Here is a 140,260-nt window from a genome sequence, read left to right as displayed (position 1 = left end):
ATGACTAAAACAAGGATGAATGCGGTTCTTAGGGCTTTGGAATTACAAGGGGTGAATTCAACTAACTGTGCTGTAATGAGATAACTAACAAAGAGATATTGAAGAATATTTGGATTGGTTGAAGAGGATCGGGTTTGTTTGCCTTTACCACTCTTCCCACGCTCTTCTTCCTCCTCCCACAGGATCTGGGCTGACAGCTCAGCTTTACTCTCACATTTATTGAAAAGATAAATTCTTCCCCTCCAATTCTCAGTTCCTTTCCAACCAGCCCCCTCCCTCTTCCAGGTTCACGTAAAAAGCTGCTTCCCCTTCCTTAAGAAAGTTTGAGTAGGGTTTAATTCTTGCTTCTGGTGGAATCTGGGTATTCAAGAATTCTCTTGGAAAACAGAAGATTTTTGTTATCACAGATTTCTGATCTCTTCTCAGATGCCTCTAATCTAGAGGGAGGAGCCCAAAACAATGACTGCTGGTCCAGCCACAAAGCTCCCAAAGCCCTTTAGGGCAGCTATGCAGGTTTTCTGCTTTGTGGCCCCTTCCCACCCACAGATACTTTGCCCAGCCACAGTTCAAGAACTATGGAGATTAAAATATCAAGCCTCAAAAATAGTGTACTTCAGTTCCTTCATCCTTCCCAGGATGTGTGACTTTGGGCAAGTTACCCTCTGTGCCTCTGGTCCCATTTGTGAAATTGGGAGAATAATATGAACTTCATCAGACTAATTTAAAAAATAAAGGAGATAATTCATTTAAACTCTTAGCACTGGACTTAGCCCAAGGTAAACACCCATCGTTAATTTAACAGATGAGGAAACTGATGCTCAAATAGAAAAACTGACTTATCCAAAGTTACGTGGAATTACACACTGCTTCTCCCTTGCTGTTATAAATTCCTTACTTTCTTAGTCGCTTTATCTTTGCTCATCACACAATAACTAACTCCTAAAGTAGAAGAGAAAATTACATCAGGTCAAGTGGCCTAAAATCTCTGCCTTCCCAAGTCTGTGTCCCATTGTCTCAGTTTCCCTGGAAACAAAAGCTCTGACCCAGAGAAGAAAAGGTTTAGGAGCTCATGCTCAGCAGGGGGCTACATGGGGCCACTTCCTGTCATGGTCTACCTGACTGTATCATATAACTGCTGCCTTCTCTTCATACCTTCTACCAGAGCCACATGTCAAATTCCTGTCATTTTCCTTCTGGAATGCTGAAATAATTTCCTACTTGTCATGTGTTCTCTCTTCCAAGTTCTTCCCCTTCAATGCTTTTTTTCCTTCACCTGCTGCCACTGGAGCTGCTGAACACTTGTCTGATGATATCCCTCCACTGATAGTGAGCCAATAAGGCTAACTCGTTTATTATAGCATCAAATCCAGAATCTCCAACATGGTATCCAAATTGCTCCTGATGCGACCTCAGCCTCCTTCTCAATCTTCACTCTCAGTAGCTCCTCCTGTGAATCTCATTCTTCAGACAAGCTAAATACTCTCCATTCCTTGAAACACTTTGGATTTAGGTTCTTGATCTTGGAGGTCAATTACACTGATTACTTGGGGATTCCACCTTCCCTGCCCCAAATCATCTATATATTTATTTCCATTGAAAGGACAGGGAATGCAATTTTATCAATTTTTATGAAATAAGATTTTAGGTTTGAAATGTTTGTCACCTGAGCCATAGATTAAGTCTGAAAACCAGCCCAGATTTAAATTAAACAATAAGAACTGTCACTTCCTGACTTTAAAAATCCTGTAATTGCTAATAGTCCATAATCTTAAATAGAATGGCAAAAATCAACATGTCTCAAGCACTGCCTATTTTCCCCAGTCAGACTCTAGTTTTTCCTTGAGGTAGGTTTCTTATGAGGATAACTTTCTTGCCCATAGCTGGTGGGTGGCAGTTTAAAGTCAGATAAAGCCTTTCAGACTCTCTGTCTTAGCCTCTGTTAATGACTTAATCCTACCTAAAAATCAGCACCGAGTTTCTTATGTTAGTCCCTTTGATCATAGAGGAAACAGGTTCAGTTTTTTTCTGAGATGTAGTCCACCTCTTCATCCCAGATTCAACCACAGCCTCTACAACCACCCAAATATGATTTAGAGATTTTTGTCCACCATTTAGTTTTACTTGGATATTTTCCCTGAAATTGATAATCTCCATTGGCATCTGGGATCCCCATTCAGGTCTCCAGGATTTTCCTGTGCTGCAAGTGTGTGTTACAAGTGTGAAACGTAGGATCGACTCCTAAGTCTGCCATTTTAAAGTTATATTGCTTATGTTTACATAGAATTTGTAGTTGACAAATCTCCTTCACATCAAGGATTTCATTTAGCCTTCACAATCAGCCAGTTAAAAAGGTAGAACAGGGGCTTCCCTGGTGGCACAGTGGTTGAGAGGCCGCCTGCTGATGCAGAGGACACGGGTTCGTGCCCCAGTCCGGGAAGATCCCACATGCCGCGGAGCGGCTAGGCCCGTGAGCCATGGCCGCTGAGCCTGCGCGTCCAGAGCCTGTGCTCCGCAACGGGAGAGGCCACAACAGTGATAGGCCCGCGTACCGCAAAAAAAAAAAAAAAAAAAAAAGGTAGAACAGGCATTATTTGCTCAGATTTTCAATGGAAAAGTGAGGTTCAGAGAGGGGAAGTGACAAGCAAAGTCTCATTAATAGTGTAGACCTAGACCATAAATCTGAGTTTTTATTTCAAATCCATTTGTCTCTCTACTCTAGGTTCAACTCCCAATAAAATATACATTTGGAAATGAAGGGACGTTCTAGAGAGACCACTGTCCTTTTGCATTTAATTTTCATCCTCACGTGTTCTTAACTTTCTGACCTCCTTCCCCAAACATGATAAGGAAGCTCACTTCTGGTCCAGGCTGATTCTGGCCCTGAGCCTTCACTGAAACAGCTGGTTCTGACACACAGATTTTCTGAAGTGTCTGTCACTCATGCCAAGCTTTCCTCCTCCAACCTGCTACAGGAAGAATTCTGCTTCCTGGAGGTTGGGGGAGGGGGATAGGGGGAGGCAGTGAGAGGAAGGATGTGTATATACTCCCTTAGGCAGTGTTCTTGTCTGTTCAGTCTTAATGGGCTGGGGGAGGGCGTGGGAGAGAGAGCTCTATGTCCATGCACAACCACAGGAATTTGAGTAACCCACACCATTCAAACCCAGCTGCCCTTCCACCTGGAAATTCTCCAGTCTGTGTCTCAGGCCCTTGCTGCTCCCAGAGAAAGAATAAATATGCCCATTTCACCACTACACATTGCAAGCCATCACCAACTCAATACAACTGTGGAACATTGAGAAAATATCAAAATCACCAAAGTCCCTTCTAAGGCTGACATTCTTAGTTTATTTTATCAGTTTTGAACAATTCTGGTCACCTTTAAAACTGATTTGATCAGTTATTATCCCTAGAAGATTAGGAAACGAGAGTAGGAAGCCAGAAATTTTACAAATTTTAAGCTCTAATGTGTCTTATGGTTCGTGTTTCCCAGGCCACAACTGTATACATGAGAAGAAAATGCTCAGTAAAGTGGAGGGACTGCCTCATCCAAGTCACAAGGCCAGGGCTAGACACATCCACAACTCTGCCCCTGCAACAGTCTCTATCCTTGTTAACAGTTAGATCAGATTTAGAACAACTAATTTATCCAATAGTTCCTAAACTGACTTTATAACTTCTCTTTCAAACCTGGATTCATTCAAGGTTCATGTTTTGATATTGATTATGTCTTTTTTGTATCTTTTATTTTAAATCTAGAACAATCCCACTGTTTCTCTTTTATGGCATTTTTGAAGTTATAAGTCCAGTTGTCCTGATAAATATCCCACATTTTAGTTGTCTCATTTTTTCCTCACGGTGTCATGCTTCCCCTACACAGGCAGACCTTGTTTTATTGCCCTTCACTTTACTGCACTTTTATAAATTGAAGGTTTGTGGTAACCCTGAGTTGAGCAAGTCTACTGGCACCATTTTTCCAACAGCATTATTTTTTTAATTAATTAATTTATTTATTTATTTTTGGCTGCATTAGGTCTTTGTTGCTGCACGCGGGACTTCTCTACTTGCAGTGAGCGGGGGTTACTCTTCCTTGTGGTGCACTGGCTTCTCATTGCAGTGGCTTCTCTTGTTGCACAGCACGGGCTCTAGGCGCGTGGGCTTCAGTAGTTTTGGCATGTGGGCTCAGTAGTTGTGACTCGTGGGCTCTAGAGCACAGGCTCAGTAGTTGTGGTGCACGAGCTTAGTTGCTCCGAGGCATGTGGGATCTTTCCAGACCAGGGCTTGAACCCATGTTCCCTGCATTGGCAGGCGGATTCTTAACCACTGCACCACCAGGCAAGTCCCGGCATTATTATTATTATTTTTTTTGCGGTACGCGGGCCTCTCACTGTTGTGGCCTCTCCCATTGCGGAGCACAGGCTCCGGACGCGCAGGCTCAGCAGCCATGGCTCACGGGCCCAGCCGCCCACGGCATGTGGGATCTTCTGGGACCGGGACACGAACCCATGTCCCCTGCATCGGCAGGCGGACTCTCAACCACTGCGCCACCAGGGAAGGCCCCCGGCATTATTTTTTAATTAAGGCATGTACATTGTTTTTTTAGACATAATGCTATATTAAACACTTAATAGCATAGTATAAACATAACTTTTATACCCACTGGGAAACCAAAAAAAAGAAAGTTTGTGTGACTCACTTTATTGCAGTGGTCTGGAAGGAACCAAACCCACAGTATCTCCAAGGTGTGCCTATATTTCTTGTTTTGGAAGTGAGATTAAAACTTGGATGGACTAGAATTTTGTGAATGTTATAGTCATCCCTGAGTATCTGCCAGGAATTGGTTCCAGGAGCCCCTATGGATACCCAAATCTGCAGATGCTCAAGTCCCTTATATAAAATAGCACAATACAACGGATACAGTCAACCCTTTGTATCCACGTGTTTCGTATCCATCGATTTAACCAACTGCAGATGGCTGACTGTATAAGGTAGGAGTAAAGTTTTAATTTCTTTTCCCATGGATATCCAATTGAATCATCACTATTTATTTAAAGACCATCCTTTATTTTTCTATTACTTTGCATTGTACTTTGTCATAAACCAAGAGTCCTTATATACACAAGTCTATTTCTGAGCTCTCTATTTCTTTCCATTGTTCTATTTGTTTATTCTTAAAACAAACAACGTTTAATGTACCTTTTTTTTCATTGAACAATCTTTTATTGAGCTTCTATTATGTGCCACACATGGTTAAAAAACAAAGACTTTATAAATATGAAAGCTTAGTTTGTTCTTTTCCAATAAACTGAATCAATTGAAAGCAAGCTCTTTGTTCCCAAGAATGAGTTATAATTTAGCTGCTTCATTTTTGTCAGTAGAATGCCAACTGAAGTAAAAAATCCTGAAATAAAAGGAACCAATGATGAAATTATTTATGTCACTGATGATAGTGAAAAAGAATTTGTAGATATTGATGAGGATCTTTTAGAAGTAAAAAAAATTAACACAGGAGGAAATGGATATACACCCATCAGACTATGAAGGTCAGTTCATTTAGCTAATCTTTTTGTTTGACCTTACTAATTTGATATTGGTGACTGATTATCTGAGATAACTTAGTCTTAAATCTGAATTGGCATGTTTATAATAACCTATAGCCAAATATTTAAAGAGAACTTAATATTTATGAAATGCTAAGCATGTTTAATGTAGATTTTAACATATAGTTTTAAAAATGAATTTTGATATTTTATGAAGCAAGTTCTCCCACCTTCTTCAAAAGTGTCTTGACTATTTTTGTCCATTTGCACTTACACTTAAGTTTCTTAAGCACCTTTTCCAAATTCCTCAGGAATGTCTGATAGGATTTTGGTTGAGGTTGCATTGAATCTATAGAATAGTTTAGGTAGAATTGACATTTTTACAGTGTTTACTCTTCTAATCCATTAAGATAATATACCTCAGAATTAATTTAGAGCTCTTCAAAACTGTGCCAGTTAAGACATATTTCTCATCATAAAGATCTAGTACATCTTTTGCTGAGTTTACTGCTAGGTATTTGATTATTTTATGTAATTTTAAAATTAAGTTTAATTTTTTAATGGTTTCTGAAAATATATAGTATAATAAAATTTGTATTGATTCTCTTATCTAGCAACTTTGCTAAATCCACATAATTATAATAATTTATTTCTAGTTTCTTTTTAAATTATATGTTCATAAGGTATGCTAATGGTAGTTTCATTTGTTTCTAATCTTTGTACGTTTAATTTCCTTTTTTTGCCTTCAATTCACTGGCCAGGTTTGCCAATACAATACTGAATTGAATTGAAGCAGTAGTAGAGACATTCTTTCCTTGAATATTATTTCAAGGGGTAATGATTAAATGTTTCACCATTAAGTATGATATTTGCTGTAGACTTGTGTTAGATACTCTTTATCAGGTTGAAAAGGTCTCTTGTATTCTTAATGTGAGTTTAAAATATGAGTTGTTGATCTGAAACAAATAGGCTGCCAGATATTTCTCCAGCAAAGATGAGTTTATTCAGGATGAGCAGAGAATTGCATTTCAGGGTCTGCAACTGTGGTGAGCCACGTGTAAGTCCCCACAGGCAAGGAAAGAGGCCACTTTTACAGAGTGGAAAAGAAAGTTGGGAGGGCTACAGTAAACAAAGAATCCATGGCTTTTCATTGGCTGAGTTCAATTGCCAGAAAAGAAGTTTTTTTTCTTCCTGTTGGGCTCTGCTATGGTCACAGACTGTGAGAGCTCCCCCTTCTGGTCTCCTAACTCTATTGAGGTTTCTGTTTATTAATTTTTTATAGATTATATAATTATATGTTATATCACTGGTATACTTAAACATAAATAGATATTACCTATCTAAATATATAAAGAGAAAGATGTTTACATGGTCAATCTTAGTAATACATTTACTGTGATGGTTAATTTTATGTGTCAATTTGATTGGACCATGCATTGCCCATATATTTGGTTAAAGTTATTTCTGAGTGTGTCTGTGAGGGTGTTTCTGAAAGAGAGTAACATTTAAACTGATAGACTGCATAATGCAGAGTGCTCTCCACAATGAGGGTGGGCCTCATCCAATCCACTGAAGGTTTAATAGAATAAAAGGCTGAGCAAGCAAGAAATCTCTCTCTTTCTGCCTGTCTTTGAATTGGTCTTCTGTCTTTGGATTCAGACTCAGAGTGGAACTTATACCATCAGCTCTCCTGGTTCTCTCAAGCCTTCAGACTCAGACTAGAACTATACCATTGACTATCCTGGGTCTCCAGCTTGTTGACTGCAGCTTCCTGACTTGGGACTTCTCAGTCTATAACATGTGAGCCAGTTCCCTATAATAAATCTTTTTAGATAGAGAGCTAGATAGATAGAGAGCTAGATAGATAGATCTAGTATCTATTTATCTCTAGAAAAAAGAACAAATAGAGATAGCTCTATCTCCTTATCTATCTCTCTCCTATGGGTTCTGTTTTTCTGGAGAACCCTGACTAATTTTCCTTGCATACCTTGTCGTTGGGTGAATTGGTATTTTCTAGTTTGTCCTTACCAAGAGGTAAGGACAAGCTGTTTACGCTGTTCAGACCATAGCTTAAGGTAGGCAGACTCTTACTGAATGGACCCTAGGACTTGGTGTCTGACCCTTGTGGTAGAATAAAAATTAAATATTTTCTCTTTGTCCCCACTTCCTGGCACAGAGCTTCTTAAAGTTGTTGAAATCTCCTGAGTGGGATGCATGCTAATGAGAAGGCTGGTGGCTGGGGGCTCCTGCATAACTTCAGGATGCAAGCTGCTAGTCAGGAAGACCAAGTCATACTTAGAGAATTGGAGCTTCCAGCCCCGCCCTCTCTCCAGAGAATGGAAAAGGCCTGGAGATTGAATTCAATCACCAGTGGTCACCAATTTCATCAATCATGCCTTTGTAAGGAAACCTCCATAAAAAACTCTAAATGACAGGGTTTGAGAGTTTCCTGGTTGATAAACACTGGAAGCATTGGGAGGGTGACATACCTGGAGAGGGAATGGAAACTCCATATCCACACCCCCCCCCATACCTTGCCTTGCATTTCTTCCATTTGGCTGTCTCTGAGTTACATCCTTTATAATGTACCAGTAAATGTACATAAAGTGATCTCCCGAATTCTGTGAGTCATTCTAGTAAATTATCAAAAGTGAAGAGAGTGTCGTGGGAACCCTCAATTTATAGTTAATCAATTAGTAGATGGGTGCCCCCATGCTGGGATTTACAACTGGTCCCTGAAGTGGGGGCAATCTTGTGAAACTGAGCCCTTAAACTGAGAAGATTTGGGAGTTGGTGTCAGAATTGAATTGAACTGTTGAACACCAAGTTGGTGTCTGGAGAATCACATACCCCCTACACGCAAGAGGCCTTCAAATCAGAAATTCAACTCTACCTGGAGAGATATTAGCCCTTCATGAGAAAAAAATGTTATTAGTGTTCAGTTTCTTTTTCTGCACAATTGGCTTGGTAGTGCATTACCATCTTGTCAGTTCTTAAGCACTCTATGAGAAAGATTAGACTACAGACAGAAAGAGAGAGGGCAATGTGACCATGAAGGCAAAGATTACGGTGATGCAGCCACAAACCAAGGAGAGCCAGAAGCACAAGAAACTGGATGAGGTAAGAAACAGATTCTCCCCTGGAGCCCCCACTTGATTTGGTTCAGTGAAACTGACTTTGGACTTCTGATCTCTAGAACTATGAGAGAATAAAGGTTTGTTCTTTTAAATCACCAGGTTTGTTTGTGCTGTGTTACAGCAGCCAAAGGAAACTAATATGGACTTTGGTAACTAAAAGCAGGGTGCTACTGTAACAAATACCTAAAAATATTGATGTGGCTTTGGAATTGGATAATGGGTTGAGGCTGGAATAATCTTGAAGGACATGATAGGAAAAGCCTAGAATGCCTTGAACTAACTGTTGGTAGAAATATGATATTAAAGGATGCTTCTGGTAAGGGATCAGATGGAAATAAGGAACACGTTATGGAAAATAGAAAAAGAAGTTTGTGACTCCTTCCTGGTATCACTCCAACCTCTAGCTTCAATTGTTATATCTCCCCTGTCTTCTGTAGTAAAATCTCCATCTGCTTTCCTCTTATAAGAATACACGTGATTGTATTTAGGGCCCACCCAGATAATCCAGGATAATCCATTCATCTCAAAATCCTTTACTTAGTCACATAAGTAAAACCTTTGACATATAAGATAACATTTACAGGTTCCAGGGATTAAAATATGATATCTTTGGATGTTATCATTTAGGCTACTACAGACTTTGGATTTTGGATCAGAACACACTTGAATGTGAGTCCCAGTTTGACACAGATCTGTAACTTAGGGGAATTATTTCTACTTTGTATTCATAACATTATTTATAAAATGGAGAAAATATTAACCTTATGGCTATTTTGGTAATGATTAAGAAAATCTATAAAAATATGCCTGATACAGAGTAAGAAGGGAGTCAATACGTGTTAGTTCTCCTCCTTTATACTTTGTTCTTTATCTCCCATCTCCCTTTATCACTACCTTATTTCTTCTCTATTTCCTCCCCCATTCTATCTCTGGGAGCAAATTCCTCCTAACATCACTTGTTTCTACTGACTTATCCTCCTGAGGTTGTTGTCCAGGGAATACACAGAGTTGGCCCTGAGATCTGTTGAGAAGTGCAGGAACCTACCAGCTGGTGTTGAACCATTCGAAGTAAGGATCATCTAAACTGCTTCTGAGCTTCCACTGCAGGGAACACTGGTTCTAAGATCCCACTCGACACGTGGCGTGGCCAAAAATAAATAAATAAATAAATAAAGCGGGAGAAGTCAAACTTGACCCACTTCTGTCAGTTGCCCCTAACTTGATTTGCTTGGTCCAGTGACAGAGGCTATCCAAGGTCAGAAGTGTCGATTACTCCACTTTCTGGGCCTCTGCCTTTCCATACATGAATTAAGGAAGCTGCAATAATTGAGCACTACAATTTTAGAGTTTGCTGAGTCAATACTCTCACTTCTCAGTCTTCTCAAGGTGAAAATTGGTCAAATTAGATAACCAAGAGATCTGAACATATTAAAAGATGAGGAAATATTAAAAGATTATTAAATGTGAAAGGACTTAAAGGCAGTCATCTTTTAGTCCAAACTCCTACCCCCAGGTTAATTGTTGGATTGTGGTTTGCAGTATTTGATGAGATGGCATAGTCTTTCCTTCTGAGGGAGGAGCAAGGCCTGAGTCACAGAAACTTTGGGACTATGCCTTGTTGGGGGATGTCTGGTTCTGTGGCCAAATAAATTGCTTAGCTCTTGTGGCTGCTGTGGGTGTCTCAGATGCCTGTGGCTGTGCATGGACACAGTGGCACTTCCCTGGTACATTAAGGTGGAAATAATAGATACGGGCCCTACCTGGGAAAGTACACATTCTTCTTTACACATTATCCCTTTTGTCTCACCAAACCCTAGAATTATTTCTTGGAGCAGATGAGGATGGAAACTTTGGCAATAGTGGCAGAGCCTATAGGAATACTTTGCTTCAGGACAAGTTGCCTTAAGGTCCCCAGAAGTGGTCAAAGCAGGCAGCTTTTATACTTTTAGACAAAGACCAATAAATATGTGAGGACTTGACAAGACAAAGAAACTTAGGCTTTGGGTGCTTAATTAGTGAAAAATCTAAACAGAGTTTGGGCTTGGGGTAGTAAATTGAAGAAGTAACAAGGTTTGTTTATACAGGCTTCTCTGCCCCAATTCCCTTTCTCTGGTGATAAGCGTGTCCTGATGCCTCTACACGCAGGGAATGTACCTTTCACATGGGAGATTTATTTCCTGCTTTCAGGGAGACAGAGAGGAGGGTCAAAGTGTCTCTCTTGCATCAATCATTTCTTAAGTAACTAATTCAAAATAATCAACATGCCATTAAGGCATATAAATATATATATTTTATTTTTTTTTAATTTTTTTTTTTTTTGCGGTACTTGGGCCTCTCACTGTTGTGGCCTCTACCGTTGCGGAGCACAGGCTCCAGACGTGCAGGCTCAGTGGCCACGGCTCACGGGCCCAGCCGCTCCGCGGCATGTGGGATCTACCCGGACCGGGGCACGAACCCGCGTCCCCTGCATTGGCAGGCGGACTCTCAACCACTGCGCCACCAGGGAAGCCCAAATATATATATTTTAAACAACAGCAATTTATTTATCTATTTTTGGCTGTGTTGGGTCTTCGTTGCTGCGTGCGGGCTTTCTCTGGTTGCGGCGAGCCGGGGCTACTCTGCATTGCGGAGCGCAGCCTTCTCATTGTGGTGGCTTCTCTCATTGCGGAACACGGGCTCTAGGCGCCCGGGCTTCAGTAGTTGTGGCATGTGGGCTCCGTACTTGTAGCTCGCGGGCCCTAGAGCACAGGCTCAGCAGTTGTGGCGCAGGGGTTTTGTTGCCTTGCGGCGTGTGGGATCTTCCCTGACCAGGGCTCGAACCAGTCTGCCCTGCATTGTTAGGCGGATTCTTAACCACTGCACCACCAGGAAAATCTGCCATTAAGGCATATTTTGGGGTGGCCTGACCTGGCCCCCAACGGAAGTGAAGAGACAAACTAAGGGATGAAAGCAAAGCTCCTGGGTGGAGCTAATAGGGATGTGAACTATGGCTCCGGAGGAGGAGTGAAGGGGAATTGTAGCCCTGAAATACCTTCAGGGGGATCAGGCACATGAGATGTCTGCCCTTTCCTCCTGCTCAGTGTGTGCTCCGTACCTTCACTTCTCATCACTGGAGGCCAGGACCCAGGGTGCTCAAAAGCTTAGGAATATTGGAATAGGAACATGGGAAGTTGGGGTTTTAGACTATTTGACTTACTGATAAGGTCTATTCAGAAGTGTCTCCTCACCACTCAAGGGCTAGTTATTGCAAGATGAGCAAAAGTAAATCGCTTCAGACATTGAAGATTTAGTCACAACAACTGATGATCCATGTGGAACCAGAGCACGTGTTCTATGGTAAGAATCAGGAATTTGCTTTCACTTCACCATTACTAACCTGTGACCTTTGAGATGTCCCTTCTCTCTGTGGGCTTCAGTTTTCTGATGCATAAAGATGAACATGTGGATGATAAATAGACTTCCAGTTGCTTACATGTTTCAGGCCCTGGGCTGAGTTCTTTTCCATCCTCAAACAGCCCTAGGAGGTAGACACTATTATTACCCTGATTTTACAGGTAAGAAAACTAAGGTACAGAGACATTAGCTTTTTCTGAGATAAGGAGCTAGTCAATACCCTTATCATGGGTATTGAACTCAATGGTCGCTATAGCTTCACAGTCTAAGGTTCAGCCATTTTTAAAAATGAGAATGGCGAGAGGCCAAGGAGCTTGGGAATGTGTGTAGGTCTGTGCCAAAAGAGGGACGCCTTCTGCATGACTGCTCTAAATGCCTCGAGGACCTGCTTGGCTGGATCAGATATCAGCCATCAGGCCATAGATTATAGGCCTTTGAGAAGAAATCTGAGATAACAGAAAGCTTATCTTCCAACAGAGTTCATGAGAATTCAACCCCATCCAGACTTAAGTTTCAGGAGCAGAGAAAGGCTTTTGTGCAAACCTGGAAGAGGCAGGACAGATGGAGGGGACTGGATGTCAAGGGGCTTAGAACTGAAAAGGAAGAAGTTATCACTTCAATAAACAAGGGAGTTTAGTAAAGCTGAGCTGGCACTGAAAAGCCGGAAGGGAGCAGATGGGAGGGAGGAGGGGTGGGAGAAACAACTCTGGCTCTTCACCGATTCAAATACTTTGCAACAACTTTCAGATTGTTACCTTATTAGGACCTCACAGTAAATAGTTTTATGGAGTAAGTGGGGTAGAGATGATTACAATAACTTACAGAGAATGAAGCTCAGTCGAGCCCAAGGAAGTTCCCTAATGCACAGTTTAGATCTTTCTCCTGGATAACTTCCCCCTGTGAATGTGTACCTGTCATCTGTGTTACTCCTGCATTAACAAGCCCTTCTCCAGGGGACAGATCTCAGGGCAAAGTGTCTGAGACATGCAGGTCCCCACATCTGGACTTCATAATTAGAAAATACAGTGTGCTGTTGACTAAGTGATGAATGTCTGAGGGGACAGTACAAAGGATTAATAGTCATCTGGGACGATGCTTCTTAAACTTTAGCTTGTGTGTAAATTACATGAGGATCTTAATTTTAAAAAGCAGATTCTGATTCAGTGGTGGTGCCTTTACTTCCTGGATGCAGAGCTAGCACCTAGGAACTGCCTGGAGAAGGTAGAGAAGGTACTTCAAGTTCCAAAGAGGGAATCCTCCGCCTTCACCTGCCAGAGCACGGGGCGCCAGAACACCAGCGGGTGGCCTGACCCGGAGGAACTGGGTGCGCTGAGCCTTCAGGGCTTGCAGGAGTGGGCGGAGGAGTGAGGGGGAGGGGAGGGGAGGTTGGAGAGAGGGAAGAAGAAAGGGGAGGGAGAGCGGGGTGGCAGGGAAGCGGGGGTTGCCCGTGTGCTAATGCTGCTCTGCGATTGGAGGGCGCATCTTCAAACTGGTCCCTGCCAGGGGCTCAAAAGGAGCCGAGATCCCTGGGGACCTGAGGCTTGCCTATAACTCCTAGTTCGAGCCATGATCCCGCAGTTCTGGGCCTACTGTCTTTTCTCACTGTTCCTGGTCGGCTTCGCTCAGCCGACCCCGAAGCAGCAACAGATGAAGGTGAGTGTCCCGCAGGGAACCCAGACGGATCTCAGCACGTGATGACTAAATTGGCCGCCAAGGATGCAAGGAGTTCTCCCTTCTTCCCCTCTACAAAGGACGAGATCCGTCTTCCCAGCCCTTCCAAACTGACACCTGCCACTGCCACTGCTGTCCTGTGAGGCAGAGGCTCTCCTAAACTCTCTTTACGTGGATCGTCTCCCCTGAGCCTGGTGGGTCACTGGGCTGAAAGTGGGCTAAGGACGCAGGCTGCTCTCGCTGCGTTCCGCTTTGCTACTTCCCCTGGTGGCCGCTTGATACCCCAGAGCCCGTCCCCTCCACTCTGGTCCGGAACCTCAGGCACCATTGCGGGTCCGGGAAAGAGGACATGAAGTAGCAACTGTATTAGAGGGAAGCTGAACTGGTTGCTCTTGGGGAGGGTGAAACCCCGGGGCAGGTGGAAAAGAAGCTGGTGCTGAAATGTGCCGTAAGGAGTTTTAGGGTTGGGAGAGGGTTATTTTTTTTTTTCAGGGAATAATAAAACACAAAAGGCCCAGAGAGTTGCTGTCCAATTTTAATTTCAGGAGAGGTGATGTGGCATCCTGGAAACAAAGCTTGGATCACAGGGTGATATCCATGTGTGAGACAGACAGCTGGAAGCTGTTGAGCCCAGAGCTAAGGCAGCATGAAGACAAGGAAAATGGAGGCACACAAATGACAGTTCACAGGATGATTTCCACTTTTTAAAAAAAATTGTACTAGAAAGAAAGGCAAATGCTAGAAACTCTTCAGCAGAGAGCTGAGGTAGCATGAATGCAAAAGAGAATGCAGGCACATAGATGACAACCCTTTCATGGTGGCTTTCTTAGGCTAATACTCTCAAATATTTGGATTAATGTCTGTGCACAGATGTGTATGGATGTATGGAACACAGGGAATGTGCCTGCCCTGTGTCAGCCTCCTTCTCTCCAAGGATAGTGAAGGGGAAGCTATGCCTGGTATCCTAGTGACAGAACTACTAGGCTTAGAAAATGATAGAAGAGTTTTCTGCCCCACTCTCCCCACAGGAGCTGACCCACAAGCAATTCCTTCACTGCATGGGGCAGACATTTATGTACATAGAATTTTAGAGTAATTGAAACTCACTTAAATTACTCTAAAATTCTATGCCTTTTCTCCACATCTCCAGGAGTCCCTCTCCTCAGATAACAGCATTTTAGCTTTTTGCTCCAGGTCCGGTCCACTCTTTCCCTTGGCATGCTTGTGCATAGGATGTCTCTTCCCTTTGCTTCCTGTTTCACATAGAGATAAGAAGAAAGGGGTGTCAAGGATGAATTCTGTAGGTACCAGTGAGCTCCCACCAACAAAACTCCGGAAAGTGCCTTCAGTGGGATCCAGAGGAGGAACAAGTTATTTGCTGGGCTCTGGGGGAAGGAAATTACACTGTAAGAATACATAGATGAGAAATTTATGTAAAACATATTTCTGTTATGAGAAACTCTGCCAAAGTCTGTTAAGAATATTTGAGAAGGGGTGGGATGACTGGAATGTGGTGTTAGGATGTGGAGGAGAGTGCAGGTAGATTGTAGGTCGGAGAATGGAGGGAAATTGTGTTCATGTTCCAGGAATGGGAAGAGGATTATAAAGTGCTTGTCCCACCATTAAAAAAAAAGATTGTAAGTTAGAAGATATAAGTTCTACCTGTGGCATTAGCCATAACTAAAAATATCACTTGGAAAATTCTCTTCAGTTCTTAGAGTTTAAAAAAAGTCCACAGATATTGGGGATTATTGTTTGTCTTATCGTTGCATCATTATGGTTATTTGTGTCACATTCCAGATGGATTGCTATAAGGGGGTGACAGGCACCATCTATAAGTATGGAGCCCTCACCCTCAATGGCGAGGAGTATATCCAGTTCAAGCAGTATGCGGGCAAGCATGTCCTCTTTGTCAATGTGGCCACCTATTGAGGCTTGGCAGCTCAGTATCCTGGTAAGAACTCATGTTTCACCTCTCTTGGAACTAGCTTTGTCAGATGACCATATTCTAATTCCAGAAGGTTTTGCTACTTTGTTATTAGGAGGAAGCAGGGGGATTGGCGAGGGTAGGTGATCATGTGACTCTATTCCCCTAAATCCTGCCACTGCTCTCTGCTCCTTAGAATGCCAGGAGAATTACCTCCCGATGTGATAGAGAAGATTCTCCCAAAGATTTAGTCAAAGACCACCAGGAACATATCTGTAGCTGAGTTTGTTGCTCGATGTTCTGAGAGAAAACATATACTGTAGACAACCATGGGGCTCTCAGTAAGAAGATGTTAGAACGGACTTGAGGATCTCAACTTGTGTTAGGTGATTTGGGGAAGGGTTCAAGGAATTGAAGCTTTGCTCTGGATTGGATGCTGTCAGGAAATGGGCACAGTTAAGTGACTGGGAATCTTAATAAATCATATCTACAGAGTAGGAGGAATAAAGCAAGGGTAAAGAAACAGCAATCACTTAGATTGGTAAGAATAGGATGATGCTTGGTCATTTTTGTGATCTGGATAATGTTCATGTTTTGTGTGGTTGAAACATGATTAAGGGGCTTCCCTCGTGGCGCAGTGGCTAAGAATCTGCCTGCTAATGCAGGGGACATGGGTTCAAGCCCTGGTCCGGGAAGATCCCACATGCTGTGGAGCATCTAAGCCCTTGCGCCACAACTACTGAGCCTGCGCTCTAGAGCCCACGAGCCACGACTATGGAGCCTGCGTGCCTAGAGCCCATGCTCTGCAACAAGAGAAACCACTACAATGAGAAGCCCGCACACTGCAATGAAGAGTAGCCTCCACTCGCCACAACTAGAGAAAGCCTGTGCATAGCAACGAAAACCCAACGCAGCCAAAAACAAAAAAACCCCAAAAAAACATGATTATGGAGTGGTCCTTGTTTTTGCCTTGATTCATCATGGTCACTTGTATGATATTGATCTTCTGTGAAACTGTTTATGTTCAACAGGAGAACACCAAACCCTAGCTGTGACTCCCAGGCCAAAATCTAGCTTTCAGGGGCTGATTTTATCTTTCTTATTGGTGACTTCTGGTAACAGGAAAGAGGATTGATCTTTGATCTTTTGGAAAACACCGTTGGGTTCCGCAGGCACCTCCAAATGGCAGAGAAGAGGAAGTGTAGTTTACTATCTACATAGTATTTAACTGGAGTGAGAGCTATTTGGGAAAATGCTTCATCTCTCCAAACTTGGCTCAACCTTTGGTGGCTGAGGTGGATTTTCCATTTTCTTTGTGCACTCATGGGAAAGAGTTTGGAATTCCTGCTGATCCAGAAAAGGTTAAAGTTTTAGAAGGATTATACTAGAGATAGATGCAGTTTTTGACATGCCAAGAACTTTATTTTCAGCATTTTTTAAAAGTTCAAGATAAATTCGAAAGATTAATTATACCAGTGCCACCAAAAAATGGATCAAAATATACATGAATGAATTTTAAGAAATTTTTTCACATATTGACATCAGTATCTAGTCAACTGATCAAAAATATAAAGTCCTATCAATTTGTCTTAATGACGCTCCAATAATAAGAAATCCAACAATTTTCTCCTTTTTAAACACCACTTAAATTTAGGCATATTGCAATCTCGCTTCTAAGATATATGGTTCACTAAATTTTTTAAAAATTAATTAATTTATTTTGGCTGCACCAGGTCTTAGTTGCGGCACGCGGGATCTTCATTGCAGCATTCAGACCCTTAGTTGTGGCAGGTGGGCTTCTTAGTTGTGGCATGCTTGCGGGATCTATTTCCCTGACCAGGGATCGAACGCGGGACCCCCTGCAATGGAAGCATAGCGTCTTACCCACTGGACTACCAGGGAAGTCCCGGTTCACCAAATTTTGATATTTGAAAATTAACATTCAGGGGGTGCTACAGTTTGAATATTCGTGTCCCCCCACAATTCATATATTGAAACTAATGCCCAATCTGATGGCAATAGGAAGTGGGGCCTTTGTGAGGTGCTTAGGTCATGAGGGTAAAACCATCACGAATGGGCTTAATGCTCTTACAAAAGATACCCTACAGGGCTCCCCAGTTCCTTCCACCATGTGAGGACACAGGAAGAAGTTGGCAGTCTGCAACCTGGAGGAGGGTCTTGTTCAGAACCCTACCGTACTGGCACCATGATCTTGGACTTCCAAGTTCCAGAACTGCGAGAAATAAATTTCTCATTTATTTATTTACCAGCCACCCAGTCTGATATTTTGTTTTAGCAGCCTGAATGGACTAAGACAGTGGGGACTGCTTGATTCAGGCAAAAATTATATTAAAATACCCCCTCCACCAAAGCACAACAAAAACCAAATGATTCACATTTACCAAAGGAAGCTAAGGACCTTTTCAATTTAATGTTGAAATTGTACGTAAAAAGATACTCTCAAATTACAGATTTTGAAAAGATCAAGACATTTAAAAGAATTTGGGAGTCACATTATATTTATTATTTTTATGTACAATCAACTCTAGGGAAAACCTGAAAAGCTAAAGGCTACTTTTTAAATTTTTATTAAAATCTCAGGATCTAATTATAAGAGGCTAAACAACAGTTTAGTATCATTTAGCAAGTGGGGATTTTCCTCCCTTCAAAAAGTTAAGCTTGAAAAATATGGTAAGCTTAAAAAGTTGTGAGGTGTAAACAGAAGTTCCATGGAATGTAAATCTGCTTTTATATCTGTTTTAGTTTAAACTTATTGAATAGGTAATACAGTCACAAGATTCAAAATTTAAAAGGTACAAAAGGGCTTTACAGTGAAATCTTCCACAGTCCCTTCCCTTTGGGTAACCAGTGTCATCAGTTTGTGGTGTACATTTCCATAAATCTTTTTTTTTAATATTTATTATATTATTTATTTATTTATTTGGTTGTGCCAGGCCTTAGTTGCAGTAGGCAGCCTCCTTAGTTGAGGCACGTGGGCTCCTTAGTTGCAGCATGTGAACTCTTAGTTGCGGCATGCACGTGGGATCTAGTTCCCTGACCAGGGATCGAACCTGAGCCCCTCTACATTGGGAGCTCTGAGTCTTAACCACTGCACCACCAGGGAAGTCCCTGCATAAATCTTTAATGCATATGCAAGCAAATCAGTTTCTCTCTCTCCTCTCTCTTTCACACACACACACACACACACACACACACACACACACACACACACAAATGATTCCGCACAGTGCTTTTTAACATAATAAAATATCTTTGACATTATTCCGTATCACCACATGATGAGTTTCCTCATTCATTTTAAGATATAGTTTTCCAGGGAATTACCTCGTGGTCCAGTAGTTAGGGCTTTGTGCTTCCATTGCAGGGGGCACAGTTTCCATCCCTGGATGGGGAATTAAGATCCCACATTCCACGTGACGCAGCCAAAAAACGAACAAGACCAAAAAAAGAAAAAAAAAAGGATATAGTTTTCCATTGTATTGCTGTGCTATAATTTATTAAACTAGTTCATGAGAATTATAAAGAGCATCTCATTCAAATTTTACTCCAGATGAGGACACTGAGAGTTTAAGGAACTTGCCAAAGGACTAGAACCAAAGTTTGCTAGGTATTTCCGCAACAGGAAGGAAATATTCTTGATGGCTAAAGATAAGAGGGATAGTAACTGAATAAATATATAAAAAGAAGAAGGCACTTCCTTTTAAGAAGAGGTCCTTGGGGGAGATGCCAGCAGATAGAGCTGAGTCTGAATAGGACTGGCTGGTGCTGGTCATGGAATCAGTAAATCTGAACTGAAAATGGCTAAAGTTGGAAATAATGGTACAAGTCCAGACAGAGAGTTGGAAAGCTTCCTGGCAGTGGTAAAGAGCAGTTTGGAGTTTGTAGCCTAGAATCCCAGTGAGTGTTCCAGGAAATGACATCAGTTATGTCACTGGAACTGAAAAAAAGGTAGAGAATGCTCTGGAGCTAAGCTTAGCATCTCACTGATTCTTTCAACAACTCCCAGGTTAGAGCACCAAAGAGTGCTCCTGGGAAGGTGACTGGAGTGTCAGGTTGTGTCATCATGGGGCATAGTGAGAGGAAGGGGGTAGCATGTCCATTTTGTTTGCCTTTCCTTAAAACATTTTTGATCAATCAATCAATCCATCAACTAAGGAAGGCAATGGCATTTAAATCTGACTTCTCTTCAGAATCAAGCAGAACCCCTCCTCCCCCCAACACACACACACAGAGTACTAACCAATCTGTGCTTTTAAAGGAGGGCTCCTATTGGAGCCTGTGCATGAAGTCCTGATTCCCAAAGACCTCTTTCCTCACCTTCCCTGTCTACGGCCTCTCTTTCTTTACCTCTAATTTCCTTTTGTGGTTAAGTTGTGGTGGCCATTATTATCCATCCTTTTCTTAATTTGGATCCTCTCAGGAACACTCTGGTTCATTGCAGGTATGTATGTCCAGGTGGTGGCTTTGTTCCCAATTTTCAGCTCTTTGAGAAAGGGGATGTGAATGGAGAAAAAGAACAGAAGCTCTTTAGCTTCCTGAAGGTAAGCAAACATAAACCTGGCAAGGATTGGTCAGGTAGGTAGAGATGCCCTGAAAGTGTGGGGCTCAAGTCTAGGATTGAGTTTGGACTCCTTGGAAAGAAATGCTCAGTTCACGGATCATGGTAATATCTGTTGTGAGGCTTTAGCTTCAAGCAGAGGAAACATATAACATATGATTGCTCTAACATAGACTGACCTTCCCTACAGAATGGTAATGATTCATTCATTCAACAATCATTTATAAAATCCCTGGTTGTGTGCAAGAACTGTGCTACACAATGAGTTAACAAATATTAATAGGGCATAATCTCTTCCCTGAAGGAATTCATATCTAATCAGAGAGACAAACATAGAAATAGATATGTAGAGTGTCATGTGGTAATTAACTTTAGAGTCACAGAGTGTTAGAACCACATAAGCCCAGAATGGAAGGACCCCTTTTTTTCAGCTAAAGAAACTGAAGCTAAAGAAATGTTATGACTTACCAAAGAAAACAGAAGATAGTCTTTCATTGAAGCACCATGATATAATCATGGGAGTGAGGGAGAGACAGGGAAAGGAGGAAATTTTTCTATCTGCTATCATACTCTCTAGCTCTTGGTTGTTTGATTGTACTGGTAGTGATGTATTGAAATGTCTGTGGTTCGATAGGAGCATGTCAAGTAGTTAATATACTGAGATATATAATGGTGAGTAGAATTTCTAGGGGTAGGGATAAGACTGGACCACACAGAAGCAGAAAAAAAAACTGTCTTGCTGTTTCCATATCTCTGCTCCAGAACTCTTGCCCTCCAACGTCTGATTTTTTTGGCTCATCAAGCCAACTCTTCTGGGAGCCCATGAAGGTCCATGACATCCGCTGGAACTTTGAGAAGTTCCTGGTGGAGCCTGATGGAGTCCCTGTCATGTGCTGGTTCCACCGGGCTTCCATCAGCACAGTCAAGTCAGACATCCTGGAGTACATGAAGCAGTTCAAAAGCAAATAGGAAGGGCCAGATAATCAGAAGTTGCTTCCTACCTTAAGAACATATTTAAGGATCCATCTTTGCTCCAGATCCATCCTACCCAGCTTCCACATGACCAAAACATCCTGTACGGCCCAAATACCTGTGTGTGTGTGTGTGTGTCCAAATACCTGTGTGTGTGTGTGTGTGTGTGTGTGTGTGGAGATAAAGGGAAAGAAAACCTATCTCCCAACTGTCTAATCCCAAAGTATCAAGTTTATTCCACTCCATTCCAAAGGAAAATCATATTACAGGTAGATGGTTTGGACTACCCATGTCCCTAAGAAAGTAATCTCCAGCAGTCCTGACACCCATCTTCCACATCCTGAAGGTTTAAAGAAAACAGAAACTGGCAGCAAGACTCTTAAGATCTCCTTAATAGCCTCTTCCCTCCTCCAAGACAGGCATGCAACGTTAAACTCTTTCTCTCCCTGGTTAGTTTTCCTTTAGTTCCCTGACACCTGTAGTTCTCTTGTAGGATCTCTGAAGGCAGAGTAAGAGCAGAAACCTCAACTCACATGAAAGGTGGGGCATCTCCATGATGGTGGATCCCAAAGCCCCTGTGGGTTGGACCCTACCAGAAAGCTTCCTTGGTGCCTGTCCCTTAATGCATTCAGGTCATGGCACCTGGGCAGGGATGTTCCTTCTTTCTGAATGATGGGCTTTTTCCTCACCTTTTAAACTCATCATTATCACTACCTCAAATTTAAAAAAATTCTGCAGCATCTGGCTTCCCATTGGTGTTTTCCCAGTCCCATATTTTGTGTGGAGTCATACCACTTCCTCTCTCACTTTGTTTCTGTTTCCTTGACTACCTTACCTAGCTCTTTAGTATTTTGGTTTTCTCAAAAGTGCTCTAGTCCTTTTTTTGGCCCATCCAAGAACACTGGATGGGACTGGCTGCTCATAGAGTTGCTGTGACATGAACACAGACCTCTTGGAGTCAGCCCCCTGTACCCCTCCCCCCATTCAGGTCTCCTGGGGAACCCCTATGTGAGAGGAATCTTTGCTTCTTAAAAAATCTCTCTCCTCTCTCTCTCAACAAATATGCATATATTTCTGTTTACAAAATTAATTTCTGTTCACTGTTAAAAATCTAAAATCACATTAAATTAGAAGAAAAGCATAACAAAACCCACTCCTAATCACAGGAGTAAAGAACATGCTGGCAGCTTTATCTAGCCCATGATGTTTTATAATTAAAGTTCAGTCTTTTATATGAAGACAGATTTCAGAATATCAGAAACAGGAAAGAGAAGATTGCATGAGGAATAAAATAGGTGTTTTTCTTTTCCTTTTCACAAATTACTATGAACATAGGTACTTGCACTTAAAGATTTTTTTGCACTAAAAAAGTACACAGAATTTAAATATCGGTGAGTAATGTCAAACATTATAATCCTGTTTAGTACCTAAACAGAAATGTGGTCCCTGACAATCTTTATACAGCAACATGAAAATTGACAGACTAAGCCAGAAATGACCAGGAAAGTGATTCTTAAGACTCTAAAAATTCATAGGTGATAGCCACACATGAGAAATGGAAAATATTTTCAAAATATTTGGATGTTTTGTCTTCTTGAACTCAAAATCTAGTAAGAAAAAGATGGATTTAAAAAAAAAGAAGAAGCCTGGCTGTCCTTGGCCATAACCCACAGGATTTGAAACATCATAAGTCTTTTACTAGGCACTATGGCAGTTAGGGCAGTGAGGAGATTACAGAACCAGCTACAGTGATGTTGAGAAATGCGTGTTTCATTTTTTAGTTTCTTTGAAATCTCTGCAGTTCTTGAGAACCTCCAGGAACCTTAACAGTCCTCAGAAGGGTTCCAAATCTGTTACTATTTTCAGATCAGAATACTCAAAGTGCAGGAAGTGGGTGGAGGAGAATGGGATGACACAATGTATAGACTTCTCTCAAGATACTGGTTTAGCCCAAACCAGGAAACTGTAGTTGCTGGACAAAAGTGAATTTTCCAGGGGAACAATATCACCTGTTCCATAGTAAAGACCTAAAGTGATGAAGGTGGAGGACTGTGGCTTCAACCTGAGTGCATTATGCCTGAGTGTCAGGAGAGGTCTCAGTCCTGCCACTGCTCTGGAAAATCCAGGTGTCATATTCCTGCTGCCCACCAGTGGCTGCCCTGAAGAGAAAAGAAAGGTTGTTCTGGGGAGAGCCAAGAACAGAGAAATGAAAAACAAATTTCCTTGCACTGGGAGGTGAGTGCAGGTGAGGGGCAGGTGTGGAAGCAGCAGTCCTAATCAGAATGTTGCAGATTATGATGATGATGATGATAAAGTCTTTATAAAGAGAAGATCAAGGGATACAGCTTTCCACTTCTCCCTTCCTCACCAATTCATGTAACAGACTTTAGTCCCCAAGGAAAGTCACAGGCAGAACATTCTGGGAGGGGCAGACTGCCCAGGAGGGTCTCAGGAACGCTAGTCTGTTATAGCAGTTAAAACTTTACTATGAGAGAGTTCCCTGGAGGTCGAGTGATTAAGATTCCGGGCTTTCACTGTTGTAGCCCTGGGTTCAATTCCCGGTCTCAGTCCCTGGTTGGAGAACTAAGATCCTACAAGCCGCGTGGCACGACCAAATAAATAAATTAATTTAATTTAATTGATGGCAGTTTTTTTTTTTTAATTTTTGGCTGCATTTGGTCTTTGTTGCTGTGTGCGGGCTTTCTCTAATTTCGGCCAGTATTCTTCGTTGCGGTGTGAGGGCTTATCTTGTTGCAGAGCACGGAGTCTAGGCTCACGAGCTTCAGTAGTTGTAGCTCACAGGCTCAATAGTTATGGCTTGTGTGCTCTAGAGCACAGGCTCAGTAGTTGTGGTGTCCGGGCTTAGTTGCTCCGTGGCATGTGGGATCTTCCCGGACCAGGAATCGAACCCATGTCCCCTGAATTGGCAGGCGGATTCTTAACCACTGCACCACCAGGGAAACCCTGCAGCTTATTTTTTTTTTTTTTTAAACTTTACAGTGACTATCATGATGATCATCATCATCATTACTGACACTACTATTGCTGCAAATTTTTTCCTCGAACCAGAGGTTGCCACAATTTATCATTTAAATTAGATAGACTTGAGCTAATTGAATCTAAGACTAGTGTTGTTGCATAAATCTACTACCCCAACAAACCACCTAGTAGGCATCTAAAATCACTAAGGCTCCGCTAATCACAAAACCTTTGAGGAGAGTCCCTGGACAGGACAGGGATGTTCTAAAGTTCAGAGAACCAGGACTCAGACCTTCTCTAATCATCCTACTCCCAGTTTGTTAAGCAGCCCATCCCTGGAAGTAAGGCCCCAATACTGTCTCCCCCATGACAGTTATTGCATAGATGTAGCATCTTCCCTGTAGACTGCATGGACACTGGTGGTTGTTGGACTTTGAGAGTGCCCGTGTTAGTTCTGGAAGCTGGATTCCCCAAATCTGATAAAGAGTAGTCAAAGTCCCTCCCATAGCCAGCACATTGAATCTTGCTCTGTGGTCTCGTGAATACTCTTTGACTTGGCTTCGGATCTCAGAAAACAGAAGCTGGGACTAGCAGTCAGGTACACATAATTTACTGAGAGAGTGGTCTCAGAAGAGGGAATCAGTGAAGCAGAATAGGGCAGGGTAAGGAGAGAAGTAAGGATGCAATTTCTGATGGAATTTAGCTTCAGTTAAATTGCACTATAATTAATTCCATCTTGAAGGAAGAGAGATGGCCTTTTGTAACTCATGTCTGTCAGTCCTTAGCTATGGGCTCACCCTCGAGCCCCGGGGGCATAACAGATGTGAGACAGCTCCCTTTGGCTGAAGGAAATTCTCCGAAGAATATGGCAGCTGAAGTTAATACACTGAAAAAGGGGCAGCTATGGGCCATTAGGAGCCAACACTCAGAGCAGGTAGGGATGGATGCACAATCCTTCAAGCACATCTGAATCAGGCCATGGAGACCATCTACTACCCTGCATGAACAACTCATTATTCGGAGCAATCCCCAGTAGAGACCCTCACTCAGTCAACGTTTTCTCTTTCTTGCCTTCTATCTCTAGGGAATTGATTCTCAAAACATGGTCCCCTGACCAGCAGCCAACAGCATCCCTTGAGAACTTGTTAGAAATGCAGTTTTTAGATCACTTTCAGACTTACTGAATCATAAATAAGGGTTGGGGAGTGTGGGGAGGCCAGGGTGTGGGTGGGAACGCCAGGGTGTGGGTGGGAACAGCAACCTGTGTTTTAAAAAGACTTCCAGGTGATACTAGTACAGGCTAAAATTTGAAGACCACTGCTCTAGGGAATGGAGAAGCAGCAGAAGGTATTGAAATTTTGACAAAGGATGAATGAGGAAAATCTCTCTAGTATTCCATGTGGCTACCATGTCCTCTGCATGACCACAGCTACAGTGCCTCCCCCGCTCAGCCATTAGGTGTTTCTAGGACCCCAGGGCTGACATGGACAATTCAGCCCCTTGGTTTTCTGTTTCCTCAGTCTCTGACCTTTGTGGTTTCCACCTGGGTCCAAATTCAAGGTGTATTATCTGATAGACTTCCTTTTTGACCAAACTTTAGTCAGGCTTCTCTGAGCCCTCTTCCCTACTAGTCCTCTACCTTGGCCTGTCTTTAGCAAAAATCCTGTTCTTTTTGTTTCTCTGTGGAATCACTCCAAGATATTAGAAGTGATTAAGGTGCACAAGACTGTGTTTGATACACTCTCATTGAGTAAAAAGTGGGTTAATGCTATATGCATGCACTTGTCCTTGGAAGGAAACACAAAAATGAGTATGTGTGTCTGTAAGGCTGTAAGGCTCCCTCTCTGGGAGGTGGAGATGAGGTGGGAGACTGGGGAGCAGGGAGCGGGGGCACGGTGGTGAGGGGTAAGGAGGGTTTGATACTTTTTCAGGTTTGGGACTTGCCAAAATGTTACATATACAACATAAAATCTTTTTACAAAAAGAAAAGTCTATCCTTTTGGACTACAAGTCTTGACCAAAGATCTGAAAAATGAGGGGAAATATGGGGAAAGCTTTTTTTTTTTAACTGAACCTTAATTATCCTTAATTTATTATGGTAAAGACAAAGTTCTTCCCTGCACACGTCTCTGCCAAATTATCAACTCCCAAAAAAATGACTGGAAGGGCTCTCTCCCCTTTATGGAAAGGTCTGTAGGAAAATGATTGGCAGGGGTGAGATTTGAATCTCTATACCCCGAGAGACTAGCGCCCTCCCCCAGCGCTTTGGATCGCTTAGGCAATTTACCTCTATGTACATGAAAAAAAAAAAAAAAAAGCAAATTACTTTACAGCTATTTCTAATGCTCAGAAGACATGTAAGGAAAGTAAGTTCAGCGTGAACTTTGTGTATATTACCTTCTCCACTCCCTTTCAACAGACACTCGTCGGGAACTTCACGTCCTTCAAGCAGGCAAAATTAGAGTTAAAATTGTATGCTCAGACTATTCCTAGATTCCCAAGCACCAAATATCAGGTGCTCCATCCTCCCTGATTCTCTGCGCTGTAATGAATCTTCCCAGCTACCGAGAAAGAGCAAAATTCGGTTTCGGGTGGTCGCCCCTCTGTCCGTCCAACCCGGACCCAGCACCCCCGAGTTTCGCCTCTGGTGCGGTCTCTCATGAGAACGAGGAGGTAGACAGAGAATAAATCCATTAGAGTCTAGAAAAATCAACCATCGAGAAAACGTTTGAAAATCACCATGGCCGACCTGGCTTTGGAACTGTGACGACCCTGAGATGAGTCTCAGATTTGCCGGCTGAGTTTAGGCGTCGGCGGAGAGAAGTTATATTTCTTGTCCGCAACCGGGAGGCAGACTAACTCCCCTCCCCACTCCCTGTCCCCGCATCCCTACCACCTGGACTTCGAGTCGCGACTTTTAAATAAAGACCCTGTTGTAAAAGACTATGGAAAGAAACATCTGTGCGATAGACCCACTTTTTTGCTGAATATGTTTATGGCCTGAATTCCCAAAGTTCAGGGCTGGGATGCGTGATGCGCGTCTTCGTACCCACCCGGGTCCTGCGGGTTCTGACCCTGCGAACGCAGTCTGGACTGGTCCTCGGGTCTCCCCTCTCCCGTCCCGGCCTCCCTGCCCGCATCACCTCAGTTGTCTCAGTTCCCGCCTGTCCTGGGGGCCCCCAGACTCATCCCGACTCCCACGGCCCTTCCCCCACCCACGCGGGGCCTTCTGGGGGTGCGCAGCCGCGAAGTGGTCCAAAGCCCTCCAGCCTTGCTCTCTGCTCGTTCCCGAGGGGATGCGACTGGGAGGTGCGGGGAAGGGGGGTCGCCGTGGGGTGCAGGAACCGAGTTAGAGGGGAGAAGGCGTTACCTCTTGTACGAGCTGATTTTCAGAAGTACCTGAGTGTGAAAACCTAGTCCGAGAGGAACAGAGGAGGACAAAAATTGGGAGGAACCGAAGTAAACAGCCTTTTTCCTGGTTGGATTTTTTCAGATGCTCACCAAATTTCCTGAGGCGGAAGCTGCAGAGGTTCCTGCCTCCCTGTCTGCACTCCCACCTCCACACCCCTCCTGAGAGGCTCCAGGTAGAAGGTTGTTACAACAGGTCTTGACCGTGCTCTTGAGAATGACAGCACGGGATTTGGAGGGAAACTAAACGGGCTGACACCTGTAGCTGAAGGAAGATGGCCTTAACGCCCAGCCTCCTCGGCTCCACCCGAGAGATGCACGTTCCTCCTCTCACCAATCCGGCACCTTCAGGTACCTCAAATGAGTTACTTTGTCACATATGGCCAGTTATTTCATGCAAATCCTTGAGGGTTTAAAAAAAATTACATATAGTTTTTAAAAGACATATTTCCTTGTAAAAGTCTTTACCACTTATTTCCTAGCCTCGACTTTCTGTAACGCTTTTCCTTGGGATAACAGAAAAATCCTTTGTCTAACGCTACACCTACCTATTACTTTTCCTTTTGTATTTTTCCGTCTCTAGCGCGTTCTGAGGAAGTGAAGCATCTCCCTGGAGTTGGCATATTTTCTAAAGGCAACAGATTAACACTAGACAGTGTAAAGTCATTTTTTTCACCCAATCGAAGTAAAATGGGGTAGATTTGGCTGTGCCCTTATATTTCAGGTGGCTCTATGGCTTAGTTGGTTAAAGCGCCTGTCTCGTAAACAGGAGATCCTGGGTTCGACTCCCAGTAGGGCCTTGCGTTTTACCCGGAAGTCAACTCTTCCTGAAAATTTATTTTATATTGGCGAGTTAATTGTGTCTTACTACTAATCCCCCACAAATTCTCACCAAACTTACAGCGCTAGAACTCAATCAGATACATTACAAGTTATTCGACTGAAGTTTGCTCAGATTCCTTACTTCTGAAGAGAAGTAGATTCTTAGGGAGATGACAATTCAAATGCAAACCACCTCCAAAGAATACTGCACATGACTTTACCTCAATCACTTTTCAAATAGGTTTTGCATTGAACTGTGGTAAAATGTTTCTGAGCACCTACAATGTGTTACAGTTTAAAGTACCCAAACAGGAAGGTATGTATAATCTCTCTAGAGTCTAACAATCTCCAGCTCTAAAATTGATTTCACTAAATAAGATAAATTAACGAATAATGAATCCACTACTAGCTATAAAGGAAAATTAGGATGTTTGCAGGGGCATGCTTGCCATTTTGAACAGTATATTCCCATGTTATTTCTCTTAAGGAAAACACTAGAATACTTCAGGAATGATGATCAACTAACTGGAAGGAAAAATGTCCTAAACACAAACATTCTAGAGCTAGGACAAAATTGCTGTGAGAAAAGAGCAAGTTGGAGAATTCTGCCAGATATCTAAAGCAATTGAGTTTCAACCCTAAAGATTTATGGAACTTCTGTGTCTTTTTGTCTCACATTTATTCATCAATTAATTCAACAGCGTAAGCTGGTCTTTTAGGTACCAGGCATATTTCTGTCTTTCTTCTTCTTTCTTTCTTTCCTTTTATTTTCAGTTACATTTTTCCCCCATGTTATGGGAACTTTTAAGATCTACTCTCTTAGCAACTTTTAAATATACAATTCAGTATCATTAACTATAGTCACCAACCTGTACATTACATCTTCAGGACTTATTTATCTCATAAGTGGAAGTTTGTACCTTTAACCACCTTCACTCATTTTGTCCGCCACCCCCAATCCCTGCCTCTGGTAACCACCCCAGGCATATTTCTAAGGGCAGGAAATACAGCAGCGAACAAAGCTAACAAAAAGCACTACTCTTACGTATCTTACATTCTGGTGGGGGGTGACACGGAAAATAAAGATATGAGTGTGTAAAATAAGTAAGCATATAACATACTGATGAAGTCTGCAGAGAAAAATAAAGCAATGAAAGAATATGGGGAGAGTATAGGGTGGAAGCAGAGTAACCAAAGAGTGTCATCCTGTCCTTTGGTAAAATCACTGGCAAATGTTAAAAAATTATTTTTTAACTTTTTAATGAGAAATAGTTACAAAGTGGCTACTATTATTACTCTAAGAACCATGAGTAGCAATATTGAATAATCAGAAACCTGACTCCCAACAATGCCTGGATCTCACCTCCATTCATTTTGATTAGGGCTTTATTGAACTAGTTCACACTGCCTGTATTCAAACCTCAGCTGCTCCACTTATTAGCTAAGGGACCTTTGGCAAATTGCTTTATCTCAATGGTCATCACTGTGCTCATGTGTGAAACGGAAATAGTAATAGGACTACCTAATAGAGTTAATGGGAGGACTTGAGAGGTGAATACACATAAAATATTTTAGAAGGATATCTAGCACATAAATAAGCAATCAATAAAGTAAAAATTGTGCCCAGAATTGATTATACACAGAGCCTCACTCATTCCAAATTTAGGTGATGATATTTGCAATTTTTGAACTGACGAAATTTAGATGTGTTGATGCTGAAAATGAGTTAAGACTTCGGGGGAACTTGGAATGGGGTTAATATTTTTCCATGTGAGATGGGTGTGAATCTTTGAGGACCAACAGGTAGACTAAGATGTCCTTTTCCTAATCTCTAAAACCTGTGAATATGCTATCTTGCAAGGCAAAAGGGATGTGATTAAGTTAAGAATCTCGAGATAGGGAGATTATCTTGGATATTTGGATTGGTTCAATGTAATCATAAGGTCCTTATAAGAGGGTGGTAGGAGGGTCAGAGTAAGAGAAGGAGATGAGACAACAGAAGCAGAGGTCAGAGTGATGTGAACATGAGCCAGGGAATAGGGGCATCATCTACAAGCTGGAAAAATCAAAGAATGATTTCTCTCCAGGGCCTCTAGAAAGAAGGCAGCTCTGCCACACCTTGATTTTAGCCCCTTAAGGCCCATTTCAGACTTCTGACCTCCAGAGCTGATAAATAATAAATTTTGCTATTTTAAGGTGGTAAATTTTTGCTAATTTTCTAGGGCAGCAAATAGACAATTAATACAGATTTATGGTATGGGTGTGCACTGTAGTCAACATATTGAAAAACTGTCTTGCTGCCAAAGGAAACTGGTACCAAAGAAACCTGCTGAATTTCTTGAAGGACTACAGCCCCATGTATAATCACATCAGATTGACTGACTGGGAGTTAGTCCTAGTACCTACATTTCACATCTCAGAGCTCGATTAGTGGGATAATTTTGTTTACCAGCCTGTTTCTTTCTCAAAGGAGAGTCTGTAGAAGTGACAAAACTCTTTTGCCTTCTCTGAGGTTCGAACTCAGGACCTTCAGATTATGAGACTGACGCGCTGCCTACTGCGCTAAGAAGGCACTGGCCTATTTTTTTTTCAGTAGAACTATCGATTCTCTTTCATGTTTATACAAACTTTCTAGGAAGTTATATTTTTCGAATAGAGTGAAAAATAAGAGTATGTGCTAGGGCATATGTTTACCGTTGTTCCGAGTATGTCATAATGATTGATCAAAACTATTTCAGGATTTTATCCTTGATTAAATATGCCACATGGTGAATTTTTTTCCATTATGCCTTAAACATCACTTAGTGCTGGGAGACATTAGACTTCATTAGATTTCACACTGCCCCACTTCACAACATGTGTAGAAAGTGACATACAGATACGAGGGGCCTGAGCTGGGTCCACAGGTATGAAGATTTCCAGACTGCAACAATGAAGGACACACAAAAATGTTTAGCTCTGCTGAGGGCAAAGCTGCTGTCTCCTTATCTAGCTCTGGAACTTCCTTGCCTGCCAATGTTCCTCTTACAATTGATGTCTTTGATCATGACCATGACCATGACCATGACCATGACCTGAAGGCCCTTCTCTTCTGGCTAGAAATCCAGAATAATGTAAACAGAGGCGAAATAAGGTGGAAGAGATGAGGTGAGATGATTGGGAATGGAGAAAGAATATACTGGATTTCAATCCGGCAAAGTAGAAACGGTCCCAAAATGGAAACTGTAGGACTGAAGTGTAAATCTTGTATGTGCCATCTATTAAGTTAGGAAAAATAATTCACTTGGTTTTCTTGGTAATATGTCAATTTTAAAAACTTCATTATCTGTAAAATGGGATAATATCTCACAGTATTATTTAAAAGACTGAACACTTGACACACACAAAAAAGTTGTTCAATGAATACTAGTAAGTGATACAAATGATGATAGCAAACTGTATTAAGTGCTTATTATGGGCGAGGTACTCTTTTAAGCAATTTATATGCATCTTACATGTATTGACCATCTATCTATCTATCTATCTATCTATCTACCTACCTATCTATCTACCTATCTATCACTTTAGGCAAGTCTTATTATTGTCTCCAGTTTACGTATGAGAAAAGTAAGACCCAGTAAGTTTAAGTGACTTGCCAGTAGGCTTGTGGCTATGCAGTCGATGTGAAACAGTGGCACTAGGGCTCACTTAAACGGTGCAGCATATAATGGATAGGCCAGTCAGCGAGAGGATGAGCCGCCTGCAGGCAGAGACCGGGGGAAAAAAGACCAAGGGACTCGCCCAGTTCGCGTTGGTGGGGTTGGAGCAGGTAGAACGCGTCCTCTCTGGGCCTGGAGAGGATGGGACACCCCGCACCAAAAGCAAACTAATTCCCTCCCTGAACTTTGTAAATTAAGACCATGATCACATTCAGCAAAAGGTAGGTCTGCTTGCGCAGCTGTTTCCTTCAATAAGAAATCACACACAGACATACAAACCCTGACTCAAGTTCCGAGTGAGTGGGAAAGGGAGCTTCCTTTTTCTAGGTGAGGACATTAAAAGTAACTTCCCGCTGCTGACGCCCAAACGCAGTTGACAAATTGGAAACTCTTGATCTCTGCGTCCTCAGAGTTCCGGTGCTGCATCGGCGGCGGTGATTTCTAATCATTTTTTGTAACGACTGATTTTCTTCTTTTGAGGGATATTATGCAGTGGCTGCTTCTCCCTTTACTTTCGAGTATCACAAACATAGCATAGGAGGCAAAAATGTGTCTCCCGAAGTAGGAATCTATTTGCAGATTTTATTGGTAGTGGGATGACAGTTGTCTGGGGCGGGGGGGGGGAGGGGCGTGGTGGCAAATGCTCTAGAAAAAAAAATAACACGCGAGAGAACAGACTTGTGTCTTTTAAAGTGTTAAGGAGAGCTTTAAACCGTTTACTTGTGTGGTAGCGTGGCCGAGCGGTCTAAGGCGCTGGATTAAGGCTTCAGTCTCTTTGGGGGCGTGGGTTCGAATCCCACCGCTGCCAGCCTTGTTATTAAACCCGCTTCTTTGAAAAAATTGCTTGAGGTTAAGAAAACATTTTTTTCCAACTTCAGGGGTAACTAAGGGAAAAACAAAAAAAGTCTGACTGCCAATTGTTTGTATCGAAGAACAGGATTTAGTATCTAAGGGAATTCTTTTGAATGTTTTTTAAATGTTCGTACAGAAATAAGTGAAATTTCCACATGGTTCAAAATTACTAAAATAGATATACAGTGAAAGTCTACCTTCATCCCACTTCATTTCCCCCCAGCACCGGATTCTGGTTCCTCACGCAAACATGTTAGAGCCTGGAGTTACCTTGAAGGTATACTTTTTGCATGCAAGCCAGTAGAAATCTATTATTTTCCTCACATTTTGCACTTTTCAAACCCATTCTACTGCATCTTGCCTTTATTACTTTTCGTATTTTGCCGTGGTTTTCATATCAACATAGAAAGAGCTTCTTTTCTTTTTCTTTTGTCTCAAAAGTATTCCATGTTATGGATATATCTTAAATTTAACCAGCCACATTTAACAAATAAACAATCTTGAAATAAATAATATCTGCATTTCATAAGGGTGTATACTAGAGAACTTTCTAAAAGTGCAATTGCTAAATCAAATCATATGTGTGATGGTAATTTCAGTGGTTCTTGTCTTAGTCTTCCCTAAATGTTACTAATTTATCCTCTTATAGAGCCAAGGAAGGGCCTGTTTCCTTGACACCCTGGCCAGCACAGAGCATTCCTGTGACAATGAGAATTAACAGCCATTTAGTTCTTACTAAGCCCCAGATACTGTTATAGTTCTTTACATTGTCGTATTATGTTCTCAGTAATATATAAGAAAGTTCATATGATTATTCCCATTTTACAGAGAAATAAACTGAAGTTATAACCAGTTAATCTCTTGCTTGTGGGTGGAGGAATCAATATGTTAATACTGTAGGGTAGACTAAAAAATGGTCTTCCAAAAGATATCTCCATCCTAATCCCTGGAAACTGTAAATATTACCTTATATGGCCAAAAAAAAAAAAAAAAAACCCAAAAACAAAAGGTGGAGTCTTTGCAGAAGAGATTAAGTTAAGGATCTCAAAATGGGGACTTTATCCTGCATTATCCAGGTGGAGCTTAAATGCCATTGCAAGTGTCCTTGAGAGGCATAGGGAGAGTACACAGAGACAGAACAGGAGAAGACAATGTGAATACAGAGGCAAAGATAGGAGTAATGCAACTACAAAGCAAGGAAGGCTGGCTGCCACCGGTAGCTGGAAGAGGCAAGGACAGATTCTCCCCTACGGCCTCAACAGGGAGTATGACCCTGTCAGCACCTTGATTTCTGCCCAGTGATACTGACTTTTTGGACTTCTGGCCTCTAGAACTGTGGGAAAATAAATTTCTGTTGTTTTAAGCCACTGAGCTCTGGTAATTTGATACAGAAGCCACAGGAAACTCATACAATGTCTTCAAGTGCTAATAGGCAACGCTACCACAAACAATTTTTGTTTGTTTGTTTACCAGTCTGTTAGGTAGAAAATATTATTTCATTGTAGTTCTGTAGTTTGGATGTCTCTGAGAAACTCACGAATTGGAAAGAAGAAAGGACTGGATTAGGAGAGTTTCCCACACCCTTAGGTTCTTGCCCTCGGTGAAAGAACTCTTCTCACCTAAACTAATTCCCCGAAGTGTGAATTCTCCGTTAGCTTTTAGGGAAGAGCTTGTTTACTGGGGTTCCACTTGCCGACCTGAGGGGGCTGGGATGTGGCGGTGGGATTTGAACCCATGTTTCTAAAGAAATTAGAGACTTAATGCTGCATCCTAGAAGGTTCCCACACTACCTCCAAACGTTTTAATCAAACGTTTTTCTCATTTCCAAAAAATATTAAGAAAGTTCTGTGCTTTCTTTGTACAAAATAGGAGCTTCGATTCCTACCCCTGGGAATATCAGAGGCGCATCTGCGAGCGTCACCTGCTTAATCCTACCACGATCCCCCCAGTCAGCTCCCCGTAAAGCCTTCTGGGCGTTCAGGTGGCCCGCAGTCGCGATCAGGGGACCGCCCTCAGACCTAGCTCTCTGCTCGTCCCCGCGGGGGATGCGACAGGGGGGGAAAGGGCGAGTCATCGCGGGGTGAAGGAACCGAGTTAGAAGGAAGAAGGTGTTGCCCTCTTTGCGAGTTGACGACCTATTATTGCACTGGAAATCAGGCACTTGGTGGGCAGGGAGTGGTCAACGGGTGATTCTCTGGAACCGTAAGGCTCTTCACCTAAGGAGGATTGTACCTGGATCCAGGAAACACCTTGTGGCCAGCAGGGGACCATTCCGCCTCTCCCCGTCCCCCACTCCAAGGGGCTCTACACCTGTGGTTGTCTGATCGGAGTCTTTACAGCGACCTTGACATTGGCGTTTTAGGATTTTGAGAGCGATGTGACTGACTGTGTAGCTGAACTCTACACTCCCAGCCCCCTCTTCTCCGCTCCCGATTCTTCCCCTCCAAGTCACTGCTTGCTAAGTGCAAGTGACGTGTAGGGACACTAGGTGCCCTAGCCCGGCGGTCTAAGAGCCTTCTAGTGGAGTTCCATTTTTAGAGTTCCTCACTTAGTTTATTGGAATGAAGAATCTTAGTTACAGAAGACGAGGTGCAGTAACAGCAAATTTTGCTTTTAGAAGACTTTATCCTAATTGGAAAAAGTGAGTAGCCTCGACTTTTACTGATGGTTATCCTTCGACTAATTGAAGTGCTATTGGTCCCAACATTCAAGCTGCCCGAAACTTTTCCTGCTTGTATTAGCTCTGCAGCGCATCTAAGTAAGCAAAACGTCTTCTTGGAGTTTGTCTCTTTTCTCACAATAAGCTGCACTGAATCACAAAAACTACGTCAGGAATATTTAATCTCACGGTAAGGACAGATCTAGAACAAAGTGACACTTATGTGTGGGCTCCATGGCTTAGTTGGTTAAAGCGCCTGTCTTGTAAACAGGCGATCCTGGGTTCGAGTCCCAGTGGGGCCTTGGCTTTTTCCCTCTCCCTAGGAAGACAAATTCTTCAGCAAACCCTCATTACTACTAATTCTCCACCGTACTCAGTATTACTGTGAATTCTGATCCACTCATTCAAAAGCAGCTGTGACTACAAAAATTCTCACTCCTAAGGAAAAGGTGGTGGGTCACTTTATGGAAACAGAAAGAAAATGACCTTCTGTTTTTCATCTTTGCTGAAGTTCCCTGTCCTCTCTTTTTTAATTGGGGGCAGGGAGCAACAAAACTGTACCAACTCTTAAAGCTTTTTTCTGAATTCCCATGTAATTTATTAGTGATTCTAGGAAACTCAGCATTATGTTATGTTTTATATATGATTTTCCAAATATTACTAAATTGTAATAACAGTAATTTACATTTGCTTATACGCCCTCAGTCTTCAAGGAAGGGCTTTAGTCCCAAAGGGAATACATATATTGGCCCCACTAAAAACTGAACTTTAATTCTGCAATTTAAAAAATGGAATGATCCTATAATGCAATGATTCCCAAGCTTAGTAGACATTTAAATCACCCAGGGAACTAGTTAAAACACAGTTTCTTGGGACTCATCCCCAGAGGTTTTAATTCTGTTTTGATGAAAGGCCCAGAAATGTATGTTTTTAACAAGCACTCCAAGTGATTTTGAAGCAAGTGAATCACATTTGCAAAAATCCTGTTTAAAATATTACACACAGAGCAGAACTGAAAGTGAGGTCCAGCTATGCTATTAGCACGTTTGTACTAATTCATGAACATCTACTTACCCTCTTTGTCATCTAGTTAGCATTATTGGAAGTCTACTACATTCCAAGAGTTTCCAGACATGCTGTCATTTAATCAGCCCAACAATCCTGTCAAATATGTGTTATGATCAGCTCTTTGAAGATGAGGAAATAGGTTCAATAATATTCACAGTGACAGAGTAAGTGACAAAGTTCAATTTCAAACTCAGGTCTGTCTGATTCTGGAATCCATGCTTCTCTCATGATATCTGTCTTCTATTTGATTAGAGTCAAGAATGAAGTTTTTGGCTGCAGAGCTAAATAAAATTAAGCAACTTGGACTGATCTCAAACCTTAATCCTAGGGTTTAGGGATCCTGAGATAACTGTCTGTTTTCTGCTAGAAGATAATCAGCCCAGTGAACAGTTGCTTAACTCGTTTGACTTAGGGAGGAGGAAAATATAAAATAAAACCTCAGAAATCTATGTAGGAGGTTCTCCACAAAAAAACGAGCAGGACATATAACTAACAAACTGAGATAATCTTCTTCATCTCCTAGGCTCTGTTTGTTTGTTTGTTTGGTTTTGGTTTTTTGTTTTGTTTTATTTTTTTGCCTTGGACATGCTGTCTTCATGCCCTGATTCTTTAGATTTAAACACAGTGTATTAGCTAGGGCTGCCATAAAGTATCACAGACTGGGTGGCTGAAATAACAGAAGTTTATTTTCTCATAGTTCTGGAACTAGAAGTCCAAAATCAAGGTGCCATCAGACTTGGTTTCTGGTGAGACCTCTCTTCGTGCCTTGTAGAAGGCCCCCTCTGACTGTGTCCTCACATGGCTTTCCTCTGTACGTGTAAGGGAAGAATGGGAGTGAGAGTGAGAGCAGAAGGTAGCTCTGGTGTCTCTTCCTCTTATAAGGACACCAGTCTTATTGGATTAGGGCCCCACCCTTATGACCTCATTTAACCATAAATTACGTCCTTAAAGGCCCTGTCTCAAAATGTCACATTAGGGATTAGGGCTTCCAAATGTGAATTTTGGGAGAACACATCCAGTCTATAACAAGTAGGAAGAGGGAGGACTGTATGGCCTAGCTCTGAGCAACAACTCAGTCATGACAGCATCTAATAACTTTTGAAGTTCAGCCTGAAAAGGGAGTTTTTGGATGTGAAGAAAGTGTTGAGATAAAAGTTTTGTCAGACACTTTGTATTAGGTAATAAGATTTAAATGTAAAAATATGTAATGTTTATGTAAAAACAGAAAATACTGTTATAAAATATTTAAAGTAAAAACATAAAATATTACACAAAATGTAGGTAATATTTATAATATCTTGAGGTGGAGAAGGCCATTCTCAACATGGCACCAAATGTACAAACTATTTTTTAAAAAGAGTGAATGATTTCATGAATAAAAACAATTTTTATTACAAAATTAACATCCCCCCAAAATTAAAATACAAAGTATAAAAAAGGAGAAAAAAAAGCATTGTCAGACAATTAGGCAAGGATTTGTCCTTTAAAGTACTTATTCAGTTGCTTCTTTAGTTCTACGTTGTTCTGAGGAGTGACCTGCTCTGAGGTGGTCTTCATGTGATGGAGATGTGGATATTATACCTGTATTCATAAGAAATAAAAGAAGGATCTTAATTTGATCAGCCCTGTGCTTTAGCCAGTTGAAAAAGAGGACATAAACCTTGCCCCCATGGAGCTTTCAATATGGTTGAAAAGACCAAATAAGCACGTACCCCAAACACTACAGATATTTTAAAAACCTGTGTTTACTCATGACATTTGCAGAGCATCCACCTGGTGTGTGAGTTCTGGAAGTGTGTGAGCCTTATGAACCTTGGACAAATTACTTACCTTTTTTAAGCTTTCAGTCCCTCAACTATAAAATGAGGACAATAATAGTACCCACCTCAAGGAGTTGTTAGGAGACAATTCATATAAATTGTCTAGAATGTGTTAAGCCATTATTATCATCATTATTGTTAATAGCACAATATTTTTTTCTTTCTGAAAATTATTGGGGTAAATCCTGCTCTCCCTTGCTATTAAGATAGGATTAATGAGTGGAAGAACTGATGCAATCTATAATCACAACCAAAAGTATAAATAAAAGATAGATACTGTCTCCAGGGAGATTAATTCACCAGTGACAGCCCCTATGGGATCACTGGCACATTGGATGTGAACTTGTTTTATCTGCCTTTGAATCAGATTTGGAACCAGGAGAGATTATCCAACGCCTCCAGAATCACATTCACCCTACCTGCCATATTAAGACTTTTTGTGGCTTTTATTGAAGTGCTGACCTGATCATACTGGCTTCCCTCTCTCAGGACTTTTGGAATCCAACCCTTCTGCAACCTTTCTCCTGACTAAGCTTCTATAGCTAAACACATCTGCTTAATACAGATTCAAATAAGAAGAGGTAAGTTCTAGTGATGTCTCTTTCTATCCACACCAGCCTAGATGGTATTGCATTTTGTTTTGAGACAGAAAACGAAGGTTCTGAGTTTTGGCAATATCAGGCAGGGTAAGATGCCTCCTTGAGCTAAATGAATTCTCGTTATGCCAAACAAATGGTTGTCATTTGTTCAAAATTATGTTGATCCCAGAATTATGTCCAAAAAGTCCAATTATCTAGGAGATGGGGAGGAATGAGAAAGCAGGTCGAGTCACTAAAAATCAATTCTCTAAAACTAATACTCTGTCATTTTTGTCACATCTCTATGTGAAGACCAGCAAGAATTTCCCAGTAATAAAGTTTTTATCTTTTTGCTTTAAAGTGAATGAATGAATGAATGAATGAATAAATGCCAATACTGTGAAGATAAATTTGAGGATCAAACAATATAAGGAATAACCAATGATAAAATATTGAGGATTTGCGAGGTGGGGTGGGGGGCAATGGGATCTTGTTTTACTCTTTTCCTCAGCCATTTTATACACAAATGCATGAACTTCCTGGCAAATGTAGGCGATTTCTTTTCTGTTTTTGGAGACACACTCCCTTCCTCTCCCTCTTTCTGTCCCCGTCCCTGTCCTTGGTGGTTAAACAGCTGCAACAAACCATCCTAGCCATGAATTCAAGTGGTTGTATATAAATGTATAGTTTGTCAAATTGACCTAGACGTGTCTGGATGAAGCAGGAATCCATCCTCTGGTGAATGGACCCTCAGGACCAATTGTTATGAGTCAAGCTTTAAATTTATCTTTTTTGGGAGGTCTTTTTTGGTTAAATCATGTATTCTGATCAATCCTCATATACATGCTTCTTTCTCTTAATTGAATTTCCATTCTTTCAGCACCTCAGATTAAAACTTCAAATGTTCTTTCAGCTCCTTCCTCTCTCCTACATTCATACCTTGCTCTTGATTCCCACCACCACTCTCCGAGCTAACGTTCTCAGCCTCTCTCCCATAGACTCTTGCAGTAGCCTCCCCACTGAGCTCCCAACTTCCAGTCTCTTCTTGAATCCCTCGTTATTCAGCCATAATAAATGTTTTTAAATGCTGCTCCAATCATTTCACACCTCTTCTGAAAAATAAAAATCTTCATTTGATCAGACTCCTTAACCTAGTATTCAAGATTTTCCATATCCTGGCCCCAAGTTATTTTTGCAACCTGGTTTTTCACTACACCATGTTATGCACTCCATGCTGCAGTAAGTGATGATATGTGCTTTCCATGCTTTCAAACAATGTGTACGACTCTAATGCCTTCACCATCATTGACAAATATTCAGATCCTTTCCATTCCTTCTTATTTAATTTTCATTTATATTAAAGACATATGCGTTCAAAGTTAAAAAAAATAAAATAATACTATGGGCTTATAATGAAAAATAGCAGTTCCCTTCTTCATCATTCCTCACTCTCAATTCCTGGTCTCTCAAGGTAACACATTTTTAATAATTTCAGTGTTTTCTTCTATTTACCCATACTTCTTAATAACAAGTCTTTATTCTATTTGTGTTTTTTTAGTTTTAAATATGACTTATTTATCACTTACTATAAAAAATGAGAAACTTTAACCTTTACATAACAAAGAGAAAGAGCGAGGACAAGAGACAGAAAGAGAGAGAGAGAGAGAGAATGTCTATGTCTTACTCTCCAGATACTCTTATATCATCCTTTTTGGTTATATCAGCATGGAGAGTTTACACTTTCATGACTGCATAAACATTAGTCACAGTGGAATCGTTTAGTGAACTCTGGTTACATTAAAAAAAAATACCTTCTCAATTCTCACAGATGGTCAGATGGTACAATTCCTGTTGTATTTGTTTGTTTGTTTTTGGAGACATGACAAGGGATCTTGTCCTCAACACCAGTCTGTTTTTATTACATAATCCACACACATCTTCAGGGACCTTCTACTATATGCTAAGGGAATTCTGACAAATCAACATCATTTAGATGGGTCACTTTAAAGTGACCAGGTTTTAGTGTTGACTAAAAAAACAGAAAAAAAAAAAAAAAAAAAAAAACAACCAACAATTAAAACCGTACTCATGGGGCTTCCCTGGTGGCGCAGTGCTTGAGAGTCCGCCTGCTGATGCAGGGGACGCGGGTTCGTGCCCCGGTCCGGGAAGATCCCACATGTGGCGGGGCAGTTGGGCCCGTGAGCCATGGCCGCTGAGCCTGCGCGTCCGGAGCCTATGCTCCGCAACGGGAGAGGCCACAACAGTGAGAGGCCCGCGTACTGCAAACAAAACAAAACAAAACAAAACAAAAAAACCGTACTCATGGCTCCAGCCAGTAAATTGAAACAAGTCTCTCTGGTAGATGTAACAATTATGACAAATTCATATCTAATTTCTTGGGTCAAACACTCTAAGAATTCATTCCCATATACGGTCTCCAAATTTCTGCCCCAAATTAACAAGGACCTGTAATGTTTCTTGCCCTGGCAGAGCCTGCAGCAATCGAACCCTGTTTACCTGATGGGTTTGGAGAGGGCCATCAGGAGAATTGTTCCTTTTACTCTGCATCCCACTCAGTAAGGAAGTATCACAATTTTCTTAAGATTTTATTTTTAGAACAGTTTCACATCATAGCAAAACTCAGCAAGAGTACAGAAATTTCCCATATAACCCCTGCCCCTACACATGCATAGCCTCCCCCTTTACTTTCATCCCTCACCAAAGTGGTACAATTGTTAGAGCTGATGAACTTACCCAGACATATCATAATCACCTGAAGTCCACAGTTACATTATGGTTCACTCTTGGTATTGTACATTCTATGAGTTTGTAAAAATGTATAATGACATGTATATACCATTATAATATCATACAGAGTAGGCTCACTGCCTAAAAATCCTCTGTGCTCTACTTAGTCATCCCTCCCTCCTAAACGTTGGCAACCACTGATCTTTTTACTGTCTTCATAGTTTTGCATTTTCCAAACATACTGTATGATAGTTGGAATCATACAGTATATTACCTTTTCAGATTGGCTTCTTTCAGTTAGTAATTAGCATTCAAGGTTCTTCTATGTCTTTTCATAGCTTCACAGCTTGTTTCTCTTTAGCGCTGAATAGTACTCCATTGTCTGGATGTACCACAGTTTATTTATCCATTCACCTTTGGAAGGACATCTTGGTTGCTTCCAAATTTTGGCAATTATGAGTAAAACTGTTGCAAACATCTTTGTGCAGGCTTTTGTGTGGATGTAAGTTTTCAGCTCATGTGGGTAAATACCCAGGAGTGTGATTATTGGATCATACGGTAAGAGTATGTTTAGCTGTGTAAGAAACTGCCAGACTGTCTTCCAAAGTGGCCCTACCATTTTGTATTCCCACCAGCAAATGAGAGTTCCTATTGTACCACATCCTTGCTAGCATTTGGTGTCATTGTTCTCGATTTTGGCCACTCTAATAGGTGTGTAGTAGAATCTGATTGTTGTTCTAATTTGTATTTCCCTGATGACATATGTCTTAGTCCATTTGGGCTGCTATAACAAAATGCCAGAGACCAGGAGACCTATTGCAACATTTATCTCACAGATCTGGAGGCTAGGAAATCCAAGATCATGGCACTGGCAGTTTCAGTGTCTGGTAAAAGCCCACTTTTTGGTTAATAGATAGCACCTTGTAGCTGTAACTTCACATAGTGGAAAGGACAGGAATTGCTGTGGGTTCTTTTATAAGAGCACTAAGCCCATACATGAAGGCTCTACCTTCATTACCTAAGCACCTACCCAAGACCCCACCTGTTAGGTCACATATTCCCTTAGCTGCAAGGTAGCTGGGAGAAGACCACCTCTCATTGACTTCTTTAATCATACAGAAGAGCCATAACAAATAATGAATGTCCACTAACCCATCACATAGGGCTTTGATTTAGGGGGAAAAAATGAAACCACTTTCTCTACTGAAAGGATTTTTCAAATGTGACTTATTAAATATAATTATTATATGCATTAATGTTGTTATGATTTCTACTGAGGGTAGAAATTGCTCCCCCATAAAAGTATTTTTTTCCTGTTATCGTCAAAACTTCTGCCAACTCAGGGTTTTTAAAATCACCCTTCTCTTCCTTGATTTTAGCAGGTGTCTCCCATCAAAATTCAATGAAGCACATGCATGAAAGTTTTCCAGAGGATTTCATTCTCATGGGCTTTACCAAATATCCATGGTTGGATCTTCCTCTCTTCTTTGCCCTCCTAATCTCCTACATGTTCACACTGTTGGGAAACATTGCTATTATTCTGGTCTCTCAAATAGATTCCCAACTCCAAAGTCCTATGTATTTCTTCCTCACAAGCCTCTCTTTTTTGGACCTCTGTTTCACCAGCGCAACTCTACCCCAAAAGCTGTTCAACCTGGGGGTGCCCAACAAGAACATCACTTATACAGGCTGTATAAGGCCTATGTATTTCACTGGCTAGGCTGTACTGAATGTGTCCTGCTTGGCACCATGGCCTTACACCACTATGTGGCTGTGTGTAAGCCTCTAAGCCTTTGTGTGTTGTGTTTACCACTTCTGACACCAAATGTGTTGGGTTTTTTCCCCACAACAACCAATTCTCTGAAACAAACTGGGTGTCCTACATTCAATTCAATTCTGACACTAACTACCCAGAGTTATCATAGGCCCCACAGGTTAAGGGCTCAGTTCCACAAAACTGCCTCTGTTACTGGAGAGTAGGTTCTTGTCTCATCTCAGAAAGATTTCAGAGACGAGACACAGAGGCTAAGAAAGCAAAGTGAGGATTTATTAATTGATAGTACACTCTCAGGAGGGAGAGCAGGCAGGCTCAGGTGAGCAGCTGCTCTGAGTTCCTTCGGCAAGCTGGTTATATAGGGTGTGAAAAATGACTGGGCAGAAAATATTCATTGAGGAGGGAGGGGTTTGGAGTCAAATTTCCTGATTTTCATCCCAGCTCCACCTTCCCCGGGGGAGGAGGAATTTTTGCCCTTTCTTGGTCTTGATTGTAAGTGTCATGGTGTCGGTGCATCATGAGTACTTCTTTTCTGCAAGGCTAATTTTATTGTAATGAGGGCGTAACAAGCAAAAGGTTACATTTGGAAGCCAGAGATTCCCACCTTTTGCCGCCTTTCTTTGCCTCTAGGACTCCTGTCGCCTCAAGATGTAAGGTTTCCTGTCACCTGACCCGTGCCCCCCACCCCCTTTCTCTGCTCATATCTAGCTATCTGCCTGCTCTAATACCTCCGCTTCAGATGCCAATCACAAGTTCAGGCCACCTGTACTTCTGACCAACCAGCTACAAAGTCAAGAGTTCCTAGAACAGCTCACCAAACTCAAGAAAACATTTTTTAAAATATTTATTTATTTGGCTGCGCTGGGTCTTAGTTGCGGCACTTGGGATCTTCGTTGCAGCATGCAGGATATTTTAGTTGCAGCATGCGGGATCTAGTTCCCTGACCAGGGATGGAACCTTGGACCCCTGCGTTGGGAGCCCAGAGACTTAGCCTCTAGACTACCAGGGAAGCCCCTCAAGGGAACATTTCACATATTTTTACCAATGTATTATAAAAAATACAACTGAGGAACAGCCAAATGTAAGATATGCATAGGGCAAGGGAGGGGCAGTGGGCAGAGCTTCCACTCACTTTCAGGGCATGGCTCCCTTACACCTCAATGTGGTCACCAACTAGGAGGCTCTCCAAACCACATTACTCAGTGGTTTTTATGGAGGTTGCCGTATGATTATGTAAATCACTGGCCATACGTGACTAACTCAATCTCCAGCCTCCTCCCCTCCCCAGAGTCAGGGGATGGGGCTGAAAGTTCCAACCCTCTAAACACATGGCTGCTTCCCTGTGGCAACCAGCCCCCATTCTGAAGCCTTCAGTGGAAGTTCTGACCTTACTAGACATCAAAGAATTCACACTGGGGAGAAACCCTAAGAATGTGACAAGTGTGGGAAGGCCTTCCGACTGAGCTTAAATCTTACTGAACACCAGAGAATCCACAACAAAGAAAAACCCTGTGTGTTCTAAGTGTGGAAGAGCCTTTAAACAGAGATCAGGTCTTTTTCAACATTAAAAAAAAAAAAAAACACAACTAATCAAAATCACTTTGGGAATTCCTTGGTGATCCAGTGGTTAGGACTCTGAGCGCTCATTGCTGAGGGCTCAGGTTCGATTCCTGGTCAGGGAACTAAAATACCGCAAGTGGCGTGGAAAAAAAAAAATCACATTGCTTTAATTACTCTAGTAAGAATGTTAAGCAGCATTTGTTTCTCATAGAATTCAGAGAAGCTACATGAGCACTCTCCATATCTGTCACCGTCTCAATTTCTCTGACATCAAAGTATCTACAGACTAGATTCTCTCTCGGAGTGAGCTAAGCCAGATTTTCTATTTCTAGGCCTCAAGTCTGACTAATTTAAAATGTAAAGCTTCAGAATGGCCTGTTTCATCCTATCCACCATGAAATTTAGAGGAAAATGCATACCCATAACCCAGAGTTGAAAGTACCATAACATTTCTGAAGTGAGTAGTTAAAGGTTTAGACATTGCTTTTCTTCCTCACTTTTTCTTCCTTTGCTTTATGTGTGGTGATCAAGACTTTAGTAACTTGTTAGATGTTGCTTTAAAAGGGGGTTGACATGGGGTGAGGAAAGATACTAGGTTCTTGTATCCACTATGCCACTGTGTGATCTTAGGCGAGTCGCCCACACATTCTAGGCCTTAGATTCCTCATCTGTGAATTATGGAATTAGAATATATATTCTCTCAAAGATCCCTTGAACCTCTACAATTGATTTTTGTGAATGCCTTCAAGCTTCTGTATTTAATTCCTCAACCTGACATTCAAGAGGCTCCTCTACAAATTAGTCCCAGGAAGAAATGTTATTTTCTTCACTATCCTACAAGAGCTCTCTGCTCTTATTGTATTGGTCTCACTTTCCCCAGCTCCCCGCAGTACACTCCAGCTTCCATGTCTTTGTCTTCCATTCTAACCCCCTTCACGCCCTGAATGCCCTCTTTATCTTTGTTGTTTCTCCAATTAAATTTGATGTATGTCTTACTGTAACTCCACTTAGAATAAACAAGTTTTCTGAGCACTGAACCTCCCAGAGGCTGTATGCAGTACTCCTAAGGTGTCACTTAAAAATGGGCTTGGGTTAAATAGTATTGACCCTCTTGAGAATCTCTCTTCCTTTTTTTTCAGACCACTTATAATACCATAGGCGTCATTTCTTTCTAATTCTCTGCCTTCCCTCCAAACTTGCGTTTCCTGAGTATCATTGTTTCAGAGGAGGAAGCAGAGATAGTGGGTTCAATCAGAGATGATGGCATCACATTTAAGGAAAAAAAAAGGAAAAGAAAACCCTAGATAGGGAGTCAAAGTACAGACACCTACATCAGAATTTATGATCAGCTACTGGTAATAAAGATCTGAAAAATACACAAGCTGTATTCTTCTCGAGTAAAAGAAGTCTAAAGGTAGATAGTTTAGGGTTGTTGCTTTTACTCCATGGAATCATCAGGGATCCAGGTCCCTTCCACTTTTCACCATCCTCTGCATGGCTGCTGAAGCATCAGCCATCAATTCTACATTCCAGTCAGCAGGAAGGGCCAAAAAGGGACTCCCAAATCAGTCAGCATCTTTCACGGAGCCTTCTCAGGACAGTATATGTCTTCTTATATTGAATTAGCCGGAATTTAGTCACATGACCACAACTCAGCTTCAAGGGTAGCCGAGAAATGTAAACTTTATTCCAGGTGCCAAAGGACACAAATAAAAAATTAGATTTCTGTTATCTAATAAAAAGGAGCTACTTATTTAGTAGGCAATCAACAGCCTGCCACAGTCCCAAATAAAGTCATGGCATTTTGAGTTCTAAAGTGCAGGTACTAACTCTTGTGTGTGTGTGTGTGTGTGTGTGTGTGTGTGTGTGTGCGTGTGTGTGTGCTGTGAGTGACCATCTACTTTTACTTACAGCAGCTCTGGTCATGGATTATTTGTGAAGGGTTTTTCTTTTTTTTTTTTAACTTTATCTTTTTATTTTATTTTTGAAGTATCCTTTTTTCTGAATTTTATTTTATGTTATTTTTATACAGCAGGTTCTTATTTGTTACCTATTTTATACATATTAGTGTATATATGTCAATCCCAATCTCCCAATTCATCCCACCACCACCCCAACCCCGCTTTTCCCCCTTGGTGTTCATACGTTTGCTCTCTACATCCGTGTCTCTAAACTGGTTCATCTGTACCATTTTTCTAGATTCCACATATATGCATTGATATAGGATATTTGTTTTTCTCTTTCTGACTTACTTCACTCTGTATGAAAGTCTCTAGGTCCATCCACGTCTCTACAAATGACCCAATTTTGTTCCTTTTTATGGCTGAGTAATATTCCATTGTATATATGTACCACATCTTCTTTATCCATTCCTCTGTTGGTGGGTATTTAGGTTGCTTCCATGACCTGGCTATTGTAAATAGTGCTGCCATGAACACTGGGGTGCATGTGTCTTTTTGAATTATGGTTTTCTCTGGATATATGCCCAGTAGTGGGATTGCTGGGTCATAAGGTAATTCTATTTATAGTTTTTTAAGGAAACTCCATACTGTTCTCCATAATGGCTGTATCAATTTACATTCCCACCAACAGTTCAAGAGGGTTCCCTTTTCTCCACACCCTCTCCAGCATTTGTGGTTTGTAGATTTTCTGATGATGCCCATTCTAACTGGTGTGAGGTGATATCTCATTGTAGTTTTGATTTGCATTTCTCTAATAATTAGTGATGTTGAGCAGCTTTTCATGTGCTTCTTGGCCACCTGTATGTCTTCTTTGGTGAAATGTCTATTTAGGTCTTCTGCCCATTTTTGGATTGGGTTGTTTGTTTTTTTAATATTGAGCTGCATGAGCTGTTTATATATTTTGGAGATTAATCCTTGGTCCATTGTTTCATTTGCAAATATTTTCTCCCATTCTGAGGGTTGTATTTTCATCTTGTTTATAGTTTCCTTTGCTGTGCAAAAGCTTTTAAGTTTCATTAGGTCTCATTTGTTTATTTTTTTTAATTTCCATTACTCTAGAAGGTGGGTCAAAAAAGGTCTTGTTGTGATTTATGTCAAAGAGTGTTCTTCCTATGTTTTCCTCTAAGAATTTTATAGTGTCCAGTCTTACATTTAGGTCTTTAATCCATTTTGAGTTTATTTTTGTGGATGGTGTTTGGGAGTATTCTAATTTCATTCTTTTACATGTAGCTGTCCAGTTTTCCCAGCACCACTTATTGAAGAGACTGTCTTTTCTCCATTGTATATCCTTGCCTCCTTTGTCATAGATTAGTTGACCATAGGTGCGTGGGTTTACGTCTGGGCTTTCTATCCTGTTCCATTGATCTATATTTCTGTTTTTGTGCCAGTATCCTATTGTCTTGATTACTGTAGCTTTGTAGTATAGTCTGAAGTCAGGGAGTCTGATTCCTCCAGCTCCGGTTTTTTCCCCTCAAGACTGCTTTGGCTATTCAGAGTCTTTTGTGTCTCCATAAATATTTTAAGATTTTTTTCTAGTTAGTTCTGTAAAAAAATGCCATTGGTAATTTGATAGGGATTGCATTGAATCTCTAGATTGCTTTGGGTAGTATAGTCATTTTCACAATATTGATTCTTCCAGTCCGAGAACATGGTATATCTCTCCATCTGTTTGTGTCATCTTTGATTTCTTTCATCAGTGTCTTATAGTTTTCTGACTACGGGTCTTTTACCTCTTTAGGTAGGTTTATTCCTAGATATTTTATTCTTTTTGTTGCAATGGTGAATGGGATTGTTTCCTTAATTTCTCTTTCTGGTATTTCATTGTTAGTGTATAGGAATGCAAGAGATTTCTGTGCATTAATTTTGTATCCTGCAACGTTACCAAATTCATTGATTAGCTCTAGTAGTTTTCTGGTGGCATCTTTAGGATTCTCTATGTATAGTATCATGTCATCTGCAAACAGTGAGAGTTTTACTTCTTCTTTTCCAATTTGTATTCCTTTTATTTCTTTTTCTTCTCTGATTGCCATGGCTAGGACTTCCAAAACTATGCTGAATCATAGTGGTGAGAGTGGACATCCTTCTCTTGTTCCTGATCTTAGAGGAAATGTTTTCAGTTTTTCACCATTGAGAATGATGTTTGCTATGGGTTTGTCATATATGGCCTTTATTATGTTGAGCTAGGTTCCCTCTATGCCCACTTTCTGGAGGGTATTTATCATAGATGGGTGTTGAATTTTGTCAAAAACTTTTTCTGCATCTATTGAGATGATCATATGGTTTTTATTCTTCAGTTTGTTAATATGGTATATCACATTGATTGATTTGCATATATTGAAGAATCCTTGCATCCCTGGGATAAATCCCACTTGATCATGGTGTATGATCCTTTTAATGTGCTGTTGGATTCTGTTTGCTAGTATTTTTTGAGGATTTTTGCATCTATATTCATCAGTGATATTGGTCTCTAATTTTCTTTTTTTGTAGTATTTCTGTCTGGTTTTGGTATCAGGGTGATGGTGGCCTCATAGAATGAGTTTGGGAGTGTTTCTTCCTCTGCAATTTTTGGAAGAGTTTGAGAAGGATGGGTGTTAGTTCTTATCTAAATGTTTGATAGAATTCACCTGTGAAGCCATCTGGTCCTGGACTTTTGTTTGTTGGAAGACTTTTAATCACAGTTTCAATTTCAGTGCTTGTGATTGGCCTGTTTATATTTTCTATTTCTTCATGGTTCAGTCTTGGAAGTTTGTATCTTTCTAAGAATTTGGCCATTTCTTCCAGGTTGTCCATTTTATTGGCATAGAGTTGCTTGTAGTAGTCTCTTATGATGCTTTGTATTTCTGCAGTGTCTGTTGTAACTTCTCCTTTTTCATTTCTAATTTTGTTGATTTGAGTCCTCTCCCTCTTTTTCTTGATGAGTCTGGCTAAAGGTTTATCAATTTTATCTTCTCAAAGAACCAGCTTTTAGTTTTATTGATCTTTGCTATTGTTTTCTTTGTTTCTATTTCACTTATTTCTGCTCTGATCTTAATGATTTCTTTCCTTCTACAAACTTTGGGTTTTGTTTCTTCTTCTTTCTCTAGTTCCTTTAGGTGTAAGGTTAGATTGTTTGTTTGAGATTCTTCTTGTTTCTTGAGGTAGGATTGTTTTGCTATAAACTTCATTCCTAGAACTGCTTTTGCTGCATCCCATAGATTTTGGATCATCGTGTTTTTGCTGTCATTTGTCTGTAGGTATTTTTTGATTTCCTCTTTGATTTCTTCTGTGATCTCTTCATTATTTAGTAACATATTATTTAGCCTCCATGTGTTTGTGTTTTTTACATTTTTTCCTTGTAATTGATTTCTAATCTCATAGGGTTGTGGTCAGAAAAGAGGCTTGATATGAGTTCAATTTTCTTAAATTTACTGAGGCTTGATTTGTGACCCAAGATGTGATCTATCCTGGAAAATGTTCTGTGTGCACTTAAGAAGAAAGTGTAATCTGCTGTTTTTGGATGGAATGTCCTATAAATATCAGTTAAATCTATCTGGTCTATTGTGTCATTTAAAGCTTGTGTTTCCTTATTAATTTTCCGTCTGGATGATCTGTCCACTGGTGTAAGTGAGGTGTTAAATTCCCCCACTATTATTGTGTTACTGTCAATTTCCTCTTTTATAGCTGTTAGCAGTTGCCTTATGTATTGAGGTGCTCCTATGTTGGGTGCATATATATTTATAATTGTAATATCTTCTTCTTGGATTGATCCCTTGATCATTATGTGGTGTCCTTCCTTGTCTCTTGTAACATTCTTTATTTTAAAGTGTGTTTTATCTGATATGAGTATTGCTACTCCAGCTTTCTTTTGATTTCCATTTGCATGGAATATATTTTTCCATCCCCTCACTTTCAGTCTGAAGTGAGGTCTCTTGTAGACAACATATATATGGGTCTTGTTTTTGTATCCATTCAGCGACCCTGTGTCTTTTGGTTGTAGCACTGAATCCATTTACATTTAAGGTAATTATCGATATGTATGCTCCTATTACCATTTTCTGAATTGTTTTGGGTTAGTTTTTGTAGGTCCTTGTCTTCTCTTGTGTTTCCCACTTAGAGAAGTTCCTTTAGCATTTGTTGTAGAGCTGGTTTGGTGGTGCTGAATTCTCCTAGCTTTTGCTTGTCTGTAAAGCTTTTGATTTCTCCCTGGAATCTGAATGAGATCCTTGCCTGGTATAGTAATCTTGGTTGTAGGTTCTTCCCTTTCATCACTTTAAATATATTGTGCCACTCCCTTCTGGCTTGTAGAGTTTCTTCTGAGAAATCAGCTGTTAACCTTATGGGAGTTCCTTTGTATGTTATTTGTCTTTTTTCCTTTGTTGCTTTTAATAATTTTTCTTTGTCTTTAATTTTTGCCAGTTTGATTACTGTGTGTCTCGGCATGTTTCTCCTTGGGTTTATCCTGCCTGAGACTCTCTGTGCTTCCTGGACTTGGGTGGCTATTTCCTTTCCCATGTTAGGGAAGTTTTTGACTATAATCTCTTCAAATATTTTCTTGGGTCCTTTCTCTCTCTCTCCTCCTTCTGGGACCCCTATAATGCGAATGTTGTTGCATTTAATGTTGTCCCAGAGGTCTCTTAGGCTGTCTTCATTTCTTTTCATTCTTTTTTCTTTATTGTGTTCCACAGCAGTGAATTCCACCAGGTGGAATTCTTCCAGGTGACTTCCAGGAAGACATCCAGGAAGTCTTCCAGGTGACTTATCCATTCTTCTGCCTCAGTTATTTTGCTATTGATTCCTTCTAGTGTTTCTTTTTTTAATAAATTTATTAATTTTTGGCTGCATTGGGTCTTCACTGCTCTGCATGACCTTTCTGTCATTGTGGCGAGCAGGGGCTACTCTTTGTTGCGGTGCACAGGATTCTCATTGTGGTGGCTTCTCTTGTTGCAGAGCAAGGGCTCTAGGCACGTGGGCTTCAGTAGTTGTGACACGTGGGCTCAGTAGTTGTGGCTCACAGGCTCTAGAGTGCAGGCTCAGTAGTTGTGGTGCATGGGCTTAATTGCTCCGTGGCATGTGGGATCTTCTGAGACCAGGACTCGAACCCGTGTCCACTGCATTAGCAGGCAGATTCTTAACCACTGCACCACCAGGGAAGTCCCCTTTCTAGTGTATTTTTCATTTCAGTTATTGTATTGTTCATCTCTGTTTTGTTGTTCTTTAGTGCTTCTAGGTGTTTGTTCTTTAAGTCTTCTAGGCCTTTGTTAAACATTTCTTGCATCTTCTTGATCTTTGCCTCCATTCTTTTCCCAAGGTCCTGGATCATCTTTACATCATTATTGTGAATTCTTTTTCTGGAAGTTTGCCTATGCACTTCATTTATTTGTTTTTCTGGGGTTTTATCTTGTTCCTTCATCTGGTACATAGTTCTCTGCCTTTTCATTTTGTCTGTCTTTCTGTGAATGTGGTTTTCATTCCACAGGCTGCAGGACTGCAGTTCTTCTTGCTTCTGCTGTCTGTCCTCTGGTGGATGAGGCTATCTAAGAGGGTTGTGCAAGTTTCCTGATGGGAGGGACTGGTGATGGTTAGAGCTGGGTGTTGCTCTGGTGGACAGAGCTCAGTAAAACTTTAATCTGCTTGTCTGCTGATGGGTGGGGTTGAGTTACCTCCCTGTTGGGTTTTTGGCCTGAGACGACCCAGCACTGGAGGCTACAGGCTCTTTGTTGGGGCTAAGGACAGACTCCTGGAAGGCTCATGCCAAGGAGTACTTCCCAGAACGTCTGCTGCCAGTGTCCTTGTCCTTCTAGTGAGCCACAGGCACCCCCTGCCTCTGCAGGAGACCCTCCAACACTAGCAGGTAGGTCTGGTCAGTCTCCTATTGGGTCACTGCTCCTTCCCCCTGGGTCCTGATGCACATACTACTTTGTGTGTGCCTTCCAAGAGTGGAGTCTCTGTTTCCCCAAGTCCTGTAGAAGTCCTGCAATCAAATCCTGCTAGCCTTCAAAGCCTGATTCTCTGGGAATTCCTCCTCCCATTGCCAGACCCCCAGGTTGGGAAGCCTGACATGGGGCTCAGGACCTTCACTTCAGTGGGTGGACTTCTGTGGTATATTTGTTCTCCAGTTTGTGAGTCACCCACCCAGCAGTTATGGGATTTGATTTTATTGTGATTGCACCCCTCCTACCATCTCATTGTGGCTTCTCCTTTGTGTTTGGATGTGGAGTATCTTATTTGGTGAGTTCCAGTGTCTTCCTGTCGATGATTGTTCTGCAGTTAGTTGTGATTCCGGTGCTCTCGCAAGAGGGAGTGAGCACACATCCTTCTACTCTGCCATCTTGATGTGCAGGCATCAACTCAATAAATTTGTGCTAAAAGGTCAATGAACAAATGAACGAATGCATGAATGAATAAAAATGTGTGCAAGGAACAAAATGAGAACCAGGAGATATAGTGGTCTAGTGGATATTAAGAGGGGAGGAATAGAACAAGGACAAGGAAAAGAGGAAAGTGGGGAATGAGAATTGATGAAACTTCCTGAGTTGGAGTTTCACTAAGCTTTCCTCAGTGAGTTCACTAAACTCACTAAGCTTTCTTCAGTAAGAGTTTAAATCCATTCCTAAAGAACTTTTTTAAAGAAAAATATTCCTCTAGAATCCTACCTCTTAATTTAAGAATTATTTTCATTTCTTACATTGTGTATTTAGAGAGATTGATAAATAGGTGTATAATTTTACATAATTTTATTTTCTGTATTTAGAATTTTTCTGCTCTATTTTTATCAATTACTCTTATTTAAGAAAAACTTCCCATGTTTCTATATAATAATAGTTATCACCTTATGGCTTGTATAATAATTTTAAGTCACTTTAGGCTTTATATTTATTAAGGCCACCTCTATCTCTATTTGGAATACATTTCATATAAGGTAGAATAGTTGATTAAGAAGATTGTCATACATATATATTTAAACATTACTAATAACTGCATTTTTGTCTAATGGACACTATGTTAAACTTGCAACCAAAAAAACGGCCCCTTTAAGATCTGTATGTAAGGATTCCTAGGCACTGATCCCTCAGAGCCAAGGGAGCTAGCTGATCAGGAAACATGGATTTGAGTCCTGGTTCTGATGACCTCAGCAATACACTTCATTTCTCTGAACTTTAGTTTCTTCAGCTGTAAAAAATGGTTTGAATTAAAAAAAACTTTATTGAAATATTGTATACATATGTAGAAAGTACACAAATCACAGGTGTACAGCTAAATGAAATTCGCAGAGTGAAACCATCAACATAGTCACCACCAACATCAAAAAATAGATCATTACCAGTTCCCCAGAAGACCCCAGTTGCACTCCCTCCCAAACTATTCCTTTCCTACTCCCTATTGTGACTTCTAACACATATTTGTTTTGCCTGTTTTGAACTTTATATAAATGGAATCATGAAGTATGTATCTTTTTGTGTCTGGCTTCTTTCACTCATTATTATGTTTGTGAAATTTATCACTGTGGCTTGTAGCTGTAGTTCATTCATTTTCATTGCATAGTATTTCATTGTATGAATAAATTTCAATTTTTGTACCAATCTTATTCTTAATAGACTTTTGGGTTGTTTCCAGTTTAGAGCTATAAAAATGCTGCTAAAGTGTGTCTTTAGATGTAAATATCTATGCATTTCTGGCAGCAATATAACTAGAAGTGAAATTCTTGGGTCATAGAATATGCATATGTTCAACTTCAGCAGATATACCAAAGAATTTCCCAAAAATGTTGTTGCCAATTTACACTCTCATCAACAGAGTATGAAAATTTCCATTGCTCCATAATCCTTGCCAACACTTCTCACTGTGAATTCATTTTTAACAGGGATTTCAGCTTTCAGTTTGCTATTTCTTAACAAATACCTAATGACCTATCATATTGGCAACATTCAAAAGCCTGAAAACATACAGTTGGGGAGGCAGTGTGAAAACAGGCACTATCTCGCATTGCTGTTGAAAGTGCAAAATGATACAACCCTTACAAAGACACTTCTCTCCTCTCCTCTCTTCATTGTTCACTGCAGCATTATTTGTTAAAGCAAAATATTGGAAACAATCCAAATACCCATCCCTAAGAGACTGGTTGAAAAAATAATGGTACATCTATGCAATGGAGTACTATACCACTGTAAAGAGAGAAAGAGGAATATTTCTATGGACAGATTTAGAATAATTTCCAGGTTATTCTATTAAGTTATAAAGCAACATGCAAAAGAGTATGTATAATATAACTTATAGTGGTAAAAGGGTAAACGCTTATTTTTGTAAAAGGAAGGAAGGGAAGGGATGAGAGAAGGAAGTAGGAAGGAAAGGATAAATTAAAAACTAATGAAAATGGAACAAGAGTATATATAAGACAAAGGAATTAGGGATGGAAGCAAAACTCTGAATATATCTTTTTATATAATTTTGATTTTGAACTGTTTTGCATGTTCAGAAAGGAAATGAAAAAGATGAAAGGAAAGCAAACCTTGAAATTAAAACAGAAACAAGTGACTAACTATATATCAAGTTTATAACATAACTACACAGAGAAAAGAATTCAAATAAGGTATGTATATGTACTCTGAACTATACTCCCTTAATGGGATACAATTCAAGAACAAATAAAGCAAGCAAAGAAATTTTGAACTGTACATAGTAGGTGTGTTGTTGCTAGTGATGTTGATATTTTAATTTTGAAAATTAAAAAAAAAAAGCTTGTAAGAGCAAATTGAGTGAATATATTGATGCTGCTGGGAACCAAGGTGTTCACTGTGGAAGAAAGGAAAATCAAATGTGCAATAGTGAAAATGAAAAAAAAATCTGTGAAGTTGTATTTGAATTGGAAATATCTTATAAAATCCCTATCATATGTATATTTTATTCCAGCTCTAAGGTCCACTGATAGGGCCTAGACACAATGACCTATCCCAGTAGCAATGAGCTTATCTATTTTTTAAAATCTAGATCCTGGGGTTTCTCTGGTGGCGCAGTGGTTGAGAGTCCACCTGCCGATGCAAAGGGCACGGGTTCACGTCCCGGTGTGGAAGGATCCCACATGCCGCGGAGCAGCTGGGCTCGTGAGCCATGGCCGCTGAGACTGCGCGTCCAGAGCCTGCGTTCTGCAACGGAGAGGCCACATCGGTGAGAGGCCCACGTACTGCAAAAAAAAAAAAAAAAAAAAAAAAAAATCTAGATCCTGGTCTCTGTATATTATTCTCCATTAAAAGGAACCATAGCTTCATGGAGCAATGGTGGATTCCAGGTCTAAGGCAGAAAAAGTGTAAAATGAGCCTGAAATATCTCGTGTGAGAAAGTAAAGTTCACAAATCTTTGCAGGAAACTTTCTTTGCAACTGATAAATGTAGAAGGAATGTGCCTTAGGTTCCTCATCTGCTAAATGGGGATAATTATACCAAACTCACAGGACGGTTAATGTAGAGTGAGTTAGCATGTGTAAATGAGTTAGTATGAGTAAAACATTATATTAGCTGTTATTACTGTATATTAACCCCCTTGGAAGAGACTATGCCACTGAGCGCCTCACTACGCCTGGAAGGGGATTCAGCGTGGCGACCACAGAGGTGTGAAAACCTCCGGGCTTACTAGAAGGAACGCGGCCAGAACAGCTGTTCCCCTGGAGAGAGGCGGTGTGACGCACTTCCGGCCTTTGTAGTCTATCATTATTCGGGCTGCGGTTGTCAAGGATTAAGAGGTGGTGCCACGGCTACCCGGTGAGCTTCGGAGTCCGGCTGCCGCAGGGCCTTCGGAAGGTCTGGGCTGTGCGCTGCGACTCTGGACTGGGCGTGGGGAGGAGGCAGCGGGTCTTCTTGGCCAGAGCTTGGCCGGACAGTTGAGGGGCAGAGGAGGCTGCCCCCGAAACTAGAAGGGCCTTGTTAACTGAGTCAGCGTCCTTGCCCCCACCCCCATCCCCATCCCCTTCGTCTGTTCCTGAGCCCTTCAACCACTCCGTCCTAGCCCCCGTGCCCCTCGGAACGCTCCTTCCCCGCATCTAAGGGTAAGGGTAGATTCGGATATCCAGGATGGTTTCTATTTTCCCGTCTACCATTCTCGACTGGGGGCTTACTTTAAACAACGAGCAAGGATAGTTTTATAACATGCCACAGCCTCTCTTAGTCTGATTCACTCAAGAGTGTAAAGGCTCTTTGCCACCTGTTGATTAAAAAAAAAAAACACGAATATTTAAATAGAACTTATGTGTCAGCCAGCACTGTTCAAAGCACTTTCCAAATATTAACTTATTTGCTTTTCATAACTCTATGAGGTAGGCACTGGTAGTATGTAACTTCTCCCTCCTCCCCTCTTTATTTAAGGTCCAGGAAGAAAATGAGATTAAGTAGCTCACCTCAGTTGATACAGCTGGTAAGGGGTGTAGTCAGGATTCAAATCCAGGGAGTCTGGCTTCAGAGTCCATTTTCTTAAACCCTTTGCTATGCTGTCTCTCTCTTTTTCTCTGTATTAGCTTTACAGTCACAACCCAGGAATGAGTTCCCTTATTTGAATCTGGTCCTACCCCTTTTCTACCTTAGTAATCCTGAACTTCTAGTTAGGATTTAAGATTAGAGAGAGGTATATACCTGAAGACATGTTAGTCTGTCAGAGTGTGTCTGCAAACCTAATGAAACAGCCATTTCTTTTGTGTGTGTACATGTGTTTCCCCACCCACTCACTGGTGTGGTGCTTTGAGCAATAGAAAAGATGAGTCTTGGCCCTAAAGGTAGGTAGTAGCTGTTGATCAAGCCACCCTTGTACCAAAAATTGTACATTAAATTGTACATTATCTCATTAAAAGGTGGTTAATTGGCATGTTTAGTATGTGCTGTGCCCTTTGTGCAAAACTACTTTATAAGCATTATCTCATTTAATTCTCTCAACGACTTTGCAAGGTAGTTGTCCTCATTGCATACATGAGGAGATTAAGGCTCAGAAAAATCAGTCGGGTAACTTGCCCAAGATCACACTGTTAGTAAGTCAGAATTCACAACCAGATCTGCCTGTCTATGTTCTCTGCTGCCTCATACTATCTTCTACTTAGCTTAGTTAATAGGAAAAATATGAGCTATGTCGTTTGTGTGTGTGTGTGTGTGTGTGTGAGTGATTGTAGACACATAGAAAGGATACATTCCAATTTTTAACAGTGTCTTTCTCAGGAGTAGAACTTGGTGAAGGAATTCTAAATTCTGTACTTCTGGGGGTTTTTTCTTTGTTTTAATAAGAGTAGACTGGGATGGATGAGGAAGACATCAGGGAGGATGTGAGATTTTAATCAAACTGCAAAGATCAGGTAGAGTTTGAATAATGCAGAAGGCAAGACCAGTGACATGGAACAGGGACGAGAAAAGCCTGGTTAAAGAAACGCCTAAGTGGAGCTGGCAGTTTCTGCATGTGGAATATAGGAAAACAAGAGTGGGGCCAGACAGTGGAAGCTAGAAGTGTAATTGGTCTTTAGCCAGGTTTGAGAGTTTGGGATAGGTAGTGAGGAGCCACAGATGGTGACATCAGAAGTGAGGGTAGGGGGATGTATTATGAGGAAGGCACCTTTGCATTGTGTGCTGCTTTGTCTTCACTACATGCATATCCTTGGTAAAGAGCATTGCTCCACAGGAATGATGTAGATTTAAGGGTGTTGAGCTGCCAAGGCTCTAGGAGAAACCAGCTTTAAAATGCAGGTGTATTTTTTAAGGTAGGGGAGATTATTATGCTAATTATATACCTGGTATATACAATGGGGTGGTGATCCTGGATGGGAGATTAGAAGCTGTATGCTTGTGACCAGGAGGGCAGGGTTATAAAAAAAAAACTTGGGAAGACTTTCAGAGACAGTGGCTTCAGAGAACTAAGATATGCTGGTGTGAAGACCTGGGTATTCAGGCCACCAGATAAAAGCAAATTCAGGGGAGGGAAAGCAAAGGGAACCTAGGATATACAGAGAATGGAGGGAAATTGATCTTAGTGAAACTGAGTAAAGATTTGAAACACCATATACCAGAAATGATTTTCTATTGGCAGAGCTCAAAGCTTCAGCTGCATTGTCTGTGAATAGAAAAACTTTGACTTGAAACCAAGGTGGGTAGGCAGCAGATAGGAAGAAGACATTTTTCAGGGGCCTGGAAGGTTGAGAAAACAAGCGGTTGTTTAATTCTTTGAACCCATGCTGGGTTAACCGAGTAATGTGAGAGCACATATTCTTAATTTACCTATTTGATATTTGTACCCCCCAAATTTCTCACCCTAGAACAAGCTCAGCAGACCATGGTTCATGCTACCATCATCTCTCCCCTAGATTATTACCCTAGCTTCTCTTCCTGCATCTGCTTTTCCCAGTGGTCTATTGTCACAGCAGCCAGTTATGTTTTTATATTAAAATTGAATAAAATTTTATCACCCCTCTGCTCAAAACCTCCTCCTCATCTCTTAGAGTATGAGGCAGAGCCCTTACGATGGCTTTTCATGGTCTGTTCCTGTCTTGTTTGCTTCCTCTATTCTAGCCACATTGGTCAACTTACTGTCCCTTGAAAAATGCAGGCATGCTTCTACCTCCAAGGACTCAGTGTTCCCTTTGCATGGAACAGTCTTTCTCCAGATAGTCATGTGACTTGCTTCTCACTTCCTTCAGGTCTCTGCTCAAATAATGGTTTGTCAACAAGGCTTTCCTGACTACAGAGACCTTTCTTCTCCCTTACTGCCTATCTCCTTTACCTTTATTCTTCTATATAGCATTTATCACTACTTGACATATAATTATTGTCTGTCTCCTACGGCCCCCTTTCCTCATCCTGTCCCCTTCTTCTTACCCCCACATAGAGGAGAGAGAGTGGTGTAGTGATTGAGACTATAAATTCTAGAGTTAGCTTTGCTGGGTTTGAATTGCAGCCTCACCACTTACTACCTGTGAAGCACTGCATGAATGACTTAAACTCTTTGTGCCTCAGTTTTCTCATCTGCAACATGGGGGTAATAATAGTACCTTACTCATAGTTGCTTTGAGGATTAATTGAGTTAATATATGTAAAGCATCCAAAACAGTGTCTGCTACATTAAAAGCACTATAAATGTCAGCTATTATTATATTGCTATAAAAATGTAAATTCTTTGAGATGAGAAAATTTTTTTGTTTGTAGCCTAGAACAGTACCTGGAATGTGGTAGGCTCTGAGTAAATATTTGCTCAACGAATGAGTGGAATATGAAAAGTTCTGACAGAAAAAGATAATGTGGTGGTCAGAGTGGTGGTGAGTTGGGGAGAAACATGAACTCAGGGATCCTGTCTTTTGAGTAAAAACCCTCTCCATTCTTCCTAGGGTGGTCTGTAGAAGTCAAGCAAGCCAAAGATGTTAGAAATTTGTGAGGGGATAATGTTCACAGGTTATCCAGAAGGATGCTGTCCCACACCAATGTGGGTTTTTTTGTCTTTGATAATTATAACCAATAATGTCAATATGAATTTAACTTTTCTTCTAGTTGTAGTATGATCAGTGTTCATTTATAATTTAAATAATCTACCCTCGGTTTTTAAAATTTTGCAATGTATGCCAATACTTAAGAATAGTGTAGGGTTATTTTTACAGTGAATTACAATAATTTTACTTAAAATTAAAACAAAAACATCTTAAAACTATAGGTCATGATCCCTTTGTGGGTCGTGAAATCTATGTAGTGGGCTATGACCAGGGTTTTTTGTTTTTTCATTTTATGGAGTAGGATTTAAAAAATAAGAGTATATATCACATAATGTAAGGGTACATAGTATTTTGTAAAAAAATTATTTGTATATGTGTATCTCACACATGCACAAACGTATTCATATGCACATGTATGTGTGTTCTGGTCACAATATACAATGTTTCTTACTGAGGGTCCTGGTCAAATAAGTTTGAAAGCTCTGCCCAAAAATGGTGCTTGGCAGCTCATGCAGCTCAATATCAAAAAAACAAACGACCCAATCCAAAAATGGGCAGAAGACCTAAACAGACATTTCTCCAAAGAAGATATACAGATTGCCAACAAACACATGAAAGGATGCTCAATATCACTAATCATTAGAGAAATGCAAATCAAAACTACAATGAGGTATCACCTCACACCAGTCAGAATGGCCATCATGAAAAAATCTACAAACAAGAAATGCTGGAGAGGGTGTGGAGAAAAGGGAACCCTCTTGCACTGTTGGTGGGAATGTAAATTGATACAGCCACTATGGAGAAGAGTATGGAGGTTCCTTAAAAAACTAAAAATAGAACTACCATATGACTCAGCAATCCCACTACTGGGCATATACCCTGAGAAAACCATAATTCAAGAAGAGTCATGTACCGCAATGTTCATGGCAGCACTATTTACAATAGCCAGGAGATGGAATCAACCTAAGTGTCCATCAACAGATGAATGGATAAAGAAGATGTGGCACATATATACAATGGAATATTACTCAGCCATAAAAAGAAACAAAATTGAATTATTTGTGGTAGGGTGGATGGACCTAGAGTCTGTCATACAGAGGGAAGTAAGTCAGAAAGAGAAAATCATATGCTAACACATATATATGGAATCTAAAAAAAAAAAATGGTTCTGATGAACCTAGGGTCAGGACAGGAATAAAGATGCAGACGTAGAGAATGGACTTGAGGACACGGGGATGGGGAAGGGTAAGCTGAGACGAAGTGAGAGAGTAGCATTGACATATATACGCTACCAAAAGTAAAATAGATAGCTAGTGGGAAGCAGCTACATAGCACAGGGAGATCAGCTTGGTGCTTTATGACCACTTAGAGGGGTGGGATAGGGAGGGTGGGAGGGAGACGCAAGAGGGAGGGGATATGGGGATATACGTATGCATATAGCTGATTCACTTTGTTATACAGCAGAAACTAACACAACATTGTAAAGCAATTATACTCCAATAAAGATGTTTAAAAAAAATAAAGTATGTATTAGAAAAAAATGGTGCTTGGAAATCATTAGGTCGCATAATTATTTTTCTTTCAGAAAATTGCCTTCTTTAATTACTATCCTGATTAAGGTTTAAGTGGTCATAGACGTTTGTCTCTTTATTAGCGCTTATTTTATTTTACATACGATTGCCCACTCTCCATCCTCAAGGAACTTCAAAGAGAAACAATTTCCAAGAAATTGAAGAGCAAGAAAGAGCTAAAGTTCTGTGTTTTAAAAACATTAGAAGTAATATTTCCTTCATTTTAATATCTATGGACCAAGACCACTCCAGTTGACTACTTTCTGATTCTTTCAGCTTAGTGTTTAGATCACTAGGATATTCATTTAATCTGTCAATAAAATTTATAAGAAAGTTAACAATAGTGGTAATTTATAATACTTTCGAGTTTACCAAACTGCCAGCTTCTTTGTGCTCTTTATCTGTGATCTTATTTTATTTCTATATCAACCGAGAAAGGCAGACAAGGTTGGCTTTAGGATCCCTATTTAACAGATTGAGTAGACTAAGGCTCAAAAGATGAAGCCCAAGACTGTGCAGGGAGTACCTGGAAGATCAGTCTAAATTCCAGATCTTCCCCACTCCAAGCATACATCTCTTTCCTCCACACCTCGCCTGATGTGAAGGACTCTGCTTCTCTTCCCCAAGCACATTTTTTTTGCTCCTCATTGTGTCTTTTTATTTTCTTTACTTTCCCTTCCTCCTCCTTTTTCTTTCCTTTCTCTCCTTGATTCTTAGTGTCTTCTGTGACCACTTGGGCCCAAAGAGTTCGTTTACCCCCATTCAACTAAAAACTGACTATGAGTCCAGTATCTTGCCATTCAAATGGAAACCCAGTACATCCAAGCTGATTTATTTGAGCTGATTCATTCAGAATGATCAAAATGATCCCTTCCTTCAATAAAACTCGGGGGGGGGGGTGTTTTGGTTTTGTTTGCCTTCCTATATTCATCAGTATTTGCATAGTCCTTATTAATCATGCATTTATGGTCTTCATTAGATGAAGTTACTGATTTTAGTATAAATACTCCCAGTGCCTACCAGCAGAAAAGATTTTCTACATTTTAATACTTTTTTTTCCTGCAAATTATTTCTTAGATTTTGGGATTTCCAGAAGAAAAGATCAAGGGGGAATTATCAAGAATAGATTCTTTTTCTGAATAGTTAAACCTCAAATGACCACAGCCTTGGCCCTTCAGACTCCAGAGATGCAGGAGGGACTTATAGCAGTGAAAGTAAAAGAGGAAGAGGGAGACCATGCCTATGGGCAAGAATCTGGCCTGTCAAGAGATAACCCTCACACCAGAGAGATCTTTCGTAGACGCTTCAGGCAATTCTGCTACCAGGAGACACCTGGGCCCCGAGAGGCTCTTCGAAGACTCCGGGAACTCTGCCATCAGTGGCTGAGACCAGAGATGCACACCAAGGAGCAGATCCTGGAGCTGCTGGTGCTGGAGCAGTTCCTGACCATCCTGCCCGAGGAGCTCCAGGCCTGGGTGAGAGAGCACCACCCAGTGAGTGGAGAGGAGGCGGTAACTGTGCTGGAGGATTTGGAGAGAGAGCTGGATGAACCAGGAGATCAGGTGGGAAGATGGGAGAACAGGGGTTTGTACTTGTATGATCAAGAATGGGGTTTCAGTGCAGTAAGAGGAAGAGGAGGAAAAGATGGATTTCTTTATGTCTAACTTGATCTGTAATAGGCTCTTAATCTCTCTGCCTTTTTTTCTTTGCCAGTTTCTTGAGCCTTCTTTTCCTATCCACTGGTCCTGAGAAGGCCTTGCAATGTCTTCTCTGATATTTGGTTCCTAACTGTCCTTGATTTTTACCAGGTCCCAGCCCATGATCGTAAACAGGAAGAGCTTGTGAAGGAGAAAGCAACTCTAGGAGAAGCCCGGGAGTCGTCTGGTGGCCAGCTCCAAACCTTGGAAGAGCAGCCTCAGTGGAACTTGCGAGGCATGTGCCCGGTTCAGGAGATTGGTGAGGATTAGAATTTCCTCAGGAAGCCTAACTCATTCCCTGAATGGTCATTTATTCAGCACATTTACTAGTGTCTGCTGTGTGCCAGGCACTGAGCTGGGTACGGGGGAAGCAGTGATGAGGAAGGTAGACGTGGTTCCTGCCCTCAGGAAGTTTACAGTCTGGTGGAAGAGGCAGACAGTAAGCAAGCAGTTACAATACAGGGCATCTTCTCCTGAAGTCCTGGTATAATTGCTGAGAGTGGGAAAGTAAACAGAAAATGTGTTGCTTGTCCCTTTCCACCCACTCTCCTGACCAGTTTTTTTCTTTCTTCTTTGGAAACATAACATTCATGGCATCCATTTATTATTTCAGATGATGAGGCTGGGACTTGGAATGTGGAGTTAGCCCCAAAGAGGGATCTGTCTAAAGAAACGAAATCTCGTGTGGAAGTACCTGAAAAATTGAATGGTGATATTATTCCAGTGCCTGAGAGTGGAGAGACCTGTGACCATGAAGGCAGATGGGAAAGGCAACGGGTAAGCTCTTCGGTGGAGAGACCCTATATCTGTGGTGAATGTGGGAAAAGCTTCACCCAGAATTCCATCCTCATTGAGCACCAGAGAACGCACACGGGTGAGAAGCCCTATGAGTGTGATGAATGTGGGCGGGCCTTCAGCCAGCGGTCAGGCCTCTTCCAGCACCAGAGACTCCACACTGGGGAGAAGCGCTACCAGTGCAGCGTTTGTGGTAAAGCCTTCAGCCAGAACGCTGGGCTTTTCCATCACCTCAGGATCCACACGGGGGAGAAACCTTACCAGTGCAGTCAGTGCAGTAAGAGCTTTAGTCGACGTTCTGTCCTTATTAAGCATCAGAGAATTCACACGGGAGAAAGACCTTATGAATGTGAGGAATGTGGCAAGAACTTCAGTTACCACTGCAACCTTGTCCAGCATCGGAAAGTCCACCCTGTGGCTGAATCCAGCTAGCTCCTTGGAACAGGTAGGGCAAAATTTCATGATGTCAGACCACTAGGCATGGTAGCAAGGGTCCTGGTTCTTACTTTGTCTCTGAGAGAACAATAAGAGATTAATCCTCTAGTATAGGAAGACCAGTGAAAATGTCCTTATTTTTATGCTGAGAGATGCTTAATATCTTAAATACATCTGTCAGAATCTCTTTGGTCAGTGACATCCATACTTTGCAATACTGAATATTGTGTTGACTTCATCAATATAGTCTCACACACATCTGTCCCAAAAGTCTTCTACATGTACTTCAGGAAAACTCCTTCATCCTAGTTTTTAAAGACTTAAAAAAAGAGTCTTAAAAATTATATGCAGTCTGAATACAAAATGTCAAAGGTAGTTCACTGAGTATTTAAAAATTAATTTAAAAATAATTGCAGTAAAATCTGTAATGTAAACTATTAGATTAGTTTCCATTCACATAAGATAGGATAATTTGCTTTTAACCTACAAAAGGGGGCAGATGAATCCTCCCATAAATATACAGAAGGCTTCTCCCTGTAGAGGTTTAGTAATTCAGCCTTCAGTTTAGGAACCAAGGTATTGAAGCAACCATATATTATTAGTAGCTCAGTGGCTAGTCATAACAAATATTGCTCATGATTTTAAATTTTGCAAAGACCAAGACACTTAGCTAAAAATCTGATATCTCACTTCAGATCATTATTGTGAAAATATAGGCCTCATTGTAATTTTCCTGTGACTTATGAGCATTTTTGGGTTTTTCTTTATTTAAACTTTTGTTATGGAAAATTTCAAACATATACAAAAGTAGACAGAAAAGTATGATCAGTCTTCCATGTTGATTGCTTTTTATAACCTCCATGCCTCTCAGCACTACCTATTGATTATTATCAAGGTCATACATAAAAAGATTTCTTTTCCTTAACACTGACTGAGTGTTAAAAAAGTTTATACTAAGGCCAGGAGACAAAAAAAAAATGAAAAATATGTGGTAATAACAATCTGGATTGGAATACCAAATACACACACAGGTAACTTCAGAGTAATAGAAACGCCTAAGGGATCTCAGAGATCACTTCTACGTGCCCTTATTTGACAGATAGGGAAACAGAAGCTCTAGGAAGTGACTGTGTAAGATCATACAGCTAGTTAATGGAGCTGGAACTAATACCCTCTCTCCTAATTCCTAGTGCAATGCTCTTTCTACTAAGCCACTGGAAGCACTGTATTGCCATATAGAACTTAGAGCACTTATAAGGCACTGAGGTTTTGCTTTTTAGCTCAACAAACCCTCCCATCTATATGTTTCAATAAATGTACAGCCTATTTAATTTACAGTGGAGTTCCAGGAAACATTCTTCCCACTTATCTCTCATTTGAGGCATTTTTTTTGTAGTGAGTGATTATTTTTAATTTTAATTTACTTAGAAAGAGTTTTTTAAAAAAATTAATTCTTGACCTGGTTCTAATATCAAAACAACACTAAAAAAAGGTCACTATCTTTCCCTTATAGGTAGTCATTTACTAGTTTCTTATGTATCTTTCAGTGTCTCTTTATGTAAGTACAAGAAAATATGAATATATAATCTTATTCCCTTGATTACACAGAACGATGGCATACTATTTATATTCTTCTATACCTTATTGTTTTCATGAAACAATATAATCTTTAGAGATTTCTGCATTATAACAGAGGGCTTCCTTATTCTATTTACAAGTTGACAATATCTCATTTGTTGGTGCTCCATAGTTCAACATACTCCTACAGATGAAAAATCACTACTTCGAAATGTTATATATTGTTTCATTCTTCTCCCCAGTTTAGTCCAAGTCAAACACTTTCTATTTAAAAGCTAACAACTTCCACATGAGCTAGGAAACAAGGTTTGGATGACTAGAATTACACATAATGCTTCTGTGGAGAATGGAGAAGTGATAGGTGGTATTTTTCAGTTTCATGAATTTTGTTCTGTTATATATTCTTAGACCTAACATTTCAAACTATTTGTATCACTACTTGTGACTAATTGTAGGTATTATCAACAATCTTAGAAGAAAAAAACATCTTAAATGTCCTCAAGAGTATATTTTATTGTCTTGAGGTTTAAATTATATCCAAGAGAAATACATAGGGATTTTAGGATGGAGTTAAGGAAAATATAGTAGACGTAAGTTTGAAATAAAATCAACTTCTCAAAAAAACTCAACTTCTCAAGTTAAAAATATATTCCATATAGTGATATAGTACATATACTATTACAATCTGAGTTCATAAGTATTTTAAATGTTTCTCCAATATGCTGAAGCAGCATGTTTGGATAATTCAATTATATCAGCTCTTAAAAGGTTTAAAATATGAACAGATTAGTATTTTAGAGGATGAATTTCTAATGGACTGAGTTTTTACACTTGCAGTTGAGGGTTGGATATTTGGTTTGTTCTGTGCCTGTTTTTTTGTTTTGTTTTGTTTACAGCTTCTCAAACATTCTCAATTTTCTCAACAACTGGTAAAACGCCAAGAAACAAAATACATTATATATGCTGTAGAGACAGATGTACTGCTTAGAATGCAATGATGGTTAACACAATTAAAATGACTGACAGTTCACCAAACTAACTTTCCTTGTTTTCTGACACTAATTGTACTAATTCTCTTATACTAATTCTTTTATCTAGGATGCACATTCCTCATTATGTGAGAAATAATATTTGTCTCAACCTATAGACAGTGGCATGTAGACTTTGACTTCTTCTGTGATTATTCCAGTCTTCCTGGCCAGAAGTCCTTAGTTGTCTCCCTTTTACGTTTCTAAATTTCCCTCACTTCTCCTCTCTTTTCCGCCCTGGCTCCTTTTATTCAGCCTATGAAGTCTCTAGTATTGATCTCATTTCAGGTGTTCCCTGGACCAGTATCCATCCCTCCCTATCCCCTTGAAAAGTTCAGTCTGAGAGAGCAGAGTTTGGTTTTATGGTTGAGCAAGGTGTAAGAAATATTGATTCAAATCCAATTAAATAGCCTTACTGGTTCTTGAAGGATAGTCCAGCACCCCTTTGAGCACTGTTAGGACAGTGGACACTGCATCAAAAAATAGCTAAGTATCTTGCAACCAAAACCTGCCTAGAGCTGTAGATAGAGCCCTGAAGATTCTCTTTCACTATAATTTTGAGTTGAAGGTCAGGATAGCAGGAGAATCAAGTCTCTGTCCATATTTTGTATTTGGAAATGACTCCTATTTTCTATATCTGACAATACTTTTCTTTTAAAAAACATAGTTATAATTTATAGTAGAAGATTGTTTTATATTTTTCTAGTAAGGCAAAAATTATCTCTGAGGAAATTTTAAAATAAAAATAGGTCAAAATTATTATAAAATATAAGTATTTTCTGTGGAAGAATTTTGAAATATAAAATATATATGAAAAAAATAAAATATATATGAATATACAGGTGTCATTGGTTAAATGTTGAATTAGTAATTGAGAGAAACGTAGATTCTTTGCAGAGGGAGGTGGAGGACAGAGGAAAGTGTTTTTGGCACAGGGAATAGGGTGAGGCAAGACCCCCATTTTAAGATATGCTCAAGAGCCAGGGGTTTTCCAGTTTGGGTCATGGAGTTCCTGCAAAGAAGTGCAGGAGTGGGAGATTGTAGGTGAGGGCCAGATTGAGAGGGCCTTGAACACTTTCCTAATACATTGAGTCTTTGTTTGATAAGCAGTGTAGAATCATCAAAAGTATTTTTTTGTGTGTGATGGGAGCTTTTTACTATAGAATCAGAGAATACTGAGCTTTAGAAAGAAAATTGGGAGTTTCGCTCACTTCATACCTACATGAGAAAAGTGAAACCCAAGTGGTTAAGTACTTATAGTGATCTTTCTAGTTTTTAATCACATTGTTTTTTTAAAACAAAACTATGAACAAAGATCATCGTGAATTATATGTAGTTTCATGGACACTTAGACTTGGAGCCCTGAGACACATTTTAGGCATCTGCAAAAAACAAATGGGATGCAAAGAGAAAAAGGATGGACAAAATGTGAGAACATAAAAAGGAATCAGACAGAAAGCAAAATGAGACACCAAAACTCTGGCCAACAATGGTGACCAAAGAGAAGGAAAAACAAGATAGATGCAGAGAAAGCATTACCAAGATAAGTGCTTCATCTTCACAGTACTTTTTAGAAATTCCTCCATCTCAGTTGTTCCAAGTGTCTTAGGTACAGGAGTCTCAAGCAGTGAAAATAGTCTCACTGCCTTCCCTCCTCACTCATTTTAGTACTTTCCATAAAAAGGAGAACAGGGAGAAGATCACAGTCTATAAGTTGCTCTGTGATGTTTTTAGGTCTCTCTGGACCCACATCCAGATTTCCATGCCAGCTACCTTAGCTTTATGGTGAAGCCACTGTTTCGGTGTATACCTGCGTTAGAATCACCTGGGCTGTTTGAAGTGCAGTTGCCTGGGCCCCACCCCAGACTGACTAAATCAGTGGTTAGGTTACCCAGAGGGACCCGATTATGCAAAGATTTAAAACAGTGGAGAGCAAGCCGACCTCTGCCCCTCTTGTTGGCGCTTTCCTTAGGTGGATGTTGATTATTGCTTCAGATCCTGGAAGTTAACTGACAGTTGGTACCTTAAGAGACTGCAGGAGAGGGACCCTGAAGGCTGGGACGTCAGAGGACCGGGTCCTAAGGGAACCTAGGGTTGTGAGAACCCGGTGAGAGTGGCCAGGTGTCCTCAGTGGAGTAGAAAGATATTAGCCCAGACTGAGTGGCTGCTGGACCCCAGAGGTTACGAGCCCTCGTCGATTTTCCTGCCTGAGCCATTAGGAGAAAGCCAAGCACGCGGAGGCGTGCCAGGTTGCCAGATCAACCACTGAGATGACGGGTCCTCCAAGTTTCCTAGAAGGGCGGCTGAGGAGCCAGCGGAGATGCGGGCAAGCTTTGTGACTTATTTCCGGTTCCTGGTGTGAACGGTAGCCCAAATATCCCGTTTTCGGTCGATGCTTCCCGACCCTGGTCAGGTATAGGTGGGTATCTGGCTGCTCCCCACGCAGGATGCTCTGTACCTCTGCAAAGACCTTGGTGTTGGAGGTTGGGGTGTTGCCCCCTTTCTCCAGGACTGGCTTGGGTTCTTCTCCCTTGCCTTACATAGATCCCTCAGGATACGACTCCCTTTTCCGTGTCGGTGCTTCCGGACGTTTCAGAGATGCAGAGAACTGAACACAAATGCTGTACAGAGCCTGGTCTGTGCAGACTACTTGCTTCTCGAAGGAGACATAGATTCACCAGCGGGGAGCACCCTCCGGTGTCCATCGGCTGACGGATCCTTAAGGCTAAAAGATGGTTTCTTATACCTTACCTGAATTTATCTGAGCAGTTTTTCAATTTTCATTAAAATCCGTTATAGTAATGGTCATGATTACATATTTGTACCGTAGAGGCTTAGCTCTTTTAAAAGGTATTTTACTATAATGTGATCCTCGCAATTTTGCAAAACAAAGCTAAGTGCCACGTGAATTTCTGTGGCTAAGAAAACATTAAAGAGTGTGGTAGGGGAAGTAGGGGAAGGTAGCACCTCATTACTACCAGATAGAGGTAGAAGTCCAGGTTCCCCACCTGATTTACATTGAGCTCCTCCTTACTGTTGGGTAGGGGTGGGAGTTCTGGCTTCCACATGGTCACCACAGACACTGTGTGAGCGCAGACTTGTTATTGCTGGGTGATGGTAAAAGTCCTGACCCTCTACTGGCCCTGTTCTGGCATTGCCTCAGTGTCACCGTCCCCTACTTCTCCTGCCTCAATAGTTTCAGAGAAAACCAGTTGAAACCTAAGGTTTAATTAAGATCCAGTCTCATAACAATACAAAATGCCCACATTTCAATAAAAAATCACTCAAATACCAAGAACCAGGAAGATCTCAAACTGAATGAAAAGAGAAAATTAAAAGATGCCAACACCAAGCTGACAGAGATGTTAGAATTAATCTGACAAAGCAACCACGATTAAAAAAAAAGCTTCAGTGAGAAATTGTGAACACATGTAAAAAAAATGAAAATATAGACAATGAAAATATAGAAAGCCTCAGGAAATAGAAAGTCCTAGCAAATGAATAGAAGATATAAAGAAAAACCAAATGGAAATCTGAGAACTGAAAAATACGTTCTCAACAACAGAATGGAGAAAAAGCATCTGTGAAGTAGAAGATAGAACAACAGAAATAACTCTATCAGAACAACAGAGAGAAAATAGACTGGAGAAAAAAATATATAAGGGAACAGAATGTAGTAGGCTGAAAAAACAGCCCCTCAAAGGTATGTTCACTTCCTAATCACCAGAACCTACAAATATTACCTTATGTTGCAGAACAGTGAATATTATTTTATATGGCAAAATAAGTGATTGAGTTAAGGATCTTGAGACAAGGAGATTATCCTGGATTATCTAGGGGGGTCCAGAATGCTATAATAAATATCATTATAAGAGAGAGGCAAAGGGAGATTATACACACACAGAGAAAAAGGTGATGGAAAGATGGAGGCAGAGATTGGAATGATGTGGCCTCGAGCCCAAGGAAAACCGAGGCATGACCAGCAAGCAGCTCCAGGAGATGGAAGAGACAAGAAACGGTCTGTACCCCAGAGTCTCTGGAGGGAACACAGCCCTGACAAGACCTTGAGTTCAGACTTCTGGCCTCTAAAATTGTGAGAGAATAAATTTCTGTCGTGTTTAATACACAAGTTTGTGGTAATTTGTTATAGAAGCCAAAAGAAACTAATACAAAGAACTTCAGGGACCTGTGCAACTATAGAAAAGATGTAATGTTCATGTCATTGAAGTCCCAAAGAGGATGGGGCTGAAAAAGTACTTGAAAAAGTAGTGGCTGAGAACGTCCCAGTTTTGGCAAGAGACGTAAACCTACAGATTCAAGAAGCTGATCAAAACGAAAACAGGATAAACCCAAAGAAATCCATTCAAAACCATGTCACATTAAACTTCCCAAACACAAAGGCAAAAGATTTGAAAGCAGAGAAAAATGACATCTTACCTATAGGAGAAAATTCAAATTACAGTGGATTTCTTATGAGTAATAATGGAGACCAGAAGGAATTGACATAGTATTTTTAAAGAACTGAAAGAAAGGAACTGTCAAGCCAGAATCCTATACTTGGTGAAAATATCCTTCTGGAGTAAAGGAGAAAATCAGGACATCCTCGGATGAGTAAGACATAGAATTTGTCACTAGGAAACCTACCTTTAAAAAATGGCAAAAGGGGGCTTCCCTGGTGGCGCAGTGGTTGGGAGTCCGCCTGCCGATGCAGGGGACGCGGGTTCGTGCCCCGGTCCGGGAAGATCCCACATGCCGCGGAGCAGCTGGGCCCGTGAGCCGTGGCCGCTGAGCCTGCGCGTCCGGTGCCTGTGCTTCGCAACGGGGGAGGCCAAAAAAAAAAAAAAAAAAAAGGCAAAAGGAATTTCTCTAAATAGAAAAATCAGGAAAGAAGAAGGAATATGGGTAAATCCAATAAGCTTCCTTCTCTTGATTTTTCTAAATTATGTTTAACGGTTGAAGCAAAAATTATAACATTGTCTAATGTGGTGCTAAATACATTTAGAGGAACTATTTAAAAGAATTATAAATGGGGAAGGTAAGGGATGTAAAGGGAAGTAAGGTTTCTATATTTCACTCAAGCTGGTAAAATGATGACACCAATAGAATGTGCTAAGTTGTGTCTATATGATATGAAACCTAGAGCAACTACTAAAAAAGCTATACAAAGAGATACACCAAAAATGTTAGAGATAAATTAAAATACAATTTAAAAAACACTCAAGTAACCTACAAGAAGGCAAGAGAAGAAAACAGATGAAAAAACCAAATATGAAATGGCAAAATTAGAGAAGCAGAGAACAGAGTCCTGGTTGTCAGTAGTTAATGAGAAGATGGGAGTGAGCAGGAAGTGGCTGTGTTCATAAAAGGGATTGTAGTGGTGGAAATGTTGTGTATCTTGACTGTAACAATGTAAATATTCCAGTTGTGACATTGTACTATAGTTCTGCAACATATTACTATTTGTGGAAACTTGGTAAAGAGTAAATGAGATCTCTGCATTATTTCTTACACTATATGAATCTACAATTATATTAAAATAAAATTTAATAAAAAAAACAAAAGAAGTATAGTGTTTTGGGATATGAGAAGGCTATATTGAATTCAAACTTCAGTGTCCAGAAATCAAGCTTTATTAGAACAAAACAAGTTGGTTCTCAACTAAGAAAATCTACCTTAAGATCAGTTGAATAGAATTAGATTAATTTGATCTGCAACCTGAATTCCCCCTTGTCATGTAACATAATAAATTCACAGGTTCTGGATATTAGGTGAGGAGTAAACATCTTGGGGGAGGGGGTGTCATTATTCTGCCTACCACAGGTAGTACGCTATCAGCACCTGTCAGTCATTCCATAGCAGTACATCATGATTTCTCATTTCTTTTTGTAGCTGCCTAGGTAGTTATGCCACAGTTTATTCAATCAGTCACCTATTGATGGACATTAGGTTTGTTTCCAGTCTTTTAGCTTGAATACCTGAACGAATAACCTTGTGCGCATGTCATTTCATATATTTGTTAATATGTCTTTGGGATGGATTTCTATAAGTGGTATTGCAGGGACAAAGGGTAAACTTACGTAAGTGCTTTTGCTACATTTTCTTATTTTTCCAAATAGGGGTTGTATTATTTTGTGTTCCCACTGAGAATGTATAAGAGTTCCTCTTTCCTCATAAATAGAGTATATTGTCAAACTTCTGTATTTGAGCCAATCAGATAAAATGACTAATGGCACCTCGGTGTAGTTTTTAGTTTGTATGTTTATATTTTGAGTGAAGCTGAGCATCTTTACAGACATTTGAGGGCTGCTACAATTTCTTATTCTGTCAACTGTTCATTTCTTTTGCCCATTTTCTCCATTGGGTTATTGGCTATTTTCTTTTTAGGAAATATTTTAGGAATCCTTTATATATTAGGGATATTAGTCCTTTGTGATATGTTGCAAACATTTTTCCAGCGTGTCATTTGTCTTCTAACTTTTCTTTATGGTGTTTTTTGATAACCAATTCATTTTATTTTTATTTAGTCAGATTTATCTGATTAAATTTAATTTTTTATTGCTTTTGGAAATTGAGGCACTATTAGGCAAGGTTTCCCTGTTCCCAGATGTTAGAATTATTATTCATGTTCCTTCTAATACATGTATAGGTACATGTTTTTACATTTGGTTTTTGGATCCATTTGGAATTTATCCTGACTGTTCTGTGTGATGGGAGATATTAATTCAATTTTATTTTTGACCAAATGGCTATCAGTTGTCCCAACACAACTTATTTACAAGTCTGTCATTTCCCTTGTTAATTTGAGATGCCACCATCATTTACTAACTATCCATAGGTACCTAGGTCTATTTCTGTTTTTACACAATATCACACTCCTAATTGTAGAGGCTTTATAACATGTGCTAATATCCGATTAGGCTGTCCCTCACCATTGTTCTTTTTTCAGAGGGTATTTTGGCTATTCTTATTTTCCCATATGAACTTTATAATCAACTTGTCTAATTCTAGAACAATATGTGTCAGTACTTTTATTTTAGAAGACTGACTTCTTCATTGAGTCTTTCGAGCCAAAACTCTTATTAGTCTTGTTGGCATATGGCTTTCTATTTGTCTAAGTATACACTTGGCCTTTCAGGAGGTTTTCCCCATACAGGTTTTGCATATTTTTTCCTAAGCTTATTCCCAATTATTCTTTCTTTCTTCTTGTTTTTTGTTTTGTTTGTTTGCTTGCTTTTTGGTTGTTGCTATTGTAAATTCGGCATTCTCTTCCATTATATCTTGTAACTTTATCACTGGTTATTTGCATATAGGAAGGCTCTTGATTTTAGTGTGTTAATTTTATATCTTGCTACTTTACTAAATGATCTTTTGGTTTTCCCATTGAACCCTATGGGTTTTCAGATGTATAATCATTATCGTCAGCATATAAGAGAGAACCGAGGAAGGTGAAAAAGCAGGCAGAAACCACCAGGTTGACCCTTGAGAAGTGTGTGTAGAAGAGGTCCCTTCCTGAGTCGGGAAGGACCTCGGGAGAACATCCTTTTGAGGCATCTTGAACATCAGAGGTGCAGAAACCCAAATAAAAGTGAGAGTGGACAAAAGCATGGGATTTCACTAGCACAGGTAGGCTCGCCAAGCCTCGACCGCCCATCGGGTCGGGGGAAGTGGAGATACTGGCCAGCCGAAGAGGAGCAGGAGAAAATATCGCGAAACCGCGGGCCTGTGAGTCTTCAGCTGTCCTCTCACATGGGCGCGCGGGAGATCTACCGATTTGCGAGCCCCCTTCCTAGAGCGGCGGCGGAAGTGAACCGGTCTTCCGCACTTCGCGGCCGCTTCCGGCCTCTGTGGGTCGCTGCTGGTGGGTCCCGGTTTCGAAGCGGTTCGAGGCGTCAACCCCTTGTCCCCGGAGAGAAACCGCTGCTGGCGTCCTGGGGCTGCGGGTGAGCGGTCCTGTGCTGCGGACGCGGCGGGCGGGGGTGCTACGGCCTTCTCGGCCCCGGCTGGAGTGGGGCGGCCTCCGGGCCTCACTTGCCTAGGTGGATCCGCGAGAAGCTCTTTGACGCAGAAGCTAGCCCCGACCCCCGATCCCTCGGAGAGTGGGTCGGAGCCCGGGGATGAAGGAGAGACCCGGCTGTGCGCTCCATTCCTCCCGGGCTTGTCTCGCGCGATGTACCCTTCTTGAATTATGCGCCTTCTGACATTTCTGAACAGTCTTGGGTCACAGACGCTGACTGGCGTCCTAGGGCCTCTTTCCTGGGCCTGCCTTTACATTTAAAATCGCAGAACGCGAGGGTAGAAGAAAGTCTTAAAGACCAATGTCTCCAGCCTTTTCGCTTGATAAACGAAGAATGAGGAGCAGAGAGATTAAACCCCTGAGGGAATAAATTCATGTGACTTTGCTGCTTTTATGACTTCATGATTTCCACCAGACATCTAGGTATTTAAAAAATTTAAAAAGCAGCTAATCAAGGATGTCTCAACTTTTTATTATGATTTGTTTGCCGTAAATGTTTGTTTATTCCGTTTAATTGTTCTTTTTTCTATCATCAAGTGGAAATGTTTCCTACCGAGTCTTATTCTTCTTTCTTAGAGTCCTGAAACAACTTAGCACCTTTTACTTAATATTTTTCTTTAAATTAGTCTATTCTTGAGTCTTTTTTATCAGAGTATTTTCCTGCTTATAGAAAATTAACCTGGAGGCGGCTTTCAAAGTGCATTTTTTAATTCTTAGAATTTACAGTTTTTGTTTTTGGTGTAGTTTGTGTTAATGATGATGGCTTCTTCTTCAGTTCCAGCCAGAAAGAGACGGCACAGGAGATCTTGCTTGAAGCATTCATAAGCTTTTGCACAGCTATGATGGCATCTTCTTGGTCCATCCAGGCCAACAAGGACCAGGATGAACTTTTGGAAATAAAGATAGAGGAAGAGGAGGTGGAGGAGGAAAATAAGTGTACCGCCAGACAGGATCAGAACCTGCAAAAGAACACCACCCACAGCAGGGAGGTCTTCCGACAGTACTTCAGGCAGTTCTGTTACCAGGAAACATCTGGACCCCGGGAGGCTTTGAGCCAACTCCGGGAACTTTGCCATCAGTGGCTGAGGCCAGAGACCCACACAAAAGAGCAGATTCTGGAACTGCTGGTGTTGGAGCAATTCCTAACCATCCTGCCCGAGGAGCTCCAAGCTTGGGTCCAGGAACAGCATCCACAGAGTGGGGAAGAGGTGGTGACTGTGCTGGAGAATTTAGAGAGAGAGTTAGATGAGCCAGGATATCAGGTGAGAACAAAGATGTGGTTTCTGTTTGAGAAAAGATGAAGTAGGGATTTCTAGGCCAGAATGAAGTCTAACATTATTTCACAAAACGTATTCTCGACACTTCGGTGCATCAGAAAGGGGCCTGAGTGTCGTAAAACATTGGTTAACATAATCCTAACTTATTTATATCTTTTCTGTAGAAGGATCATGTATTTCTGCATTAAAATGCAGAAATTCCGTTTGATGAAATGCTGCCCAGAAACATTAGATCTAAACAGAAGACTTGTAGGACAGAGAGAAAATGTTAGAGAGATGATGGTAACAAGGTGGGCAGCAGCCTCTTGAAAGGGGCATCACTTCTGCTGAACAATACAAATATTTAAGAAATAAGGTTTTGCAGATATATCCACTGCCTTGTCTCCATTAAAGGATTAAAAGATAGGGGCTTCCCTGGTGGCACAGTGGTTGAGAGTCCACCTGCCGATGCAGGGGACACGGGTTCGTGCCCCGGTCCGGGAAGATCCCACATGCCGCGGAGCGGCTGGGCCCGTGAGCCATGGCCGCTGAGCCTGTGCGTCCTGAGCCTGTGCTCCACAACGGGAGAGGCCACAACAGTGAGAGGCCCGCGTATTGCAAAAAAAAAAAAAAAGGGGGGGGGGATTAAAAGATGGCGAAATCAAAGTCACCATCTCAGAGGAATGAGATGTAGGAGCAGAGTGGAAAGTTAGGAGGGAGGGGCAGGTCATGGGACCCATGTTTCTTTGAGTAGTTGAAAGTCCAGTTAAGTTGGAAAGGTGAGATGTGAGTAGAAGAGTTGAGCACAGAGAGTCCAGGACCTTGAATACCAACCTCCTGAGTTTAGATTTTATTCTGTAGGACAGAAGCTCCTAATCTGTTCTCTCTGAGTCTAAATGAATTTTAACTAAAGCCAAGATATAAAAAAGAACCAAATTACATAGGACTATTTTGTTTTGTTTTAGCGTTGATAAAAGACAGTGGTTTTCACCCGGTGACAATTTTGTACTGCACAGGGCATTTGGCAATGTCGTGGAACATTTTTGGTTGTCTTAATGGCAGGAGGTACTACTGGCATCTAGTGGCTAAAGGGCAGGGATGCTGCTAGATATCTCACAGTGGAAAGAACAGCCTTATACAACAAAAAATTATTTGACCCAGCATGTCAATAGAATCAAGGCTAAGAAAGCTTGGTATAGCGAGTTTAAATGGTGAAATAATAAAAAGGCAATATAATCTGGCATTGAAGTACAAAGACTGAAGAGGAAAGGAGCATGTGGCAAAAAGATCTAAGTTTAAAATAGGGTCATGAAAGTGTGACTGCGAAGGAAGAGGCATGTCTTAGGTAAGAATTAATTGAAAATGATGACAGAGTAGAGGTATAAAGAAGGAAGAAAGAATGGAGAACTCTTTACTGAGCAGTCTATTCTAGGCTAAGCAGTAGGGATTTCAAGCTTGAAAGACAAGCATAACGGAGACACTTCTAACAGTTCAAAATTGTAGGCGAAGGGGGATTGGGAAAAGTTCATTCATTCAGCAGATATTTATTGACTATCTATTGTTTACTAGGCACTGGGAATGCACCAGTGAACAAAGTGTAGACGGTTGCTGCTCTTACGTTGATAGATTTTAGTCTACTGAGAGGAGACAGACAGTAAACAAAAAATCAACAAATGTATGATACATCAGGTGGTCATAAATTCTATATTTAAAGAAGCAACAGTAAAGCAGAGAAAAGGAATAGTGAATGAAATGAAGATTGTGTTGTTTTCAATAGACTGGTCAGGGAAGGATTTTCAGGTAGGGTGACATTTAGAGCAGAGATCTGAATTAAAAGAGCAAGCCATGCAGCCATCTAGGATAAGAGTGTTCAGGCAGGGGAAATATCAGTAGTAAATGGATAGGTCCTAAGATGAGAATGTGCTTGTCATGGTAGAGATGTATTTGTCAAGGAGGAGATGAAATCAGATAGTTATAAGAAGATCAAACCATTCAAGGGACTTGTAGGCCATTATAAGGAATTCGGATTTTATTCTGAGATGGAAAGTCGTTGGAGAGTTTTGAGCAGAAGAGAGATTTAATCTGACTTAAACTTTAACATAATTACTACCTGCTATGTTGGAAAAGTTCTACATTGGGGCTCATGGTGGGACTAGGGGAGGCATAGGGGACAAAGTTAGAAGCAGGGAAACCAGTTTAGGAGGCTGTGGCTATAAGCAATAATCCAGGCAAGAGATGCTGGTGGCCTGGACTAGGATAGTAGCAGTGGAAGTGGTGAGATGTGATTGGATTCTGGATACATTTTGAAGGTAGAGCTTGAGAGGATTTGTTTCTGTATCGGTTGCGGGATGTGAGAGAACGTGAGTTAAAGATTATGCCAAGGTTTTTAGTCTGAACATCAGGTAGAATGGGTTTGTCATTCACTGAGATGGTAAAAGGAATCAAGAGTTAGGTTTTAGATGTGTAAATTTTGAGAGTCTTACTAGAATCCAAGTGGAAAGTTTGAGCAAGCAACTGGATATAAAAAGTTGGAATTCAGTGGGGGGAATCTGTGCTAGAAATATAAAATTGGGACTTGCCAGAATATGGGTGGTATTTAAAGCCATGAGACAAAAAGGTATCATCAGGGGAGTAACCAGCAGTGGAAACTGGGGAGTGGCCGGGAAGGTAGGAAGAGAACCGAAAGAAAGAATGGGATTTTCAGGTGCAGGCAAAAGTAATTTGGTTTTAGTCATGTTGAGTTTGTTTTGCCAACTAGTCCTTTCCCTTGAGGGTTGCTGAGGGTAGCTAGTGGAGTTTACAGCTTGATTTGTGAGGCCTAACCGAAGATCCAGGGACAGAAGGCACAGTTCACTATACTGACCTTTTTTTGCTTTCCCCTCCCCAAAATTTGAAGTATCAAAACAACTTTTTCTGTACATCTGAGATAGTACCTGCTGATTTTGGCTCTTATTCTGAGGGAGAGATTACAAAATGAAACTATGTCAGGGAAATAGAGCCAGTGTATGGTGATTTCTTATTTACAAAATTTAGCCATTGAAGGGGATGGGGAAGTAACTTGAGGGCCTGTTGTATGCCAAGTGCTTGTGCGAAGTGCTTTACATGGCATGGTGTCATAATCTCAGAGTAATTTCTAGCCCATGGTGACAGAGCTACTAAACTAAGGATCAGAGTAAGTAACTAGAGTGATTCCAGATCCCTGCTTTTTATAATACCATGCTGGGGAAACCTATTACTTTTAAATGCAAAAGGAAATGGGCCCGTGGAGTAGTGGAAGCTACAGAGTGGCTGAAATTGCTGAGTAAATGAGTTAATTGAAGGAGCAGGGGTCAAAGCGAAGCGGAAAAGGATGAGATTGAAGGCAAAAGTAGATACAAGCCTTGAAAAAGAAAAGACATCTTCTTCTAAGATACAAGGGAAGGAGAAGAGTATGAGAGTGGAGATAGATAAAGTGAAGGGGAGATGATTTTTTGAGATGATTGTGATCTTAGATAAATAGAAAATAAGATCATCTTCCCAGAAAGAAGTGGAATGGGGACCTCAGAAGAGCAGAGTCTATTAGGAACAGCTTTTGGGGTAAATATGGAAGAGATTTCTCTCCTTTTCCTTTTTTCCCTTCCTTTCTTTACTTTCACTTTTACTTTCTCCCTTTACTTTTCCCCTTTCCTTTCCTTCTTTCTCACTTCTGTTTTATTTCCCCCTAAGTTCTTTTCCCCTCCTTTCTGCCTCTTTTTACCTTCTTTTCCTTCTCTCTTTTCTTTTTTTTTTTCTCTTTCACTTCTCCATTTCTTTGAGCATAGACTAAGAAGTAAAAGGGGCACAATCAACATTCTTTAACTGTTAAGAATAGGGGAAATTACTTCCAGCTGGGGAAGGGAAGGTTTCTCAGAGGAGGTGACATTTATGTTGGCCTTGAAGAATGAGTAGGATTATGGTCAGCTGATATCTGGAAAGAAGTTTATTTCAAGTTTCAGAGAGCTGGGTGCCACTGCCATGAATAGTATACTGTTCTGTTTAATGTTATCAGAATGAGTATCTCAGTTATATCTCATCTACCTCAGGTCTCAGTTCACACTGAGGAACAGGAAATGCTCTTGCAGGAGATGGTAGCTCTAAGAACAGAACAAGAACCCAGAATGTCCCTCCCGTCTGTGAAAGCCCAGCTAAAGTGTGAATCTCCAGAACTTGAAGCCCAGAAGAAGCAAGGTAAAGAAGAAAGACCCACCTTGGGAGGAAGGGGAAGATGGGGCTAACACAGGAACACTGGGGCTCTTTTGTACTTGTGCTGTTTCTGATCATTAAAGTCAGGAAAGTCTCTCTAGATATCTGACAGCTCATGTGTAGACCTCAGGCAGCCTGGTTTGTCACTCTACAGCTCTTTTTTTCTCTTTATATTAATACTTTTAAAATTCTGGCTGTATTTTATTTGAAATCACTTAGTTTAGTTCTTCTTACAGTTATTTTCCTCTGTACTGACCTCCCTGCTATTTTTAGCCTTTATCCTAGCAGACAATTCCATTATCTTCCAATTCGACTATCTCCTGCCTCCTTCAGTTAAATAAACCTTTGCTCCATGATGTCTGCAGCTCTCAGATGGTACAGGGAAAAAAAATATATATGTGTGTGTGTGTGTGTGTGTGTGTGTGTATGTGTGTATTACTCTTATAAAGAGAAGGAGTAATAAAGCAAATCGGGTAGAATGTTCAAAGTTAGTGAAGGGGTAAAAGACTCAGTACCTTTCTTATTTCTATTTCCTCTATTTTTTTTTCATTTAATTATTTTAAATAGGTGAAAATTCACGTGGTTCAAAAAATAATAATTTAAAGTTACCCAGTGAAAAGTTTTCATTCCACTCAATTTCCCTAGCCATTTGGTCTCCTTACCCCTATTCTGAAATAGGTTGTCACTGTTACTAGATTCTTGTGTGTCCTTCTAGAGATTTTTTAATCATATATGTATGTTTTTCATATTCAAATATATTTTCCTCTCTTTATCACTAAGATTGTAGAACCTTGCATTTTTTATTTCTTAACAGCTGTTTAATATTAAAATGTATGGATATATCATGCAATTAACTTCCCCTGCTGATGACATTTAAGTTGGCCCTGCTCTTTTACTGTAACAAATAGTGCTGTGGTAAATAACTGTATGTGTGAGTATATCTGTAGCATAAATTCTTCTGTGTGGAATTACTAGGTCAAAGGTTTTATATATATAGTTGTAATGTTTATATATATTGTCAACTTGCCCTCTATAAAGCTTGGGCCAATTTACACTCCCACTGGCAATGTATGATATCCATGTCATGAACATAGTGTTATATCAAGCTATTGGCAAATCTGATGGGTGAAAATTATACTCAATATTGTTTAAATTTGCTTTTCCCTTATTGTGAGGTGGAGCAACTTTTCTTGTGTTTAAGAACTATTGTATTTCCTTTCCTGGAAACCATCAGTTTTTTTCTTTGCCAAGTTTTCTATTGGGTTATTGGTCTTTTCCTTAACAGTGTTTGGAGTGCTTTGTTTATTAGTCTGTCGTATATTCTAGTGCCATTTTATAGTCATGCAGGAACTCTAGGTTCTTATGTAATTTTTCATTTGAATAATTTTATGTTGCCTAGTGAAGTTGCTGTTTGCTATCACAAGAAACTAGTTAACATTTATGATCCATTTTTAGTTTCAGATGTTGAGACTGGAAATGAGTATAGGAATTTAACTCTAAAGCAAGAAGTTTCTGAAGAAATGAAACCATATGGGAATATATCTAGCAAATTTGAAAATGAAATGTCTCAGTCAGCTAGGTATGAAAAAACTTACGAACCTGAAGAAAAAATAGGAGAGCCTTCTGGATACTCCAGGGAAGATAAACAACATACATGTGATGAAAATGGAGTAAGTTTGACTGAGAACTCAGACCTTTCTGAATACCAGAGAGTCTGTCCTGGAGAAAAGCCTTATGAATGTGATGACTGTGGAAGAACTTTTAGTCAACACTCATGCTTTGTAGAACATCAGAGGATCCATAATGGAGACAGGCCCTACAAATGCGAAGAATGTGGAAAAACTTTCCGTGGGAGAACTGTGCTTATTCGACACAAAATAATACACACGGGAGAGAAACCATATAAATGTAATGAGTGCGGCAAAGCCTTTGGCCGGTGGTCAGCTCTTAATCAACATCAGAGACTTCACACAGGAGAGAAACACTACCACTGTAATGAATGTGGCAAAGCCTTTAGCCAGAAAGCAGGTCTCTTTCACCATCTCAAAATCCACACAAGAGACAAACCTTATCATTGTACTCAGTGTAATAAAAGTTTTAGTCGGCGTTCAATTCTTACCCAGCATCAAGGAGTCCATACTGGGGCAAAGCCCTATGAGTGCAGCGAGTGTGGAAAGGCCTTTGTTTATAACTCCTCCCTTGTTTCCCATCAGGAGATCCACCACAAAGAAAAATGCTGTCAGTGTAAGGAATGTGGGAAGTCCTTCAGTCAGAGTGGCCTTATTCAGCATCAGAGAATCCACACTGGGGAGAAACCCTACAAATGTGATGTATGTGGAAAAGCCTTTATTCAGAGGACAAGTCTTATAGAACATCAACGAATTCACACTGGAGAGAGACCCTATAAATGTGATAAGTGTGGAAAGGCTTTCACTCAAAGATCAGTCCTCACAGAACATCAGAGAATCCACACCGGAGAGAGGCCCTACAAATGCGATGAGTGTGGGAATACCTTCCGAGGAATCACCAGTCTCATTCAGCATCAGAGAATCCACACTGGGGAGAAACCCTACCAATGTGACGAATGTGGCAAGGCCTTCAGACAGAGGTCAGATCTTAGTAAACACCAGAGAATCCATAATAGAGGTGGTCCCTTTAAATGTAAAGAGTGTGGGGAGACGTTTAGGCAGAACTCAGCTCTTACTCAACATCAGACCACCCACAGAGGAGAAAAATCTGGTTCTGTGTGAAGACTGTAGAGAAGCTGTCTCACAGAGTGCAGGCTGGAGAGAAATACTAGCTTTGAGATGATTTAGGACAAAATGTTAGTCACTGTTGCTATAAGGTAACTTCGGATATTTCATAAAAAATACACTCTGCTGCCCATTTCATTAGGTGCTGTGGAGAACAAGGAGCGTAACACCAGATTCCTTTTCTCAAAGAGTTTACAACCTAGTTTGGGATATATAAGGTCCACTGTTTAGTCAAGACTATAGGACAATAGAATTGATGCTCAAAGTAGTGTAGAATTAAAGTGGCACTTGGCAAGCTATAAATTCTGAAGGACAGATCACTGTTACCTGAAGTGGTCAGGAAAGACTTTATTTAAGATAAAGGTTTGATGGGGATATTTGGAAGGCAAAAGGGAGAAAACATTTAGGGTAGAACAAATGGAAGCAGAGTGCATGTAGTTCGGAAGCATCAGTGACAAGACTAGCCAACCTAAAGTAGAGAGTTCATTCAAACTGGGCAGTTGATGGCACTACGTTGGAAACATAGCTTGAGGACAGACTCTGGGACGGTTAGAATGCCAATAATTTCACCTAATACTTTGACACTTACAAAAAGCACTTTTCTCATTGAATTCCTAAAATGTTTCTATAAATTAAAATTATTCTCCATTTTAAAAATGAGGATACTCTTGCTTATGGAGATGGTGACATAGCTACAATATCACACAAAGGAAAAGACCAGCAGCTTAAGTGCAGTTTTGTGACTTCAAGTCCTGTTCGTTACAGTAGTGATTCCTCAACATCAGTGAACATCAGAATCACCTGTGGAGCTTGTTTAACGTACCTGAGTCCCAGTCACAGATACTATGCTTTATTAGGTCTGAGATGGGGATTGAGAATCTTCATTTTTTTTTTTTTTTTTTTTTGCGGTATGCGGGCCTCTCACTGTTGCGGCCTCCCCCGTTGCGGAGCACAGGCTCCGGACGCGCAGGCTCCAGACGCGCAGGCTCAGCGGCCATGGCTCACGGGCCCAGCCGCTCCGCGGCATATGGGATCCTCCCAGACCGGGGCACGAACCCGTATCCCCTGCATCGGCAGGCGGACTCTCAACCACTTGCGCCACCAGGGAGGCCCGAGAATCTTCATTTTTATAGCTCCACAGTCACCTGATGTACTCTAAATTTTGAGAAACATTGTGCTGAATCACTGCTACCTTCGTGGTTGCCAGTGAAGTGAGGAAGCATGAACACAGGCCGCTGCAGATTTTTAGCATGAGGAAAGCCCTTCAAGGGACTTGAGCCACCAGCTCTTACAATGAACAGGGAATTAGACCACCATCATGCCTAAAAACTAGGTCTTCGAGATGGCCTTTCTGTCCCTTCAAATTTAAATGTTTCAAAAAAGACTGACCTATATTCCAAGTCTCCCAAGGTTCTTCTGAGTGCAAGGCTTGTGTGTGTGTGTGTGGTGGGGGGCAGGGTGCTGGTGTTCTTCCCTGGTTTACACTTCCCTTTTTCCCACCTCTGTAGTTACCATTGTGTTCTGAATCTCCTAATAATTTCTTGTGAGAACTGGCTTATAATTTTTTGGTTTTTATACCTTCTTGAGCACATAAAAGAGCCAAAGATTAGTGATTCTTTGCCTTGGGGCTTCAGAAAACAACAAATCAACCAAAAACTGGTTGACATTACCCCTATATTACTGAGTAAACAATTCTGTTTTTGATGAGAACCTGTGATGATCATTGTAGTGGATAGCAGGCAAGCCACAAAGAAGTACACACAGCTCCTGGTCTGTTTATCTTTTTATTTACAGAAGTCATATTTGATCTCTACTGAGATGTCCTTTTATTTCTTTCCCTTTCTACGTTGCCGCAGCAAACTCCACAATTTCTAGGACTGCCTTCCCACCTCACCCCACACAGCTTCAGTCCCCTCGTCTCCCTTCACCTCTAGCTGGTCAGTGGGTTTGAAGTGGTAAGATAGTGACAAAAGAGGAAGGAGAGGAAAAAGAAGGGTAATCACCATTCTTTATTCCTAACTACCTTTCTGCCCAGCCCTGTCTTTATCCCGTCTCTCCACTCCTATAATATACTCTACCCCCATTTCCCTAGTGCCCTAGTCTCTTGCCCCTCTGTCCGTAATCCCTATATAGGACATAGGAATATCACTGGCTTGGAACTAGAAGAGTCCCTAGTCCTATAGAAATATATATGTTCCTAGCTTTCTAAATTGTAATTGTGAACACATTTTCCCATGAAAATGATAATGGTGTTAGCACTATAACTTAGGCATATTATGCGTCACATTGGCTTTTGGGATTAGATTTACGTTGACTGTGGGAAAACTTTCTGAGTTCACAACATAGGAAAGCAAATGAACATTTAAAAAACAACTCATTCACAAGTTGAGGACTGCTTAGGCTTTTTCATAAGACCAACACTGGAGTTGTGCACCAGGCATTGAGGCAGCTAGGATTGGAAACCTAATTTTTTTTTATGTCCGGGAAACGAACAAGGATCCTAGAACTGAGCCTTGAGAGCTCTGTAGCTCTAAGTATATGAGGCCTATTCCCTACCTTTCCCTGTCTCAAATTTCTCTCATGTAAATTCGTCTCTTTGGAGGGGACTTGACTTAGTAACAAGAGCCTTCATGAGAACATCTCTTTACCAAACTGATGCTATCCATACTTGTCATCTAATCTGATTTCACAAACGTGTTTTCCAAACTGAAATTGCTCCTCATAATGTCAGAGCCTCTCTCTTTAATCTGACTGCTCGATGGAATGCAGTCCTTATTCTAAACGTGCTGTCCACTGTCCATGCTGTTACTTGCAGCCTCTCCAGTTTCTGCCTGACATATTCTCTCAGTGCACACAGGTTCCTCCATTTGCCTATAACTCTCTTAAGTAATATTATAAAGGAACCATAAACAAAGACCCAGAACAATGGAACATGCCTATTACATAGAAGAATACAGTTCGTAACTTATTTAAAAATAAATATGGGGGGTTTGTTCTGGTGGTTTCTTGTGCTTAAATACAGTTGTAGAACCGAAAAAAAGGGCGGAGTGCCATGAGGTTTCCAGGTGGGCATCAAAGGGGGTCAGACTAGTCCTAGATAAGGAGAAGATGTAAGGTTACTATCTGGAACTAAACTGGCCACAGCAAAGTTGAAGGCCCTGAGGGGCAAGTGGAGGACATGACGTGTTAGATATGGAATTGGGGAGTGCGGTGAACAGAAAATGCCTTGAGATGAAGTCAGGAGTACATCTTTATGTATAAAAGATGTGGTGTGACAATGACAGTACCTAGGAAATCAGGGTCCCTTGAAGCAGTTCATCTATATGGATTTTTAAATCATCAGTAACAGGAGGAAGGATGGAAAGAAAAGAGTATGAAAGTGAAGCAAGTCCACAAGAGAAGTAATGGCAGCCAGTAATACAACAGCCAGGTAGAATAACTGGTATAAAACTCAAATGAATCATGAAGCAGCAGCTTAGAAATAACATTGAGGATGAGAATAAGATTGACTAGCCTCTGTTTTCTAATTGATTGAAGGTAAACAAGATATTGAGTGTTTAAGGCAAAAAGCACCTGGAGAGGTTGGGGGAGAATCAAATTTCTAAAGCAGTGAAAAGTAAAATGAGCTTAAACATGGGCTTTGGATGAAAAAGTAACCTGACAATCACAAAAGGGTTCCAGAGAGTGTAATAGAAAGGGACTGTGAAGGGAAGGAAGATGGGCCCCTTTTGAAAAAAAACAAACAAAAAAACAGGGGTGCTGAGCAGGGCTCTGGGATTGAGAAATCTCATGGGCATGGTGAGGATGGAGGTGGAGAGCAATCAGATAGAAGCACTTAGAAAAGCTCTGCACTCCTGTACTCAGAACAGAAGTAGCCTCTTTTGTTAATATCCAGTGATTGTAAAGTTGTTAACAATCAGTCTTATTATTGGCAATCTTTAGGAGTAGAGGAAAGGATTTATTAACAGTATTATGTAATTGTTAACTGCTTACTAAGGGCCAGACATTAGTAAATGCTTTGCTCACATTATTTCATTTTTAGCTGGGGAAACAAATCAATAAAGCTGCTTGAGGTCACAAAGTTAGTATGTGGTGGGACCAAGATATGAACTAAGCAGTTCCAGAGCCCACTCTTCCTCTGTTTATTTCAGATGAACGAACTGCCTGTTGCAGTGGTACTCAGTGCTTTGAGTTATTACCTGTAGAAAATTTTCAATTCCTATCAGTATTCTGGAAAATACTTAAGAAACTCTATAGAGTCCTGGGTCCAAACACCAAAGGTAATAATATCCCCATCCTCTTGCATACTAAATCTTGGATGAAGTTTGGGCCAGCATAAATATCAGCCCTAATTCTTGTTGCCTGCACAATGAGGGTGTCTGTGGGAGACATTGCACTTTAAAGATGAGCTCTTTATAGGAAAGGATCATACTCCTAGCTTAGAACCATTATTCTCTGCATTATTCTAACAGAATAAGGGATATCTGACTAATATAAAGATTAGAGAGATGTCCCCATTATGGATCTATCCAATAACTCACTATGGATATACCTTTGATGAGGGTTTTTTAAAGTTTTTATATTTGTAGCTAGTACCACTTCTTGGATTAAGAAAAACATAGATAAGTATATATTATATAAAATAGTTCCTTCAGATGCCCCTCCTGACTCCACAAGCACAGAATTTATTTGAGCAATGTGTTTGTTTAATACAGGGATAATCATTTTGATAACTTTAATTGAACTTTCTCAACTTTCAACCTTTCACACTGAAAATTTTACATTTTAAAGCCCTTCCAGCAGTTCATCATTTTATTAGAATTTCTTTGGGTCCTCTCTCCTTCCGATGTTTCTCGGTATAACTGGTAAGGAGTTCTTGCACATTACTTCTTATACATAGTATTTTTATATCATATTTGTATATAAAAAGTAGGTATGGATATATTTTATATAAAATATGTTTTTAATTTTTACTTTATACATACACTTTTATATACATATAATTTGATTTTGACAAAGCCAACCACGATAAGTATTTTAAACTTCTCAGTTGCTTAGCTCCCTAGCCCACATTGTGAGATCATTATTGAGAGCCAGCCTTATCCCTTGATTTCTTGTAAACAGTTGATTCTCTTCCCACACTTATAAAAGACCTTTTCCAGGTCTGAAACCCCGTCAGTCAAGGCTCCCAGAGTTTTCAGCCATCACAGTTCAAGGTGATCTTTGGGAAATATATGTTTGCTGTACCAATCATCTTCTTAAGCCCAAATGGCCTGGTCCTGGGTGTCCCGAGGATTCCTAAGAGGAGGCCATTTGTCACCTCTGATTTATGCAGTTCGTCATTATTCCTGTCTAAGCTTGATATGCGTATCTTACTTTTTGATCTAGTGCCTCAGCTCAGACTACTTAAGTGAAATATTTAAGAGTAGGTATATCACCATTTCATCCCTGATAAAGGAGGAGGAAACTTAGGAACTCTACAGCTTGCTGTAGCCAAACTCTAGCTCAATGACTTTGAGTAAGTGACTTAATCTCATTTCCTCATAATGTAAAATATCGATAATAGTACCTACTTCTGCCTGGGGAGCTGCAGACCTAGGGAGGATAATTGTTATACGGATAAATGGGGGGTTTATATAAAGTGCTTAGAACAGTGGTTAGCACCTAAGTGCCTTATAGCCGTTTGCTATTATTCTATTGCCGTGGGCTCTCTCAATGGGCTCTCTCAAATGCGATGCCTCTAGATGCTCCAGCCCCAGGCCAGAAATTACCTGTAACTACACTGCATTTTCCCCAGGACTGCTGGGTTGTTGCCGCTGGGATTAAAGCTCCCGCTCAGGTCTACTTTTACTTTCTTACCTTGGGAACTAATGAACAGTGGCTGGCAGGAGATAAACATCGCCTAAACTGGCAAGGAAAGATTTTCCTATCTTATGTCTCCACCCCTGTTAGAGATAATTAGCAGCTAAGAAGTTTCCCTTTTTGTCTGAGTTGCTCTTCTGAAGTTCTGCCAGGGGAAGGCGGACCCTGGGCGGAGCGTGCCGTGCCCCAGCCTCAGAGCGCAGGCCCTTGGGAGTTACCTGACCTAGCTGCCGGAGCCTGCGCTGCTCAGCAGGGGCGGGGATGCTGCCAGGCAACCACAGAGAGGAGAGAACCTCCAGATTCCTAGAGGAGACCTGTGGGTGAGGCATTGTTGACAGCCGCAGGCCTGGAACTGCGAACTCTTTTGGCCTTTGGGTCGTAGGTGGTGGTGATAGCGGTTTCGTGGACTCCGGCTTCGACTCAGTGTGTGATTCAGCCCTTTAGGGACTCCGGTGAAGTTCAGTCGGACGAATTGAGTTGCAGGCGAAAGTTAAAGATGGCTTCCAAGTCCTGAGTTGTCTTAGGTTATTGGGGCTGTTGAGAAAAAGAGGAAGGTCTGGAATCCCAATTTGGTAAAAGGAAAGTTGGGTTCCTTTGAGATGATCCCACTCATGACTCCCTAGAATAAGTCGGAACACAAGGAACGACATAGAATCCACTTGTTTGACTTTTAGCAAATTACTTAATCCCTCTGTGCCTCAGTATCATTCATCCGTCAGTGGAATGATAAAATCTGCTTAGATGAGTAAATTTACAGTCAATTTTCAATAAATATTAGCCGTTATTTTCTGATCTCTAATGTTCTTTCCTATTTGGGATTCTTAGAAGGGGAGAACCAAAGGGAGGAGGGTCATGGTCTTTCTCTCAAGCTTTATTAACTTAAACTAGGAAGTAAGAGATTATAGCAGATAGTGTTTACTAATAATTTGCAGTCACTCCCACTCTGTCTTCTAATTTTTTTAGCTTTCTGACAGAGTTCCTTTTTTATTTCAGTGCGTTGTCAGGTAAGTGAGTTCTTGGGTAAGAGCTAAATAAAATTTAGAGTTTCTGTTAACAGTGTTGTTCTGTGCCTCAGGAAGAAGACTAGCTACAAGGATATACTTCTGAAAAATCAATGTGAACCCCAAGCTGGAGTGAATCTTCTCCTGAGCTCGCTTATTCCAGAATGGCAGTCTTCTTGCAGGAAAGATCTCTAATAGTGACTGATGGTAGAGGGAGAGGGCTGTGCCTGGGACCAAGAATCAGACTGGCAAAACAAAATCTTTCTTCCAACTTTAAGTTGTTGCTACCAGGAAATAGATATTTGGACCTCACAGGGCTGTCAGAAGACTCGGGGAGCTCTGCCCACAGATGCTGAGACCAGAAATACAGACCAAGCAAGGAGCAGGCGCTGAAGCAGGTCCTGACCTCTGCCTGTAGAGCTGCAGACCTAAGGAGGATAATATTCAGAATGTAGAGAAGAGGCATCAGTTATGCTAGAGAGGTTGAAGAGACAGCTTGAAGGACAAGCCATCAGGTGGGAAGGGTTGGGAGGATCATTTATGGCTTGACTAGTGAAAGGCTTCAGGAATAGAACAGAAAGCAGCAAAACAACTTTAGGATCCACCAGATGTCTCTGGAGCCATAACCCAGTATCTCCCTCATGGGCTTTAATTCCGCCAGGTATTCATGTACACCTCTGGAACCTTCTCTGCCTGTGTTGGGGTTTTTTTTGTTATTTGGGTGTTTTTACTGAAGGACAGCTTCAAATTCAATTTTCCAAGACCATCCCATTGCTTTTAGGGCCCAGATAGAACAAGGATAGAACAAGGTATGCTTATGGCAAGATAGTACCCTGGAATCAAAGGGTGTCAGGTCCAGTCTATTAAGACCCTATCTTAGTTTACCTCTCATGTTACTGCCTTATGAAATGGAAAGCAGATGAGAAAGAATGTCTGCAGAGAAAGAAGACATCCTTGAAAAGAAGGTTTTTAGAACTCTTGTTAGTGTCCTTTCCCTGGAAACCTTGCTTCTACCCGTCTCTTTGCCCAATTCTTTAGGTAGAAACTGAGTAATATTTGGGAGGTGTCTGTGTTTGTTTTGTTATTGTTTTGACTTATTCAACTCCTTTAGCTTCAAAATGTTTTTCTTCTTATCTTTTAATCCTGCATATTAACTGAAAAAATTATTTTCCCCACTGTTACTTTTCCAGTTTACTGATTTCCCCACATCAAAATAGTATGCATTTTGAAACTGATCTACCTGTTGCTTTGAGTTAACTTTTATTATATGCCATTGTTTGTTGATCCATTTAACAAACATTTATGGAGCATTTTGTTTGTCTATACTAGTGGCCTAGGTACATTCATTTGGTGTAAATGGTACTTTTAACTACCCTTTAGCAAATTAAAATTTCTCTTGGTTTCATGATGTTCCCTTTTTTTCACCTCCAGATTCAAACTGATTTCCTCTTAAATTTTTTGATTATACCTTTCCGATTCTTTGTCACATTTTGTGAGAAAATTCTGTATGCTCTTCCAGTCTCTTTCTGACAGTCCAGCTGTCTCTTCTCAAACTGGAACTTCACATGCCTTCTTGCGTGCTCTTCAAAATTGAATTGGTAGTTTAGGGATACTGAAAAGGCATGCACTTTAGATAAAACTGGGTTTTATTTTTATCGCAGTTTCTCATCATAAGTCTCATGATCTCAGCAGAAGAGACAACTGACATTTGAATTGTCTGCATTTTTTTTAGATGGTGTTACTGAGAATGAAAATAAGGACTTGTCTCCAACACAAAAATATTCTGAAGATGCTAAATCATGTGGGGGGAATCTGTAGAATTACAACATCAATGCAGTAAGTTAGTAAAAGCTTTAGTTACTGGTGAGTCATTACTCAGCATTAGGAAGTACATACCAAAGAGAATGTCTCTGAGAGCAACACTTTTGGAAAAGCTTTTGTTTACAGTGGGTCCCTCCTTTCCCACTAGGAAATCTATCATAGGGGAAAATGCTATCAGTATAAGGAATGTGGGAAAGTTGTATTTGACATCAGCCAAAGCAGCCTTATTTGATATCAGAAAACCCACACGAGCAAGAGACTGCATAAAATGTGATGACTGTAAGGATGCCTTTATTCAGCATGGAAACCTTATAGAACCATATGTGAAGGAAGTAGGAAGGAAGACCTTCACCCAGAAGTCAGGACTGACTGCACTAGAGAATCTACATAGGAGATAGATCTTATAAATGTGATGAATGTGGAAATGTTTTCCACGGAATCACCAGCATTATTCAGCATTGGAGAAATCACACTGAAGAAAAACTGACAGGGTGATGAGTATGGAAAAGTCTTCAGATAGAGGTTGGACCTTAGTAAACAGCAGTGAGTCCATATTAGGGAGGCTCTTTTAAATGAGAAGATTGTGGGAAGTTGTACGGACAGACATCAAGCCTCACCAATAGTCTCCATGATATTGGAAGTCATGGAAGTCTCCATGATATGTAAATGGGCAAGATGTATGGGGAACAGGTATCTTAAATTTCCCATTGTAGCCACTAAAAACATTCAATGAACATCTCAAGTCAAGAAAAGGAAAAGTCAGAAGTTCTTTTTGCTTCTCAAAGGAGTCTGTAAACATAAGCAACCAGGACTTTTGAAATTAAGATGTTTACCTGCATCCCTGGACTTGTTGACACTATCTCTGAGATGATTATCTGTTTACTGGGGACATGTTATTTTCCCATGCCCACTCTAATCTCATATCTGAAATTCATTCAAGTGTAAACAATATTGTTTACTGTTTATTGTAACTATATATATATACACACACATATACACATATACATATATTATTTTTATGGGCTAAATAGGCTTGTATGAGTACACCAGGGCATAAAAATGACATTATTAAAGTTTCAGTAAACATAATGAAAGGAACCACATCACTGAATTGTTGGACGTTGGCTGCTTTCCTAAATTTGGCACTGCCTCTGTGTTCTCCCAACACAAAGCCGTATAGGTGTCATTCACAGAGTATATATTTCCCAGATTTTTTTTTTTTTTAAGATAGAAAAAGAGGGCTTCCCTGGTGGCGCAGTGGTTAAGAATCCGCCTGCCAATTCAGGGGACATGGGTTCGATCCCTGGTCCGGGAAGATCCCACATGCTGCAGAGCAGCTAAGCCCGTGCGCCACGACTACTGAGCCTGTGCTCTAGAGCCCGTGTGCCACAACTACTGAAACCCGTGTGCCTAGAGCCTGTGCTCCACAACAAGAGAAGCCATCGCAGTGAGAAGCCCGTGCACTGCAACGAAGAGTAGCCTCCGCTCACCGCAACTAGAGAAAGCCCGTGCACAGCAACAAAAGACCCAACGCAGCCAAGATAAATAACTAAATAATAAAATAAATTTATCAAAAAGATATTTCACATATAGCTTATTGACAGATAATAATAGAGGTATTTTCCCTTATAGGTAACACATAATATCCTGAAGGCTAATACTTTAAGTAATTTGTTTATTATTATTTTCAGTTCTAAAACCTACAGGCTAAAAGAGGAAAGAATCTTTTAGAAGCTCTTCTTCAGCAAATTGGCAATGTAGCCCAATCTCTATGAAAGTGAGGCTTATGGATTTTATAGTAGGTCACTAAATATAGGAACCCACAGATTTCAAAACTTTGCAATGATTATTTCACAATTAGGAGTTTATATCTGCTGTATATGCCTAAATTTTCTGAATAGGTATTACGGTCACTATTTTAAAAGATGGATTGTGTTCTATAAAAGGATTTTTCAGCATCCATAGAAACTACATTATTTTTTTCCCTTAATTTTATTTTTATCTTGTTTTACATGAAAGGCTTTCCTGACATTGAACCAATCTTGCATTCCTGGAATACATTTCACGTAGGCATGGTGTTTTCTTAATGTGTTTATGGGTTCTACTTGCTAATATTTTATTTAGTACATTTTTATTCAATATTTATGTAAAACTGGTCTGTAATTTTCTTCTGTATTTTTCAGGTTCAGGTTTTGATTTTACTTGCATTATAAAAAGAGCTAAGTTTTTATTTTTTAATGTTCTAGAACAATTTGTAAAGCATTGAAATTATCTGGTTTTTGAAAGTTGAATTCTGGTGTGAAATCATCTGGGCTGGGTACTTTTTGTGGGATAGTTCCATGGTAACTTTTTCCTATTTCTTCTACAAAAATGGTCTATTTAGGCTATTTATAATGGGGGTCAATTTTCATAATCTATTATTTGCTTAGAAAACTCTCCATTTTGTCTAGACTTTCAAGTTATTTGCCTAAAATCTGCAGTATAATCTGTCATGACTTTTTAAATAGTTTTATTGAGGGAAATTGATACACAGGAAACTGCACAAGTATATGATTGAACATGACAGGTTTTTTTTTTCGGTTAAGGTAACATTGGTTTATAACATTGTATGTTTCATGTATACAACTTTATATTTCTACTTCTGTATACCCTACAGCATGCTCACCACCAAAAATTTAGTTTCCATCCATCACCATATTCTTGGTCCCCTTTACCCATTTCACCCTCTTGTCAGCCCCTTCCCCTCTGGTAACCACTATTCTGTTCTCCATATTTACATGTTTGATTTTGTTTGGTTTGATTTGTTTATTTATTTTGTGTTTTGGAGGTTTCTTTGTTTTTTATATTTCGCAGATGAGTGAAATCATGATATTTGTCTTTTTCCATCTGGCTTATTTCACTTAGCATATTACAAATGACAAGATTTCATCTTTTTCAATAGCTGAGTTGTATTCTATCATGTAGATAGAATACAACCACATCTTCCTTATCCATTTGTCTGTTGAGCTCTTAGGTTGTTTCCATATCTCGACTACTGTAAATAAATGCTACAATGAACGTAGGGGTGCATATATCTTTTCAAATTAGTGTTTTCATATTCTTTGGGTAAATAACCAGAAGTGGGATAGCTGGATCATATGGTGGTTCTATTAATATTTTGAGGAATCTTCATACTGTCTTCCATAAGGGCTCACCAATTTACATTCCCACCGACAGAGCACAAGGGCTCCCTTTTCTCCACATCCTTGCCAACACTTGTTATTTCTTGTCTTTTTAATAATAGCCATTCTGGGGCTTCCCTAGTGGTACAGTGGTTAAGAATCCGCCTGCCAATGCAGGGGACATGGGTTCGAGCCCTGGTCCGGGAGGATCCCACGTGCCGCAGGGCAACTAAGCCCTTGCACCACAACTACTGAGCCTGCACTCTAGAACCCGCGTGCCACAGCTACTGGAGCCCGTGCTCCGCAACAAGAGAAGCACCGCAATGAGAAGCCTGCACGCCACAGCGAAGAGTAGCACCTGCTCGACGCAACTAAAGAAAGGCCGCGTGCAACAATGAAGAACTAATGCAGCCAAAAACAGATAAATAAATTTATTTAAAAAATAATAATGATAGCCATCCTAACAGGCATGAGGTGATAGCTCACTGTGGTTTTGATTTGCATTTCCCTAATAATTAGTGATGTTGAGCATCTTTTCATGTACCTATTGGCCATTTATATGTTTTCTTTGGAAAAATGGCTGCACAGCTCCTCTGCCCATTTTTTAATCAGTCAAAGGTACGACGGTTGAATGTCAGGCCAATAGGGGTAAGGCAGTACCTTATTTAACAAATACAAATTACCTGTCCCTAGATGCTATATATGTAAAAGTCCTGTAATGTCAGCAACCAACCATATATGAAGTGTCAGAATTTTACAGATAAAGGGAATTGAATCCACGGCCATAACAACCAATACTGGACATTGCCAGATAGGGGGTACAGAGTGTCTCCTTCAGCAAGGAAAGGGAAGTCCAGCTTAGAGAAGAGGTCCATTCAGTCTGTGTGGCCTAGGGTCCTTCAATCTTCTCAAGAGCAACGGAGTTTGGAGGCCTTCCTACAATCCTACAATGGACCCAGAAGGAGGGAAGTGCCAGTTTGCTGGCAAAGAGAGTCTTCTAGGGCTACAGGAAAGAAAGGATCGCTAAATAAAGAAAAAGAAAAAGTATATCATAGGATACATAGGAAATAACCATATGGCTTGCAGTGGCAGACAGTGCTGTTTATGTAATTGAAATCATACAGAGTATATTCTCTGACCACAATGAAACCAAACTAAAAATTAACAAACAGAAAAATCTCCAAATATTTGGAAACTAAGGAAAGCATTTCTCAATAATGCCCAAGTTAAGAGGAAGTCTCAAAGGAATTTTTTTTAATACATAGATTGAAGGAAAATAAATATCACAGTATGTGAGACACAGCTAAAGAAATGCTGACAGGGAAAATTATAGCACTAAATGCTTATATTAGAAAAGTGAAATAGTCTGAAATCAATAATTGAAGTTCCTGCCTCAAGAAACTAAAGATCAAGAGCAAAATAAACCCAAGACATCAGAAAGAAGAAAATAATAAAGATAATAGCAGAAATCAATGAGACTGAGAATAGGAAAACAATAGAAAAAAGTTAATGAAACAAAGCTGTTCAAAAATTTTTCCAATAAAACATAAACCTTTAGTAAAACTGACAAGATAAAAAGAAGATACAAATCACTAGTAACAGGAATGAATTGGGGTTATTACTACAGATCCTGCATTTATTAAAAGCTTTGTAAGGGCAGACAGTGAACAATTTTGCACTTATAACTTTGACTACTTAGAAGAAATGGACCAATTCTTCAAAAAGTACAAGCAACCAAAATCCAACCAAGATGAAATAGATAATCTGAATAGTCCTTTAGTCATTAAAGAAATTGAATTCATAATTTAAAAGTTCCCAGATCTTCAGGTCTAGAGGGCTTCACTGGAGAATTCTACCAAATATTAGAGGAAGGATTATCAACAATTTTACACAATTTCTTCCAGAAAATAGAAGGGGTTATATTTTCCAACTCTTTTTTTTAACATCTTTATTGGAGTATAATTGCTTTACAATGGTGTGTTAGTTTCTGCTTTATAACAAAGTGATTGAGCTATACATATACATATATCCCCATATCTCCTCCCTCTTGCATCTCCCTCCCACCCTCCCTATCCCACCCCCCCATCCCACCCCTCTAGGTGGTCACAAACACCTATCTGATCTCCCTGTGCTATGCGGCTGTTTCCCACTAGCTATCTATGTTACATTTGGTAGTATATATAAGTCCATGCCACTCTTCCAACTCTTTTCATGTTGCTAAGCTTACTCTGATACCATAATGAGACAAAGACAGAATGGAAAAACAAAACAAACCCCCCCCCCAGAATCCAGTATCTCTCATGAAATTAGATGCAATGAAATATTAACAAATCAAATCAAGGTATTTATAAAATGAGTCATATACCATAATTAAGTGGGATTTATTCCAATATGTAAGGCTGTTTCAATCTTAAAAAATTAATATATTCCATCATATCAACAGACTAAAACATATGATCATACAATTGACACAGAAAAAGAATTTGAAAAAATCCAATACTCATTCATAATAAAAACTTTCAGCACCCTAGAAATAGAGGGGAACTTCTCCAACTTCATAAAAAACATCTACAGAACACCTACAGCTAATTTCATACTTAATGGTGAAATGCAATTCTTTCCCCGTAAGATTGGAATCAAGACAAGAATGTTCACTCTTATCATTCTTATTCAACATAACATTGGAAGTACAGGGACTTCCCTGGTGGCACAGTGGTTAAGAATCCGCCTGCCAGTTCAAGGGACACGGGTTCAAGCCCTGGTCTGGGAAGATCCCACGTGCTGTGGAGCAACTAAGCCCGTGCGCCGCAACTACTGAGCCTGCATGCCTAGAGCCCACGCTCTGCCACCACAATGAGAAGCTTGTGCACCACAACGAGAGCAGCAACAAAGACCCAATGCAGTCAAAAAATAAATAAATTTATTAAAAAAAAAACACTGGAAGTACAAGCCAGTGCAATAAGGCCAAAAATGACATAAAGTGAAAAAATAAAACTGCATATTTGCAGGTAATACAATTGTGCACACACAAAATTTCAAGGAATCTACAAAAAACTTCTAGGACTAGTAAGCAAATTCAGCAAGGTTGAAAGATACAAAATCAATATGCAAAAATCAATCCTCTTTCTATATACTAATAATGAACATTTGGAAATTGAAATTTAAAATTCAATGCCATTTGTAGTTGCTCCAAAGAAAATTAAATACTTGGGTATAAATCTAACAAAAATGTACAGGATCTGCATCTGTACTGGGAAAATGACAAAAAGTTCTTGAGAGAAATCAAAGAAAATCTAAATAAATGAAGAGACATACTGTGTTCATGGACTAGAAGACACACATAACAAGGTTATCAATTCTCCCTACACTGATTTATAGGCTTAATATAAATCCTGTCAAAATCCCAGCAAGATTTTTTGGAAGACATAGATAAACTTGTTCTAAAATTGATGTGGAAAGGCAAAGGACCTAGAATAACTAAATTTTGGAAAAGAATAAAGTGGGAGGAATCACTATCCCTGATGTTAAGTCTTACTGCAGTGATCAAGAGTGTGGTATTGTAGGCATATATAGTTCAATGGAACAGGTTGGAGAACCCATAAGCAGATCCACACAAAAATGCCCAACTGATTCTTCACAAAGTTACAGAAGCAATTAAATGGAGGAAGGATAGCCTTTTCAGAAAAATGTGCTGGTGCAATTGGACATCCATAGGCAAAAAACAAAAAGAAAAACAACTCAGCCTAAACCACACACCTTATACAAAAATCAACTGAAAACAGATCATGGGGCTAAAACATAAGACATAACTTAAAACTTCAAAGAAAACATAAGAGGAAATCATCAGGACCTAGAGTTAGGCAAAGATTCTGAGAACTAACATCAAAAGCATGATTCATTAAAGGAAAAATTAATAATTTGGTCTTCATCAAAATTTAAAACTTTTGCTCTGTGACAGACTCTATTAAGAGGATTAAAAGATAAGCTACAGACTGGGAAAAATATTTTTATACCATATATCTGACAGAGGACTTGTATCTAGAATATAAAAAGAACTCACCTAATCGCAACAGTTAAACAACAAACAATTCAATTAGCTATGGGTAAAACTCATGAACAGACATTTTACTGAAGAGTACCCAACAATGGAGGCACCGTGTCATTCACCATTTCATGCCCCCATATCACCTCCCAGTCACCCTCACTCCCACGGTTACTTTAACTTTTTTCTCTTCATTGTAGATTTTCTTAAATTCCATCAGTTGAATTTAGACACATTTTTTTAAAACAAAAAGGTGGAGAAAGAAGTGTAATACAGACACTTCAAGGGTTACAACACCAACTACCAGGAGAGTATTGTCTGCTTGACTGGGAGCTCAGGGAGTAATGTGGAGTCCATCCTGCAGAGATGGCTGGAGCATTGGGGACCCTTTTATCCTTAAAGTAACTGAGGTTGGGAAGAGATCAGGAGGCACAGAAGGATCAGCTCCACACCGGTAAGCGTAGATTTGCACTGACTTTCGTTTTTAAGTGGCCGTCTACTCAGCCTCAAGAAACAAACTTTTAATAACTAAGGCATTAGGCAGCTGGATTCAATCCTACCTCAGGGACTTAACTCCTAAACATTCATCAGCAGGTAGCATATGCTATTGAGTCTCAGAGACTCTTTTTATATCGTGTATCTCAGCCAATGTAGTATAGTTACAACAGAAAAACAGTTATTTCTGGAAATAGGTATGTGAACACTTTGGTCTCAAGCAGTAGGTGCCGGGGGGATTTTATGTTGCAGTGAAAGAGCAAGTGGAATCAACCAATCCTCAGAATCATTCATTCATCAGGAACTCTGCTAGGTGCTGAGGATATAGTAGTAAGCCAGTCATTATCTCTTATCACTCAGCCTCATACCAGCCCTTCTTCATCCCGATCTGTAAACAGGGTAAGGAGGCTACAAACATTATTTCTCACCAATGTGTACTCTCTGATGAATGACGAGGTCAAAGTTGCTGCTAAAGGCTTTGCCACACTCCTCACATTCATAGGGTTTCTCCCCAGTGTGGATTCTCCTGTGCTTAGTCAGGCCTGAACTCTGAGCAAAAGTCTTCCCACATTCATGGCAATAGTGCCACCTCCTCCCAGAGGCATTTTCCTGGTTTCTTTGTAACCTGCCCTCCTGTGCACCAGCTTCTGCACATGTAGAAATCTGGGCAGTGTCTTCACCCAGGTGGCATGGCATCTGCCCAGGTTCCTGTTCTGGATGGTCCTCATCTGGAGGCAGGTCCCTGATCTTAGTCCATATCTCACCACCTGAAATAACAAATGACCAGCAACTGTCAATTATGTCCTGCCACAGAGGAAAGCTTTGTGATGAGTCCCAGGGAGGCAAGAATTATAGAGGTCTATACATGGCAAGGATGAGGAGTTTAGTACAAGAATAAGAATGGAAATAAGAGGGAGAACAGAGTACTGGGGAGGAAGGAGGCAAGGATGGGAATGGGTCCATCAGAAGAATGATACAAACTGGCAAGGTGGTGAGGACTGTGCTAGGGATACATGCAGTGGCTCTAAGTTCTAAGGACAGTAAGGCAGGCTCGTGCACCTAGGATTAAATACTAAAAGGGTAGCACAGAAGGCAACAGTAAGCAAGGCAAGTGAAAGGATTTCTGAAGCATTTAGTAAGAAAACAGGGGAAGTGGGGACTCAGAAATTGATCACCAAATAATGACAAGTGCAGCCATCTCTCCTAGTATTCCAGGTAGTGGCAGGATCCCCAAACAAAACTGGCTTCAACCTTCAACACTAGGAGATCTGAGTTGGAGTGCCACCCCTGCAATCTTGTGCACCTCTGCACGGCATGCTCATCTCTAAGGCCAGGCTCTGCAGTCAATCTCTGGGTCCCTTCTAGCTCTCACTCTATGGTCCCATGGCCCATTTCCTGAAGACACCCCCTCAGCTCTCCTCCACCATCAGGGCTAGCAACAGGAAGGGAAGGGGAAGAAATCAGCATTTACTGAGCATCTACTATGAGCTGGACCTATACTAGAGGTTGTAAGTGCTTCATCCCACTTAACCTTACTACAGGGCAGAGGAGAAGGCAAGATGAGAAGGGTTAAGGAGCTGGTCAGTAACAGAGTTTAGAAATGGTGATTCTGATCCAAACGTAGGGGGTTCAATGGCTTCTAACAGCCTGGTAGGTTCTAATTCACAAAGGCAGTCAAGAAACCTTATGGGAAATCAGTGCCCATCAGTCTTACCCAAGGAGGTCAGGCTGCCACAGTTCTCTTGCTTTTCAGCTCTGTAGAAATTCACCTGAGCTGAATCCAGCTGTGTCCATCTAGGGGGGAGAGTCAGGGCCACATCTTCCATTTTCAGCGGCCCCTAAAACAATAGGGGCCAAAGATTCATGCTTGAGTAGAGCCTTCATCAGCTGGAACTGGCTGCTTTGTGAACCCCAGGATGGTGTCAACAGTGCCATCTTGCAGCAGAGCAGTTCCTGCCCCTGGCTACCACCTGGGACCTAGAAGTTATTCATTTATTTTCATTTCCATTTATTTGTCAAACACTTCTATAGCACTTTCTATGTGCCTGGCACTGTTTCCAAGAGCACTAAACAATTAACTCATTTAATATAGACAACAACCACTTTAAGGTTGGGACTATTATTAACCCATTTCACTGATGGGGAAACTGAGGCACAGAGCATTTAGGAAGTTTGCCCAAGGTCACCCAGCTACTAAGCGGCAATGCTTAGGATGGGAGCTCAGGGAGAGTGAGTCCAGAGCCCATGCTCTTAACCATTACTCTGTGCTCCCTCGTTACATACATGTGTGCTTTTATGAAAACTCTTTGAGAATTGGTGCTAAGTTCTCAGAATACTAATATTTTTTCTTACTGAAAATAATGAGGATAATATTTTCTAGCTTACAGGATTTGGGGGACCAGCAAACTTGATCACATTATGTGAAATCACCTAACACAGGACCCTGCACATGTGTCCCTGTTAAATGCAGGCTTCTGTCCAGAAATTTATAGTTAAATTACAGTTTTCAAGTTTTACTTTCTCATGTGCAACTCAGAATTTCCCACACCCTCTGTAAGGAATGAAGAGCCTGAAGCTAAGAGACCTGAAATCACTTTTCTGTGTTACAGGGTGCAATAGATCCCAGTGAAGAACCTTGGTCTTGTGGTCACTGGTTAGAAGGCTCTGGCTACACATCCTCTGAAAGAACATTCACAAGGACACAAAATACTGCAAAGAGGAAACAATCTCATAATACAAGTAAGAAGATGCCGGTAAAATCAACCCATTTTCTGTGATCCATGGGCTCCTTTCCAAGTGGTCCATGAACCTGGATAGGAAAAAACTATTTTAATTTTTACTAGCCTCCAGGAGAAGTTTAGCATTTCCTTCCACTATAAACAGGAGCAAAAACCACAATATGGAATAAGCATACCCCGGTCTTTGTCAGCAATAGAAGCTGCAGATGTTTTCACATCACATTACATTGCCACCAGGCAAATATTGTCAGAGTCATTCGTGCTTAGAGCAACTTGGAAATTGCCAGTTATTAGGCCTGTCCCTAGGTCTTATTATTTAGTGCACCAATAAAAAAACATATATAACTTTATCACAAATTTGTTTAATGCTTTCTAACTGTATTTCAATATAATTGAGTTCTTTTATAATCCTGTATATTTTCCTTTATGTATTTTAAAATACTATTATGAGAAGTGCAGGGACTTCATCTTACTGCCAAAGAGGTTCAGGTACAAAAGGAGATTGAGAACTTCTGGATCTTAAAGAAAAGCCCCTCACTCTGATCTGGAGATTTCAGGAAGAAACAGACCACAGCTTTCAGAAGATAAACCTGTTCTCTCTACCTGCGGCATCGGCTCATCCAACTGCTTCCCCAAATACTCCAAGAGCACCACCACGTCCTCCCCGCTCTCCGGATGCTGCTTCCACACCCAGCTCTGCAGGTCCCCCGGCAGGATGGTCAGGAGCTGCTCCAACACCAGCAGCTCCAGGATCTGCTCCTTTGTGTGCACCTCTGGCCACAGCCACAGTCGGCAGAGCTCCCGGAGCCGGCTCAGAGCCTAGCGGGGCCCTACAGCCTCCGGGTAGCGGAAGCCTCGGAAACGCTGGCGGGAGTGCTCGGAGTCCGGAGCTGGGCTGCCTGGGGCGCCCGCCTCAGCAGCCAAGGCGGAGGCTTCCTCCTTTTCCACCTTCACGGTCAGGATCCCGGTCCGGTCCTCTGCAGACTGGGTGTCCGAGGCTACACTTTCCTTCGATTCTCTAGCCATCCTGGACCAAGGCGGTACTCGAGCCTCACCCTAGCTGGGAGCTGTATTTCTGCAGAATATTTCTGGAAGTGGGAGATTGCTATTAACTAGTAAAATTGCAACCAGTTCCCTCCTCCCATGCCCAGGAGCTCAAGGACATTGCTGGGGAGCAGCTGCAAAGATTTCTTCCCCAGGTTGAAGTGTCTCTGCGGTTCCACTCTTTGCACCACCCCAAGCCTTAATCCCACAACGAGCTCCCCAAAAGATATCATGGGGGTGGCCCTGGATAGCCCCTCCCCACCCCAGGTCTCTGGATGAGCCAGGAGAGAAATTGAGACCGGCTGGGTGGACCTCTGACTGGGACCCAGGCCGCTTCCTGGACTCTATATGAAGCCTTCTCAGTGACCTGCTCAGAGTTCTCTCATTTGCAACCAGGTCTGTGGTTGGCCAACTTATAAAATGACCCCAAAGGCCCAAATCCCCAGGACCTTGAATATGATGAGGTAGCATGCCTGGACTGACCACAAAGAACTGAATTCTACCAACAACCCCAAAGAGCTTGTAGCAGATTCCTTCCCAGAGCCTCCAGATAAGAGCCCAGCCTTACCAACACCTTGACTTTGGCCTTGGAAGGTCCTAAGCAGAGAACTCAGCTGAACCTGCCTGGCCTTCTGACCTACAGAACTTTGAAATAATGAATAGGTTGTTTTAAGCTGATAAATTTGTGGTAAATTGTCATGCAGCAATAGGAAACGGATACCAGTTCCTTATCTGCTGTCAAGGCACTGCAGGAAGGAGAAAGAAAAAATGGCAGGTCCTGGATCAAAAGAAATGGGACTGAATTTTTAAACCCTGGACACCTGGTAGTGAGGCTCTCGGTTGCCCAGACAACTGGCATAAAAGTGACACTCAAATTCAGCTGAAAGTATAGCTTCCCTAGACCCCTCTGTGCTTTGGGCTGGAAGGGACCTTTAGTTTCTCTCAGAAACACCAAAGAAGCAGAATACATTACCAAGCCCTTGCCCAGGAGAGAGAAGTGGCTGCCCCTGGTCCTTGGCACTTCACTCTGCCACTCTTTCCTCCCCTTCAAAGCTAGACTTCTTGGAAGGAAGCCTCTGGTCCCTGACTCTAGTCCTCACCTCCCACTATCCTTCAACACACCGTGGGCAGCAAACCACCAACAATGACCACTGCGATTGCTCCTGCGAATGTAAACAGAGGTTTTTCCCCCAGTTACCATTTCTCACGGCTGCTTCTCAGGCAGCCAGGTTGATGTGGCTGTCACTTCCAGAAACTATCTTGTTCCTGGATTCAGGGGCTCCATTCTCTCCTGATTCCCTCCTTCCTGTTTCTTTCCAGCCCCCATTCACAGTCTGGTTAGGTGCAGACTATCAAGCCAGGTTGCCTGGGTTCATAATCCTGGCTTTACTACTTAACTTGTTGGGTAATAGCCAATAGGGATATTGTGAGTATTAAGTAAGTTTATGTATAAAGTTCTTACAACAGTGCCTGGCTCCTGGTAAGTACTATATAAATGTCAGCTAATAGTATAATTCATTTGGCTTTCTCTTTTTAAGTATGAGTGGGCCATGGAGTTTTGTTTGGGGGTTTTTCTTTTTTGTTTTTGGGTTTTTTGGTTTTAACTTAAAAAAATTTTTGGCCATGGCATGCGCCATATGGGATTTTAGTTCCCCAACCAGTATTGAACCCCGTGCCCCCTGCAGTGGAAATTCAGTCTTAACCACTGGACCACCAGGGAAGTCCTCTGGAGTTCTGTTCTTGACCCTTTCTTTTCTCTCTCCACATTCTTCCCCAGAACTGTCTTTAATCACTTATAAGATTTTAGCTCTCATTTCTACACTGAAGACTCCTGATCCCTATCCTGAGCTGCCTCCCAGACAGTTCTGTCTGGAAATCTTGCAAACGAATCCAATTCAGTATGCCCAAACCCAGCTGATTTTCTTCCCCCCAGTCTACTCCTGCCCCAGAATGGCATCCTCTAGAAACAGTGGCACCAGCTGCCGGGTTTCCTTAGAATCATCTGTGACTTGCTCTTCTCATTCAGTTGCCACACTGGGTCACCTGGTCCAATCTATCCTACCTATGGGATGTCTCTCAGATCTGTTTCCTTTTCTCCATTCTTATTGCTATTGCCTTGGCCCAAGCCCTCATTATTGTCTCTAGCCTACTAAGTGTTTCCAACCCCTCCAGTCCTTCCTTACTTTCTAGGCTGTGAACTGAGAGAGCTCTTTCTAAAATACATACCTAATCAAGTCCCTCCTCTGCCTAAAACCACTGATGCTCCCCTTCACACCCAGATAAAACACCTGTTTCTACTCATGCTTGCTGCAGATCCTCTGTCCCCATAAACTGGTAACCAAACTCTGGGAGCATCACATACGGTCACACAGCTTGTGTACTGCTCACACAGCTTGTGTACTGTACAGCCAGTGGGGGCTCAGGTAGGGCAAACCTGTGCCCTCCAGTGGTTTTTATTTTATTTTATTTTATTTATTTATTTATTTATTTATTTATTTATTTTCTAGTTGCGGCAAACGGGGGCTACTCTTCGTTGCGGTGAGCGGGCTTCTCATTGCGGTGGCTTCTCTTGTTGTGGAGCATGGGCTCTAGGCGCGTGGGCTTCAGTAGTTGTGGCTCGCGGGCATACTTGCTCCGCGGCATGTGGGATCTTCCCGGACCAGGGCTTGAACCCGTGTTCCCTGCATTGGCAGGCGGATTCTCAACCACTGCGCCACCAGGGAAGCCCTAAAACATTTTTGATGAGTTATGCTAGAGGATATATTTTACTACATTATCTTTTCATTCTTTCTAGAAGAATTTAAATTACAAAATTAACATTAAAAGACAGTCCAAGAATATAAAGATGACAATTTAGGAGAACATTATCATAGAAGTGCATCAGGCAGTTAATTAATAAAAATATTTTGTTATTTTTCTGACTTTCATGTTTGCGATGCTTTCAAGACTTTAAAATTTGTAATATGTAATTTTCCATTCCAAATCTCCATTTTCATACCTATGTTTCACCCAAATTATATATATTAGATCTCGCACTGTCTATATTTCTCTTTTAAGCTTCTTGAGGGTCAAGATCTGTGTTATTATATCCAATCCTTAGAGGAAACCCTTGGCACAAAGAATGCATTCAGAGAATTTGTTAAATGAATGGATAAAAAAATAAATTCAACGTCTTAACATATATTATCTATCCCCTTCTCTCCACTACTGTGGCTACTGCCTTGATTCAGGCCCTCACTATATCTACCCTGGATTCTTGCAGTTGTCTCCTAACTGGTCTACCTGCCTGTAATCTCAAATCCTTCCAGTCTACCCTCCACACTGCTGCCATGGTAACATTTCTAGGGGCAAATCTGATCATATCAGCCCAAACTCTCTGGTTAGGGATCCAGGAACAGTAACTGCAGGTGCCCCCTGCTATATATTCCCTTCTCCAGTCATCGTGATTTGCCCAATTTTCTGGATGACCAAAGTATCTCATCCCATTCCTGATTTTATTCTTTTATTCCATCTCTGGAAATTCCTTTCTCTTGTTCTATTTCCCTTGTATTAAATACAAGGGCAAACTCCTACAGTTTCCTGATCTGCTCCATTAGTTTTGCTCTTTGGCCTAATACATACATTTATCTTCTAAATACTTACACGGCATTTACTATGGTCCAGGGACTATCCTAATCGATTTACAAACATTTACTTCATTTTTATTTCATTTCACATACAAGTCTGCTGTATACAGTTACTTGTTTCTGTGCCTGTGTCTCCTTCTAGACTGCGATTCTAGAAAACAGAGGTTGAGAGTTAAAAATGAACAAACAAAAAACCCCAACCACAACTACCATCTCTCCTTTGTGGTGTCAAAGGGACCAGAGTTAGGAGAGCGCCTCAGGAAGCAATGGGCGGTAAGTACCAGACTGGAGGAACTATGAAGTCCCTTTCGGCCCTAACATTTTGCATTGCTATGATCATCTGATTCCCAGATGCCGGGAGCCACTCCGTTCAGAAATCTCGCTGGGTTTCCCCGCCTCGGGCTGGATTTCTGGTTCCGAGTCTTGTAACGAGGCAGTCATAAAGTGCATCAACCTCCGGAGCTCCTAGAGAGAGCAAGATCGCGGAAAGGGATGCTTGGCTTCAGCGACGGGGCTCGGAACGATGACGCACTTCCGGCCTTTGTGGTGTGTGGGTTGTACGGGGGCTGCTGCCCTCGCCACGGATCCGAAGGTCCCGGGACCCCGAAGGTGAGTCCCAGGCCCCTCGTCCCGACCCTCCCGCCCCGGGAAGATTAAAGTCGGTGACTTGGGGTAGACCGGGAGGGGACGTCTGCGCGGGCGTGGCCTCGCCATCCTCTCGCCGTCGCCACGACACAGGGCTGAAGCCCCAGTGGAGTAGAAGGAGGTCCCGCCCCTGCCCAGGCGGGGCTTTGTGGTCTCGAGCGGAGGTGTGGAGGTGGAGGAGGAGCGTCCGACTGGGAGTCTCGCTCCCTGTCAAAAGCCCGACTCCGTATATACCCATCACTTTTATTTCACAAGTGTTAACATTATACAGTATTTATCTCATCTATTTTTTCTTTAAATGTTTCGAAATAAATTACAAGCATCATGACTTGTCACCCCTAAATAGTTTCGTATATGCATCTCTGAAAATTAAGGATATTTTACATACATAAATCATAACCCCAACATCAACACACCCAGCTAAACCTAAGCGCATTCCCTAGTATTACCTGACACCTACTTCATATTCAAATTTCCCTTCGTTGTCCTACAAATGTTTTTTGCAGTTGGTTTGTACCAACTAGGATCCAATTAAAGACCACTCGTTGCATGTAGTTAAGTCTCAATTTAAACCAGTCCTATCCTTCCCCTCCCTTCTTCCCATCCTATTGCCTGGTTGAAGGACTTGTCAGTCGTCCCGTAGAGTATCTTCATTTCCGGATTTGCCTGTTTCCTTGTGGTATTTAAGTTGTTCCTCTTTTCCTTGCCTTTGTGATCAGTTTTCCTTGGAATTTATTTTGCAACACAGGTGGTTTATGATTTTCATTATCTCTTCGTTGTGCTGATATGCTAATATGCTGAAGCTAATAAGAAAAACGCTCGGGAATTCCCTGGCAGTCCAGTGTTTAGGACTCCGCGCTTCCATCGCAGGGGTCGGGGTTCGATCCCTGGTAAAGGAACTAAGATCCCGCAAGCCGCGGGGCGCTGCTGGGGAAAGAAAGGAAAACGCTTTTTACGCCACGTCATGTTTTAATTTTTTTAGTTCAATTAAGGGAGATGGGGACACATCAAATTCTGCAATTGTAGCACTCTTTTATCATGTATTTGCTGCCTGACACGTAATAGGCACTTAGTAAATATTTTTAAGTGAATTCCTTTGTGGGTTACAGGTAATGCAGTGAATTTAGGATGAGTTGTCCTCTTTCCTCCAGGAGTGTACCTTATACACATCTTCGAGATTATGGCTTTTATTTCATTCTATTATAATTTTATCTCCATGAGTTATAAACTCCTGTGTATACCCAGCTCTTAGCACAGCTCCATAAATAACTGTCCAAAGACTGCAGCACTTTTTTCAAACAAAAGTTAAGCTGTTTTGCCTTTCAGTTGTATTTTTCAAAGTTAAATTAATTTGATGAATACATTAACATTATACCTAAGTGGCAGTCTTTTGGATCCAGTGCAATAGCCTCCACCACCACGCTTTCAACTTTTGCCTTTTCTGCTTCCACTCTCTTGCCTCCACCTTCATTTCCTCAGCTCGCCTACCATACAGTAGCAGAGCATCTTAAAACGTAAACCCAGTCTTGTCACTTACCTTCGTAAAAGCCTTCAGTGGCTTTTCAGTGTAATTAGAATTAAAAAATAAACTCCTGTGCCCTGCATGATCTGCCTTGTCTTACCAGCCTAATTTTTGCCACTCTCCTCTCACATGGCTGTAGGCACTCTGCCTCCTTTCATTGTTTTGACCACACCATGCCCTGCCTCAGGGCTTTTGACCAGTTCTCCCCCTGCCCCCCACCTCTACTCTGCAGGGCTCACTCCTTTTTGTTCTTAAGGGCTCACCTCTCACCATCCTATCTTAATAGGTCCTCCATTTATTTGATAACTCAGTGTCTTCCCCATTAGAATGAAAGCTCTAGCAACACAGCGACTGGTTCTCTCTGGAGCACAGCCAGGAGGCAGGACAGCAGAGGAAATCAAATAAGAAATCTTTGGTAGCTGTGACAAAGCGAAAGAGAGGCATGGACATATAAAAAAAAAAGAAATCTTTGGTTAATATAAATGGCACTAAATTTACTGACTATGTTTTAAAAATACAAGAGTCTTAAACCATTTATAGAATTTAATGTTTCTTTCAATTGTAGAACTGAAGTCCCTGGTAGGACCAAGGTCTCCCTTTCCTTGCTGGCTGCCACTGTGGGACTGGTCTCAGCTTCTTGAGGCTGCCTGCATTCCTTTACTGGTGGCTCCCTCCATCAGCAAGTCAGCAATTGTGTATCTAATCCTTCTCATACTTCAAACCTCTGACTTCGTCTTCTGCTACCAGCCAGAGAAAATTCTGCTGTTAAAGGAGTTATGTAGTAGGTTAGGCCCACCGAGAGATCTCCTAAGGCCAACTTAATTACATCTTAATTACACCTTTTATCGTATAAACTAACAATCTTAAGTGACATGATGACAATCATAGAAGACGGAGATCATGTGGCTATCTTAGAATTCTGCCTACCACAGTTCCACTGTTTGTTTATCCTGCAGTTGATGGACATTCGGGTTGTTTCTAATTTGGAGCTATTTTGAATAAAGCTGCTCTGAACATTTCTGTAGTTTTAGCTTTTAGTGGACGGAAGCACTTGTTTCTTTGGGGTATATATCTGGGAGTGGAATTACTAGGTCATGGCGTACACATATGTTCAGCTTGTCAAAGAATGATGAGACCATCACTCAATATCTGAAATGAAAAGACAGCTGGAGAGATATCCTGACTAGGAACACCTCCCTAGGTACAGAAGAGATTGCTGCTGTTACACAGGCATTTTGAGAAGCATGGAGTTCGGTGGGCTGACATCATCTCTGGGGACTTGGTTTCATGGGACAAACTGTTGTTGATTAGTTGGCTCTCAGAGCTGTGTTTATTGGAACGAGTCATTACAGATTGTCTGATTTTCAAAAGCTATGGGTTGCCACTAATTGATGGACTTAAAAAAACATGTTCTCTGAAGTGAATTGTTGATTGATTGAACAGACCAGTTCAGGGCTATTTTTTTTAATTAATTTTTATTGGAGTATAGTTGCTTTACAATGTTGTGTTAGTTTCTCCTGTGAAGCAAAGTGAATCAGCTGTACGTATACATATATCCCCTCTTTTTTGGATTTCCTTCCCATTTAGGTCAGTTCTGGGCTACTTGATACCACAGCTGCAGAACTTTTTTTACTCTCAAGCTTTAAGAGATAGTTCTAAAGAATTTTCCAAAGTGGTTGTACCCATTAAAGTATCATATTAATGTATGAGACTTCCATTCGCTCCAATTCCTTGCTGATTTACCCTTAAATTATAAGATGTGTATTTACTTTTAGAATTTTTTTTAATGAGGTCTGTTGTTCAGTATTTCTATTCTCCTGACAACAAGGGCCTTAATACACTCTTTCTACTGAATTGACCATCTACCACATCTTGTTATTATAAAGAATTTTAGTTTTATATTCTTCCCCTTTTGTGTAGTAAAACATTCTCATGTAAAAAAATGTAATAGGGGTTATCCACTGAAAAATTCCACATCATGCCTGCTCCCAACCACTCATTTCCCATCCCCAGAGACAGGTAATGTTGCTTGGGTATCCTATATATATATATATATATATATATATATATATATATATATATATATATATATATATATATATATTCCCTTTTTTAAATACAACTAATAATATTTTTCACAGTGGTTCTTCACCTTGCTTTTTTCACTAAATGTATCTTACCAGTCCTTTCATATCTGTACATAAAGAGCTTCCTCATTTTTAAAACCTGCATAGTAGTAGTCCAATATATGGATTACTCTAATTTATTTAACCAGTCCCATATTGGTGGACATTTAGGTTGTTTCCAACCTTTTGCCTCACAAACAGTGCTACAGTAAATAATCTTCTATGTACATCATTGTACATGTGAATGAATATATTACTTTACAGGAAGGTTTTTTTTCCATAATCATTTAAATTTATTGCCATATTTTGTCAGTTTTTGGACTTATGTTGTTTCCTCTGTTTCATACCTTCTTTCTGAGTTCACTTTTGTTTGCTGAACTACATCCTTTAGTTACTCTCTTAGGAAGGGTTCATGCGTTGTAAATGGCTTCATTTTGCTCTATTTATTTATATTTAGCTGGGAGTAAATTCTGTGTTGACAGTCATTTCCCCACTCTGATTGCCTTCTGGACTCCATTTATGAACACTTTGCTGTCTTTCCTTTGTAGGTAATCTGTCTCTTTTCCTCTGGTAGGTTTTAAGATTGTCTCTTTATCCTCAATAGGCTGCAGTTTCACTATATTATGTCTAGGTGTGCACTCTTGATCTGAGAAGTCAGGCCTTCATTTCTGGAAAATTCTTAATTTTTTTTCTCAACTATTATTTCTCAGTCATTCACTACATTCTCATCTTCTGAAGCTCCTGTATATTAATGTTGCATTTTCTTAACATTTTATATATATAGTATGTATATATATTTATGTATTATATATGTGTATATATATGAAAGAGCAGTTAAGAAGATATATATATGAAATATTCTCTCTTTCTTCTTAACTGCTGTTTCATATTTTTCATCTCTTGCTGCATTCAGAGTAAAGCCTTCAGTATTGTCTTAAAAATCACTGTTATTCTTCAGCTGTGTCCGTTCTGTTGTTTATCCCCTAATGCATTTTATTTATTTATTTATTTATTTTTCTTTTTGCGGTATGCGGGCCTCTCACTGTTGTGGCCTCTCCCGTTGCGGAGCACAGGCTCCGGATGCGCAGGCCCAGCGGCCATGGCTCACGGGCCCAGCCGCTCCGCGGCATATGGGATCCTCCCAGACCGGGGCACGAACCCGTATCCCCTGCATCGGCAGGCGGACTCTTAACCACTGCGCCACCAGGGAGGCCCTCCCCTAATGCATTTTAAATGTCAAAGTTTTTTCTTAAATCCTAAGATTTCTCATTAGTCCTTCTTTATATCAACCCGATGTTGCATTTTTTGCCTGTTTTGGTTTCATTATCTCATGTATTTCTCAAAATCACTTATTTAAAAAATTCCTTAGACTATAAAATAAATTTCGTATCAAGTGAATTTCTATTCTGATTTGTTGATTATTTTTCTTAGGGTTAGAGTTATTCATGCATTTTGGAATTTAGTTTGTAGGTTTATTTTGTGTGGGCAGCTTTCTGTTTTAGATTTCTCTCTCTTCTTCATTCAGCATTATATTTAAGACCCTTTCTGGGACTTACACCCAGTATTTGAGTGTTGCTGCCCCAAGAAGTTCTTAGGGCTGGCAGACCTAGTATGGGGCCAGCAGCTTCAGGGCTTAGTTACTGCAGATGAGACTGGTCCTGTCCCTTGACCCCTGGGTCCATAGTTTCTGATAAAGCCGTAGTCTGAGTCAGTAGCCTACAGTCTTTTTTTTTTTCCTACCCCCTTTCACGAGTGTGGAAGTCCACTGAAGCCTCTAGCATCAGAAAATATTTCTTCCAAGATTTTCAACTGTCTACTGAATTTGGCCTGTGAATTCAATGGTTTATTTTGTTGGGTCTATTTCCTCTATAAAAAGAGGATATTCAACTTATTAGTACTGCTTTGCTAATAATACCTGGTGGTTTTTTAATGTTTAGCAATTGCTATGGGCCAGGTACCGTGCTAAGCTTTTTATATGCATTACCTTATATAATTATCACAGTTCTGTGAGAGGGGTGCTTTGGTCAGTCCCATTTTAGAGAGGCCACATGATTTGAACATTAGTCTCTACCTTGCAGTGCTTCTCTAAAGATGATTTTAAAGAACTCAGTCCATTCAGTTTATCAGATGTGTATCAAGTACAAGAGGTGTCTGGGATCTGTAGCAGGTTGGGACATGGGTGGGAGAGGAGACAGGAGACAAGGGAGGACTAGCTGGGAACATAGGGTAACACATACAAATCCTAAGAGCAGTGGTGGCATAGGGGAGAATAGGAAGAGTGCATTTTCTCTGCCTTCTCCCTTCCCTGCCCTTGCCATGGCTTGATGAAAGGAAAAGGGACGTAGATAGGGAGAATTCATTTGTTTATCCAGAAAACAGGGATAAAGACAGAGTTCATGGTGGCGCAAGATCAGGAGGTAAATCCTAAGTCCACCAACTGTGGGGAGAGCAGCACAGCGAATGCAGAGGCTGCCCCACCTAGGGCTTTGGGTCTGTGAGGGGTTGCCTGTGGTGCTCAAGAGAAAAACCTGATCACCATGGTTTCTCAGTAGCGTTAGATGCAGAACCTATAGTCACAGAACAATTTTTGCCATATTTTTAATAATAGTGGAATCCAGTGTAAATTCATAAGAATTCTCAGGCTTACAAGTCTTCCTGGACTGAAGACTCAACAAACCTGATACCCAGATGCTTCAGTAAGGAGTAAAAAATTAGAGTTGATGCTGGATATGGACAAAGAATAAGACCCACAATCTTTGTAACACTCTCTATTCTTAACACTACAACATAAGTTGCTGTGAATATTGTACTAAAGTCTGTGTCTCCCACTGCAAATCCCATAAAGGCAAGGACCAGGTCTGTTCCTTTTCATTGCTTTGCCCTAAGTGCCCACACTATGCCAGGCATCTGGTAGGCACATGATATTTGAATGAATGGAATAAATACATTTTCCCCCAATAAAGTATAACTGAGAAACTTTTCTCAGTTCTCTCAGACCTTAATGATTCTATTAAAACAGGACTAAAGTCATATATAAAACTTAAATTCCACTGCTAAAGTAAACATTGTATTAGTGTAACCACCATTAAACCTCCCAACTTAAACTGCCACAACCCTACAGCATATTCTTACCATTTCCCTCCTGAATCTTACTCAATATTCATTTAAAATACAGGTCTAACTCTATGACAGTGAAATAAAAACCTTGATGACCCTCGGTTTTCCATATCGTAAAGTCTAAACATCTTAGCCTAGAGTTCAGGCTTGTTCTCTATTCTGATGAAATGCATCTTTCCAACCTTATCTCTTGTCATGTATTTTCTCCCCACACGCTATACTCTGTAGTTCAGCCACCAGTACCCGCTGCCTGTCCTTAGAGTCACTGTGCAGTGTAACCTTAAATACCTTTGATTCTGTTGTTTGCTTGGCCTGTCATGTTGAGTTTCCTCCCATCACCCTTTCTCTGCCTGACAAATTTCTGTTCATTATTTTAGGCCTAATTCAAATGTACTTGCCCCTAAGCCACATTCTTTCATTGCTCCATACCCTGTCAGAATTATGTTTTTCCTGCTCATCACTCCTTAGATATTCTGTTGAAGCCTCTATATAGCACTCATCATTTGATATTATGGCTAGTTTTATATGTCCTGTTCTTCCCCTGAAGCTACCATATATCGACTGTGAGGCTTTTAAATCACTACAATTTATTTATTTGTTTATTTTCTTGGAATAAGTACTTTATTTGAAATGGCTCAACAATCAGAAAAAATACAGAAGGTATTATTTTCCTTCCTGTCTTATTCTGAGTTACCTAGTTCCCTCCCCAGAGGCCACCCCTCTGTATTAGTTTTTCATTGCTATAATAATGTGGTGTAACAATTACAAATCTTTGGCAGCATACAGCAATAAACATTTATTTAGCACATGAGTCTGGGGTTCAGCTGATAGAGGCAGGGCTTACTTGTATATCTGCAGTCAGCTGTGAGTCCTCCAGGCAGCTCTGCAAATCTCAGCTAGGCTCACTTACATGTCTGGGGATTAACTGGCTGTTAGCTGACCTAGGCTGGTCTCATCTGCCCCTCTGGGGTGATTTGGCTCTGTCCTGCATGTTTCTTATCATCTGAAAGCCAGCATATCCTCCTAGCAATTGTAGCAGGCAAGGGCAAGCAAGCCCAATCACATAAGTACTTTTCAAGTCTAGCTTGTATCACACTTGCTAGTAACACACTGGCCAAGTCAAGTCACATGGCTGAGCCCAGAATCACAGTGGGAGGGCACAACAAAGTACATGTCTACAGGGAAGGGTGAAGAATTGGGGTCAGTAATATATTCTGCCATATGCCTTTTTTTCCAATTTCTAAACGTACAGAAGTAAAATACTATATATACCTTTTATTAACATAAATGATAGCATAATATTTATTGTTCTTATACTTTGTTTGTTTTCCCCATTACTTTTTAATTTCCATTAAGACATATTTTTCTCATCAGGTACATCCTCCTAAAGAAGGTTAAATCAGGGGATCTTAAATCAGTTACCCCTCTGCCTCAGGCTGGAGTGAGCCCTTCTAAGTTAATCCCAGAATGGCTTCAACAGGGGAACAGGATGGACTTAAGATTGTGAAGGTGGAGGAAGACCCTATCTGGGACCAAGGAACATACCTTCAGGAGAACAGCTTTTCTGGCCAGGAGGCCTCCCGCCAACTTTTTAGGCACTTTTGTTACCAAGAGACTCCTGGTCCCCGAGAAGCACTGAACCGGCTCCGGGAACTCTGTCATCAGTGGCTGAGGCCAGACACACATACCAAGGAGCAAATCCTGGAGCTCCTGGTGCTGGAGCAGTTCCTGACCATCCTGCCCGAGGAGCTCCAGGCCTGGGTGCAGAAGCACCATCCCGAGAATGGGGAGGAGGCAGTGGCTGCAGTTGAAGATCTGGAACGAGAGCTAAGTGAGCCAGAGAACCAGGTGAGAGGAGGAAGATAGGCTCCTGGACACAGAATATTAAATGAAGGGTGAAGTTTGGTGACCCAGGTTGGTTGGCTATAGCCTCATGTATTAATTTTCTGTTGCTGGGTAACAAATTACCTGCCTCCCTAAGCTTTAATGGCTTGAAAAAACAAATATTATCTCCCAGTTTCTGAGTCAGGGTTTTGGGAGCCACTTAGGAGGATCTCTCATGAGGTTGCTGTGAAGATGTCAACCAAGACTATAGTCCTCTGAAGACCTAACTGCGGCTGGTGGACCCACTTCCAAGATGGCTCACTCCCATGGTTGTTGGTAGGGAGCCTCGGTTCTTCACTGGCTGTTCGCAGGAGGTCTTTACCATGTGGATTTCTCTTTAGGGCTCATTGAGTGTCCTCACAACATGTCAGTTGGCTTCCCCAAGAGAGAGACAGAGAAATAGAGAAAGAGAGGATAAGGATGAAACCACATCCTTTTTACTACTTAGTCTCAGAGTTATATACCATCACTTCTGCCATACATTCTATTCAGTAGAAATGAGCCATTTTAAGTACAGCTCTCACTCAAGGGGAGAGGAATTAATGGAAGGAGCATCAAAGAACTTATAAACATATTTTAAACCACTGGGCCACTCTTGTTCTCCCCCTTCTGCTTTTGGGTGTGGATTTAAACTCTGGGTCTTCCACTGTGCCATTGCTCTACAAAATGTCTCATATGGTTCCATATGATCTCTTTCATTGAGTATTAGCCTGGATTCCTGTAGTCCTCCTCTTATGAACCCAAATATACCTACCTGCCTTCAGGCCCCAGACTGTGAACATGGACATTCTGAAGTGCTCTCAGGGGATGCAGTGCATTTGAAGGCCAAGCAGGAATCCACAGCTCTCCAGGTTCAGTCCATGGTGACACAGTTCAAATGTGAATCTTTTGGGCCCCACAAATTTGGAGAACAAGGTAAGGACTTTCACAGGTCCATTCAGGGGATCTCTAATGGTTCAGTATAGGGTAGTAAAGACTGTGGACTCTGGCACCAAATTGCCTGGGTTGGAATTTAAGCACTGCTACTTAGAAGCTATGTGACATTGGGCAGGTCAAGTAACCTTCCTGTGCCTTCAGTTTATGCATCTGTAAAAATGGAGATAATCATAGTATGGAGTCAGAGAGTCTTTTGAAGATTTAATAAATTAATATACATAAAACACTTAGAACAGTTCCTGCTTCCTAGTAAGCACTCCACAGTGCCTGCTTGTGTACATCCTCTCTGGAAGCCTCACCTTCTCTGGGTGATCCCCTCCATCCCCTTCAGCAGGTGCTGATGACCCCTTACTCTGTTGGTCTCAATATCTCCATTTAGGTCTTCTGTGGATTCCTAGAATATGTGTGCTTGATATGGATCTTCCTGTTCCCCACCCTGTGGTTATACTCTTTCATAAAGGAAAGAGATGACATTGTTTGATCTATTTATTATTCTAGATGGTGAAACTGTACTTGAAAACCAGGACTTGGCATCGAAACAAGAAGTCTTAAAAGAAATGGGACATTTTGAGAATAGCAGACTCCAAAGAGATGTTCCTTTAGATTCTAAGTACAGAGAAACTTGTAAACGTGAGAGCAGGGTAGAAAAGCAGAGGGAACACCCCACTGGAGAGAGACGTCACAGGTGCAATGAATGTGGGAAAAGCTTTACTCAGAGTTCAGTTCTCATTCAGCACCAGAGAATCCACACTGGGGAGAAGCCATATGAATGTGAAGAATGTGGAAAGACCTTCAGCCAGAGGTCAGGCCTGGTTGAACATCAGCGGAGCCACTCTGGAGAGAAACCCTATCAATGTAAGGATTGTGGGAAAGCCTTTAGTGCCAGCAATGGCCTCATTAGACACAGAAGGATCCACACAGGGGAAAAACCATATGAATGTGAAGAGTGTGGGAGAGCCTTCCGCCTGAGCTCATACCTTGTTCAGCATCAGAGGATACACACTGGAGAGAAGCGCTATCGCTGTAACGAGTGTGGTAAAGCCTTCAGTCAGAATGCGGGGCTTTTCCAGCATCTCCGAATCCACACTGGTGAGAAACCCTATCAATGCAGTCAGTGCAGTAAAAGCTTTAGTAGGCGAACACTCCTTATAAAGCATCAGAGAAGCCACACTGGAGAGAGACCGTATGAGTGTGATGAGTGTGGGAAAGCCTTCAGTCATCATTGCAACCTCATTAGGCATTTTAGAATCCATACTGTTGCCAAACTGGACTAATCCCATGGACCACCAGGGCCCCTAAATGAGGTGATCTTGGAAAGTAAGATTTTCAAGTGGCTTATTTTGCTCTTATGAAATTTATTTTGCTTTGGAGTGTGTGGCTTTTCTGCAGACCAGGTGCTGCTGTCTCCTGGGTGGATGACTGTTGGCAGTTGCTTGGCAACCTCCTTCTTCCCTATCCCTTGGTTCATTTCTAACGATTTCTCTTAAAGGGACCAAATCTTACCTGGAGATAAATTGGTATGGAGGGGCCGTTATTGAGTAATATTTAATATTGAATAACTCTAAATGACTAGCAATTGTGTATACTTTTTTTAAGATTGGGTACATTCAAAAGATATTCAGGGATGAGCCTTTTTTTTGTAAAAGTGACATTTTAAACACAATTAAGATTTGGGGGAATAAGAATCATTCCCATTCCCATAGGAAATCATTGCCACAGTCTCCCCAGGAATTTAATGGATGATTTCTTTGTTGCTTTCATCAGAATGGGTGGCAAACTCATTTATTAAGCAGCATTACCCATGGTGTGAAACCTATAGATCTGATGGTTTAGAAATCCATGTCCCATTTTGATATCTAACTCCAAATTCCCAGTGCAGGTCATTACCATATTAAAGTTTCCATTTTTGTTATAAATAACGAATAAGATGATACTTTAAAACCTTTGCAGTGTGCCTGTTTTATTCATAGCCTTTTCTGCCACTGCCTTTTGAAGGCTGGTCAGCAACTTGGAGGGCCATTGCGAGCAGCATCGAGACTCTCAAGAAAAGGAGCCTCTGACCTCGGGCAGCTTGCTGCTTAACTGGGGAGTCCAGCGTCCTCAGGCCATTTACTGTCAGGGTTAAACACACAAATCTGGCACCACACTGTGTAGGCTCATTACCTGCCTCTTCGTCTGTGAGCTGTGTGACTTCGAGCAGTTTAATTAAATGCCCCTATGCTACAGTCTCCCTGTCTATAAAATAGGGGATAAGAGTACCTTTCTCATAGGGAACATAAGAATAAATTAATACAAACTTGTAAAGCACTGAAAACATAACTCTCAATAAACGTGCACTATGATTTACATAAAGAAATAACTTAATACCATCTAATGAATGTAGGTGGAATTGTAAGTATCATGCTTGAACGAAACAGAATGTTAAACGCCTCTGCTGACAGTCTCATTATACTTTTCTCCACAGTCAAAATCTGAATCAGAATTTCAAAAGAAAGGAAATAAAAGTTCAACCTAAAAGTATACCGTACTAAATATGTCTTCAAAGTCTATTTTTAAAAAGTTAAAGAAGTCTATATATGTGTGTATATATGTATATGCATATGTATATATATTTGGTTTTCCTTATAGCTTAGGGACCATAACAACAACCAGAAAACTCTAAAATTCCTTGACTGTTTCATTTGTAAATAGAACAGTGGCTAAATGCAGACTACCTAGAATAGTGCTGCTTGATTTTTTTTTTTTTTTTTTTTTTTTTTTGGCTGCACTGTGTGACATGTGGGATCTTAGTTCCCCAACCAAGAATTGAACCCATGCACCCTGCAGTGGAAATCTGGAGTCTTAACCACTGGACCACCAGGGAAGTCCCTAGAATAGTGCTTACTGAATTTTAGAGTATCTACAAATCATCCGAGATCTTGTTAAAATACAGATTCTAATTCAGAAAGTCACAGTGTAGCCCAGGAATCTGCATTTTCAGTACGCTCCCAGTGATGCTGATGCTGTTGGTTCATGGAACACACTTTGAGTATCAAGGCCCCAGACAGTCCTGATGGTCCTTCTAATCAGCTAGAGGTGCCAGCAAATCCATTTCCTTCCCATCCTTCTTCCACCTGCAACGTCTACATCAGCATGTTGCCCCTATACCTGTGCTCCCCACTGCCCACCCCACCCTCAGAGGAGTGAGATGCCCCAGAAGTGCAATGGGCAGGTGGGCTGAGGTGGGTTTGGGAAACCAGGCAGTGTTCTCTGCTCTAGCACAGGAAGATTCAGCCAAATCTTTACCTGGTAAGTTTAAGCAGTTCCTGTAAACGTTTACTTTAGGAAAAAGCCGCTGCTACAGAGCTTCCGCTCTGCCTCCTCCCTCCCCTTCACGTGAGCTCCCAGGGTGAGGGGAAAGCAGCTGTTGCATGTTTAGAGCACAGTGCAGACCTGCAGTCCTCCCTGTGCTCCCTGAGCATCTCAGGACACAGGGACAAAGTCTCAGCTGCTGTGTCCTTATCTAGGCTGCTACTACAGACCACACTCACCTTCAACGCTGAATTTCAGTTTGGTCTCTCTGAGACTCCAACCCCAGTGCTCAGACAGCCCCTTCCTCTCTCACCTACCCAGAAAGGCAAAGAAAAGCTCACAGAGGAGAAAGCAGTCACAAAAGAGGCCCAAGGAGTAAAGGAGAAAAGCAAAGGGGAGGAGAGGCCTCTCAACGAATGAGAGACGGGAAGGGAGAGACAGGGGGAGAAGAGAGAGCCTGATAGGGTAAGCCTGCAGCAAAGAGAAAGTTGAAGGGAGAATTTGGGAATGTTGCAGGTTTTTTTCAGTTTCTCTTTCACCAACCTAGTCCAAAGTGTTATAGTCGCTGACACCACTCCCCTGCATTCAGCCTCATTGACAGTGTCATGAAGGATTTTCAGTGCCTGTGATCAGCGGAGCACCTAGAGAAGAAGGGAAGTTCAGGCAGTGAACAGGGCACTCAGCCAGTCGGCAGCATCCACCGAGCACCGCTATGGGCTCGTGGACGCTGTTGCAGGGATTTGGGACACAGCAGAGAACCCTGCCTGAGAAAAACAATAAGTATAATAAATAAGCAATATAGTGTAATATATAGGTGATACAGTGCTTTGGAAACAGAAGAAAATGGAGCAGGATAAAGGAGTGAGGTTTCATTATCTAGGGTGGTCAGGGGAGGCTTCGTTAAGAGGCATTTGAGCTATGATACAGAGCAGATGAGGGAGTCAGCTCAGTGCCACCTGGGAGGGCAATCCAGGAAGTGGGACCAGCTGGTGAAAAGGCCTTAGGGTATAGACTAAAAAGCTTTCCCATGGGGTTTCTCAGGTGATCCTCACAATCACCCAGAGAAGAGCAAGGCGTGGGTATTTACCATTCACATTTACAGTTGAGTAAACTGAGCTTGGTGACATGAAGTGATTGTCCAATGTCGCATGCCTGGGAGGTGACAATGGTCTGCATTTGAGACTGACTCTCTGTCTAGTGCTCCTTCCTATTAAGCATCCAGAAACTTTGTTTCCCTACCTGGAAAGTTATTATTCTTCCTTATCTAGAAAACATCGGTGTTGCCACATAAGTAGTTGTCAAGTAATTATTTTGTGTGACTAGCTGTGTCCTGAAAGTATTGGGAGAGGGGGTGGTGCAGATACCCTGTTGGTGCACAAGAGGAAGAAATGGATAGACTCCTGGAGGTCAGGTGATGTTAATGTGGGGTGGGAGACACGGGGAGTGAGGGTGGCCAGGTGTAGGGACTCTGCAGGCAGCCAGAGCCTGATGGGAAGGAAGGGCGGGGAAAGCCGCGCTGTGGGAGGATGAGTGTCTTGGTAGCAGGGCGCTGCTGTGGTTTGTCCCTGTCCACTAGTGTTGCTGTGGACGAGTTACTTCACCTCTCTGTGCCCAAGTGGGAAGACAAGAAGGCCAGGCAGGTGTGTGGAGCTCTCAGGGGTAAGGCAACGCAGGCGACCCCTTCTCTGGGTCTCTCGGTGCTGCTCCTCAGATCGCCAAATGAAATCCACTTGTGGGGCAAGTCGGGGGCAGGATGGGGTGGGGCTAGGAAATGGAAGGGAAGAGCCAGGCTTGTATGGAACAGGAACAGGAGGTCCCAGGATTTGGGGAGAGCGGGGGAAGGGGTGCAGTTTCCTGCTGGCCTCTTTGCACTGGATGGGCCAAAAGCGAGGAGGCCGAAGACATGAAACAGCTTCCGAGCGGCCTAAAGAGACAGCGGAAGTGTCAGCCTAGCGGAGTGGAGAGAGGGTCCGCGGTGCTCCTTCGGCCCAGGTCCCAAGGCCCCACCGGCGTTTCAAGAGTCTTGGTCGCGGGTCGGCCGGCTTCAGGTGAGTCCCCGGGCGAGCGGGACGGGCGGGGGGGGGGGGTGCGCTCCAGACTAAAGTCCAGGAAAGAGGGCGCGCAGTGCGGGGTGCGCCAAGAGCCAAGGCCGGCCTTCCAGGACCACGACTACTACTAACAGATACTTCTGTAGCGCTCACCACGAGCCTGGCACTGTACTAATCACTTAACAGGTAGTAACTCATTTAATCGTCAAAAAAATGGTCTGTATACGGGAATTCCCTGGCGGTCCAGTGGTTAGGACTCCGCACTTTCACGGCCGAGGGCCTGGGTTTAATCCCTGGTCGGGAAATTAAAATCCCCGCAAGCTGAGGGGCGTGGCCAAAAAAATCTATATGATTATTATCAACTCCATGTTAAAGAGGGTGAAACTGAGGCAAGGAGAGGTTAAGTCACTCGCTCAAGGTCACACAGCTTGAAGGCCCCCTTTGTGCTCTTGACCCCATTTCAATAAGAAGCTACAAAGTATTACATCAGTGCTGTCAAGGCTGTACTGGATTCCGTTTTAACTTCTACCCTAGTTAGAATTGAGAGCCCCGTTTCTTTAGCAGTTCTACTGATGGACATTGAGGTTGTGTCCTGTTCTCACTATTAGGAACAACACTGCAGTGCCAGGTCGTGTACTTGCCTCCTGGAGCACAAGTGTTAAGTGCAGAACCATAGCATATGCACATGTTTTAAAAGCTTTTTTTTTTTTTAAATTACAAAGAATTTAAAATGTTGACAAAGACTGAAAGAATAATATAATGAACCCTTACATGCTCATCCACTTCCAACAGTTAGCAGCTCTTGACCAGTCTTGTATCATGTGTGTCCCCATCCACCCACTCCCTTCCCTTGTTATTTTGAAGCAAAAACATATACTGTTTTACCTGTAAATATTCCAGTATGTATCTCTAACAAATACTTTTTAAAACATAGGCATAATACCTTTATCTCATAAAAGCTTAATAGTTATTCCTTATGTCATTACATATCCAGTAAGTGCTTACATTCCAATTTTTATTATCACATATATATGTTTAGTTGAATATATATATCATATATCATATATATATAAATGTTTAGTTGAATCAGGATCCTCATTATGTCTACAAAATGTGTTTGACTGATAGGTCTTGTCTATTTTTTTGTTTGTTTTTGGCTGCGTTGGGTCTTGGTTACTACCAGCGGGCTTTCTCTAGCTGTGGCGGGCGGGGCTACTCTTTGTTGCGGTGGGTGGGCTTATTGCGGTAGCTTCTTTTGTTGTGGAGCACAGATTCTAGGCGCGCAGGCTTCACTACTTGCGGTGCGTGGGCTCAGTAGTTGTGGCTCACGGGCTCTAGAGCACAGGCTCAGTAGTTGTGGCACACGGGCTTAGTTGCTCCGCGGCATGTGGGATCTTCCCGGATCAGGGCTCGAACCCGTGTCCCCTGCATTGGCAGGCGGATTCTTAACCACTGCGCCACCAGGGAAGTCCCTCTTGTCCCTTTTAATTGGATTTCTCCTCCATTTCTTTCTTCCTATTGCATTGTATTTGCTGGGCATGGGGGTTGTTTATCCTGTAGTTGCCCCCAGTATGCATTTTGACAAATGCTTCCCTGTAGTGTACTTTCACATCTTTCTCTGTTTCTACTTCCTGGGAATTGGTAGTTCAGTCTGGAGGCTTCAACATATTCAGGTTCAGCCTTTCTGGCAAGACCACTAAATCATGGTGTCACTTTCTTCCATCAGGAAGGAATGTCTGGTTTCTCTTTGTGATGTTAGCAGCCACTGATGAATAGTGTCTCTATCCACTAATTCATAATTGGTGGCAAAATCACAATATTCTAATTATATCATTCCTTCTTTATTCACTAGAAAAATACTTTTTTTTTGGCTGTGTGGCCTGGCTTGCGGGAGTTTTCAGTTCCCTGACCAGTGATCAAACCCGGGACCTTGGCAGGGAAAGCACAGAGTCCTAACCACTGGACCGTCAGGGAATTCCCTAGAAGAATACATTTATTAAAAGAAACTTTTTCTTATCTATTTGGTTACCAAGTGCTATAATTCACATGGAAAAGACAGGATAAATCCTTGATTGTTTCCAGTTTTGATTTACCAGTTTTCAGAATAGTTAGTTGGTTCTCTAGCATTCTCTAGTGATGACCAATCCAGTTTTTTTTTTTTTTTATTTTTTTTATTTTTTTTCAGTCTTTATTTTTTTATTTTACAAATTTAATCAGTTATACATATACATATGTTCCCATATCCCCTCCCTTTTGCGTCTCCCTCCCACCCTCCCTATCCCACCCCTCCAGGCGGTCACAAAGAACCGAGCTGATCTCCCTGTGCTATGCGGCTGCTTCCCACTAGCTATCTACCTTACGTTTGGTAGTGTATATATGTCCATGCCGCTCTTTCACTTTGTCACAGCTTACCCTTCCCCCTCCCCATATCCTCAAGTCCATGCTCTAGTAGGTCTGTGTCTTTATTCCTGTCTTACCCCTATGTTCTTGATGACATTTTTTTCTTAAATTCCATATATATGTGTCAGCATACAGTATTTGTCTTTCTCTTTCTGACTTACTTCACTCTGTAGGACAGACTCTAGGTCCATCCACCTCATTACAAATAGCTCAATTTCATTTCTTTTTATGGCTGAGTAATATTCCATTGTATATATGTGCCACATCTTCTTTATCCATTCATCTGTTGATGGACACTTAGGTTGTTTCCATCTCCGGGCTATTGTAAATAGGGCTGCTATGAACATTTTGGTACATGTCTCTTTTTGAATTATGGTTTTCTCAGGGTATATGCCCAGTAGTGGGATTGCTGGGTCATATGGTAGTTCTATTTGTAGTTTTTTAAGGAACCTCCATACCGTTCTCCATAGTGGCTGTACCAATTCACATTCCCACCAGCAGTGCAAGAGTGTTCCCTTTTTTCCACACCCTCTCCAGCATTTATTGTTTCTAGATTTTTTGATGATGGCCATTCTGACTGGTGTGAGATGATATCTCATTGTAGTTTTGATTTGCATTTCTCTAATGAGTAAAGATGTTGAGCATCCTTTCATGTGTTTGTTGGCTGTCTGTATATCTTCTGTGGAGAAATGTCTATTTAGGTCTTCTGCCCATTTTTGGATTGGGTTGTTTGTTTTTTTGCTATTGAGCTGCATGAGCTGCTTATAAATTTTGGAGATTAATCCTTTGTCAGTTGCTTCATTTGCAAATATTTTCTCCCATTCTGAGGGTTGTCTTTTCGTCTTGTTTATGGTTTCCTTTGCTGTGCAAAAGCTTTGAAGTTTCATTAGGTCCCATGTGTTTATTTTTGTCTTTATTTCCATTTCTCTAGGAGGTGGGTCAAAAAGGATCTTGCTGTGATTTATGTCATAGAGTGTTCTGCCTATGTTTTCCTCTAGGAGTTTGATAGTGTCTGGCCTTACATTTAGGTCTTTAATCCATTTTGAGCTAATTTTTGTGTATGGTGTTAGGGAGTGATCTAATCTCATACTTTTACATGTCCCTGTCCAGTTTTCCCAGCACCACTTATTGAAGAGACCGTCCTTTCTCCACTGTACATTCCTGCCTCCTTTATCAAAGATAAGGTGACCATATGTCCGTGGGTTTATCTCTGGGCTTTCTATCCTGTTCCACTGATCTATCTTTCTGTTTTTGTGCCAGTACCATACTGTCTTGATTACTGTAGCTTTGTAGTATAGTCTGAAGTCAGGGAGCCTGATTCCTCCAGCTCCATTTTTCGTTCTCAAGATTGCTTTGGCTATTCGGGGTCTTTTGTGTTTCCATACAAATTGTGAAATTTTTTGTTCTAGTTCTGTGAAAAATGCCAGTGGTAGTTTGATAGGTATTGCATTGAATCTGTAGATTGCTTTGGGTAGTAGAGTCATTTTCACAATGTTGATTCTTCCAATCCAAGAACATGGTACATCTCTCCATCTATTTGTATCATCTTTAATTTCTTTCATCAGTGTCTTATAATTTTCTGCATACAGGTCTTTTGTCTCCTTAGGTAGGTTTATTCCTAGATATTTTATTCTTTTTGTTGCAATGGTAAATGGGAGTCCAGTTTTTTAAAATAAGAGTAATTATGAATTCATGGATGTAAACATCCTTAAAGTATTTCAATCCACTGCTGTCATTATCTTTACTGATGCTCAAATTTTCCCATCTTCAAGTGGGAAGTTCTTCAAGTTGGCTTCGACATTAGACCCTCATAGTCAGGAACTTCCTTGCTTTATGGTGACAAGATGTTTCAGGCTTATGTCTTATAATTCCTGCCTCAGATCTGTATTCAGCCATTTCTCCAAGGAGCCTTGGTTTCTTCTTGGGGAAACAGAATTTCAAGACCACAAATTGGATGCCAGGGCATGTTCACTGTTTCTAAGCCTTTTTAGTAGAAAGACCTAGGGCATCTATATTTTATTGATACTTCCAATTCAAATTCAGGACTATAGGGTATTTACTTCTCTTACATTTGTATCTCCTTTTGTGTTAGTTATTTCTATTTCAAAACTTAGTAGTTTAAAACAACACACATTATCTCATAGTTTTCATGTGTCAGGAATCCAGGTATGGCTCAACTGGGTCCTCTGCTTCAGAGTCTCTCAAGACTGAAATCAAGGTGTTAAACAGGGCTAGTGTCTCATCAGAAGGCTTGACTGGGGAAGGATCTGCTTCCAAGTTCATGTGGTTGTTGACAGGATTCTGTTCCTTGAGGGTTCTTGGACTGAGGGCCTTAATTACTCAGTTACTTGCTGGCTGTTGACAAGAGGGCCATGTAGGCCTCTTTAACATGGCTGCCTTTATATACTTTTAAATTTTTATTGAAGTATAGTTGATTTATAATGTGTTAATTTTTGCTGTACAGCAAAGTGATTCGGTTATACACACACACACATATATATATATATATATATATTCTTTTTCATATTCTTTTCCATTATAGTTTATCAGAGGATATTGAATATAGTTCCCTGTGCTATAAATAGGACTTTGTTTCTGGGTTATTGTTTATTGTTTTATTTTTATTTATTTATTTTTAGATTTCAGTTCCTATGGATTTAAAAAATTTTTTTTATTTTATATTGGAGTATAGTTGATTAACAATGTTGTGTTGGTTTTAGGTGTACAGCAAAGTGATTCAGTTATACATATACATGTATCTGTTCTTTTTCAAATTCTTTTCCCATTTAGTTTATTACAGAGTATTGAGCAGAGTTCCTCTTGCTATATGGTAGGTCCTTGTTGGTTATCTATTTTAAATATAGTAGTGTGTACATGTAAATCTCCAAACTCCCAGTCTATCCTTCCCCCCCACCCAGCCCCCTGGTAACCATAAGTTCATTCTCTAAGTCTGTGACTCTATTTCCATTTTATAAATAAGTTCATTTGTATCAATTTTTTTTAGATTCCACATATCAGCGATATCATATAATGTTTGTCTTTCTCTTACTTCACTTAGTATGATAATCTACAAGTCTATCCATGTTGCTGCAAATGGCATTATTTCATTCTTACTTCACTTAGTATGATAATCTACAAGTCTATCCATGTTGCTGCAAATGGCATTATTTCATTCTTACTTCACTTAGTATGATAATCTACAAGTCTATCCATGTTGCTGCAAATGGCATTATTTCATTCTCTTTAATGGCTGAGTAATATTCCATTGTATATATATACCACATCTTGTTTATCCATTCATCTGTTGATGGACATTTAGGTTGCTTCCATGACCTGACTATTGTAAATAGTGCTGCAATGAACACTGGGGTGCATGTATCCTTTTGAACCATGTTTTTCTCCAGATATATGCCCAGGATTGGGATTGCAGGATCATATGATAGTTCTATTCTTAGTTTCTTAAGGAACCTCCATACTGTTCTCCACAGTAGCTATACCAATTTACATTCCCACCAACAGCATAGGAGGGTTCCCTTTTCTCCACACCCTCTCCAGCATTTATTGTTTGTAGACATTTTGATGATGGCCATTCTGACTGGTGTGAGGTGATATCTCATTGTATTTTTTTTTTTTTCTGGCCATGCAGTGCAGCTTGCAGGATCTTAGTTCCCCAACCAGGGATGGAACCCGGGCCCCCAGCATTGGAAGCATGGAATCCTAACCACTGGACCACCAGGGAATTCCCTCATTGTAGTTTCTTTTTTTTTAAAATATTTATTTATTTGGCTATGCTGGGTCTTAGTTGCGGTACGTGGGATCTTTTTTAGTTGCGGCATGTGGGATCTTTAGCTGCAGCATGCAAACTCTTAGTTGCAGCATGTGGGATCTAGTTCCCTGACCAGGGATCGAACCCTGGCCCCCTGCATTGGGAGCATGGAGTCCCAGCCACTGGATCACAGGGAAGTCCCTCTCATTGTAGTTTTTTGTTTATTTTGTTTTGTTTTGCCATGCAGCCTGCGGGATCTTAGTTCCCCAACCAGGGATTGAACCTGGGCCCTCAGCAGTGAAAGCGTGGAGTCCTAACCACTGGACCACCAGGGAATTCCCTCATTGTAGTTTTGATTTGCATTTCTCTAATAGTTAGCAATGTTGAGCATCTTTTAAGGTATCCCTTGGCCATCTGTACGTCTTCTTTGGAGAAATGTCTATTTAGGTCTTCTGCCATTTTTTGATTGGGTTGTTGTTTATTTTTTTATATTGAGCCACATGAACTGTTTGTAAATTTTGGAGATTAATCCCTTGTCTGTCACATTGCTTGCAAATATTTTCTTCCATTCTGTGGGTTGTCTTTTCATTTTGTTTATGATTTCCTTTGCTATACACAACCTTTTGAGTTTAATTAGGTCCCATTTGTTTATTTTTGGTTTTATTTCCATTACTCTAGGAGATGGATCAAAAAAGATATTGCTGTGATTTATATGAAAGAGTGCTCTGCCTATGTTTTCCTCTAAGAGTTTTACAGTATCCAGTCTTACATTTAGGTCTTTAACCCATTTTGAGTTAATTTTTGTGTATGGTGTTTAAGAATGTTCTAATTTTATTTTTTTACATATAGCTGTCCAGTTTTCCCAGAGCCATTTACTGAAGAGACTGACTTTTCTCCATTGTATAGTCTTGCCTCTATTTGTCATAGATTAATTGACCATAGGTGCATGGGTTTATTTCTGGGCTTTCTATCCTGTTCCAGTGATCTATATTTCTGTTTTTTTGCCAGTACCATACTGTTTTGATGTCTGTAGCTTTTTAGTATAGTCTGAAGTCCAGGAGCTTGATTCCTCCAGCTCCGTTTTTCTTTCTCAATATTGCTTTGGCTATTTGGGGTCTTTTGTGTCTCCATACAAATTTTAAGTTTTTTTGTTGTAGTTTTGTGAAAAATGACATTGATAATTTGATAGGGATTGTACTGAATCTGTAGACTGCCTTGGATTGTAAAGTCATTTCAATAATATTGATTCTTCCAATCCAAGAACATGGTATATCTTTCCATCTATTTGTGTCATCTTCCATTTCTTTCATCAGTGTCTTATAGTTTTTGGAGTACAGGTCTTTTGCCTCCTTAGGTAGGTTTATTCCTAGGTATTTTATTCTTTTTGATGCAATGGCAAATGGGATTGTTTCTTTAATTTCTGTTTCTGAACTTTCATTGTTAGTGTATAGAAATATGACAGATTTCTGTGTATTAATTTTGTATCCTGCAACTTTACTGAATTCACTGATGAGCTCTAGCAGTTTTCTGGTCGCATCTTTAGGATTCTCCATGTATAGTATCATGTCATCTGCAAACAGTGACAGTTTTTGTTTTTTCTTTTTAATTTTATTATTATTTGGCTGTGTCGGGTCTAGTTGTGGCATGTGGGATCTTTGTTGCAGCATGCAGGATCCTTGTTGCAGTATGCGGGATCTATTGTTGTGGTGCGCAGGCTTCTCTCTGGTTGTGGTGCACAGGCTTAGTAGTTGTGGTGCATGGGCTCTCTAGTTGCAGCACACAGGCTTCTCTCTAGTTGTGGCATGCGGGCTTCAGAGCGTGTGGGCTCAGTAGTTGCAGTGTATGGGCTCACTAATTGTGGCACATGGGCTCTACAGCACATGAGCTTAGTTGCCCTGCAGCATGTGGGATCTTAGTTCCCCGATCAGGGATTGAACCTGCGTCTCCTGCATTGGAAGGCAGATTCTTAACCACGGGACCACCAGGGAAGTCCCAAATAGTGACAGTTTTACTTATTCTTTTCCAAATTGGAATTCCCTTTATTTCTTTTTCTTCTCTGATTGCCATGGCTAGGACTGCCAAAAGTATGTTGCATAATAGCGTTGAGAGTGGACATCCTTGTCTTGTTCCTGATCTTAAAGGAAATGCTTTCACCTTTTCACTGTTGAGTATGATGTTAGCTGTAGGTTTGTCATATATGGCCTTAATTATGTTGAGGTATGTTCACTGTATGCCCACTTTCTGGAGAGTTTTTATCATAATTGGGTGTTGAATTTTGTCAAAAGCTTTTTCTGCATCTATTGAAATTATCATATAGTTTTTATTCTTCAATTTGTTGATGTGGTGTATCACACTGATTGATTTGCAGATACTGAAAAATCCTTGCATCCCTGGGATATATCCCAGTTGATCATGGTGTATGATCCATTTGATGTATTGTTGGATTCAGTTTGCTAGTATTTTGTTGAGGATTTTTGCATCTTTGTTCATCAGTGATATTAGCCTATAATTTTCTTTCTTTCCTTCCTTCCTTCCTTCCTTCCTTCCTTCCTTCCTTCCTTCCTTCCTGTGGTATCCTTTTCTGGTTTTGATATCAGGGTGATGGTGGCCTCATAGAATGAGTTTGGGAGTGTTCCTTCCTCTGCAATGTTTTGGAATAGTTTCAGAAGGATAGGTGTTAACTCTTCTCTAAATGTTTGATAGGATTCACCTGTGAAGACATCTGGTCCTGGACTTTTGTTTGTTAGGAGTTTTTTTTTTTAATTTATTTTTGGCTGCATTGGGTCTTTGTTGCTGTGCGTGGGCTTTCTCTAGTTGCAGTGAGCAGGGCTACTCTTCCTTGCAGTGCGCAGGCTTCTAGTTGCAGTGGCTTCTCTTGTTGTGGAGCGTGGGGTCTAGGTGCGTGGGCTTCAGTAGTTGTAACATGTGGGCTCAGCAGTTGTGGCTCGTGGGCTTTAGAGTGCAGGCTTAGTAGTTGTGGTGCATGGGCTTAGTTGCTCCATGGCCTGTGGGATCTTCCTGGACCAGGGCTCGAACCCATGTCCCCTGCATTGGCAGGTGGAACCACAACCACTGAGCCACCAGGGAAACCCCTGTTAGGAGTTTTTAAATCATATTTTCAACTTCAGTACTTGTGATTGGTCTGTTCATATTTTTTATTTCTTCTGTTCATATTTTCTGTTTTTTCCTGGTTCAGTCTTGGGAGATTGTACCTTTCTAAAAAAATGTTCATTTCTTCTACGTTTTCCATTTTATCAGCATACAGTTGCTTGTAGTAGTCTCTCGTGATCCTTTGTATTTCTGTGGTGTCCGTTGTTGTAACTTCTCCTTTTTCATTTCTAATTTTATTGATTTGAGCCCTCTCTCTCTTTTTCTTGTTGAGTTTGGATAAAGGTTTATCAATTTTGTTTATCTTTTCAAAGAACCATCTTTTAGTTTCATTGATCTTTTGTGTTGTTTTCTTCATCTCTATTTCATTTATTTCTGCTCTGAGCTTTATGGTTTCTTTCCTTCTACTAACTTTGGGTTTTGTTTGTTGTTCTTTCTCTAGTTCCTTTAGGTGTAAGGTTAGGTTATTTATTTGAGATTTGTCTTGTTTCTTGAGGTAAGATTGTATTGCTATATACTTCCCTTTTAGAACTGCTTTTGCTGCATCCAGTAAGTTTTGCTTTCATGCTTTCATTTTCATTTGTCTCTAGGTATTTTTTAATTTCCTCTTTAATTTCTTCAGTGATCCATTGGTTGGTTAGTAGCATATTGTTTAGCCCCCACATGTTTGTGTTTTTTAGTTATTTTCCTATAGTTGATTTCTAGTCTCATGGCATTGCAGTCAGAAAAGTTGCTTGATATGATTTCAATTTTCTTAAATTTACTGAGGCTTTCTTTGTGGCCCAGCATGTGATCAATCCTGGAGGAATGTTTAGGTGCACTTGAGAAGAATGTGTATTCTGCTGCTTTTGTATGCAATGCTCTATAAATATCAATTAAGTCCATCTGATCTAATGTGTTATTTAAGGCCTGTGTTTCCTTATTGATTTTCTGTCTGGATGATCTGTCCATGATGAAAGTGGGGTGTTAAACTCCCCACTGTTATTGTGTTTCTATTTCTCCTTTTATGGCTGTTGGTATTTGCCTTATATATTGAGGTGCTCCTATGTTGGGTGCATATATATTTGCAATTGTTACATCTTCTTCTTGGATTGCTCCCTTGATCATTATGTAGTGTCCTTCTTTGTCTCTTGTAACAGTCTTTATTTTAAGGTCTATTTTGGGGACTTCCCTGGAGGTCCAATGGTTAAGACTCCACACTTCCATTGCAGGGGTCACGGGTTTAATCCCTGGTTGGGGAACTAAGATCCTACATGCTGCATGGTGTGGCCAAAAAAATAAAAAATCTGTTTTGTCTGATTTGAGTATTGTTACTCCAGCTTTCTTTTGGTTTCCATTTGTATGGAATTCCTTTTTCCATCTGCTCACTTTCAGTCTGTATGTGTTGCTAGATCTGAAGTGGGTCTCTTATAGAGAACATATATATGGGTCTTGTTTTTTTTTATCCATTCAGTGAGTCTGTCTCTTTTGGTTGGAGCATTTAATCCGCTTGCATTTAAGGTAATTATCAATATGTATGTTTGTATTGCCGTTTTGTTAATTATTTTGGATTTGCTTTTATAGGTGTTTTTTTTTTTCCCTTCCTCTTTTGTTCTCTTCTCTTGTGATTTGATGACTAACTTTAGTGTTGTGTTTGGATTCCTTTTTCTTTTTTTGTGTGTGTATCTATAGTAGATTTTTGTTCATGGTTACAATGAGGTTTTGGTATAGCAGACTATATATAAACAAGATTGTTTTAAGTTGCTGGTCTTTTAATTTCAAATGCATTTCTAATATCCTGCATTTGTGCTCTCCTCTTCTCACAGATGCTGGTTTTGATGTCATATTTGTGTGCAGATGATTTTCACCTTTACTGTATGTTTGCCTTTACCAGTGAGATTTTCTATTCATAATTTTCTTGTTTCTAGTGGTGGCCTTTTTTTTTTCCGGCCTAGAGAAGTTCCTTTAGCATTTCCTGCAAATCTGGTCTGGTGGTGCTGAATTCTCTTAGCTTTTGCTTGTCTGTAAATCTTTTGATTTCTCTGTCAAATCTGAACGAGAGCCTTGCTGGGTACAGTATTCTTGGTTGTAGGTTCTTCTTCCCTTTCATCACTTTAAATATATTGTGCCATTCCCTTCTGGCCTGCAGAGATACTGCTGAGAAATCAGCTGATAACCTTATGGGAGTTCCCTTGTGTGTTATTTGTTGCTTTTCCCTCGTTGCTTTTAATATTTTTTCTTAGTCTTTAATTTTTGTCAGTTTGATTACTATGTGTCTCAGCATGTTCCTCCTTGGGTTTATCCTGCCTGGGACTCTCTGCACTTCCTGGACTTGGGTGACTGTTTTCTTTTCCATGTTGAGGAAGTTTTCAGCTATTATCTCTTCAAATACTTTCTCAGATCCTTTCTCTCTCTCTTCTCCCTCTGGGACCCCTGTAATGCAAATGTTGGTGCATTTAATGTTGTCCCAGAGTTCTCTCATACTGTCCTCATTTCTTTTCATTCTTTTTTCTTTATTCTGTTCCATGGAAGTGATTTTCACCATTCTGTCTTCCAGCTCACTTATCTGTTCTTCTGCCTCAGTTATCCTGACATTGATTCCTTCTAGTGTATTTTTCATTTCAGTTATTGTATTGTTCACCTCTGTTTGTTCATTCTTTAGTTCTTATAGGTCTTTGTTAAACATTTCTTGTATCTTCTTGATCTGTGCCTCCATTCTGTTTTGAGATCTTGGATCATCTTTACTCTCATTATTCTGAATTCTTTTTCAGGTAGATTGCCTATCTCCAATTCACTTAGTTTTTCTTCTTGGGTTTTTATCTTGGTCCTTCATCTGGGATATATTCCTCTGCCACCTCATTTTGTCTAACTTTCTGTGATTGTGATTTCCATTCTGCAGGATGCAAGGTTGTAGTTCTTCTTGCTTCTGCTGTCTGCTCCCTGGTGGATGAGGCTGTCTAAGAGGCTTGTGCAGGCTTCCTGGTGGGAGGGACTGGTTCCTGCCCACTGGTGTGTGGAGCTGGTTCTTGTACCTCTGGTGGTCAGGGCCCTGCCAGGGAGTGTGTTTATCAGGAAGCTGTGTGCTCAGGAAGACTTTAAGCAGCTGTCTGCTGATGGGTGGGGCTGTGTTCTTGCCCTGTTGGTTGTCTAGCCTGAGGCATCCCATCACTGGAGCCTATAGGCTGTTGGGTGGGGCCACATCTTGGTGAGAAGATGGTGCCCTCCAGGTGGGCTCATACCAGTGAGTACTTCCTAGAACTGCTGCCACTAGTGACCCTGTCCCTGCAGTGAGCCACAGCTACCGCCTACATCTGCAGGAGACCCTCCAATACTAGCAGGTTAAGTCTGGCCCAGTCTTTTATGAGGTCACCGCTTTTTCCCCTGGATCCTGGTGCACACAAGACCCTGTGTGTGCCCTCGAAGAGTGGACTTTCTGTTTCCCCCAGTCCTGTGGAATTCCTGTGATGAAACCCCACTGGCCTTCAAAGCCAGATTCTCTGGGGGATCCTCCTCCCATTGCCAGACCCCCAGGCTGGGGAGCCTGATGTGAGGCTCAGAGGTTTCACTCCTATGGGAGAACTTCTGTGGTATAATTAGTTTCCAGTTTCTGGGTCGCCTACCTGGCATGCATGGGACTTGATTTTATCATGATTGTACCCCTGCTACCGTCTTGATGTGGCTTCTTCTTTATCTTTGGATGTAGGGTATCTTTTTTGTAGGTTCCAGCATTTTTTTGTTGATGGTTGTTCAGCAGTTAGTTGTAATTTTGGTGTTTATGTAAGAAGAGGTGAGCTCACGTCCTTCTACTCTGCCATCTTGTCTCCCAATCAAGATTAGGTTTTCCCCACGACTGAGTTGCAGAGTTTTGAGGACATTGTTGTTTATCTGTTCTATACATAATAGTCTGCATCTGCTAATCCCAAACTCCCAATCCTTCCCTCCATCCCTCCTCCCGCAACCACAAGTCTGTTCTTTATATCTGTGAGTCTGTTTCTGTTTTGTAGATACGTTCATTTGTGTTGTATTTTAGATTCCATATATAAGTGATATCATATGGTATTTGTCTTTCTCTTTCTGACTTACTACACTTAGTATGATAATTTCTAGGTCCATGTTGCTGCAAATGGCATTATTTCATTTTTATGGCTCAGTAATACTCCATTGTATATATATACACCACATCTTCTTTTTCCATTCATCTATTGATGGGCATTTAAGTTGTTTCCATGTTTTGGCTCTTGTAAGTAGTGCTACTATGAACATAGGGGTACATGTATCTTTTTGAATTATAGTTTTGTTTGGTTATATGCCCAGGAGTGGGATTGCTGGATCATTTGGCAATTCTAGTTTTTTGAGGAACCTCCCTACTGTTTTCCATAGTGGCTGCTCCAATTTACATTCCCACTAACAGTGTAGGAGGATTCCCTTTTCTCCACACCCTCTCCAGCATTTGTTATTTGTAGATTTTTTAATGATGGCCATTCTGACTGGTGTGAGGTAGTACCTCATTGTAGTTTTGATTTGCATTTCTCTGGTAATTAGCGATGATGAGCATTTGTTCATGTGCCTTTTGGCTATCTGTCTTCTTTGGAGATATGTCTATTCAGATCTTTGGCCCATTTTTTGATTGGGTTGTTTGGGTTTTTGTTGTGGTTGTGTTATTCAGTTGTATGAGCTGTTTGTATATTTTGGAAATTAAGCCCTTATTGGTCACATCATTTGCAAATATTTTTCTCCCAATCCATACGTTGTCATTTCGTTTTGTTTAAAACATGATTGCTTGCTTCATCTAAATCCCCAGAGGAGAGCATCAGCTATCAAGCAAAAATTACAGTTTAAAAAAAATTTTTTTTAGCCTATTCACAGAGGTTACATCCCCTCAACATTACTGTATTCTATTGGTTAGAAGCAAGCTATTTAAAGGGGGTGAGGGATTATATAAGGCTTTGAATACTGGGAACTGCGATCATTGGAGGACATCTTACAGCCTGCCTACCACACTTTTCTCCCATGTCAAGAATTCTAGTTATCAAGGACAGTGGGATGATAAAATTAAAATATCACATCGGGCCTCCCTGGTGGCACAGTGGTTGAGAGTCCACCTGACAATGCAGGGGACACGGGTTCATGCCCCGGTCCGGGAAGATCCCACATGCTGTGGAGCAGCTGGGCCCGTGAGCCATGGCTGCTGAGCCTGTGCATCTGGAGCCTGTGCTCCGCAACAGGAGAGGCCACTGCAGTGAGAGGCCCGTGTACCGAAAAAACAAAAAATCACATCATTTATGCATTAAAAATTTTAATAGATACTAAAGTAACTCCAGATTGGCTTTGCCAGTTTACATCCCGTATCTCATATCCTTGCCAATATTAATCAAACTTTTAAATAATTGCCAATCTCTTAGGTGTGTAATGGTGTCTTGTTTTTATTTTTAATCTCCAAATACTAATAGAATTATGATATTTTTATATGCTTATTGGCCATTTGCATTTCTTCCTTTGTGAATTCCTTATTCATATCCTTTGTCCAGCTTCTTTTTAGGCTTTTTAACTTTTCCTTATTGATTGGCAGAAATTCTTTATAGTCTGTATATTAACCCCTTAATTAATATGGATTAATTAATCCATATTAATATGTGTGTGCAGTTATGTGTGTATACACAGACACACACACAGACACACACGTGTCATTAGAAGAATAGGACTACCTCTGAAGACAAGATGCTAAATTGGAGTCCTCCTGAATCCCAGGCTCCAAGCAGAGTGAACCTGCTACTAAATTATCTGGACTATCTGGGGAAGCAAGAGAAGTCCCAGTTGTGGCCATGCCAGTTCCCTCCAGAACAAAAAAGGGCTACACGAATCAAGGTGGAGAAAAACAGCTTCACATAGAATCAGTTATCTAGCCTGCTAGGAAAGAGTCCTTTACACCAGGAAATCTGCAGATAGCACTTCTGCTACCAGGATTTCCTTGGGCCTTGGCTCTGAGCCATCTCTGGGAGATCTGGAAGTAACAAAGACCCAACCCCTTCATCCTCCTAGTAGCAGTGACTTCACCAAGAAATGTTTATGTCCTCACATGTAAATTTTGGAGGGAGGCAATTTCCGGGGCTCTATTCCAGCCTCTAGGGAACCAGGTTCCTTCTAGCTTATTACTCCATCACTTCCTGAGCAGGTACTGGTGTGTATAGAGCGCCTGGGCCAGTTCTGCTCTAGTCTTAGGACTAGAGTCACTCACCATATCCCTTGGGCTCACTGTTTCTTCTCAAATGTGGGGTGGCATTGAGGGTCATGGTGAGAGTATAGGCCAGGCTCAGAGAGGTAATCTGCCCAAGGTCATACAGTTGGAATTCAAAGATTTTCTGGTGCCAAGACCCACATTTATGCTGCTTTACAAATATTATTTATGCTGCCTTATAAGATACTGTCTCTGCCTTCTGCATGGCCAGTGCTGACTTGCTCTTTAGAACTCTCACTGTGGATGTGATTTGGAGAAGGGAATGGTTGGGGGGAGTGGAGGGAGGCTGTGGTGGGCAGCCAGGCAACATCACAGAACTGTGATCTAAATAATAGTAATGGCAGGGGGTGGAGATGTACAACAGATTCAAGAGAGATTAGAGGTGGCTGGTAGAAGGAAGGGATCACAGATGACATCTACGTTACCTGGGGGACAGGTATTGAAGTCATTTATTTAATTATGGAACCCTAGAGAAGAGAAGAACACATTTAGAAGGGGGAGATATTTAGTGCAGCCTTTGATAACTGCCAAGTAGGGGATGGCCAGAGGGAGCTCTAAAGATCAAGATAGAAAAGAAAGTGAAATGAGTTTATTCTGTAAATAATTCCTGCCCACATTAGCAATCAGTGTCTGTACTATTCATTTATCATTGAATTTAAACCTGCATTCTATTAATACTCTTGTAAGTGGGTATTTATAGATACCAGACATTCCATTGCTTGAAAGCAGAAACTAACCCACCTTAGTGATGTATTGGTATTTCACAAGGAATAACAGATTAATTAAAGGAAATAATGAACATATTTGAGCATCTGAGTGTGAAGTAAGTGAATCTGTTACTGTTATGCATGGCTTACACTTGCACCTCAGCATGTGCACAATTTCACGCCTGTTGAAAGAATTCAAGCCTGCCTGCCTGCCATTCAGCCAGAATTGGGACAGTAAATGTTCGGGTGTGAAAGGAATGCAAGGTAAGACCCCACAGAAATGAGGTGGGGTCCATCTTCTCTTTACCCACTAGACTAATTCATCAATACGAGACTTCAACACGAAGGAGTTCGCATCATCCACTCTTTTGAAGTATTTCTCCTTTGGTTATCTATCCTTATGACTTGAATCCTGGACTCATTTAATCTCCTTAGTAGTTTTCAACATGGGCTTTACATCAACTTTACTGCTATCCTTCCCTTTCTTCTCATAATGATTCTATTGTTACCCTGATTTGCTGCATATTGCCTCAGTTTTCTCGACTCTTTTGGCTTCTACTACCAACGTCCACAGTCACAATAGGACACACCTTTCATTTCAATATTCAAAGAGACTGCTTCACCCCCAGTTTTCCCTTTACAGAACTCTCCTTCAGCATTCCTGCCTACACACAATCGGATGTGGTTACACCAATGCTCAGGTCTTCAGCCTCTGACACCTACACTTTGTTTAGATCATCCTGACATCATGGGCTCTGTTTTGATTTTCAACTATGGATTCAGTGCCATTCTATGGTT

At 41.0% G+C, this 140,260-nt stretch overlaps 4 protein-coding genes, 4 non-coding genes and 1 pseudogene across 8 annotated transcripts; 7 read left to right on the top strand and 2 right to left on the bottom strand.

The window, feature by feature from the left end:
• The first annotated feature begins 13,633 nt into the window (after nt 1-13,633).
• On the top strand, nt 13,634-21,213 carry GPX6 (glutathione peroxidase 6). Its single transcript, XM_060111396.1, has 4 exons — nt 13,634-13,720; nt 15,539-15,692; nt 20,058-20,227; nt 21,007-21,213. Exons 1-4 carry the CDS (start codon nt 13,634-13,636, stop codon nt 21,211-21,213), a joined length of 618 nt encoding a protein of 205 aa, XP_059967379.1.
• A 7,116-nt stretch (nt 21,214-28,329) lies between these two features.
• TRNAT-CGU (transfer RNA threonine (anticodon CGU)) lies at nt 28,330-28,403 on the top strand. Its single transcript has one exon. It is a non-coding gene; the product is annotated as a tRNA-Thr (tRNA).
• Nucleotides 28,404-30,924: 2,521 nt separating this feature from the next.
• On the bottom strand, nt 30,925-30,997 carry TRNAM-CAU (transfer RNA methionine (anticodon CAU)). The gene has a single exon. It is a non-coding gene; the product is annotated as a tRNA-Met (tRNA).
• A 1,852-nt stretch (nt 30,998-32,849) lies between these two features.
• Nucleotides 32,850-32,931, top strand: TRNAL-AAG (transfer RNA leucine (anticodon AAG)). The gene has a single exon. It is a non-coding gene; the product is annotated as a tRNA-Leu (tRNA).
• A 2,931-nt stretch (nt 32,932-35,862) lies between these two features.
• Nucleotides 35,863-35,936, top strand: TRNAT-UGU (transfer RNA threonine (anticodon UGU)). Its single transcript has one exon. It is a non-coding gene; the product is annotated as a tRNA-Thr (tRNA).
• Nucleotides 35,937-63,285: 27,349 nt separating this feature from the next.
• On the top strand, nt 63,286-63,795 carry LOC132497850 (zinc finger and SCAN domain-containing protein 23-like). The gene has a single exon (XM_060111395.1). It carries the CDS (start codon nt 63,286-63,288, stop codon nt 63,793-63,795), a length of 510 nt encoding a protein of 169 aa, XP_059967378.1.
• A 227-nt stretch (nt 63,796-64,022) lies between these two features.
• Nucleotides 64,023-120,275, top strand: LOC132497849 (uncharacterized). Its single transcript, XM_060111394.1, has 10 exons — nt 64,023-64,087; nt 64,442-65,037; nt 82,865-83,899; nt 90,153-90,222; nt 103,723-103,983; nt 108,132-108,307; nt 112,540-112,561; nt 116,565-116,956; nt 117,757-117,907; nt 118,427-120,275. Exons 1-10 carry the CDS (start codon nt 64,066-64,068, stop codon nt 119,200-119,202), a joined length of 3,501 nt encoding a protein of 1,166 aa, XP_059967377.1. The 5' UTR covers nt 64,023-64,065; the 3' UTR covers nt 119,203-120,275.
• LOC132497357 (zinc finger and SCAN domain-containing protein 12-like) lies at nt 75,533-82,735 on the top strand. Its single transcript, XM_060110492.1, has 3 exons — nt 75,533-75,604; nt 76,454-76,940; nt 82,611-82,735. Exons 2-3 carry the CDS (start codon nt 76,518-76,520, stop codon nt 82,647-82,649), a joined length of 462 nt encoding a protein of 153 aa, XP_059966475.1. The 5' UTR covers nt 75,533-75,604; nt 76,454-76,517; the 3' UTR covers nt 82,650-82,735.
• On the bottom strand, nt 100,708-104,054 carry LOC132497345 (zinc finger protein with KRAB and SCAN domains 4-like; annotated as a pseudogene).
• Nucleotides 120,276-140,260: the final 19,985 nt, after the last annotated feature.

The sequence above is a fragment of the Mesoplodon densirostris genome, chromosome 10, assembly GCF_025265405.1.
Source record: "Mesoplodon densirostris isolate mMesDen1 chromosome 10, mMesDen1 primary haplotype, whole genome shotgun sequence".
Taxonomy (NCBI): domain Eukaryota; kingdom Metazoa; phylum Chordata; class Mammalia; order Artiodactyla; family Ziphiidae; genus Mesoplodon; species Mesoplodon densirostris.
The sequence above is the reverse complement of the archived record's forward strand: the minus strand, read 5'-3'. Positions and strand labels throughout refer to the sequence as shown.

Excerpts from the sequence above, each read along its gene's own strand:
- LOC132497849 (XM_060111394.1), top strand. The coding sequence starts at position 64,066 with ATGTGCCCGGTTCAGGAGATTG. Across the intron at positions 64,088-64,441 it reads GTGCCCGGTTCAGGAGATTG|ATGATGAGGCTGGGACTTGG; the intron begins GTGAGGATTAGA and ends TTATTATTTCAG. Across the intron at positions 117,908-118,426 it reads CCACAAATTTGGAGAACAAG|ATGGTGAAACTGTACTTGAA; the intron begins GTAAGGACTTTC and ends TTATTATTCTAG.
- LOC132497357 (XM_060110492.1), top strand. The coding sequence starts at position 76,518 with ATGATGGCATCTTCTTGGTCCATCCAGGCCAACAAGGACCAGGATGAA. Across the intron at positions 76,941-82,610 it reads TAGATGAGCCAGGATATCAG|TTTCAGATGTTGAGACTGGA; the intron begins GTGAGAACAAAG and ends ATCCATTTTTAG.
- LOC132497850 (XM_060111395.1), top strand. The coding sequence starts at position 63,286 with ATGACCACAGCCTTGGCCCTTCAGACTCCAGAGATGCAGGAGGGACTT.